Below are 124,310 nucleotides of genomic sequence, written 5' to 3' on the forward strand. Positions count from 1 at the left end.
ATTCAACACCATCTTCCATGACTTGTCTTGCACCCGCAATCCCAGGGCAGTGTTGAAAAGGCAACAACAACAACGCCAAATTACCGTTCCTACCTTCGATTATGTTTTCACGGAAGTTTGATGGTACTGTTTCAACGTGCGGAAGTGACTCTGAAGACCACATACCTGAGACTCTGAGATGGAACCTGCAGACAACATACTTTTGCCACGTTTGGCTGGCACAGGATGCTCGGCGGCGAGGTTAGGATTTTGCGGACGTGCAACTTATATCGTAAATAAACAGAAAACAAGTGATATCACAAAACTGTCTGTACTCCCTGATGCTCGCATATCTGCTGTAATAATTCAGCCTATCACTTAAACCAATTATGACACTTCCATTGTCTTTACGTGACACAGTCCAACCAAATTAATCATTGCCTTTCAGGTTATTGATTTTTTTGGTCGTTATTTTGAGCTAAACTTGTAACTGACTCTCCTTCCTTAACACAGCAACCTACGACAAGCCAAAAGTTCTCAACTCGGAGATTTACCGCTGAAAATTATTCTCAATTCTCTTCAAGCTTCATAGGCCTCCACTAGCAGAACAGATGTTTCGCGTTGCTTTTAGAGGACCGTCACTTTTTTCAACCAATGCAGAACGCTTTTGTATTGTGAAAGATCATATTTCTAGCAACGTGCTGCTTAAAATGCAACTAGCAAAAGAGTAGAGGCTTTTCACCTGCTGGACAACCTAGAAATCCAGTACACACTATGTGCCGAGGGGACACTATGAAAGCTGATTGTGGCCATTCGTGTTTTCTTACTCTCGGTCTTTCTAATATAAGGTCGTTCCCCCTTTCGTGCTTTCGACCTTATATTAGATTTATTTATATATTTGATTGATTTCTTACACCTTATTCAAGAATATTTCGTATACGACAACTACCAGCATTATGGTGGGAGGAAACCCAGCAGAGCCCTGGTGAAAAAAAGACCATCCACAGGTTGCTGAGACACCTTCCCACGTATACTCCCGGAAAGGAAGCCAGCATGAGCTTATTTTAGGAAGGTCAAATTAAGAAAACGTGAATCAACGCAACCGGCTTCCATAGAGCACAGTGCTTAGGTGGATAATTGAAGCGCTGTCAAAATTTACAAACAGAAATGGAAAAGGGACCGTGTATTGTAAGCACGTGGGATATAACCTATGGCAGGCATTGTTCGTGGCCTACATCTTACAAGGTGCTGCGAACACTTGTCAGTTATGGTTGAACATCATTTGCACATAGTGCCCATGATCTATGAAAGTTCCATTTTACGTTGTACAAGTTGCTTTTATACTTTGTTGCTCGAAAACGACGGTTGCAGGTGGTAAAGAGATTAGTCCATGATTGACTGTGACTCACTCTACACTGTACAACACAGTTTGATGAACGTGTACATTAGAACGTTTGCTCCAATGTGCATGAGCTGAAATTTGATCGTGTACAGAAATCGCACTCAAGCCTGTCAAATTTATGTATAAATGATGTCAAAATAACACAGAAACGTATAAGTATATACACAAAAAATATCTGTGAAATACCCCATGATGTTTATGTGGAGTATAGTCTATTAGCCAGTATGGACATAGCTTAGCTGATTTGACCGGTTTCCGACAGGCATAAGCTGAAATACACCTAGCGGCTAAATCACTGGATGAATTATTCTCCTTTATGGAGGCATACATGTAAGTTTACAACAAAGAAAAGCAGAGCTGTGTGTGACATATGTAAATCAAGCCAAAATAATTATAGCATAATAACATACATATAAGCAAAGCCTGATTTGTGAATCATCCCATGGTGTGCAGTAATTATATTAGCTGATATAGATATTAATGAGTTCTCCCACCATAATGCTGGCCGCCGTCGTATAAGTGAAATATTTTTGAGCACAGCGTAAGACACCAATCAAGTAAATGAATAATGAGTTGATTGATTCGTCAGGGGATCTCCTTATGAACAGCATGCTTTATCCTGCTTTGATGCCTTATTCATTGTTGTGCAGTCTTTAAGCATCTATTGGTTATACCGTAATCTTTTGTACAATAAATACATGTATCGCAATATAAACTGAATTTATTACGAAGACAAAAACCCCCACTCCTTCGACTAACATGCATCCCAGACTGACAGACTTTTAAGAACAATCAAATTGGGTACCATAAGTGACAGATTCTTTTTGTTATTTGAAGTCTATAAGTGTTGTTTTGCGTGTTGTCCGTCCGACCAAGTTTCTGTGACACAAAATCTTTGAGTCAAGGATAAAATTGGTGGATTCGGCTCTAAGACGAGATATCGACTAAAAACTAGAAATATTTTGTCGCTGAAGACCAAGTTTTTGTGGTCGTTTGGTGTATCGGACATGAATGAGTAATTCTGGACCAGTGATGTCTAACAAACTGCTGTTAACAACTTTATGGTTTTTACCCAATTCCACCTAACCCTCGGGACTAAGAGTCTATAAGTTGCTACTATTTAAGCACTTACATGAACAATTAAAATAATGCCTTGTAAATTATTGTAAATTGACTAGACTATTGTTACACTATCGTCGATGCTCTGGTTTTACGTGCTATATTGTGGCCTTGTACTGTAATGCTATATACATCTGAGTTGTGCTGGTGGACTATAAGTTCCTTAGACCTGGTCCTGGCATTGTTTTTATTTTATTGTTTGTTAAATGCGACTGCTGGATAGGTCTCTAATTCTAGATGAGATACGCCCAGTAAATTGTTATTAACATCGATTGGTAATTGGTTGCTATTAATTACTGACATACTAACTGTAGACCGGATTTCAACGCTTACGTGTTACCATTTGTCAACTATGACACGTATTTTGTAGTCCTTTACATGATCTGACCGCTTTATAATATCCTTTTCAGGCGTCTTCCTCATCCCTTATCTGGTATCAGTGCTGTGTATTGGTATCCCCGTGGTCTTTCTGGAGGGAGCTTATGGACAATTCATGTCAAAGGCCGTTATGGCAGCTTGGAAGATATGCCCAATTTTTCAAGGTAGCTTTAGAGTATTTTTATGCGACTCACATAAACATTTGACAGAATAAAGTGAAACATGCTTATCATGAAAGCCAAGAATTATTTTGATAACTATGAAGAGCTTAATTTTGTACCATGTGAGTGAAGCTATATTGTTTTCCTGCATCAACCAGGATTCTTCTTGTGGATTAAGCACCCCTAGCGGCCTGGTCCCTTTGTTTTAATGTGATTGTGTGTTAATTGTGATGACATCACTGCATCTTTTTATCTAATTCTGCTTAATCCATGGTGTTAAGGCGCGTGTAATTTGCTACTGTTTAAGCATTTTCAAGAACAGTTAGCATAAATCACTAACCGAGGTAAACAAACAAGAGGCCATATTTCACCGGTTACGTGTGACCATTTGCCAACCATCATACTGTCGTTGGTACTGTGGTTTTAGTCTCTATGCTGTAAGTCTTTAATTATAATGCAAGGTGGTCTTTGTGAAACTAATATCGTTTTCATTCGAGACTTGAATGTATCACCTTCTGCTTTGTATATCACACTTATTCTTTTAATTAGTACCAAGTAAATATAAAGATATGCTGCAAGTAAGAGTGATAGAAAAACAGCATGCTACATCATGGCCAGTGTTGGTAAGCCAATGGAAGAGTCAGCCATGGGATGACTTCAGTGGACAATGCGACCTTTTCTGCTTTTCTGCTTAAGTATGCATACCTCTCTTGTATCGCTTAAAGGGACAGTCGAGTCTCACTGTCTGGCGTAACAGATAGGCATGTCCAGACTTTGCTAACCTAAGCTGAGTGGCCGATTTATTCAAGCGTGACCAAGGTTACAGACTTTAACCCAGGGAACGCTGTCTCTACCGTTAGCCAGCCAGCATCGATTCTGTATTTTTTAATCCGCGTTCACATGGTACCATTGTCATATCGACTCGTTCATTTCGATAAATCGAAAGAAAATACATGTAGGATAAGCGATATTTGATACGATTTGTAGAATCGCGCCGTGTGCAGGAACGCGGCACGAGAAACGCAACTTGTACTATTGTCATTCGAATATTGCCTAATTCGACGAGTCGATTCAACAGGGTGCACGAAGTGGACGAGGTTTTAATCTATCAATAATATAGACGTCAAAGATTATAGTTGATATATTATATTATGGTTGACTGTTGGTATATTTGCAGGTATTGGAGTCGCTCAAAGTATTTTGTGCTTTTACATAAACGTGTATTACAGTGTGATCCTGGCCTGGGTCCTGTACTATCTGTTCTCCTCCTTTACCACTGTCCTGCCCTGGTCAACCTGTGGAAACCCCTGGAACTCTGACAACTGCAGAGAACACCACTGGTCTGTCAACTCCACAAATGCAACATATAATTGGACGTCATCGCAAGACGCCAGCTTCACCAACGTGAGTGATTTTCGGGCAATGGATCCTGCGACTGAGTACTGGGAGTAAGTTTATCACCCATCGTTGACTCATACTTTATGGTAATACAGTGTAGAAATATCAAGTTTCAAAAAGCTGACAGCTACTATAAGTACAGTGACACGTTGATATCTGTTATTAAACAATATTTTGGTTGAAACGTCTTAGATTATAGCGTATAAGGAAAGTTCTGCCAAGGCGCAGAATTGAAAAATGTATTATCCCCAAAGCTTCCTGCCAGTGAGGAATCGGATCCGTGATGGTCCATGATGCATGGCAAAGTTTGACATGGAATTGTATGCAGTATCGTATAGATAGAAAAATAATGACGGAAGAGGTGGTTAGCACGCCAGCGCAATGCAATGAACCAGGAGCCTCTCACCAGTGAGGTCTCTGTGAGACATGCTGGCTTCCTCTCCGGCCGTACATGGGAAGGTCTGCCAGCAGCCTTGGATAGTCGTGGATTGCTCTGCACAGTTTCCTCCCACCATAACGCTGGCCGCCGTCCAATATGCGAAATATTCTTGAAAAACATCAATCAGATAAATAAATAATCATAACATTGACTGATTGATTGATAGCCTGTTTGGCGGTAAACGATAATTATTCTATCGTTCGTGTTTAATTATTTGTCTTATGTCCAGACGGAAAGTGTTAGCGATATCAGCTGGTGTGGAGTTCAGTGGAAGTATAAAGTGGGACTTGGCCTTATGTCTGTTACTGGCCTGGGTTGTTGTCTACTTCTGTGTTTGGAAAGGGATTAAACTATCTGGGAAGGTGAGGCCAGTTCCTCTGTTCTAATACCTTTATCACATATGGAAGCCTATTAAGGTCATAATCGCACCATCGTACTACCGCTCCATCGCCTGTTATTTGAAAAAAAGGATGACACAATAGTGCATTGGGCTTATTGGTACGATAGTGTGAAGCAATGGCACGATACTGCACTGTGGGCAATGGAACGATAGTGTGAAGCAATGGCACGATACTGCACTGCGGGCAATGGAACGGACAGTGGGATGCTAAAATGATGGCTTAACCGTCTCCCGTAATCACAATATTTGATTGTCTGTAAGAGATCATTAGCCTACTAATCATTTTACCTGTATTGATTTCATATTTATTTGTGATTACAGCACAGACTTAAGCTTGAAACGTGTAATATAATGAACTATATCGCAAATTCTCGCAGTTATCCATTGTATTTTGACAGATAAATTACGAAATGATATTGCAAATTCTCGCAGATCCGTAATAATATTACAGATTCTCGCAGTTATCCATTGTACTTTGACAGATAAGATGCCTAGTGATATGGCAAAGTCTCACAGTTATCCATTGTATTTTGACAGAAAAGATACCAAATGGTATTGCAAATTCTCACAGTAATCTATTGTATTTTGACAGATAAGTTATGTAACTGTTATTTCGCCCTACATTCTCCTGGTGGTCTTGCTTATCCGGGGTGCAACTCTCCCGGGGGCCGGAAAGGGTATACACTTCTACCTGTCACCTGAGTGGAGTAAACTTGGTGTAGTTAAGGTATGTCTACATTTATACAGTAATAATTGATTGCTTTTATTGATTTGTGTTATATTTATTTAGAAAGACCGAGGCTCCACCAAACACTTTTGCCTTCCGTTTTGACACAGCGATTTAAAGGCGGAAAGATCTTTTGTAGTCTTTATTTAAAGGACAATACTCAAAAAAAACAACAACAAAAAGGCGAAACAAAAGCAGGAAAAGGGCGAGGGCGAATCGACAAGGTGGCAAAACTTCTTTCTTGCTTCGTAGTTTTGTTGTGTCCTTTCAACAGTTTTCCCTCGCATTTTGTGCCTCGTCCTTTCGTTGTTTCGTTTTTATTTTCTGGCCTAAATGATCAGTGAGGACGAACTCACGCATAGCCGAAATCGGCTTCCATAAATTTCACTTTCATGTGTCACTTTTCAAATCACCATCAGACTAGATCAAGAATAACGCCGATTCACATTTGATAGGTGTGTTTTAAACACAGGTGTTTATGTGTTGTGGGGAACGTCCGTAACCGAGGGGTTCAAGTTCAGCTCATACATGCAGGCTCCTTCTCAGATGGTATGTGAGAAAGTCCGCCAGAAACCTGCAGATGGTCGTGGGTTTCTCCCCGGCTCTGCTCGGTTTTCTCCCACCATAATGCTGGCCGCCGTCGTAGTATTGCTGAGTACAGCGTAAAAACACCAATCAAATAAATAAATAAATAAATAACTGCGCTATGACAACTTTACAGGTTTGGGTGGAGGCCGGTATACAGGTATTTTTTTCTTACGGTGTAGGCCTCGGAATTCACACGTCTTTAGCAAGCTGCAACAGTTTTCATCACAACTGTCTGAAGTAAGTAGGATACCTGGTTCCAAATGGTTCATTCACTCAGTCTTCATCAAAATAATGACATTTGTTGTCCATAACTGATATATTCAAAAGCTGTTACATATGTATGTATCTCATTAAATCCCATAATAAAAATCATCAGTAGGTCTATTGGTAGGTGGAGCGTTGATGGGGGTGGATTGCCAAGTAGCAACAAACATAAATTTAACGAAGAAAGTTAAAAAGAAATATACTCATATGCAGTGGAGTTTAACAACATCATTTTTATGTTATGTTAGTCTAAGTTTTATCGCCAGTAGGATAGACGTAGATCGTCGGTTACTGTCGTTGAGTAATTTTATTCATATTGGCGGGCTGGACGTAATTGCATAATCATGTCTGCCCGTTAAAGTGTACAGGCTGTTTTCCTGTAAAACTTCAGGTACGACAACCACGTGTTTGCTGAGCTCCAGCATTTTCTCCTCCATCGTCCATATAATACTTACTAGATCAAGATGCACAAAATGAGAAATAGTACTGATTATATGGTCCAAGACCCAAGGAGATAACATGATGATATAGTCATACATATGGTCTCAGACGCCGGTTAATTTCCCATAAGCGACAATGTTAACGTTTAGTGCTGCATTTAAGACATAATCATTTCATGGCAGATAAGCATTGGTACCTACCTTGTCCAGCCTGTGAGAAAGCAGCCATAAAAATCTTAACATCTGGAATTTCTATACCAGAAGCTATGATGCGTGATTAGCAACATCAGAGGGACGTCACGTCACTCGCAGCCTCATCACTATACCTGACACCGTGTGTCCTCTCGCCACGACTTTCGAAATTCCATCAACAAAAGTCACATTTCCGCAAAGTATAGATAATTTCCACTATTTTTATACCAAGCATGCTCTACACGCAAACTGACTTGTGGCGAAGAAAGACTTTACACCATAAAATGCACAGAATTACATTCCTCCCGAAAAACGGAAGTGCTAATAGGATACTGATACCATATTTAAAAAAGGCTGTGTGACTGAGTCATCTTCCCTTTAATAGGCAGAATCCAGGTGGCACAATGTCTACATGTTCTTGGCCATAACTCAGTGTTGTTTTTCATTTTCATCTCCCTTTTTTCTCTCCACCATTCTCATAGACACCATCTCATCTTTTCCTTGGCCAACACCTGTACAAGTCTCCTTGGAGGATTCGTCATCTTCTCCGTTCTGGGCTTCATGGCCGACAAATACCAGCTCAGCGTGGCTCATGTGGCCGGGTCAGGTAAGAAACTATGGAAACCGGATATTACCACTTAACTGCATGGTGCTGGTAGAACGTTTTCAGTGGTTGGTGTCTTTGTCCGAAATAACTTACCTGTAGGTTGATGTTGGGTACCCTAACGCGGTGCAAAAATTTTAGGCGGGTTTTGATTTTTAATCATTTGCTAGGTACCTTGCAAAGGTCGGTGGTTTTTCCCATGCACTCCATCAACCTTTCCACCGTCATATGAGTGAAAAAACTGTTAACACTAATTATTCATTGGAGAAAGTTTCAAAATAAATGTTTCATGCATGTATCTCACGTGTTTTCAAATCGTTCCAGGACCTGGCTTGGCATTTGTAGCATACCCAGAAGCTGTGGCACAAATGCCTATCGCACCATTGTGGTCCTGTATATTCTTTCTTCTTCTATTCTTCGTTGGAATTGACAGCCAGGTGACCGTGTAACTTTTGATTTCATAGTAAAGGGGTGTGGAAATTTTTAAACATTGTACAGAATGATGAATGAAAGATATTTAAACTCAAAGCAAAGCAAAGCAAAGCAACAAGAATATTGGGATTTGATAAATTTATGTGGGTATGGTAGAATTAATCCAAAGTAGATGAGCTCTCTGTGGCGTCAATCCGTTCCCATAAACCGATTTCGGGAATCTCACGAGTTCATGCAGATTGAGAGGAGGTAGGGTAGTGGCTCTCACGAACTAACCCAACTAAAAGGTGTAATTTTACGGCAGCTGCAAACGGCACCGTTGAGCCGACAGACTCGGCTGGGGAGATGTGTATTCAGTATAGCAAGTACCGGGGCTTACGGGGCTTTCTTTGATGACAACACGCGTTCAACGACGTTCCTCTAAAAGTTTGCACAGCGTAGCGTTTAATAGTTAAAAACGCCTCGTTCTGTATCGATATGGCGTGCATACCTGTTCGTCCCACGTGGAAATGAAGGTATTGCCAACAGTCGTCGGTTTTACCCCGAGTTTCTGCTTCCTCCGCCCATTTAACTGACCGGCATAGGATAAGTAAAACATTCGTAAGTATGGCGTTAAACAATGATCAAATAATGAAAATAACATATATCTCCAGCTGATACTGAAGTTTGGCCAGTTCAACTATAACCAGTACGCTGACACATGATCGCTATGTCTTTGTTCTTTCAAAAATTTTTGTTGGGCTCATCTGCAGTCGTTGTCCAACAGACATTGTCAGACATATGAAGGTAAGTCAACAATTCAATCAACTGGAGACAACGTTTCACGAATAATGGTCATCAGAAATTTTACTTGTTATTTTGTTTTTCTCCCGGGGTAATCTTCAGTTCTTGCAAGTGGAAGCCTTCATGGTTATGCTCGGCGACCTTTTACCCCAGGAATTTCAGCGCTCTCCCCGGAAAGAAATCTGCACCGCCGTCGCCTGTCTGATCTGGTTCTGCCTTGGGCTTTGTATGGTCACGGAGGTACGGTACCGATGCTTCACTCTGAGGTTCTTTTCCTGTCGTATGTGGAAAGGTCGACCAGCAACCTGCGGATGGTCGAGGGTTTCCCTGAACTTTGACCGGTTCCCTCTCAACATCTTGCTGGCCGCCATGGTATAAGTGAAATATTTTTGTGAACGGCGTAAAACAGCAATCAAATAAAATAAATAAGTCTTTGGCTAAGGGGCCTCGCTGGCCCATATGGTTAAAATACTAAGGTCAGTGGTATACAACTGGCACTTCGGTCTCCTGAACGCTGGCATATAGGTAAAAAAAATTCCTGAATGTGCTTTTAAATACCAATCAAACAAACTAACAAACAGTTGGGTTTGTAGGTTTGCACAAATTCATGTCATTTAAGCTTTTCTGCGACAAGCAACTGTGTATTTAAAGTTGTTCTTTCTCTCGCTTCCCGACTGTCACGTGGTCGATCTAAGTGTTTTGACATCCTTTCTTTTAACATTGGGTAATTCACATTAAAGTTTATGCTTGTTTTACGCTAAATACTAAATCAAACGGCCAAAACTCTGAAACTCTGTTTTTCAATCCACAATTGGATTCCTAATTATTCAAGGGCGGAATCTATGTGGAACAGCTGTTCGAGTGGTATGCTGGTGGCCGTGTTATCATGTTCATCGTGGTACTGGAGTGTCTGGCTATTTCCTATGTCTACGGTGAGAAAACATCTTAATTCAGTCTATACCTAGTAACAGTCTCTCAGTCATATTTCCTATGTCTACGGTGAGAACACACCTTAAGTCAGTCTATACCTAGTAACAGTCTCTCTGTCATGCATCATGACAGATTATCATGGTGATCGTGTTACTGGGGTGTCTCGTTATCTCCTCTGTCTACGGTGAGAACATAGCTTACTCCTTTTGCTTACAGCAGCCTTAGTATTATCCAGTATAAATACTACATTAAGATTTGTAATATTTACTGGTTATATGGCATAAATTTCTTTTTATTTGGATTGCGCGAACTGGGTTAAGAATAATAACAAGGTGTATACATGTTCACCGTTCTTCATTGTTTACCGGCCAGCCCAGTGTTTTAAGGCACTGATTTAATGTACTCTGGCTTTACTTTAGAAAGCGGTTTGATTTAAGTAGCCTGGATGAGTCGGAACGGGGATACATTTATTCTTGAAACCTGTTGCAATATGTAACCCCTCTGAATTTAACCGATTCACTTTTGTTACAGGTGTAAATCGGTTACAGCGTAACTTGGAGTACATGTTGGGGTACCGACTCTTTCCTTACTTTAAAGTCTGCTGGGCTGCGATCACACCTCTGCTCGGCGGGGTAAGAATAAAATTCCTGGGCGACAATTCCAGAAAGCCAGTTTAACTTAAGTCAGAATTTAAAATGTTTTTTAAATGCTTATTTTTGGACAATTTCACTTAAAACTGGAACACTGAACACGTTTATGCATGTACTAATATATCAAAATTTGAATTTAAAAGTCAAAAGTCATATATCGGTGTATGAAATCAACCCCTCATACTTATTGTTTAATAATAGCGGAAATGTTTTTATGAAAATTCATATGGAGATCTCCTCGATAATTGGAGGAAAACTTCTGATTGAGTATACATTCAATTGATCTGTGACAATATAAAACATTAAAAACATAGAGTGAAAAACCAGAGTAAGGACGATAGTGTCAAAGTTGATAAATGGTTGTTACCCCGTTAATTCCAACCTCTTTTCTATTTACCTCAATTAGGGTTTTGTGTCACAAGGCCAAAGGGATAGAATAATATATTCCATGTAGTGTCTTTGTAGACAGGTGCCCCAATCTTGACAATTATCCACCTGGTTGAGCGTTGAATTGAAATAAACTGTCCTCAACTAAACTAATTTGAACTTCAGTCTAAGACCCAAATCCAAAATCATAGAAAATCTAAGTACTATAGGAAAGAATTTAGTTTTTGCCACGAATCTGAATTATAAATCAAGACCTGTACGTGAAATGATTATTTAAATTCTGTATATATTTGGTAATAAACTAATTGGTAATGAGAAAAAAATAATGGGAAATCTTGTTTCATTCCGAGTCCCTTTTTAACATGCCTATGACTCTATGCGTCGAAACAGACATTCGTATACCAGCCGTCAACCAATAAGGACGTTACAGGTCAATAGTCACAAGGCCAATTTCTAAAACGACGTCCAATACAAACTACCAAGGAACTAAAAAAGTATTTGAAGTACGAAATTAGGACGGAACCATGCAAAGAAAAGCATCTTAGTTTTCAATGATGTTGGAAAGGCGCAAAGTTCTAGACGAATAGGTGAAGACAGTCAGCGGTTGACAGTTAGTGATTAGCAATTCGAAGGAGATCAGTCCTTAATTTCCTTAAATTCACTCGCCTTGAACATTCCTTGGGGGTTTTTCCATCATCATTGAAAACTGTTCACCGCTCCTGTTTGCATGAATCCGTCCTAATTCAGTCCTTTGTTTACTTTGTTGGTTATTGGTGGTTTGTCCTGAACGTTTGTTTGGGAATTGACCTTGCAATTGCTGACCCGAAACGTTCATCCTGTTTGACGGCTGATACACGCAAATGATTATTTTAACACCTAGATTCACTACATCTGAATTTTGAACTTTTTTGAAGATATTTTCAGTGCATTTTGACTATAAAACTGCCTGTTTTGTCTTTTTGTCTGGCTCAGTTTCTATTCATCATGGACATAGTGTTGTACCCAGAACAAACCTAAATCGGAAGTTCCTGATTTACCATTTTCCCGGCTGGGCCATGGGCATCGGCTGGACCCTGGCTTCAATAGCCGTGATGTTTGTTCCTGGGGTCATGGTGTATCGTTTGCTGACTGCCGAAGGGACACTACTGGAGGTGAGAACGCTGAAAATAGTACTTGCTGTTATGAACCTAGCCGTTTTATGTCCTAGATCGTGTATGCAAAAGCCGTCTCGTCGAACTCACTAGTTGTTTGGAAGAAAACCCTCATAATGGGGTAGACAGGCGTGATAGTTGTTTAGAAGTGACACCAAACTCCTGATTTTGTAAGAACACGCGCTTTTTAAATCACTTATATGCAACAAAAAGCTGTGGACTGGTAACTAACTGTATTGTTATGAGCTTTCTCTGCAATATTGATCCAAGAAAGATAACACCACAAGTCTAAGGAGAAAGGTCTACCTTACAGCAGGGCTTGCAAACGGCATTCTCGACGAACCGAAATGCTACTTACTACGTTTCTTGCTATTTATTAAGACCTCATGGAAACTTTATTAAGACTTCATGGAAACTTTATTAGGACTTCGTGGAAACTTTATTAAGATTTCAAGGAAACGTGTCATTCAAGATTTTGTTTGCTATCAGGGACCACTTTCACAAAGTTTCGTTAACAGATTTTCCATATCTCTTGTCGTAAATCATGTCGCCTTGTAGCGCAACAAAATAACGAAAAAAAAGTAACGAGAAGTCGGTCATACGAAGTTTTATGAACTGTAAATAGTTATATCTATTTCAAAATGGGTACTCTCAGACCGCTACCCGTCACATCGTATGTGAACTACAGAGAATAGCACTTTTGTTTCTCTAATGATACAAATGACATTCTCGGTAAATGGACGCAGTTTGACAATTCCTTGACGTAACCTTACTGTAAATAAAACATGTTATATAATCACGAAAACAAGAAGTTGTCGATAAGATTTTGTGTGTTCTTCGGAACTTGGTGTGCATTTTGTGCATTGCATGCGTGGAAGCATTCTGACCACTTGTCATTGATTGTACTGTTATCTAAAATGCACAGTATATTAAAGACGGTCCTAGGAATTAGTGTACAAATTGCTGTATTTGGGTTTGATAACACATTTATGATTGTGAAATGAAGCTTCACAACTGAAAGTGGACATTTTTTGATCACGAATCCGTTCTGTGAAACACTTTCTGTCGGGCTCCATACAATAAATATTTTGTTTAGCTACTATGCTAGTTTAAATGTGGATATCATCCTTTTTGGACTGTGTATACCTTTTTGAAGTGAAAATAGCCTGTTAATGTTTTTTACAACCAGGGACTTCAAAACCTGAATTAAAACCTGTCTGGTAATTATGATGACATTAAATATCACTGTAATCCTATGTGAGCATTTTAGTGGAACATATTTCACGGCCATAGCTTTTCTTTGTCTTATGTTAAATGTGTACACTGTATTATTAGTGAAAGAGAAGACATGGAGAGATGAATATGACATTTCACTCTCAGCTGATGGTTCAGTTAATCTTTATCGTTTAGACTTCTAACATTTTTTACAGAGGTTGAGAGATCAAACAAAGCCACATTTTAGCGGAGTACAAAGAAGTCGCGATAAACACTCCCTGGGAGCTTCACTAAATGAGAAGGACTTTCGTGGCGAGACGGATCGACTTGCCGAAGGATGAGGTATCAGTGGAAACCAAATAAGGGTAGCTCACTCTACACGATACACGGTAGAAGTCGCTCTATCGCTTACCTGCTTTCTGTGCATTCCTGTTATTACCTGGCGTGTTTTGAAGTTCCGTTGTACCGTTTTAACAATAAAGACTTAATTGACCATAGACAAAAGAAACCTGGTTGAGAAACGAATTCAAAGAGAACAGACCAAAGTTGTTTTAAGATGTTTCCGTAGAACAAGAGGGTGGCATTATCTGAGTTATACTAAATTATATCCGGTGTCAGGACGCTGTAGTGCTGATGTATTTCCGGTGTCAGGACGCTGTAGTGCTGATGTATTTCCGGCGTCAGGACGCCGTAGTGCTGATGCTAAAATGTGTTTTTTATTTTCTGAAGGACCGCCCTCCTTTCCTTATTCAACTAAAGTGTGTTTTCCAAGAGAATTTGCTGGTACCTGTCATATGACCACAAAATAAATAAAAAAATAAACTCCTGAATTACTAGGCTAACCCTGAAATGGAGGAATGTGTAAGTATTCTGTTGTTTTTAAACAACCAGGATGTAAGCGTGAAAGACTGGATGGATTTTCTAGAACGTCGATCGTACAACCTCCAGGGCTACAACCTTTTCAATTTTCCACTCTTCCAAACGACTGTAGCTTAACTTGTTTAACCACAACGACATCTGCTGACAGAATCTTTATATGGAGGCATTTTCAACTATGGTAATCCACAGATTAAAAGGAATCTTGACCATTAAGTGTCAGTGATGTCTAAAAGAAAGCACGTTTCTGTGAGGTTCATATTATGATAGTGTCTCCATGCAGAAAATCGACATATACTCACATATTTATAGTGCTGCATCACTAAAACGCCATGCAAAAGAAAGTCCACGACACCTACACCTTGGTCTAACCACTAATGCTCAACCACTCGAAAACTGAAATATTTGTGCATGTCATATCGGCCACTTACCCACAACAAGAATGTTTGTAGCAGTCAAAATTGGCTCGTTGAAAATATTTGTACAACGAGCCAATATAACTTTGAATCAAATCAGTGTGCGTATTAAAGAGTTTTGTCAGCACAGTTTCGACTAAGCAAGGAGCGAAAAAACAGGCAATAGTTGTACCAATTAAAGCATTTTATAGTCAGTGATCGTCATAACGAAATTCAAAAAATATGAAATAAACATTTAAGTAACAGCTACAATATTTATATTTGAAAACTGGCAGAGTAACAGGTCCTGATGTCTTCCAAACTGGCGGACACAACGAGGATCTCTCCGCGGATGGAGGCATGAATGGATGTGATATGTTATTCTCCTGAATAAAACTGGAAGTCAAATTTTAACTGTGGCGAATGTCTTCAAAAGGTAAAAACAAGGTAAGCGGAATGTATCATGTGCTTGTTAATACGATGAAGAAATTAAGTGTTATTCAACCAAAATCATTATGTTATTCTCGTTTTAATATTACCTTCGGCACAGGAGGTTATCTTTTGCAGGTGTTTATTTGTCTGTCTTTGTCTGATGTATGGTATTTGCTTGACGGTAGCGATGCTGGAAATTTTTAAACGATTCCTCCCCCATGGTGAAATGTTTCTTAACAGAAAATGTTATGCGTGGATTTGGGTGATTTTGACAGCACGATGCACATACATACCAGTGTAGTGAGTAAATATACGCGGTAGATACAACTGTAAATCACAGTCAAATACCAAGGTATAGAATTAAGACAGTTGGAGCCAATACTGTTTCAGTAGTGTTAGTTAATAATGTAAGACAATAATATTTTTTACAATGATTTCCCCACGTAAGCAGAACACCATGATTAACTAAGCACTTAATTTTATAAATCAAAATGAAATAAGATTCCAGCAGATGAATACAGTTAATGCCAATCTTAAGATCGGCCTTCTCTTACATTAAATTTTTCCTTGTTTGTTAGCTAGCACCTGTAATCACTTGCATTTTATTCCGAACTAAGCCTCTGGTATGTGAGACCTCCATTGAACGTTATGTCTGGAAGTAACTCTGGAGGTTTGATGGTTATAATCTGAGCGCACGTTTAACGGAATAACAAATGAAAAACACATCCAGGATTTGAATGTAAGATAAACAAATAATTTCCACATCAAGGTCCACTCACGAACTTTCCACACACTAAATTCCACACCGCACCACTCTGGTATTTCGTCGTTTCATAGCGAGTGGTCTCCCTTTATTCAGCCCGTCATTCACATTACTCCATCAGAGCAGAAAGCTCTGCAGGATTCTTTTCCACGTCTTTTTCGCTCGGTGAATCCCTAGACAGCCTTTATCACGGTTTCTCTCCACTGTGTTAAAACAGGGTTTGCTTGAGATCTCAGCCTCTACAAGAATAATGGGTCAGTAGCATATATACTGAATACTAACTATGAAGGCAAAAGTAAGAGGTAATAAATACACACATTACGCCACAGCTGTCGGTGGCAGTCTAAGCCGCTGTTTTGTTTCTGAATAAACAATAATATCAAACTCTTGGCTTCCCGCTGCGGACAAATAAAACGTCTGGAGGTTTGTCAGGCACCTGAAGAAGCTCGATGGTTCCCCACGAGAATAGTCGCAACTTCTGGACATCAATCATCCTCTCCACCGCTCAGAATTAAGTGAATACACGTGACTACAAATACGGTTTCGCCAGGGAGTTGACATCCACGAACATCTCTAAACCTAGTCAAATTACACAGAAGACTATATTCCTTATCCGCATGATATGACTTGTTGGATTTCAGTTATAACGAGACCCAGGTGCTTGCCGGGTACCAACATAATTTCATAACTGGAGATTCTCAGACAAAATGTTCTCGAGAATAGATAGCAGTTAAATCTCAATAAGTTTTCCGTTCATTCATTCTTATCGAATACATATTGTTTTTTTTCTATGGTGAGCCAACTCCTTTATCCGCATAGCAAAGCCGTTAAAGCTACTTCTTGATGTAATCAGACGACATGGAATACATGATAACAAAATTCTGGAAGAAGGACAAATCTTTTCTTCCTGTGTGAATTAATGTGTAATAGGATCACTAATCATCACTGTACAGTAGGTACAATGTTTGTCACAGTGATTCAACATGTTCGACTGCAGCAGTTTAGACACTGTACTCGTGTTCTTACCTCCAGTAGTGTCCCTTTAGCAGTCAGCACACGATACACCATGACTCCAGGAATACAGACGATAGCTAGTGAAGCTAGGGTCCAACCGATGCCTATGGCCCAGCCCGGAAAGTGGTATCTCAGGAACTTACGGTTATAGGTTTGTTCTGGGTACAACACTATATCCATGATGAACAGAAACTGAGCGAGACAAAACACGGAGATTTATGGTTAAATTACATCGTAAAACGCTATTGTTAAAACGAGGACTTTTCCAATATAGCCCTGGTACATTACCGAACGGCCGTACTTGTGGTTCCTCAAGACTCTACCAGGTTTCCTAAGAATCATAATGCTGGCCGCAGGCGTATAAGTCAAATCAAATAAATAAATACACTGCCAAAATAATTTAAATGCTCAACTGAAGTAAAAAGTATGGAATTGACCCATAAGTCTACGAGGCAGCATTAGTAATTGATGCGTTCTAAGATAATAATCTGATATATTTAGAAATTTCTTTTCTTACCCCAGCGAAAAGAGGGGTAATCACAGCCCAGCAGACCTTAAAGTAAGGAATAAGTCGAAAGCCCAACATATACTCCAGGTTACGCTGTAATCGATTTATACCTGTAACCAAATCAATACAACCAAACTCACAAAGGTACAGACACATCATTTGTTTTGGTTGAATTTAACTTCTTGTATCTGTGACCAAATCCCAAATCAATGAAGGAAAAATACTATTTCATTCAATTACATAACTGCAGAAAATCTGTTAACTTGTCTTGCCCTGAAGTACAAGCAAAAAGATCGGGAATAGCGCGATCACTGGTTATTTCTGTTATTGTTGTCTACGTTCCAATATTTTTATAATTTACTCATAGATACTGTTTAGTTAGGCCCAATTTATAAGCAATAATTGAAAAATAAATATCATCACGATATTCAGTCATGATATATGAGAGTGGGACCATTACGAAGAATAGAAGATGTGTCCTCACCGCAGACATAGGAGATTACCAAACAATCCAGTACCAGTTAATCCGACATGATGTGTGACAGAGACTGTTACTAAAGATAGAAGTTGTGTCCTCACCGTAGACATAGGAGATAACCAAACAATCCAGTACCAGTTAATCCGACATGATGTGTGACAGAGAGACTGTTAGTAAGTGTAGAAGTTGTGTCCTCGCCGCAGACATAGGAGATAACCAAACAATCCAGTACCAGATAATCCGACATGATGTGTGACAGAGACTGTTACTAAATACAGAAGTTGTGTCCTCACCGTAGACATACAACGTAGGTAATAACCAAACAATCCAGTACCAGATAATCTGACATGATGTGTGACAGAGACTGTTACTAAGTATAGAAGTTGTGTCCTCACCGTAGACATAGGAGATAACCAAACAATCCAGTACCAGGTAATCCGATATGATGTGTGACAGAGAGATTGTTACTAAGTATAGAAGTTGTGTCCTCGCCGCAGACATAGGAGATAACCAAACAATCTAGTATCAGATAATCCGACATGATGTGTGACAGACAGACTGTTACTAAAGATAGAAGTTGTGTCCTTATTGTAGACATAGGAGATAACCAAACAATCCAGTACCAGTTAATCCGACATGATGTGTGGCAGAGAGATTGTTACTAAAGATAGAAGTTGTGTCCTCACCGTAGACATAGGTGATAACCAAACAATCCAGTACCAGATAATCCGACATGATGTGTGACAGAGACTGTTACTAAAGATAGAAGTTGTGTCCTCACCGTAGACATAGGTGATAACCAAACAATCCAGTACCAGTTAATCCGACATGATGTGTGACAGACAGACTGTTACTAAGTATAGAAGTTGTGTCCTCGCCGCAGACACAGGAGATAACCAAACAATCCAGTACCAGATAATCCGACATGATGTGTGACAGAGACTGTTACTAAGTACAGAAGTTGTGTCCTCACCGTAGACATACAACGTAGGTAATAACCAAACAATCCAGTACCAGTTAATCCGACATGATGTGTGACAGAGACTGTTACTAAGTATAGAAGTTGTGTCCTCGCCGCAGACATAGGAGATAACCAAACAATCCAGTACCAGATAATCCGACATGATGTGTGACAGAGACTGTTACTAAGTACAGAAGTTGTGTCCTCACCGTAGACATAGGAGATAACCAAACAATCCAGTACCAGATAATCCGATATGATGTGTGACACAGAGATTGTTACTAAGTATAGAAGTTGTGTCCTCGCCGCAGACATAAAAGATAACCAAACAATCCAGTACCAGATAATCCGACATGATGTGTGACAGACAGACTGTTACTAAAGATAGAAGTTGTCTCCTCACCGTAGACATAGGTGATAACCAAACAATCCAGTACCAGATAATCCGACATGATGTGTGACAGAGAGATTGTTACTAAAGATAGAAGTTTTGCCCTCATTGTAGACATAGGTGATAACCAAACAATCCAGTACCAAATAATCCGACATGATGTGTGACAGAGACTGTTTCTAAAGATAGAAGTTTTGTCCTCACCGTAGACATAGGTGATAACCAAACAATCCAGTACCAGATAATCCGACATGATGTGTGACAGAGACTGTTACTAAAGATAGAAGCTGTGTCCTCGCCGCAGACATAGGAGATAACCAAACAATCCAGTACCAGATAATCCGACATGATGTGTGACAGAGAGATTGTTACTAAAGATAGAAGTTGTGCCCTCGCCGCAGACATAGGTGATAACCAAACAATCCAGTACCAGATAATCCGACATGATGTGTGACAGAGACTGTTACTAAGTACAGAAGTTGTGTCCTCACCGTAGACATACAACGTAGGTAATAACCAAACAATCCAGTACCAGTTAATCCGACATGATGTGTGACAGAGACTGTTACTAAGTATAGAAGTTGTGTCCTCGCCGCAGACATAGGAGATAACCAAACAATCCAGTACCAGATAATCCGACATGATGTGTGACAGAGACTGTTACTAAGTACAGAAGTTGTGTCCTCACCGTAGACATAGGAGATAACCAAACAATCCAGTACCAGATAATCCGATATGATGTGTGACACAGAGATTGTTACTAAGTATAGAAGTTTGTGTCCTCGCCGCAGACATAAAAGATAACCAAACAATCAGTACCAGATAATCCGACATGATGTGTGACAGACAGACTGTTACTAAAGATAGAAGTTGTCTCCTCACCGTAGACATAGGTGATAACCAAACAATCCAGTACCAGATAATCCGACATGATGTGTGACAGAGAGATTGTTACTAAAGATAGAAGTTTTGCCCTCATTGTAGACATAGGTGATAACCAAACAATCCAGTACCAAATAATCCGACATGATGTGTGACAGAGACTGTTTCTAAAGATAGAAGTTTTGTCCTCACCGTAGACATAGGTGATAACCAAACAATCCAGTACCAGATAATCCGACATGATGTGTGACAGAGACTGTTACTAAGATAGAAGCTGTGTCCTCGCCGCAGACATAGGAGATAACCAAACAATCCAGTACCAGATAATCCGACATGATGTGTGACAGAGAGATTGTTACTAAAGATAGAAGTTGTGCCCTCGCCGCAGACATAGGTGATAACCAAACAATCCAGTACCAGATAATCCGACATGATGTGTGACAGAGACTGTTACTAAGTACAGAAGTTGTGTCCTCACCGTAGACATAGGAGATAACCAAACAATCCAGTACCAGTTAATCCGACATGATGTGTGACAGAGACTGTTACTAAAGATAGAAGTTGTGTCCTCACCGTAGACATACAACGTAGGTAATAACCAAACAATCCAGTACCAGATAATCCGACATGATGTGTGACAGAGACTGTTGCTAAAGATAGAAGTTGTCTCCTCACAGCAGACATAGGTGATAACCAAACAATCCAGTACCAGATAATCCGATATGACGTGTGACAGACAGACTGTTATTAAGGATAGAAGTTGTCTCCTCACAGCAGACATAGGTGATAACCAAACAATCCAGCACCAGATAATCCGATATGATGTGTGACAGAGAGACTGTTACTAAGGTTAGAAGTAAGCTATGTTCTCCCCGCAGACATAGGTGTTAACCAGACAATCCAGTACCAGATAATCCGACATGATGGACGACAGAGACTGTTACTAAAGATAGAAGTTGTGTCCTCACAGCAGACATAGGTGATAACCAAACAATCCGGTACCAGATAATCCGACATGATGTGTGACAGAGACTAAGTATAGAAGTACGCTGTGTTCTCACCAAAGACATATGAGATAATCACACACTCTGATAATCCGACATGATGTACGACAGAGAGACTGGTACTTAGGATAGAAGTAAGCTGTGTTCTTACCGTAGACATAGGAGATAACCAGACACTCCAGTGCTACAATCAGCATGATAATCCGTCCACCACAGTACCACTCAAACAGCTGTTCTACATAAATTCCTCCCTGAAGAACACGACAAGTTCAGCATTATCAAATTTACTTTCATATAAAAAGCTTATTGCATTCATGGTAGACACTGCTTTAGGGGCTTTGGTGGTAATATGTTTTTCACCTACAAAACCGACCGATATCAGAGGACACTCTTATCCCTCGACCACTACAGCGCTGTTCTTGTGTATGGTACACGACTTTCAGCTTGGACATCGAGGACACTAACCTTCCCAGTGGGTGTTTAACTGACTTATTTGGCAATTTACTCAAATTCAAAAAAACTGTTCAACATGTAACGCACAGATTTGCTTGATACTGATGAAAGTCAGGTGATCTTCAACGAATGTTAGGCTGCGCCAATGGCCCCACGCGCATCGTCAACCACTTACTGTTATCAAGTCCCCACGCGCATTGCCGACCGCTTATTGTTACCAAAGCCCCACGCGCATTGCCGACCGCTTATTGTTACCAAGTCCCCACGCGCAATGCCGACCGCTTATTGTTACCAAAGCCCACGCGCATCGTCAACCACTTACTGTTACCAAGTCCCCACGCGCATTGCCGACCGCTTATTGTTACCAAAGCCCCACGCGCATTGCCGATCGCTTATTGTTACCAAAGCCCCACGCGCATTGCCGACCGCTTATTGTTACCAAGTCCCCACGCGCATTGCCGACCGCTTATTGTTACCATGTCCCCACGCGCATTGCCGACCGCTTATTGTTACCAAAGCCCCACGAGCATTGTCGACCACTTACTGTTACCAAGTCCCCCACGCGCATTGCCGACCGCTTATTGTTACCAAAGCCCCACGGGCATCGTCAACCACTTACTGTTACCAAGTCCCCACGCGCATTGCCGACCGCTTATTGTTACCAAAGCCCCACGCGCATTGCCGACCGCTTATTGTTACCAAAGCCCCACGCGCATTGCCGACCGCTTATTGCTACCAAAGCCCCACGGGCATTGTCGACCACTTGCTGTTACCCAAGTCTCCACGCGCATTGCCGACCGCTTATTGTTACCAAAGCCCCACGGGCATTGTCGACCACTTACTGTTACCAAGTCCCCACGCGCATTGCCGACCGCTTATTGTTACCATGTCCCCACGCGCATTACCGACCGCTTATTGTTACCAAAGCCCCACGGGCATTGTCGACCACTTACTGTTACCAAGTCCCCACGCGCATTGCCGACCGCTTATTGTTACCAAAGCCCCACGCGCATCGTCAACCACTACTGTTACCAAGTCCCCACGCGCATTGCCGACCGCTTATTGTTACCAAAGCCCACGCGCATTGCCGACCGCTTATTGTTACCAAAGCCCCACGGGCATTGTCGACCACTTACTGTTACCAAGGCACTACAAGGTGTAAAAGTCGTAGATCTAGAAATCCCTTGTTAAAGACCGGTTTGACACCTTGTGTGTCCAAGCAACAGTCGCTGTAATGTAAGGTACATGAAAGTAATCTAGTTTTCCATACTTCTGTAACCATGGAGAGGCCCAGAAGAAACCAGACCAGGCAGATGACCCCCCACGACGATTTCCTTCCGGGGAGACGAGCGGAGCATTCGGGGGTAAAAGTCACCAATCATGACAATGAATGACTCTGTTTGGACGAACTGAACAACAGAAAAAAGAATTTGGTCACGTCACAAAGTGTTCGTTGTGACAACATTTATGAATTGAATTCGTTATCATTTAGCTTCATGCTATAAACTGTTAACTATTAAATCTGTTGGAAAGAATGGCGCGTCTCTTCACACTTAAGTATTGTTTTTATGTGCAGTTATTTCACGAGGAATCCCACAAAGACAAACTGGCTATACGGGTTACCTCAAGAGTTCATCGAACCAGAAAGGTGAACAAGCGTGGGATTCTGTATACATGTAATAATCTGTGGTTGGCTATGTTGCTTACTTAGTTATATGATTGGTGTTTAACGCAGTGCTCAAGAACATTTCACTTATATGACGGTTTTCTGGTCGTACGTGGGAAGGTCTTCCAGCGACCTGTGGATGGGCGTGAGTTTCACCTTGGCTCTGCCACGTTTCCTCAGCATAACGCGGGTGGTCGTGGTATAAACAAAATTTTCTCGAGTGCGGCGTAAAACTCCAATCATGAGTGATGATCCTTATAATATTCATAACGAAGTTTTTTGACATAATGATAATTTGTCGTGTGGATTTTTGACAAGTCTGATCGAAAAGTGTATCCTGTACAAAGTCTGTACAATCTTCGCCTCATTTAAGAGACAACCGAACTAATAGGGCCACTTCAGCTGTGCATTTAATACATAAAGATACTACCTACAGTTTGCTACCAAGACAAAAGCAAAAGCTGGATAATTGAGCTTTAAGATGATATACAGTTGAGCTTGTACCTACCTTTGTGGTACCGATTGGGGGTGTACCTGATGGACTATTTGATAAGGCTGAAGTAAACAACATAATCTAGGAACACACCTCATGTTTACTGCTTTCTGAGACCAATTAATACATAATATTAAGTAGCTATATTTTATAACATTTACTGGGATCTCTTACGTTGGCAGGCTGAAACGACCGCATTCTCGGCAGATTTCTGAATCAGTGTGCTGGGTTAGCACGCCAGCCAATCGGCCACGGAGGCCCCTTGTCACATCTAAGTCATGCAAAATAATGTTATTCCCTCATCACCAAACATACACCAGTAAAGAGAATTGATAGGATAAATTTAGCCCTCGTTCTGTACTGAGAGACAACTGTGATCGAAAAACTTATCTTAAAATAATAAATATAAACTAAAAATTCTATTAGATAATTATAAGCAGTCTAACAATTGACTGATCGACAAGGGACAGTGATTGACTGATCGACAAGGGACAGTGATTGACTGATCGACAAGGGACAGTTACCCGCGCCCCTGCAACAGATTACCCCGTCCAAAAGTACATGGCTCCACATTGTGAAGTTGAGTAAAGCCACTTTTTCACATTTTGATCTCCTTAAAATTATTTTTTACATATAATTCAATACATGAATTAGAACAGACACTGAAAAATCTGGAAGATGTGTCTTTCAAGCTTCATGTACATTTTGTGTCCTGCACCCGATTTCACGAGTTTGTTTTGGTTAAACAAAAGTATGTTACCTCTTCTACGTTTTGAATGGAGCTAAGAGAGGAAAACATCGTTACCTGGCTGTCGATTCCAACAAATATGAGGAGGAGAAAGAATATACAGGACCACAATGGTGCGATAGGCATTTGAGCCACAGCTTCTGGGTATGCTACAAATGCCAAGCCAGGTCCTGGGGAGATATGAAAATTTACATTCTTGCTTGTAACGAAGAATTTCAAGATTGTCATGAAAGTTAAGAACAAAAAATGAACTTTAATCTTAGCTTTAACAACAGTGGGATTCAACTGCCTCAGTTAATGGGATAAAAATTATACCAAGAATTTCCTTCACTTATCAGCATAAGGGAAGAGGTGCATTATACTTAGTGAATAAACCAACATGCTGATGGCATTTTGCATAGTCTTCAAATGACACCCCTTCCTCAAGATACCTGACAACAATTCAGACATAAACCTGTAGCCAAACGTTTGACGTGTGCACAATCCGAAAACAGAAGTTCATGCTTACGCACCAGTGAGCATAATGCCACATACTTCTTATACGGCATGCGGTGCGCTCTACGTTCACTTTACATCACTGTCGCCATCACTAGCAAATTTTGTGCGCAAATTTTCAACAACACTGAGGTCACTGGGGTCACGGCAATGAAGCAGGAGGTTGTTACGGTATTGAAAACAGCAACAGAAAGCAGACTCAGTGACTCAATATTACAATGTAAACAATGCTTTATATATAAAATGAGACGTACAGTTTTACAGACAGTTCAACAACAACAACATAACAAACATACACATCAGTATTACCGGTCTTTAAAAGTTTCCAGTTCACCTTTGTATCCCAAGGAATGTATTCCGGGAAATCCAATGTAAAGACCATGGGATAAACACACAATTCACACAAGTCACAAATTGTCCTAGACAGGTACTTCGCCAGGTTAGCGAACACGAACACAGTACACAGGTTACACAGAACTGGAACAGTCAAGCCTTTGAATGACGTCACACCCGCAGAGCACAACACAGGGTAAATACAGGCATGGAGGTATAATCCACTTCAGATCAGTCACAGCTCCCGCAGAAGCTCTCAAACGAGCCGTTCAGAGACGTAGAGTAATGTCACCTTGTGGCAGAACGAACGTCCTTTGCCAAAACTGAAAACTTCAGTTTAGAGTCCTTGACGACCTAGTCGGTCAGGTGAGGTCAGCGTGTTAAACAAATTACACAGTCAACACTGTATAATCATAATAAAGATCCGAACACCAATAAACGTGACTTCCGCAGAAATTCACACAAACCAGACATCAGTACTACTGTGGTACACAAACGGTGCCGGCATAAAAACTGTCCTCCCAAATGAAACTGGCATCACCAGCTCATATAAATATAATGGACTCTATACGAGAGCGTCGCACACTCTCCTGGCTCCCAGTGGATGCAGCAAAAATACCTCCCCTCTGCACAGAAACACGGCTTATATACGTGCCAGGTGGATTCAACTATTTTTAAACACCGAGTTTAACAGCCAATGAACAGCCAGTTAAATAAACAGAGCATTGAACACGGTGCTTTCGGCCAGGTCCGCACTGTACATATATAACAGGGCCTGTTATGCTTATAACATACAACACAAAGGTCCGCAGACTAACAGTACATGAAGACGTTAAATAGTCATACATAACACCCCCACCCTTCAGGGAAAGAAAGTTTTGCATAAAAACTTTCTTTAACATATTCATAATCACGAATAATAATAACGTTTACCACACAGTCTTTAAAACAAAGCTGCAGAAAACCAACTAGACACGTGACAAACAATCAGCAATCACATTATCTTTCCCTTTTATGTGTCTAATCTCTAGATTAAATTCTTGCAAAAGCAAACTCCACCGTAACAATCTTCGGTTTTTACCTTTTAGTTTGTGCAAGAAGGTTAAGGGATTGTGATCTGTATACACAACAATGGGGTAACTTGAGGAAGTCACATATACTTCAAAATGCTGTAATGCTAGAATCAAGGACAGACACTCCTTTTCTATTGTTGAATAATTTCTCTGGCACTTGTCAAATTTGCGAGAAAAAAACATACAGGGTGATCAACGTGATCTGTTTCATTTTCTTGTAACAAAACTGCCCCAGCAGATATATCACTAGCATCAACAGCTAGCTTAAATGGTAAATTAAAATCAGGTGCTACAAGTATGGGGCCGCCGCTTAGCATGGCCTTTAATCTATCAAAAGATCTCTGACACTCAATGGACCACAAGAATTTAGCACCTTTCTTTAACAGCTGAGTTAATGGCTCACTAACAAATGAAAAGTTCCTACAGAACTTCCGATAATAACCTGCCATGCCAAAAAACGCTTTAATTCTCTCTTACAACTTGGCACTGGAAAACAAGAGATAGCAACTCCACTAGGATGTACAACATTGAGATCAGTGCTATCTCTGTCTACATATGGCTTTAAGATGTTAATGTGACAAAGTTGTCTAGATTTGCGCCGATCAGGAGTGAAAATAATATAATTAAGATCACTTAGCCTCTTGTCTACTACATAAGGTCCAAAATAACGAGCCTCAAGTGGCTTACCACTAACTGGAAGTAAGGCCAATACCTTCTGACAACTTCAAATCTGCGTCTTACAGTTTCTTTGTCATACTTAGTTTTTATACTCTTCTGAGAAGCTGTAAGATTCTCTCTGGCTAACTCACATACTCTGTTGAGCTTAGTACGAAAACTTGACACATACTGTAATAGGTTAACATTGTCACTATCACCAGACACAAACTTTTCCTTGAACAACTGTAGTGGACCACGCACAGTATGGCCAAACACAAGCTCAAATGGACTAAATCCAAGTGACTCTTGTACAGACTCTCTTACAGCAAACATTAACAAAGGTACACCCTCGTCCCAATCTTTCCCTGTCTCAAAGCAGTAAGTTCTTATCATACTTTTCAGTGTCTGATGGAATCTCTCTAGTGCTCCTTGACTTTGTGGGTGATAAGCTGAGGATTTATACTGGCTAATACCTAGCTCATGCATAACTTGTTGGAACACACCAGACATGAAATTTGAACCTGGTCTGACTGTACTGACTTAGGCAGACCAAACATGGTGAAGAACTTAACTAAAGCCTTAATTACAGTCTTGGCAGTAATATTCCTTAATGGAATTGCCTCAGGGAAACGAGTTGAAGTACACATTATGGTTAACATATACTGATCTCCAGACTTTGTCTTAGGTAGCGGACCAACACAATCTATTAAGATTCTACTGAATGGCTCACCAATTGCAGGAATAGGCCTCAGGCTGCCTTGGGGATTGTCTGGTTAGGTTTCCCCACTAACTGACATGCATGACAAGACCTGCAAAATTCAGTAACATCTTTCCTTATTCCTGGCCAATAAAAATGACTGAGAATCTTATGATAGGTCTTATTAACACCTAAATGACCTGCTAACGGCGTTTCATGCGCTATAGTCAGTATGTCTTTACGATAAGACTTGGGCACAACTACCTGATGCTTAACTGCCCATTCATCCTCCAACGAAACATCGGGAGGCCTCCACTGCCGCATCAATATGCCAGACTTGACATAGTAGTAGCATGGGTCAGGTAAAGATTCACCATCTTTAGCTGCATCATTAAACAAGCAAGAAATACTTGGATCACTGTGTTGTTCAGCAATCAACTCAGTCCTACAAAATGGCTGATCACCACTAACAGAATTAGTTTCTACTTCCTGCTGGCTGTCTAATTTGGAAGAATCTCCATCCAACATGTTGTTGAGAAAAGTCTTGCTCAAATCAACAGTACTACCCTGGTCTGTACTGACTTTTCTAGACATAGCTCTTGTAACAACACAGGAAGGATATAAACCCGCTATCTCGCTTTCAACTGGCTCTGTGACTGAATTCAGAGAAGGCTTATCACCATTAAGGGATCAACAGTAACCTTATCATGTGCTAAGTCATTTCCCACAACAAATGAATACCTCAAAAGGTAATGAAGGCTTAATGCCTACCCTGACAGGTCCAGATATCAAATCTGATGACAAATAAATATCATGAAGGGGAACACTGACAAAGTCACTAGACTCTACACCTCTAATAAGGGCACGAACCCCAGAGTATGACTCTTCAGAAAAGGGCAGAGTATTCATCAACAACAGAGACTGAGATGCCCCAGTATCCCTTAATATCTTTATAGGGGTAGCACAAGACATGTCGCTTCTAAGCGACACTGAACCAGAATTGATAAACGGAGCGAAGCTATCCATAGAGCATTTGGGAATCTTATCCAATCCCATATCAGCTAACTCAGATCTGCTTTAACTGCTGATGTAACTTCCGGCAATGTTTTGTGCATTGCAACACAAAGACCTGTGGGCTTAGACTCATTCTGAGCTTCCCGTATCCTTTTCAACTTGTAACATTCACTCATCACGTGACCTACCCGCTTGCAAAAATTACAAGTGACCCTATTTCGAGGACTACCATTCCAATCTGAACTACGTGAACCATGAGCTGTAGAACCATTGGAGCCTGGTGTAGAACTCTTCTGTGTAGAGCTACCTCTACCTGTTGCATGTGACTGGGTATTTCTACGTGTAAATGAATTAAATGGCTTACCCGTGTATGTAACCTTATGTGTCAAGGAATAATCATCAGCTAAACTGGCTGCCTCTTCAAGTGTACTCGCCTTCTGCTCGTCAACGAACACCTTTACATCATTATGAATACAACGCTTGAACTCTTCTACCAGCACAAGCTGACGCAAACTTTCAAAATCCTTGCCTATTTTCTTGGCTATACACCAGCGATCAAACAACTGCTCCTTAGCTCGACCAAACTCAACGTATGTCTGATCTCTACCTTTTTCACAGTTACGAAATTTCTGGCGGTAAGCTTCAGGCACCAATTCATAACCCTTCAAAATTACCTCTTTCACATAGTCATAATTGGAAGCATTCTCTACACTTAACTGAGTGTAAATTTCCCTGGCCTTTCCAATTAGCACACTCTGTAATAACATAGTCCAGAACTCTTTAGGCCACTTCAAACTATTTGCAATTTTCTCAAAATGCAGAAAATACTTATCCACCTCTTTTTCCTGAAAGGATGGAACTAACCGAATGTATTTGGTCACATCAAATCCGGAATCCTGTCTACCGGAAGGACCCGGTTTCTCACCTCTCTCAACCTCTAACTTTTTCATTTGAAACTCCAATTCCCTTTCCCTCTCTCTTTCTTGCATTTCTCTCTCCTCTCTCTCTCTCTGATGAAATCGAAATTGTTTTAAATTCTTATATATCATTTTCATGATTAACATTTTCAGCATGTGGTCAAGTAGGCATTCGAGAGGTTAACATCTCTGCTGGTTTCTTCGTATCACCTTTCATGATTCACAACCATATATTGACAGATACTATGCTTTCACTTTTTCTTTTTATATGGACTGGCTACTGCCTAGAACTTACTTCATACAGTTGTGACGAAATTTGTTACAGCTGGCCAAAGATGTGTGAAGGCCCAGACCTCCGCCGAAGGAGAAGAACACCTGAATCCCAGCTTCCACCCAAACCTGAAAAATTGTCTAGAGTCGCTTCATACCGTTACGAAACCTCTCTATGTAAGCACCAGGTGGCTCTCTGTGCTGTGCTGACATTACAGAAATCATTAAACGTGTCAATGTACCCTACTAAATAGATATTAAGGAAGTTACTAAATGCATGACAAAATAGGCTCTTTGGGGGCTCCGGAGTAGACAATATTATTTGACGTATAACAAGATATAACCTTCACAGCCTATATAGTAGACATAAGCGAAATTATCAGATGTATGACAAGACATAACTCTCAATGACCGAGAGAGCGAATGTTAGCTGTTTTGTCAGATGTAAAACAAGACACGACCTTCATTGGCCATTGGAGAGAGAGCATGAGAGATATTATCAAATGCAGATACGACCTTCATTAGAAGATGGGAGTCGATATTAGCGAAATTATCAGGTGTGAAACAAGACTCGATAACTGGTAAATGGAGGGTCTGTAGCCTTATTATCAGATGTAGCACTAAACACGACCTTCGCTGACCGATGGAGTGGTTTATGTAAGCGTTTCTCTGTGCAAGATTATATTAATGTTTACAATCTCTTGTGACAATGTCAGGTGACATGATAGGACCCTTCTCCAGCGCTAGAACACGCTACATCTTTATGTATGGACTTTTGTGCTTTCCTGGGCTCTGTCATGATATGATCTGTGTAATTATTTATTTATTCATTAAGTAAGGAAGGCATCCAATGCATATATGTATACGTACCTGAACTGATGCAAGTTTCCGCCAGTCAGGCAAGAGAAAGTACTTTATACCCTGCCCTGCACCAGTCAGAGTCGCGCCCCGGACAAGCAAGACGACCAGGAGAATGTATGGTGCTATCACGGTTACGTAGCTTATCTGAAATCCAATGGACAGGCCTAACTAGGCGGACACGATGGGACCATGAACACAAGGTTGAACTTAACCTGAAGCCACGTGTGCGAATTTATTCGTTGAATTAAGTCGCGCTCTATCTTGTAGTGGTAAGCAATTGCCTAAAGAGTAACCAAAGAATAACTGTGTATTTTACCCACTGTAAATTATGGGCTAATTAGGTTAAATATTTATGCCGGAGATGGGGAAGTATATGTGTGATTGCGCTGATAATAAAATAGGTGTAGATTTTCCAACGTTTTCCTAAGATATCCACGATGTATACGATTTTCAAACGAATATATATATATATATATATATATATATATATATATATATATATATATATTCGTTTGAAAATCGTAGAGACTGATATATATAGCAGCGATTTCAGAACGGAGGAATTGGCCTCACCTTCCCAGATAGTTTGATGCCTTTCCACACACAGAAGTAGACGAGAATCCATGCCAGTAGCAGACATAAGGCCAAGTCCCACTTTATACTTCCACTGAACTCAACACCAGCTGATATCCCTAACACTTTCTGTCTGGATATTATATAAAGCACAGTTCATAAAGATGCTGATAGATGCACAAATATGAAAACATGAAGCATGTGTACAAATAAACATTACTCATGACAGATCAGACTGATGTGATAGCTTCTTTTAATATAGAATATATATTATGTAAAACGAAAATCGTATTTAGCATAGTAAACATGAATTACAGTATCATTTAAGACGACTGCGTTCAGCTTTGACCCAAAAAAACACAAAGGAGAAGATTATGGATGAAATCTCAACTCAGACGACATTGGACCGAAAGGCGTCAAAAATCCAGATCATACCAGAAATAAAAAACACTATTAATATTGCCTTTGAAGATCCATATTTACATAAGGAAGCACCGGGCAAAAATGAATGAAACTAAGAGGTGACACACTCACTCCCAGTACTCCGTCGCAGGATCCATTGCCCGAAAATCACTCACGTTGGTGAAGCTGGCATTTTGCCATGACGTCCAGTTGTATGTTGCATGTGTAGAGTTCACAGACCAGTGGTGTTCGCTGCAGTTGTCAGAGTTCCAGGGGTTTCCACAGGTTGACCAGGGCAGGACAGTGGTGAGGGAGGAGAACAGATAATACAAGACCCAGGCCAGGATCACGTTGTAATACAAGTTGGAATAGAAACATAAAACAGCCTGAGCTAAACCGATACCTGTGAACACAGGAAGTGGTCAAATCAAAGCCAAAGTCAGGGTATTTAAGTTTTTAGGCTCTTGGGGGTTATTGTTGCTAGAAAATCAATGAATGAATAGACCAATGATCAGATTTTAAAGCCACTTTAGAATTATCCTTATATGTCAAACATATTTAACTACAACATCGCCTGCACCGCTGATAAAACCAACGAACGCTTTTAAAACCAACTAAAATAAACACAAATCAATTAAAATTCGAAAGCCACCTTAATTATAATTGATATACACTATTCTTATATGTTAAAAACATTTAACAAACCCCCCCCCCCCCCCGCACCATAGGAGACAAAATCACGTTTTAGACCATATGGACCGGTTTGGTTCACCGGGTTCATATAAGAGAGTTTGGGGTTAGTCGCTTACAGCGTAGAAAGGAAGCTAATCAACCAGACACTTTCGGAATGAGACAGTTAATATACCTATACAACAAGATTACCTTGAAAGAGTGGGCACATCTTCCAAGCTCCTATAACGCCTTTTGACATGAACTGTCCGTAAGCTGCTTCAAGGAATTGTACGGGGATACCAACGCACAGAATACATACAAGATAAGGGATAAGGAAGACTCCTGGAAACGAAAACGTGAAATGGTCAGATTATTTGCTGTGTATCCGCACCTTATCATTTGGCTTGGATTGTCTCTAAATTATATGTAAATTAAACCTGGCTGAAACTTAGTGACTACAGGTTACTATGGAAGCCGGATTCGGCCATTTCGCAATTTCTTAGTTTGGACCAAGCGCCAAAAAATACGAATGTGCGAAGAGCCGATAACGTAACTTAAGCGCAATTTGTACTGGACTAGCTTTTTTCTAACACTTAAAGATTCTCCAATGCTATGTAATTATCTTGTAAGATAGTCTTATTTTACCCTATCAAAAATGTGGACATTTCAGATAGTATTAATCATTCAGAATTGATAATTTACCTCCAGTTACACGAGTTTAGTCAATGATTTCAGTGCCATAAACTATTGTCCACAAATCATAAGCGTGGTGCCTTATGTGAATATGTCAGAACCACTGTGTCTTTCAACTTACACCTATGGAAATGGAAAGATATCTACCCATTGTCTTAGTTCAACCTATTGTCTGAGAAATTTATTAGGTACGCCTTAATTTAGATTTTGTGTGTATTTTTGATGTGATAAGGATTATTTTAAGTTCAGTATCAACAGAATGCAGGACGGATTTCTTTTTTTTAGTGCTGCTTCACAAGTAAGCCGTCTCACCAGAGACATTATACTGATACGGGTCAACAAGTTGCACTATTATCGCCGTGAGTTCCTCTCCGGCCGTACGTGGAAAGGCCTGTCAGCAACCTGCGGATGGTCGTGGGTTTCCCCGGGCTCTGCCCGGTTTCCACCCACCATAATGCTGACCGCCGTCGTAAAAGTGAAATATTCTTGAGTACGGCGTAAAACACCAATCAAATAAATAAATAAATAAATAAACATTTGTTTATTTGATTAGTGTTTTACGCCGTACTCAAGAATATTTCACTTGTAAGACGCGGCCACCATTTTATGGGCTGAATCCGAGGGAAACCCTCCCAGACCTTCCCACGTACGGCCGGAGAGGTACTCACAGCGACCGCATTAGTGGGAGGTTCTTGGGTCATCGCGCCGTGCTGGCGTGCTAACCCCGTCGGCCACAGAGACCCCTGGCAAGTTATTAAGAAACTTTTTATAAACATATCTGATGTGAAAACGTGCACACCACATTGAGGTCTTCAAGAAACGTTTACCACTTATCGCCATCAAGGTTCTTGCTAAAGGCTGGGATTGAACCCTCATCTTATGTATGACCTTCTCCCAGTATGATTAATAGCATACATATTTATACAAATATATTAAAAAACGATTTTGAGTGGAAAATATTTCATCTGTAGAATCCGCAGCAGATGAGGACCAATTAATTGTGAACCAAATCAGGTTGCAGGGCGTCTTTCGGTTATTTTATTTGGTAAAAAACTGTGGTTACTAAGAATGTCTTGGCTGTGTGTAAGCTTCTGGGTATACTAGGAAACTAAGATCATATCTCAGTTACTTTTATTTTTATTCTAAAATTCTCAACTTTTTAAAATACTTTTTTGAGTTTGAGGAATTGTATTTGATGGATGTTTTACGTTGTACTCAAGAATATTTCACTTATACGACGACAGCCAGCGTTATGATGGAACATGACCGGGAGGCTTACAGAGTGAATGAATGAAATTCTGATCTTTCTTCAATACATTTGTGTGTTCATAATTAGTTCCTTTCATAGTCATAACTATTTCCTTTTTTTTATTATTTTCTCATTATGAAATCATTTTTTCCTTTAGTAGCATAACATAGGGAAAGTAAAATAGTGTGTAGTCAGTAAAATTCCAAAGTTTCTAGGTTATAGCTTTTCCTTTAGCCTAATATCATAATGGATGGAATATATTTCCGAAATAATTATGAAAATACTCAAAAATAATAATTTATTCATGTACAGATACATCATGAACTTTTTCTTCTTTGAACTTAGATAATTTCCATTTATAATTGAAATCTACTCAGTATTTAAGTCAAACTTCATAAATAAAGGCCCAAAACTTTAATTTACCTTCTTTTTGATTCTCAATAACCTTTCTGATCTGCAACATTTTCAGTGAATTTTCCCAATTTTAAACTTTTTGAGACAACATAATGATCTGTGGATCAAATGCGTTAGTTTACAATACAAACATCACACCATATACATGTACTTCGTTGACAGTTTGTAGACCTTAAGCTAGGTGTACTTCATTTGTTTTTGTTTTTTTTTTTTGTTTTTTTTTTTCAATTTTGATGACCCGCGTCCAAACAATTGTCTTTCTTATTTGGATAATTAACTTAGTGTGTTTATAGAAAATGACTGTAGACATGTCTGCTGGGGGAGAAGAGGAACATTTTAATGTGCGATATTTCCAGTCAGTCACAGAGCTAACGGTGCTGCACCCTAGGCAGCACTAAAGTGCCACTAGCAAAGCTATATACATGTATATGTCAGTGAGTGTGTGCGAAAAAAGCTGTGGAATAGATTCAGATTTTACATGACATCATTTAACTGTACATCCAGGCCACTTCGGTAAAAACCACTTCTTTCTGTTAACCACTGAGTACGGCAAGTAAATGAATAAATATAAAACTCATACATTCTCTCTTAATGTAAATTATATATACTTTATGTGTCGAACATCGTCGTGTTCTTACACTCACGTGTTCCCCTCCCCTAATTAATGTACACTCAGCGTGTACAGCGTATTTTTCATTGTTTCATATTTTTTTGCAAAATAAAATAATAGACAAGTATATATGTAGTTAATAAAGAAGGAATTTTTCACATCACTCGTCTTTTCTCAAACCATGCTCTATATACATGTAGATCACAAACTATGACCTTAATCCACGTGTTCTGCTCCTGTGTTCCTCATCACTTTGATTCACTTTGATTATTCATCCATGATACACATGTATCACAGATTGTAAACCGTCTATTACACATCGACATATTTTTAAAGTGGCTGCACCTGTTAATATTCATGTCCACTGATAGACTACCATTCAAATGATCTTAAAAAAGCATTAATATTTTTTTTCTTTCAACCCAGAAAAAGTTTAGTGAAACATGTACTTCGTTGACAGTTTGTAGACCTTCGTCTTGTCATAGTTTCAGCGCGTCTCCATTATCGACAGCAAGGTAACCTCACCTTTACTCTAGCTCTGTAACTTCGAAGGTATTTCCCGTATAATAGCCTAAGCAGTGCCCTATGGCAGATAAAGTTGTGGACTTTGGCGATGAAGGACCAAGTGACAAATAGCTTTCTCGGAAAATGGACATAATAGAGTGATGTTTTTTCCACTGCTTGAACTCCTCATACAGTATGCCTGCCATATCATTTATACAGTACGACTAGCCTGCAGATGCACGGCCGGGGTATTCCTGGTTTAGGTCGCAGCCTCCGTAGGGGTTGTACTGGTACCGATAATTATCGCGCACGTCAGAGAAAGCTCATCGGCTTAAACACCGCGTTTCAATAATTTCCCTGTGTTTTATAAAAGAAAACAGAAAAATACCCCTTTTGTGTTAGAAAGACAGAGGACAAAACTTAAATTCTTCAGTTCTAATAATTTCAGAGAAAAGAAAATTAGCCTATATTATAAGATTTAAATAATTTTGTGCATTGTCCGATGACATGCGGTCTTCGCATTCCGATAAACCCTCGGCATCCCTAATGAATTTTCACTGACTCTTGACCTTTGTTATTTAGCAACGCAATGGTGACTAAAAGACAACATGGACAAGAAAAAATGAATTTGTATAATTGGAACAGCGTGTCTAAGTGGGCTTAATGTCTACTGGGGAGATGAATGCGGTTTGAGTGGAGACGATACGCTGTGTAGTTTCATTGAATAATACAAAGAGACATTCACAAGCCTTGTTTTGACGTGCAAACCTTGTTTTTTGTTAAAAGCAAGTTGCGTGTCCCGATAATGATAGCACCACTGTAGAACTTCAACTAGTTCACCGTTTTGAGTAGTAGTGATATGGCTCACTGAGGAGCGTCTGATAACAGGATGACTGAGGAGATTCCTTTCAAGTGGTTGGTTGTTTATAAGAGGCAAGTGAGAGACTAGGGGACGTTTTTGTAAAACTCACGGAGATATTTCTCTGTGCGCTTGTGCAACCAAGTTGTCGCTTAGTGGTTGGATCTTTGCTGAAGATCGGAATATTTTCGTGGAAAGTTGTGTTTGTTCTGTGAGATAAAACTGTGTACGTACTCAACAACACTGGTAGGAAACGAATATTTCCGATTCGAGTGCGGGTGGGACTATAAATTGTTTGTAAAGTTGCTCGAATTGTGTGCTCGTGCAAGTGTAGCTTGGATGCAGGTTATTTCGTAAGTAGATCTTTGTTAAGGTGATTTTCTTGGGCAGAATGAAATAAAATTGCCGAGGAAATCGCCCAGATTACAACATTCCAAGATGGATGCGTGCCAGGAACTTAATTCAAACTCAGAACGAGGCACGTTTTGCATGAGACCATGGATTCTGCCGGAATTTTTTCACCTGTTAAGAGTGTAGATAAGGAAAGATAACTCCGTCCATTGGTCTATTTTCTCCCGTGCCTACCCTGTCTTCACATATAGTGCTGTCATCGCAACCTCCGTGACCTTGCCATGGTTCAAGATTTCTCTACAAAATTTGCTAGTGGTGGGAGTGATGCAAAGTGAATGCAGAGAACGAACCATGTGCTCTGAGTGTGTTTTGTTTAATATATATGTTTTTCAGTAGAGACGAGACCGTCTCCCAGCCCCCCCCCACTCCCCTTAGTTACCCTAAGAGAAGAAAGATCCAGTATTTCCTGACCACATCAGACATGCTTGAACCCTGGAGATACTCCATGATTCATGAAGTCAAACTGACTCATTTCTACAGAGGCCGTCTCATTGCCGTGTCAACAAGTGGCCCAGAGTTACTCCCCCTGAAATTCTCTCTCACAAATGGTATTGCTGATTCTTAAGTACGAAATACGGCATGGGTCTATACTGCATCGTATGATAAATACGTCCGTTTTAGTCGACGGTCTAACAACACCTAGGCTATCTGGAAAAGCTGAAAATGACACAAATCCAGCGAATACACTATCGCTGACGTCGATTTGATAACAGATATTCCTATGTACTTTTTTTTTTTGCGGGACGAATTTCTTCACACACCCTGTTTGCAACCAGGCAAATCACGTGGTCTCTACCTTCTGGATTGTCATATAGAATAGCTTATCATGTCACACAATTATCTGTTGGTATCGGCAGTCATACCTTTTCATGTCTGTGCTGAAGCGAATAAAGGCGGGCGATGACCTAGCGAGCATGATGGCAAGTGGGCTTAGATGAGCCATACATCGCCATCTGTGATGTCCCAATAATCATTGTTTTATTCAATTTTACATAAATATATGCGTCAAGGTCCGACATTCATATACCATTCGTAGTCCGTAAAAGGTGTTCCAAGTCGATAATCGCAAGATCCATTTCCAAAACAACGTTTAACACTAACTCCCAAAGACAAAGGTATGTAAGAAATTACATGCGTGCTTGCGTGCTTGGGGTTTAACGTCGTTCTCAACAATTTTTCAGTCATATGACGACGATAAGAAATTACACAAATAAGAAATAAATCTGTTTAAACAGGTGGGCTTAGATGAGCCATACAGCGCCAAAGGCTGTTCCCCGTCTATAGCCGTGTCAACAAACGACCCAGAGTTATTCTTCCTGAAATTCTCTGTAAAACACCTAGGCTATCTGGAAAGTTGAAAATGACACAAATCCAACGAATACACTATCGCTGACATCGATTTGCCAACAGGCATATTCCTGTGTAATATTTTTGCGGGACGAATTTCTTCATGTGGTCTAGCTTCTGGATTGTCTTATAGAATAGCTTGTCATGTCACACAATTATCTGTTGGTATCGGCAGCCATACCTTTTAATGTATGTGCGGAAACCAATAGCGGTGGGCGACGACGTAGCGCACATGATGGCAAGTGGGCTTAGATTAGCCATACAGGCCGCCAGGCTCGTTAGACAAAAAATAAAAGCTGATTTCCCTGGTTGTAAACAGGGTTGGTGAAGAAATTTACCCCTCAAAAAAAAAAACCCCAAAAAAAAGCATTACATAGGAAAATGCCTGTTGTCAAATGGATGTCAGCGACTCATGTGATGAGTATTACAATACTAATGTAATACTATACACACTGTTACAATGTTACACTATACAATGCTATACAATGTTACACTATACAATGTTATTTTGCTCCCTTCTCGACCACGACTCCCTTATCCTCCTCGCTCATTGCACGACGCAGCGCGGATCTCAAAGAAATAATCGAGCGGGAAAAGCAGAGCTGCTCTCGCGCGTGACATCAGTTTTGGCGCGAATGAAATAAAGCTCACCCAGTTTTGGCGCAAACGACATGGAGCTCACCCATTGGTCTGTTTTGGCGCGAAATGGAGCTGATGCTCTCGCGCGTGACATTTTGACCCAACTGGCGCGACATGGAGCTGAAGGAGCTGCTCAACCCAACTTTACAAGCCGACGTTCAGATTTGGCGCGACAAATGAAGCTCACCCATTGGTCAGCTCGCGTAGAGCGCGGACTCAACGACACAGCTGTCCCTCCTCAATGAGACACGTTTGCAACATTCTATACTACTAATGTCCAATTACTGTATTTATTTATTTATTTATTTATTTATTTAATTGGTGTTTTACGCCGTACTCAAGAATATTTCACTTATACGTCGGCGACCAGCATTATGGTGGGAAGACAGAGCCCGGGGGAAACCCACGACCATCCGCAGACCTTCCCACGTACGGCCGGAGAGGAAGCCAGCATCAGCTGGACTTGCACTCACAGCGGCCGCATTGGTGAGAGGCTCCTGGGTCATTTCGCTGCGTAGCGCGCTAACCACGGAGGCCCCCAGCCATTTACTGTACACGTACAAGTAATAAGTACACAAGATCCCTGAACACGTGTTTTGTGAAAGGGTCATCATTACTGATCGACTAAGAGTTATTAGAGTTCGACTAAGTCATCTACCAGTAGTGTAACTGGTCTTTGTCACGCACGTGTCAGTGGAAACATTTATAGGCTGAAGAGTGTAGTTTAGGACAGCTGATGATAAATAGGTTACGTGCACGTGACACAATGTGTTTCGTGAGCAAAACTATTGTGATGTTAATTCTGTTTTTGCTACTTGTTTTACGCTTTTCTTAACCTGGACAATAAAAGACTTCAACTGGTAAACCTGGATTTGGAGTAACTTATTTCCCACCGAATCCCCCCATCTAACAAAAATTCACTTAATTTTGTTTTTCTTTAGTTATTTGAGACACTGTCCCTTTGTGATCATTAGTTATTTGTGACATAGTCCATGTGTGATCATTAGTTATTTGTGACACAGTCCCTGTGTGATCATTAGTTATTTGTGACACATTCCACGTGTGATCATTAGTTATTTGTGACACATTCTCTGTGTGATCATTAGTTATTTGTGACACAGTCCCTGTGTGATCATTAGTTATTTGTGACACAGTCCCTGTGTGATCGTTAGTTATTTGTGACACAGTCCCTGTGTGATCATTAGTTATTTGTGACACAGTCCCTGTGTGATCGTTAGTTATTTGTGACACAGTCCATGTGTGATCATTAGTTATTTGTGACACAGTCCCTGTGTGATCGTTAGTTATTTGTGACACAGTCCATGTGTGATCATTTGTTATTTGTGACACATTCTCTGTGTGATCATTAGTTATTTGTGACACAGTCCCTGTGTGATCGTTAGTTATTTGTGACACTGTCCATGTGTGATCATTAGTTATTTGTGACACAGTCCATGTGTGATCGTTAGTTATTTGTGACACAGTCCCTGTGTGATCATTAGTTATTTGTGACACAGTCCCTGTGTGATCATTAGTTATTTGTGACACTGTCCCTGTGCGATCATTTAAAAAGCCCAGGATTGTGATAAAGTATCGCTCGCTTACACACTTGCACGATACTTCCGCTCTACTGTTTTTTAAATAGTCATCAGTGTGAAATGTCAGTAACGTATATGCTGACCACTAGTCTAAATTTACTTTATCTGAATTGTGCTTCACACCGTACTCAATAATATTTCACTTAGGTATGTTAAATCCAATTACTCTCCTTGAAAACATTCAATATAAACAACGTGAGTTGTGGTTCACGTGATCCGAGTGCAGGCGTTTGAATGGATTATTAGGGGGCAAAACTGGGATGAAAAGTAATTTGATTGGTGGAAGCAGGAGGAATGGCTCATTAATATATAAATAGGTGGACGATATATACATAATCCAGACAAGAAATATACTGATAATAGTGAGCTCAAATATACTGATTTGGATGCTTGACAGTCCACATTTTCTGTTACCATATTTCGCTATCCTGTACAGTTAAGGGAAATAGCTGAAGAATGACAAAGAAAAATACGAAAGTTGTCTCTTGTCTTCACCAGACGATAAAATTTGAATTCAAGAGGTGAAACCAATAAGCATGTCCGTTCTATAACTAAACATGTAGGTTTGGCGTTAAGCAACAATCATATAATTATTAATTAATTAATTTATTTGATTATCCAAGAATATTTCACTTATAGGACGTCGGTCTGCATTATCATATTAGATAGCTATATATGTAAGTATGCTGAAGAATCCCTGAAGGGTACTGAAGAAATGAAATGAAACATGGTGGAATTAAATAATCAAGCTCTCACCTCCGCCATTTCGATAACACACATACGGAAATCTCCAAACATTTCCAAATCCTACCCCAGCTCCCACAGTTGCAAACAAGAAATCCACTTTAATTGCCCACGTTTGTCTGGAATTTTTCTCCATTGTGCTCGATACTTGGCTCTTCGAAGTAATTCTTCTTGTCTCTGCACCCAACCGTAATTCACACTGCAGCAAACGACGCATGTACCATTTAGTGTAACTCATTCAGTGTAACGATGCATAAGGCATGAGGCTGCATGCATCAGACTGTAGCGCACTGGTCTATAGAAGCCGTCGTAATCAGAAGCGTATCCAGGGCCAGTTCGCAGAGACTGACAGAGGATATGGGACGAGTTAAATACGTAAGGGGTAAATCTGTCTCACAAGCTTCTGTTGAGTTTCATGAAATGAAGTGTTGGGGAATTCGGGCATTCTAAGCACATAGCGCTGTGCTAAGTGTTGTGTGATACCAAAGGATCTGTTCTCTCCTGGGATAACCACATGCGTTCAGTACTGTCTTACAAAAATATAACCCTAGACAGGAACGGAATAAAGAAACAGATTTCAGTCCAAGAAGCAGTAAACCAATACACATTTGTACACGTGATATACAGTATACTACGTGTACACTGGATGAATGAATCTCTTAAATTTAATAGATATTCTGTCTGAGTGATGCTAGAATGTATTCTGTTATTATAACACAATATTTTGTCATATTCAACATGACATCCCGTTAGCCTAATAGAGTGGTTACGTTTAATTAAGAGAGTATATCTGTTATATTTAACAGAACAATCTGCTATAATAACTGATTACATTCTAGCATATCTTAGATAACAGACTTTCTGCTAAATTTAACACTTTTTTTTAGAGTATGTGAACAATTGTCAGAGGGATGTAAACGGGAATATAGAATTTCCATACCCATACTCAACACACTCACAAGATAAAAATGCAAACCTATTAGAGATGTAGAAATAGGACGTCAAAACAAGAATTTTAGCTTGTAAATCGACGCTTATCTGACATGTATCTGTGAACGGTCTGGAAGACAATGATTTTTTCCTTAGTGTTAAATTCCATGTAATAGAATATCGAGCAGTCGCACTCGAAACTGGCATGTCAGATTTGCGACTACAGTGAGCATGTGCGGCCGTTGAATGACATACATTTTTTTTTTCTGGGTGGCAGAAAAAAAAATTCAAAAAAAAAAAACAAACCAAAAAAAAAAAAAAACAGAAGCAGAACAAGAGTGAAGACAAATTATCCAGCACCTATAGATAAATAGAGATTGTGTTGTTTTTTCACTCCAAATGCGTTTCAAGTCAATAACTTCCACTGCCTATTTATGACTATGAAGTTCAGAGAAAAACTGTTCCATTAAACCACACCCAAAGTTTAACTGGGGTAGACTCAGACTCGACACTGCCCAATAAAGCAAGCTGTGTAGATACTAAAAGAGCTAAAGACTAAAAGAGACAGCTCTGTTTCAAGTGAATTGTTGTCATAGCATTGAAGGCTGGTTCAATCTGTACATGACTATGTTTACAGTGTTTTGGCTAGGTTTGGCATGGAATGCTCGCGTCTACCCTCATCAGGAGTCCACGACAAAGATAAAGTTAGTATAAGCTATAAATTGGATTTATGCAGGATTTCACCTATGTTCTTGCCTCTATGGTAGCCGAATAGAGGACGAAAAGAAAATATTTCATTAGAGTCTTTATTTCCTTCAATCAGATGCCAGTATTTGTTAAGGATGTTTCTAATATCCCTTTGACGATTGTGATAAGTAGTTATAAAGCGTATTTGTTTGTTGGACACCACTGTGGTAGTCTTGTTTTTCCGGAGCAGTCTCATAGGACCGTCCTCAAATTTTATTTTGTTGACACTGGAATCAAACTCATTTTCCGAGTATCCTCTCATGAGCAATTTAGATTTTAAGTGCCGATTTCTTAAAGAAATCCAGCGTATTGTTGCAGTTACGACACTACCTCATAAAATATTTAAAGCAGGACGAGTGGTGTGGCGACCCCCTTCGTAGATATTTCTTCGTTTCGGTGTGCTTTGAGTAACCTTTCAGAGCAAGGATGGAATACCGCTTGAATCTCCCTTAAAAATAGAGATGTCCAGAACGTTCATTTCTGAATTTGAAGTCCCATAAGTAAATTCAAAGAGTGAGTGTTTTTGGTTCGTAAGTCCAAAGAGATGTTCAGCCAAAAGTCTGTTAGACTTCATGATAATAAGTCCATCATCTCTGAATCGTTTGTGAAAGATTATGCTATAGCAATGCTGAAATTAGTTCAGGATCTGACTGATGTGCCTGAAAACGGCAATGTCGCAAAGTTCATGGGAGGGGACTGCACCCTGGGGCGCACCCACTATCTGCTTGAAATGTTTGTCCGTTAATTTAAACTCATTAGAGGTCAGCAATTTTCAAGAGTGGCTGATCAGAGAGGCAACTTATATCATATTCGATGTCATGGTAAAGGGACATGAAGCATGAAGGGGCTAGTGCAACGACTGGTTAACCCTTATCAGTATATTGACTTGAGCGGGGCGGCTTACTTGCCTTTGGTAAGTCGTCTCAGTAAAGCAGCACTAGAGCAATAAAAGAGCGGTGGAAATCCGTCTTGCAACAAGGAGGTACATTACATACACCCTAAGGGATTCCTTCATCGTCATATGACTGAAAAATTGTTGAGCACGACGTTAAACCCCAAGCATTCTCTCACTCACTCTCCACAGAGTCATTAGCTAGAGGCTGGGTAATTTGATATTTGCGTTTAAAAGCAGTGTCCCTTTGCTTAATACCGCTCTTAGTATTGTGTAAGTGAAACTTAGTTCTCATGTGTAAAATCTGACATAAGGTCTAGAGGGCCAATATATAGGTTTCGGGCAACCTATATGTCCTTTAGATAGGAGAAGATTACGTCCTCCGTAATACACGACAGAGGTAACTGATAAACTGTTTAGCAGTGTCCAGCGCTTTTGCTTTTATTTTAAATTTCTCTGTAGTGAAACGTTCTATACATTTTGTCTTTAACTTTAGTCTTAAAAGAGAATATTTTTGAAGGCATTTCGTACTGAGCAAGTGCGCTTCAGAAACGTACGTTAACCCAAGCTTATGCGCTTCGACTAAGGGGTATGCTTATCCTGAAATAAGCAGTAAACGGTACTAAGCCTAGCATGCTGGGCTTGTGTACTACTGGGAGGGCTAGTCGACATTTATATGGGGTAGAGCGCCGACATCAATGAGAACAGCAGCTGATTTCGCAGAGAAAGACAAAACTATGACCGGATTTGTGCTTCTTTATGCACAGTCTTTCTGGAAACATACATTAGCTAGCATGAGACATAAGCTCAAGGAATTCCAGAAGATGTACACCACTGAAGGTGGGTGGATAGCGAATAATCTGAAGAGTTCAGAGGCAAAACCGCAAATCCAAGGGAAGCAGCCTGAAAAGCATGCTGAATGCAGGGCATGGCTGGAGTGTCGTGGGAGAATTGACATCATGGGTTCGGAGCCATGTAGTCTCTTTCAGCCTTGTATAATTTACACAGCTTGCTGTAATGGACAGTGTCGAGTCTGATTCTACCCCAGTTAAACTTTGGGTGTCGCTTGCTCGATCAGTTCTTTCTGATCCATATTTCACCTCAACAATTACATTTTTCTCCGCCACTGGACACCGATATGGGCGTCAATTATAAGAATTCAGCACTTCATATAACTTAATGTAGTTCCTAATTTTACACGCTGGAAATTGCTTTCAATGTCTCTGCGGCCGTCCATTACACAATTGTCGTTTTGTCTGTGACGAGCAAAGACAAGTGTTATAAGTTTAATTTTGTGCAGTATGTTCATATTATTTCACCCTGAGCGTTAACACAGAAACAATAAGAGAGTTTGTTTTTGTCTGTTTTTGGGCCTGGCATATTCATGTAATGACGAGATTGTTTTCCCCTAGGTAAAGTGGCCACACAATAGATACACAGCCTCTGTGTTTTACGCAGCGGAAATGCGTTGGGAAGTCTTATAGTTTGTTAATTAAATAATTGACCGAAATTGGTCATCGCTGTTTTTGTTCACGAATTTTGACTCTCATATCAAATAGATTTTGATTTAGATTTATTCCGGTTTGCATTAATCGCCAGGGCCAAGTTGTTCGAAAGTGCATTAGCTAAGACTGGTATTAAGTCACGTTGTATATTTAAATTTTCAGCCAAGCTCAGCAGCCAATGCAGATCTCCAAAGTTAAAGTATGTCATCAGGAGTTTTAGTTTATATTTAATATAATGTTGCATAATTTTTGTAGGCTATGTACAAAATTGAAGACTTGGCTTAAAATTAAATCTGGTATTAAGTCAGACCAATTTTGCCCTGATCAAGAGCTTCATGAAATTTCGGCCTGTGGTAGTATTTACATGTCACAGCACATGGTATAGTTATTCAGTGCTCTGCTGCGTTTTCATAGGAAGACATGTAAAAGAGGCACCAATAAGTTGTTACCGTTTGTTATGTCCAGAAGAACCATATTCACAAGTTTTCTTGTGAACTGACTTTTGTGTCCACCGTATAGACAGTCTCGAAGACGGCTGTACTATATTCTTTCATCAAGAGCCTATCTAACAAGAATTATCAAACCTTCCTGTGTTTTTAGTAGTCCTGATCATTTCGGTGCCTCATTCTCTGCCATACCGACATCCCTTAACGCCACACTGGCAGTTTTTCAAACATATTGTAGCGACCAGTTGTTGAGCTATATAGGTCTCTAATAGTCTACGCGAATAGTCCATATTGTTTGACACATGGCTTTAGGTCCATTGGTATCTTGTTGAATTCGTTCTTTAAGTTGTTCTGTAAAGCTTGACACTTAGAAGAAAGCATTATTAGCTTGCAGAGCTCTCCGGTAATGTCCAAAGCAGCCTGTAATAGGCTGCAACTGCTACTAGGCCTATATAGTGTCGTTGACAGCAACACTTTCAAGACTTAACTCATCTCAACTTTAACTGGTTGTACGAAATTTCTCTTAATCGTTGAAGGCCGCGGGACTTAAAAATTCACCGTCATACACGTAACGACTGGAGTACATCCCCAGTTGAGCCCTGTTTTTATTTCGCATACACGAGCGCTTAGTTGGGTCCAGTTGGGCCTTAAAAGAGCATATCAATGACAATATTTTGGGTTGTACATGTACGGACTTTACCTGAACAGCCACTCCCTTACAACACTGGTATGTAGAGTTGATCAGTAAAAGGTTCAGACTTCTCAGAGTATCACTAACACTTGTATCTACTGTAACGTTTGGAATTCTCTAAAACTCAACAAAATATTCTTAATCGAGGCTCCAAGAAGTCATCAATCTACCTAAGCCAGATTGTTGAATCTTCTTTGTTTGAAAATGGATGCATTATTAGCTAGCTTCACGGAAAATGTCAGGCGCAATAATTGTGAATTATTCATGTTTGTTTTGTCCGTAGTTTTTAGTCTGAAAAAATTGGAATCTTCATCTGCGTCTGACATTTTAAACCAATGCCTACAACACCCCTCTCCAATCCCCCCTCCACCTCCCAAAAATCGAATGTTTCCAAAAGTTTTAAAATCATACGGAGATTGTCTTGTTTTTCGAGTGCCAGTGTGCCACATGTATACCCTATGACCATACATTTCGTCCATGACTTACTTGTCCATTTTTCCTGATTCTGAGAATTCTATTGATTTTAGAAAGGTGTCTTGAGGTTTGCCGGGAACACGGGGTGATATTCTATTGGAAAATTGTGACTTTCAGCTCCTACAATAATATTTTGAGATACATATTTGCCTCTAAAAATGCACTTATCTGGACAAAGTGTTAGGTCATTCAGGACAGTCCCTATGTGTCCACGGTGATGTTGGGGGAATTAATCGCTTTGCACTGCTAAGCCCTGACAGTCAGGCTTTTGGTGCTTACGAAATCCTTCCAAAGATTTATTCTTGTTCCAGTAGCCGTGTACGAGAAAACCTTGTTCTGCATTCCAAGCGTTGTAAAGTTCATTTCGCTGTGCAGCAGGTATATATGAGTAGCGCGTAACGCTTGGCCGTTAGAATCGTAATGTAACACTCTTAGGAAACATACCCTAACCATTGTAGATGGAAGGAGCCTCCAAGGAACTGGATTCTTACACAAAAAAGACAAACTTCAATGGCTGGTTTTGGATTCACTGTAAGATTTTCCACCATCTGATCTGGTTTTTGAAGAGGGTTTTCAATAACACGGCATAGGCAAAATTCAGCCTACCGATCCTGGATCTTGTGTAGTTCCATGTGGAACATCTATAGCACAACATGGAGGCTTGCACATATCGGTACTCTGTGAGTTTATACCTTCGACTGGCATGTGAGATTTGGCTGATACATCTGACCCCGGTTCATATACTCGTTTGTGACTAACGAAGGGCACTAAATATTTAAAAGGCACATATTTAAAAGGTTATCTTCGACTGAATCGAAAGAGTCCTTCTAGGCTGCACTCTCTATAGACGTTTAAAAAATCACTGTATTTATTATATAACAATGTATGAAACATTTATAATAATCGTTTATAGGTGCAATGCCGCTAACTGCAGATGTGACAGTCAATAGTAAAGTGGTTTACTAAAGTAATGGCTGTATGGGGCTTTTGGGTGTTTGTTTTTTGTTGCTGTTTATTTGTTGAGGGATTCTTTCGATTTTTTTTTGGATTTTTTTTTATCTGGGATATCGGTTCTGTTTATTACACAGACTTAAACTAATAAGAGCTTTGGTTTATATAAGGACGACCTAAATTAGCTTACATTTGTACGCCTGTAAAACATTGCTCGTAGAAGAACGGCTGTTGTTGATATTTAAACTTTTGATATAAATCTATGTGGCATAAACTCCAACAATATATTAATCAAATATCGGATAGGAAAAATGCGAAACATGCCGCCCGCTCAATGAAGTGCATGGGCGGGGTGGGGGGGGCGGGGGTGGGGGGGTGGGGGGGAGGAGGGGTGTGTGTAAATGGTATGTTCACATAGCTCGTTGAAATTTCACGCTGCCCTACTGCCCTAATATGATACCAGATAAGCACCATTAAGCGAGTCAGAGGTCTCCAGACTTACCCTCACTGTGCAGTCATCATTCTAACTGTGAATCCAGATCAAACTTGATGCACCAAGGAGGCACATTACATGCGCTCTTTGGACTCCTTCGTCGTCATATGACTGAAAAATGTTAAGTACGACGTTAAACTCCAAGCACTCACTCACATGTTAACTACTGCTATTGTACACTTTAAGTAACTCCTTAGTAATGAACCGGAAACAAATATTACCATATGTTTGAGCTTCGCCTCATTTGTAACTGTTGATTTTAGTACTATGATGGTGTGATATCTAATGACGATTCTGCTAGTGCGGGGTTACCGTGAGCGAAGACTACTTTCAATAAAGAAAGGTTCATGTACATTTCAATATCTTGATTCTCCATATGTTTCAACATGACAGAGTCCCTGACTACAAAACCACGTGACCAGTAATAACGTGGTTAACCAAGCTCTTGGTAACTTTCCACTGGCTATCGACAGCAGGACACCTTTACATCGTTACAGCTCTTAAACTACAGTTGCCATGGTAACACACATTTAAGTATTAGTTATTGTCTGCTGATGTGCCTGTTGTTGAGCGCATCTACCAAAAACAAAAAAACTAAAACTAGATGTATTTTTAGGCCTGGATAATACGCTGTCTGCGCCATCTACGAATTCTTATTTTCACAGTCGATCGCGCTCTGTGTTAGTCTGGACAGTCACGCTCTTTGTTAGTCTGGTTTGCATGGTAGGTATTTGGGACCATCTATTGGTATTTATCGTCACTGCATAAGAATTCGAGTAAGTATGTGATGCATATCTAATAAATGTATTTGAATGTTAATTTGCCGTTTGTATGCAAACATATGCATTCAATCTGAATTATGATAATATTTATGAATAAATTAAAATTATAAATATGACCAAATTCAGGTTGAACACATTTATTAGCGGAAGAGACCACATTCTAGTGCAAATATATTTATTAAACATGTGTTACATCCTTATTTATAACATTATTACACAAAGACTATATACACCAAAAGGTGGTTCCAAATACCTACCATACAAAAACTATTTTCAAGTGCCTGTTAGTATTTAACGGAAAATCGGCAAAATATTAAAGGCCTAATCAACTTTTCGCACTTTTTCATCTAAACTTGTAATGTAATTTTTATGTTTTCTCCACCTTTAAAGGATACATGAAATGGTGTTATAAATCGAAATGTATGGTTTAACGACAATGAAGAAAGATAATTGATAAAATTAAGAAAAAAAATTATTTCTTAATTCCTCTATTTTCCGTCAATGGTCGGAAATGGTAAGATCGATGAACATAACTGGAAACGCTGGACGAGCTGTGCGCCCCCAACTCGGGCTCTCCCTGTGAAAAAGTTAGTTTGACAGCTATCGCCCTTGACGCTACTTAATTTCGACCTTCAGGGCATTAGAAAACTATAGTTTAAAGCCGTCTCTACGCCCAAGAAGAAAGCTGAAAAGCTATTTGCACTTCTTTATGTTGGGCTGTATCATATCATTCGAATTAGAGAAAAACAATCGTTTCATGTACCGTTTAAAGAAAACAGTATGCGCCCAGTATGCTGCACAAAGGAGAATATTGACTTTAAATCGCTGGAATCACTAAACCCGCTATGAGAAATACATCGAAACAGACATTCGTATACCCGGCCTCACCCAATAAGTATATTCGTCGAAACGGACATAGCACCCGTCAACCAATAATCGTTCCAGGTCAATAATCGCCAAGAACTAAGAAAGTAGAGAAAGTATGAAATTAGGTCGGAATCCTGCAAAGAGAAGCGGTCAGCAGTATTAAATGATGTTTAAAGTATGTTCTGCGCGAATGAGTGAGATCAATGTTGAAATCGTGCACCGTGCTAGTGTCTACGTTGTCGATAATAAAATATATGTATCTCCTTTGCGCATTGATTGGAACGTTCCTTCAACGTGGCGATCTATAATCCAACACGATGAAGAGACAAGCCCTAGCCGCGGGTTACAGATCTCAGACTAGATTATACACGCATTCCTCGATCCCAATTACTAATATTTACAACACGACAGGTAATTATAAAATGCATCCTCATTGAATGGAGGGCATGTTTTCTATGACGCTGCAGGCCACAGGTATAGTAATGCAATCCGGTAGAAACTGAACGAGTAAAAAGTAATAAATTCGGTATTTGTTGGTCGTAATTAACTGTAATTTTGACCTATATGGAAGATCATGGCTTAAAGACGTGTCTTGTTTTTGAGGATGTTTTTTTTAATACACCAGGATTACAATTGCTTGCATCACAGTGACTTTCTTCTACTTTGAAGTATCAGGCCATCTTGTCCGCACACTGCGTCTAAAAGAAATAAAAAGGGTTGGATAGAAGCCACGGTTCTGCTGGGTCAGAGCTACATTCTTAAATCGTTATATAAAACAAGAAATCAGTGCTTGGTCACGTAATGGTTTACACGGAGAAGGCGCAAAAGGTAGATGTGGAAGGACGTAGCATATGTCGTTCGTGACTGCCTTCAACACCCAGTGGAGTGGCTCTTGTGACAGTGGCTTTCGGTAGCCAGAAGAGCCAGTAGTCGACGGTGCAATCCTGAGTTAGTCACTACATTGACAAAGGTGAGTGGTTTACTCCGTGGCATTCGGTTTTCTCCTTCCATATAACTGCCCACCGTTATATAAATGAAAGACTCATGACCTTCATCCATGTGTTAGAAATGGGAAATTCTTGAGTACGCCGTTAAGATAAATCAAATCAAAACGAAACTTCCGATGCATACATATTTTGTACTTAACTTAATTTCATGCTAAATAAATTAAATTGCTCTAGATTTAGTTGGAACAAATAGTCTACGCTGATTAGTATGAGAAGCAATGCATATACAAAATTTGATTTTTCAGCAGAACAATAACCCTTCCATTTAAAATCGAATACGCAAACCCTTGCTTGATGATGGGTGTAATATTATAAGTCCTTATTTGAACCTTAATGTTGACGATTAAAATTAGCTATCTGGATATGAGGGGATATCATTGTATGCACTCAAATGTCCCCTAGATACTAAACTTGTATGGCGCCAAAACATAGTGTTAAGTTGTGCAAAATGTAAATCGAGTCATTACAGAACGGAATTCTGCTTGAATACACCTTGTAGGAAAGTTATCTAGATGGAAACGACAGAAAGCCCGGTTAAAAGGAGAGCAGAAGGAAGAGGGCAATGGAAGCGTCCAATAGAATTCATCCTCTCGCTGGTGGGTTTCTGTGTTGGAATGAGCGGTGTCTGGAGGTTTCCGTACTTAGCCATGAGGAACGGCGGCGGTGAGTGCTCGGAACTAATTCACACCTTTTTGGCTGGAATAAACCCCGTCCAGGCTATCAAACATCGTTCAACTTTTGCTAGCTCAACAGCAAACTGAATGCTGTTGAGCTAAGTAGAGCGCCCCGTCCACACTACAAATCAGATAGGTCAACATTGTCCTACACTGTTGTCGTGTGTTGAGATGTGTTTTTTTTAGCAAATTTCCGATAAATTGGAGGGAAATTTCCATCTTTCTCTCCAATGCATGAGATACAATGACTTTCTTTAATCCTTGTCTTTGCAATCTTGTAATCTTGTAGAGAGTGTTATACAGACAAGCATATTTTTCATACTCCTGTATCAACAAAACTGTCTTCTCGTAAGACCAGTTTCATAAGACCAGTTTCTTAAGAAGGTCACGTGATTGCCTACTTTCACTCAACTTTACTCAATTTGTTGACAAAAAATACACATGTACATTTCCCATTCAACAATGTTGGATGGTGTTGAGTGTCTTTGAATGAAGTTGAAGAACCCGTCCAGACTACTTAACACGGCTCAACACAAATACATTTCTTTTAGCATTTTTGAACAATGTCAAAACCGCAGACCTTCATATACCAGCCCTCAACCAATATGGACGTTCCTAGTTAATAATCACAAAAAGGTCAATCCACAAAGATAACGTTGAACAAAAACCACCAAAGATCTAAAAAGTACGTAAAGTATGGAATGAACGATTATGGCTTAACGCCATATCGGCAATATCTCAGCCATATCGTGGCGACGTAAAGTATGGAATGAAGAAGGATTTACGTCAGGAGAAACTGTCAAAAGTTTTCAATGTTGTGTGAGTGAGCGAGAGGGGTGGGAGTTGTACCCCAGACTATGTACATGGTAACACTGTATACTAGTGGTAAATCAGGTGGGACAGAAAATATAAATAATAAATGGGGCTTTCAATGATAAAGGAATGCGAAAGGTAAGTAAACAAATCAGACGTTTGGAGGCCGGTATGAAAGCTAAGCCTTGACCAAAGATCACATGCAGCCAGGAATTAACTGGAACCATTACAATATACTGTGACTTGTTTGGACAGGAAAACTGGTGTCTGCCTTATGACGTATTAGTCACATACCGCTCTAACAATGGTGGCTTTGGAATATTCTCCAATGTCATCATGATAACATATATGGCATTAAACCAAAAGGAAACAATCTTAATAAATAGCTTAATCTTTGACTTTTTTCAGGTGCGTTTTTGATTCCTTACGCCGTGTTTGCTGTTGTTGTTGGGATCCCGTTAGTGTTCATGGAAACGGCTTTAGGGCAATATTTCCAGCTGAGCCCCCTCCTCGTCTTCAACATGTGTCCATTATTTAAAGGTGATTCTTTATATACTTAGAAGTGCTGAGTTTTAGGACAAAAGAACAGAAAGCACCCTATTAGCTGCATGTATAAATAAGTGAAACATTTTTTCCTCAGTTCGATTTCAATAGCCACGCGTGACTATTTGCTAATTATCTCTAGTTTTACTTTTCATACTGTATAATTTTGTATTTTATCCCAAATGCCCTTGTTTTAGATAATAAAAGGCTATACAATACAATACACTGACAGAGAGGACTTCCCTGAAGTGTATACGTTTAGGCTCCCATGAACCAGAAAGAGTTTATTTGTGTATTTATTCATACTCAATTATATTTCACTTCCAATATACACGAAGGTGATCAGCATATATGGCAGGCGGAAACTGGGCAGAGCCCAACGAAAATCCACGTATAGAAGATCTTACCACGTATAGACCTATGAGAGGAGAGGAAGCCATCTTCAGCTGGACTTGAACTCACAGTGATCGCATTGATGAGATGCTCCTGGGTCAGATCAAGTTCACTATCTCTGGAAATATGAAAACCAACAGTAACGTATATTCATTCGGATTTTCTCTATTCAAGGACTTGGCATTGCAACAACGTTGGTGTCATACCTTGGCTTTGTCTACTATATGGTGATCCTGGCTTGGACGCTTTACTTCTTGGCCATGTGTTTCACACCAGTCTTGCCCTGGACAACGTGTGATCAATCTTGGAATACAAACTCCTGTGTACCGCTGTTTAGGGAATCCAGCGACAATCTGGAGAATATGTCTGTCATCAGACAATTTCCCGCCAATGTAACAGGAACAATGGCCACTGAAGAGTTTTGGACGTAAGTATTTTAAATCTGAAATCCGTTGTGCGCGGATAGGGACGGATGTATAGCTTTTGAAACTGCCTTGGATTGTTTCCCAACAGAAAGTGTTTCGAAACACAATGGCAATCACGCATTAAGTTTGTTGTACATATTTCCCCTACTCATATAATGAAGACAGCTCGAAACCATGCTTTGTCTCTTTCTAGTTTTACTGGCTTGTTAGTTCATTGGCTATATCTTTTAAACAGGAACATGTCGTGCAGAAATGTTTAAATGTCACTGTTTTCGGTGTACAGGAATAATGTGCTGCAGATTTCGTCTGGTATCGAGGAACCTGGGCGCATTCCCCTACATTTGTTCCTAGCTCTAATGGCAGCATATGCTCTTGTGTACGTTTGTATCTTCAAAGGAATAGAGTCGTCGAGGATTGTAAGTGGTCTCCTGTAAGACAGACTAGAGTGGATTTGCACTGGATAGTTTTAATAGAGGAACGTTTAAAATATTAGTAATTTAAATCTAGGCGTCGAATTAGACGTTCGTATACAAATCATCATCCTTTAATTGACGTTCTAGGTCAATAAATCACAAGATACATTTCTAAAGCAACCTTCAACATAAATCACCACAGAATTAATTTTTCTTCTGTGGAAACGATTCCATCGTCATGAATAAAAAATCTTGTTTGGTGTTTGGCGCCGTTTTTGCAAACAATTCATTACGATATCAAAAAACTGTAAAAATGCTGCCAAAATCTTGTAACAAATATGGTCTCCAATGTCTTGTTGAAAAATAAATTCCATAAAGATATCAAAAACTAAGAGTACAAATACCACTGAACTTGTGAACTGCTTGACTATATAAACGAAACTAACACATTACTTAACATGCTGTGTTACGTTTATGTAGCATGCTGTATATATCACACCCAGTGCCCCGTGTTCGCTGTTTAACATACTGTGCTATGTTTTATGTTAGCATGCTGTGTATATCACACGCAGTGCCCCGTCTTCTCTGTTTAACATATTGTGTTATGTTTTATGTTAGCATGCTATGTGTATATCATACCCAGTAGCCCGTGTTCGCTGTTTAACATATTGTGTTATGTTTTATGTTAGCATGCTGTGTATATCACACGTAGTGTCCCGTGTTCGCTGTATAACATGCTGTGTTATGGTTTATGTTGGCATGCTGTGTGTATCACACGTAGTGGCCTGTTTTCGCTGTTTAACATGCTGTGTTAATGTTAGCAGGCTGTGCGTATCATACCCGGTGCCCTGTGTTTGCTGTTTAACATATTGTGTTATGTTTTATGTTAGCATGCTGTGTATATCACACGTAGTGTCCCGTGTTCGCTGTATAACATGCTGTGTTATGGTTTATGTTGGCATGCTGTGTGTATCACACGTAGTGGCCTGTTTTCGCTGTTTAACATGCTGTGTTAATGTTAGCAGGCTGTGCGTATCATACCCGGTGCCCTGTGTTTGCTGTTTAACATACTGTGCTATGTTTTATGTTAGCAGGCTGTGTATATCACACGCAGTGGCCCGTGTTCGGTGTTTAACATGCTGTGTTATGTTTTATGTTACTAGGCTGTGTATATCACACGCAGTGCCCCGTGTGCGGTATTTAACATGCTGTGTTATGTTTTATGTTGCCAGGCTGTGTATATCACAGTTAGTGCCCCGTGTTTACTGCTTCTACTCCTACTGGGCTGGCTTCTTTCCAGGCCTGGCTCCACAGATGGACTGATGTTTTACATCACTCCTCGCTGGGAGAGAGTCGCACATTTTCAGGTAACTCTCACACCTGGTTTTCTTATTCTGTCATTTTTTCAAAAAGTTCAAAGTTCAAAACTTTTCAAACAATCTTGTAACTTGTTAAATTGTTGTAAAACCGTTTATGTATGTGCCAGGGTAGTACATAATGGACAGTCATTAGTGTCTCTGCACGTATTATGTATTAAAATTTGCTGTCGCTGTGAGTTCAAGTCCAGTTCATTTTGATTTGACACGCTTAATAAAAATCATCTTTTGTATAATGTTATAACTCTAAATAAGGCTTGTAACTCCCTCTAAAATTTCTGCCGCTACCTTTGAAAGATGCTTAATTTGTACCAGAGTGATTATCAGTTGCATCTTGACAGGACCCAATATCATGAATTCTTTATCTACATTTTTACGTCCTATATAGCAGCACCTAGGGGCAGTTATTAAAAACTATGTTAAAAGTTAAACCAGGATTATATGTTAATACCGGTTTTGGCCGCCCACAAAACTAAGGGGTTTTAAACCAGCATAAAGTTAATACCTTTGTCTTTTCCAATGTCAGTGAGGTAATGAGTATGAAACGTCACGCTTCCATGCTGTGTCACGCCAGCGGGAAGACAAAAACACAAATCTGAAATCATCACCTGGGATATTATATTCACTATAAGCACGCATGAAATGAAAATATTGCTGCCTAGTTCAAGGTTTTGTAACTTATTGCCTCTACTTGTACGGTACGTATTATGCGTTCATTTGTACTAAAGGCATTAAGTAAAGTAGGTCTACACATAAATTCTTCTATTGTAGCACAGCATAAAAAACACAGGTTCTCGTTTGCTTTGTGTCAGTGTACTGCGACTAACGAGAAGAATGAAATATTTACTTATTTATTTATTTAACGTCATCTTCAAGAAGTTTTCTATTATATGATAGCGGTCAGTTTTAAGGTGGTGGAATCTGGAGTACCCGTTGTAAACCACCGGCTATTGGCAAGTTGCTGACAACCTTTCTCTCTTGAGACGTGCAGACATTCGCGCCATGTTGGTGGTAGACGAGTGGTCTTCAGCGATTGTAGGTTTAAATGAAGACTTAGCAAACAGCGACACAAACGCCGTGTTAGTATCACTTGGATCTCCACGGGCCTTAATGCATCTCGATTGATTTATTTATTTGTTTGATTGGTGTTTTACGCCGTACTCAAGAATATTTCACTCATACGACGGCGGCCAGCATTATGGTGGTTGGAAACCGGGCACAGCCCGAGGGAAACCCACCGTTGCTGGCACACCTTCCCACGTACGGCCGGAAAGGAAGCCAGCATGAGCTGGACTTGAACTCACAGCTCCTGGGTCATTACGCGGTAACCAACTGAACCACGCAGCCCCCCCCCCCCCCCCCTCTGGATTGAGATTAGCACCATATCGCTGAACCATCGCAAAACGAAATATTGGGAACACCACAGCAATCAATCACTCAATCAGTCAATCAAGTAATCATGTGCAGCACAAAAAGCATAGTTAATTTTACTTATTAACTAGAGATTTAATACAAAGTATAAATACTTCTGGCTGGAGTGAAGCACGTGACTTCTTTCCTCGAGGGCATGCCCTTGGCATCAAGGTATCTCCACAATATGCTGAAATAGTTTTATCTTAAATCATTCATTTAAAGCATCAAAACGGTTATCATTGGTTTAATCATTTTTATTTTGACAAGTTGATTGTTCTTATTATATTGCCCATCGACAATGTGACACAAAAAGGATCATCTACATAATTTACGAGCTAAAAGGTTCGAGAAATCTTTGAAAAACTTTTATAGATTTTTATTTTTTTCCGAACAGCCTTGGTTGGAAGCCTTTCTCCACGTGTTTTACTCCATGGGACCAGGCTATGGCGGCCTTATCAACCTCTCCAGTTTCAACCCATTTCATCACAATTGTCTCAGGTCTGTTCATCTATATTAAAACTCTTCATATGATTATATCTTTACAGCAGGCACGCCATACACGTCATAACCAGTAATATATTTAAATAAATAGGCACATTTGCCTTTATTTATAAATAAATAAACCAAATGGCACATGTATACTGCGTGTCAGCCACAATGGATGCTAATTCCAGGTCAGTAATGACAGTGTCATTTGTTAGACTTTATCTACAGATCTCACAAGTTTGAAGAAATGTTAACCTGAATATTAAAAGTTGTGCTCTAAAGCTTGACGAGTTAAGACACACGTTTCCACATGTTGTAATATTTTCACCTTGTATTTTGTTTTGTACTTCCAGAGATTCTGTAATAGTTGTGATAGCAGACATCACTACGGCAATTTTCTGTGGCGCTGTTGTATTTGCTGGTGTGGGGTGCATCGCTCACCAAGCAGGGTTGCCCGTGTCTGACGTAATCACTGCAGGTAACACAGCAACATGTAAACGTAATGATTTGAAAATTTGTAGATTTAGAAATACTCATAAATGACAGTAACCTCCAGGCACGGTAATCTTCAAGAGTGGGGTATCCTTCCCATGCGCTTAGTTAGTTAGCGCGCTAGCGCAGCGTAATGACCCAGGAGTCTCTCATCAATGCGGCCGTTGTGAGTTCAAGTCCAGTTCATGCTGGCTTCCTCTCCGGCCGTACGTGGGAAGGTCTGCCACCAACCTGTGGATGGTCGTGGGTTTTCCCCAGGCTCTGCCCGGTTTCGTCCCACCATAATGCTGGCCACCGTCGTATAAGTGAAATATTCTTGAGTACGGCGTAAAACACCAATCAAATAAATAAATAAATAAATAAATCATTTCCCAAGCAGTAGTAACTTGGGATCAAGCTGAATTATTGTTCTGCCAAAGCCATAAGCCGTCGTCACAAAGGCAAGAATGAACAATAGCTAACATACACTCAAAAAGTCATCTATTAATTTAACGGAAAGTCTGTCTGGTCTGTCTGGGTGATGGTAGAATGGATTCTGCTTTTGCAGCCGATTGTTCTATTAAATATAACACACATATTTCTTTAATTCAACATAAAGATATTATGTTGATTTGCAAAATAATGTGTTATAATAGCAGAATACATTCTAGCATAACTCAGACAATAGACTCTGTGTTAAAATTTGGAGATTAATTTTTGGAGTGTACATGTAGCTTAGACTCAAGTAACTTCCTGATAAGCGGGACTAGTATACACTTCTCAGATTGTTTTTCTTTTTGGCAAAACATGGCATATAATATGTAGGCATATATCCAAGTAACAAGGTTTTCGATGAGAAACAAAACAAAAACAATTAAATTAATTAATTAATTATTTAAAATTACTGTTTTCAAACACAAAGCTTGGTTAAAATGTGCATGGTGCATCAGTGACATTTGTGAGTTTCATTTCAGCTCGATTACGTCATAAAATACCACCCGAATAAAGAATTTAAAGAGCTGTTACCTTCATCTCTGTCCTCTGCATAACTTCTCGGCATTTCCTGGTCTATCAATTATAATCTACCCTCATGCTGTGGCCTCGATACTTTGTCCGCGGGTCCTGGTCTATCAGTTATAACCTACCCTCATACTGTGGCCTCAATACTTTGTCCGCAGGTCCCTGCCTTTCATTTGTAATCTACCCTCATGTTGTGGCCTCGATACTTTGTCCGCGGGTCCTGGTCTATGAGTTATAACCTACCCTCATACTGTGGCCTCGATACTTTGTCCGCGGGTCCTGGTCTATCAGTTATAACCTACCCTCATACTGTGGCCTCGATAATTTGTCCGCCGGTCCTCGTCTATCAGTTATAACATACGTTCATGTTGTGGCCTCGATACTTTGTCCGCCGGTCCTGGTCTATCAGTTATAACCTACCCTCATACTGTGGCCTCAATACTTTGTCCGCAGGTCCCTGCCTTTCATTTGTAATCTACCCTCATGTTGTGGCCTCGATACTTTGTCCGCGGGTCCTGGTCTATGAGTTATAACCTACCCTCATACTGTGGCCTCGATACTTTGTCCGCCGGTCCTCGTCTATCAGTTATAACCTACCCTCATACTGTGGCCTCGATAATTTGTCCGCCGGTCCTGGTCTATCAGTTATAACATACGTTCATGTTGTGGCCTCGATAATTTGTCCGCCGGTCCTGGTCTATCAGTTATAACCTACCCTCATACTGTGGCCTCGATACTTTGTCCGCGGGTCCTGGTCTATCAGTTATAACCTACCCTCATACTGTGGCCTCGATAATTTGTCCGCCGGTCCTGGTCTATCAGTTATAACATACGTTCATGTTGTGGCCTCGATACTTTGTCCGCCGGTCCTGGTCTATCAGTTATAACCTACCCTCATACTGTGGCCTCGATAATTTGTCCGCCGGTCCTGGTCTATCAGTTATAACCTACCCTCATGCTGTGGCCTCGATACTTTGTCCGCAGGTCCTGGTCTATCAGTTATAACCTACCCTCATGCTGTGGCATCGATACTTTGTCCGAGGGTCCTGGTCTATCAGTTATAACCTACCCTCATACTGTGGCCTCGATAATTTGTCGGCCGGTCCTGGTCTATCAGTTATAACCTACCCTCATGTTGTGGCATCGATACCTTGCCCGCAGGTCTTGGTACACCAGTTATAAACCTATCTCATGCTGTGGCCTCGATGCTTTGTCCACAGGTCCTGGTCTATCATTTATAACGTATCCTCATGTTGTGGCCTCGTTGCCGGTTCCCCAGCTCTGGGCAGTATTCTTCTTTCTCTTGATCCTAACCCTCGGGCTGGACAGTCAGGTGCGTATTGTACTGAACAGTCAGCTGTATACTGCGCCGAACAAACAGCTGCGTGTTGCACTGAGCAGTTAGGTGCGTATTGCACTGAACAGCCTGCTGTGTATTGCACCGAATAGTCAGTCAGGTGTCTATTGCGCTGAGGAGGGAGGTGTGCATTTCACTGAGCAGTCAGGTGCGTATAGCACTGACACATCGCCTGGCCCTGGATCTCGAAATTGTTTACGGAATGAAACATGACTTAGTCCTAACTTCAAAAAAATAAAATAAATAAAAAAAAATTACCCCCCCCCCCCCCCAGAAATTACTGCCTTAAAATCGTGACCTACCTTAAGATCTCTTATTTTAATGCTAAAGGTTGTCTTACTTGCGTGCAAGTCTATGTTTAAAAACTTCGGACTGTTTCAAGTCTACAACAACTTCGTAATCTCGGGGATGATATTCAACGTGCAGTGTAGAAACAGAGCCGTTAAAACCTCTATAACACACAAAATGATAACATATCAAAAAGAGAGGGATCAGTGCTTTCTCTGCAGTCGTCTTCTATCTGTCTTCCGATGATCACCTGCATGACCTAGGCTTGATTATACTGAATGTTAAATATGGTCAAGATATGACAAGAATTAATCATATATTTGCAATCGTACGTTTAGAATGACACAAACTATCTTGATTGTAGGCCTGAATTAAAGCAAGTTACAATTCATGGGAGAGCATGTAGGACTTTATTTACTTCGTGATGTTCCTGTATTTTTTGTTCTGGCTGACTTATCCATTATCCACACACGGCAATTGCTCACAGTCTCAACGATTCGTATATAGCTAAATAGCCTCCCGCGTCTCGCCCAACACGGTTATTTTGAAAAGAATAGGGACTCGTACAAATACCACTCCATTAATGTACAAATCACTTGACAACAACCTAAGAATACGTGACTTTTGCGTTTTCCTAACAAATATAAGCTGTAGGATGTAAACAATGTAAAATTGCGAGTAATATCGTCAAAATACCATTGACAGTTATATACATTCTGATCTTTTATTTCTTTTGCAGTTTCACAGTTTTAGAACAATGGCTATTGTATATTTTTCCAAAACCATGAAGAAACTAGAGGTACAAACGCATTCGACTGTAAACAAAGCACAGAACAAATCACTAAGGTACATCATAACCTTAGAAAATTTTGCCGCCATTAGGTTGAGATTTTGCTGGTTAAACCTTAAAAAAAGATTTCCTCATGACACGAATTATGTTTTGCTTGCGGCAGTTTGCCATGCTCAAGACCGTCACTTCGGGTCTTATAGACCTCCATCCCCGGATGCTGAGAAGAAGACAGCCACTGCTCGTGTTCGGTGTGCTTACCGTGTCGATGGTACTCTCGCTTCCCTTTATAACACAAGTAAGTCATTCTTTTGTTTAGAATTTCTGTCCAGGCCAAATATGACTGATTGCTGTGTAATGTACAAATCAAATGATTGATTCAGTTATTAAAATACTTAATTGGTATCGCTAAATAGAATTTATTTTCAAAAGCATCATTAACTTTGGCATTATTAATGTATAAGTGGGGTTAATGTACATATATCTGCATGCAGAAGAAACCAAACAGCACGGAACTTGCTGCCAAGGCTGAACTGCGATTTACTAATGAAAATGTACAATATACATTGCCATAATGTACGGTGGCCCATATATAACATTTTCCTTTTTTCTTAACTTGTGTAACTTTTTCTTAGGTTTCCGTTTGGATAAGAACGGTTTCCACCTGGGTGAAAACCTTTTCACCCGAGTGGAAACCTAAGAAAAAGTTACAAAAGTGAAGAAAAATGTCGTATATGGGCCACCGTAATACTGCTATGCTTTCTGTAGGGAGGAATGTATGTCTTCCAAATCGTGGACTGGTATTTATCCATTTTCACCATCCTGACTGCGGCGTTCTGTGAATGTATCATTGTCGGCTGGCTGTATGGTAAGATGTAGGATATAATAGCAGTAATTATATGGAAATTGAAATTACGAGTGGCTGTATGATAAGATGTAGGACATAAAAGTCGTAATTAGATGGAAATTAGGACTAGCTGTATGGTAAGATTTAAGGCATAAAAGGCGTAATTATTCGGAAATTGAGCCTGACTGTATAACAAGATCTAGGATATAAAAGTCGTAATTATATGGAAATTACCACTGGCTGTATGGTAAATTGTAGGATATGTAACTCGTAATTACAAGAAACATGTGGAATTTGCTCATTAAAAATAACACCTCAATGAAATGTGCTTGAATATGGATTCCGTTTGTATCTCATTATATCTCAAGTTTATATTAGGAGCCCGACAATATAAACCATTCGCCGTGGTTTCGTTTGGCTCTTTTGCTCGTTTCGTTTGAACTAATGTCGGCAATTGAGTGGAAAATATCTCAGTGTTTAGTACAAACAATATACATATTAACTGGGTATGCCTGCCTGTTATATATTTCTGTGATTCGAAATCGTATTTACCTAAAACTAATTTTAATATGATCGTTTATATGGAAAAGCCTATCTTGCCCTGACTCCTGCTCGAGCAATTTGCTGATTTATTTTTCTCTCATTTTTTCAGGTAGAATTTGGATGTATCGTGAATGCTATGCTGTTGTTATTTTTCCTGTCAGGTGGAGAACGATTTTTAGGAAACATACGAGAGATGGGCAATTTTTGCCCAAACTGGTGTCTGCAGTTTATGAAGATTTGCTGGCAATTTATTGTGCCCGTCTGTATGTTGGTAAGATGTAGAAAGTCTAGCAAGGGAGTGTTCATTGGTTGTAGGAGGCAAATTTATGCTACGTTAATTAAATCCTCTTCTTTTGCTATTTAAAAACATAAGGTTTGACCACAAAAGTTTTAGATGTGGCAGAATAAAGTAACAATTTTTATCGCAGTGGTGAAATCTTTTTTTTTTTGGTCGGCCATTACCTACAAGGCAGCAGATAGATTACGGTTTGTTCTATACGAGCTCATTTGATTCAAAGCTGGATTATCTTTTGTGCTAACGGCATGTAACAATTAAACGTTTGGTCGACTATATAAGGCTAAACGCTGTCAAACTTATCGCAGTTTGAATGCTCTCAAAAAATCCTGTGTTAAATCCATTCATAAGTCATGACTGATTAAATGTTCCTGGATCTACCGAATTAATCGTCCCTAATAACGAATCAATCCTTAATTAGGAACAGATTTACTCGTTAGATCAACACAAACGCAATCAGTCATCTCTTAAGAAACGGATTTAACTGCAGATTTTTTTGAGTGTAGGAGACTCACTCTGACAATATACGCCTTACTTCCGTAGACTTAGACTTCAATGTGCAAATTGCTGAAGTAAAACACTGACTGTGGACATACATGTACATGACCCTTTGCATTGTTTCAATGTGATTTTATATTACATGTTATGACAACACGGTATTTTGAATATGCCTAGACAAGGGACGTCTAATAAATTGCCATTAACATCACTAAACTGTACCTAATTCTGTTTAAGCCATGGTTCTAGTCTGGGTGTAAATGTTACTATTTGTGGATTTACATTAGAATCAACAATTAGAATAAAACCCAAACTGACGTAAACTGAGAAGAGGCCGTATTTCATCGGTTACATGTGACCATTTGCCAGCTATGACAATGTCGTCTCTGCTCTGGCTTTTACTGTCTATGCTGCACGCTTATCACTCTGCCTGCTTTTCCCCTGTATGCTGTACGTCTATCATACTGTTGTCGATGCTCTGGTTTTACTCTATGCTATACGCCGATCACACTGTCGTCGATGCTGTAGTTTTGCTGTCTATGCTGTACAACTTTGATTACGAGTTACATCAGCTGATAATGTATCTACACTAATATTTCAACCTTCCATTTTTGGCGTTGAAGCTATTCAAATCAGAAACAAGCAAATGTAGATGAACGCAGTTTGATAGCTATGAATAAAATACAGAAAGAAAATTAAATGCTTTCTTTCCAGTTTGCGATCGTGGTAGCTATGATAAAATTTCGCTCTCCGACTTATGGAGGTTACGTGTACCCTGAATGGACAAATGTGTTCGGGTGGATGCTAGCCATCAGTACTTCCGTACCAATTCCAGCCGTAATGGTTTATAAGCTGATAAACGCCAAGGGAACTCTAAATCAGGTATCCAGAGCATTGCTCGGCAAATCTATGTTCTGGCCTCATTGTCAGCCTTAAACTTTAAGTCCAAAGGGATTCTCTCGTAATTAACAAATTTGGTGTAAAGTACTTGCTATTCTGATGTTTTCTGTAACGTACACATTATCTGGATTGTCAACAAGTGGTTTTATCAGGCAAACTACTGTAAAAGACGAATAATATGCAAATAAAGTAAACAAACTAAAAATAGGCACTCTACGTCGTTTGTTCGGCGAAAAGATCTGCATTAATTTTCGTTTATTTTGTCTAGCTAGTCACACATACATGTATTCTTTCAAGCACGCAAACGATCGCTTGCAGCAACAACGTATAACAAAGACGGATCAATGTCTTATTTCCAACAGAGATTCAAGTCCACGACTCGTCCACAAATCGAAGTTAAGGGTGTGATGAAGGGCATTGAGATGGAGGAAGTGGACGGATTGAGCAAAAATGACGAAGGAGAGGTCATGTTGTAGCTTGAGTGGATCATGAGTGAGTCGTCATCAGTGCCTTATCCTCTCATTCTCTTGATGGCCTTGCATGGTGGTCTTTCTTAGGAATGGTTACCTGGTGCAAGTGGCCCGCTTTGCCAAACTTACACGTTTGCTATCTTCTGTGCGTGTTGATAGTTTAGATACCGTGAAGTTTTCGCAACCGCTTGAAGTGACAGCTTTTTCCTCCGGTCTCTCACTGTCCTTGACGTCATAATTAGACGTCAAGAAATTTTGTTTGTTTTACTTTCCCTCACACGTCTGGATACCTCCAGACAATATCATGAGCAAAAACTCAGACTAAAAGTAAGATAAATTTCTAAGCAAAGCGAATATAGATTCTAAACTGTATAAACAATAGTGTCTCTGTTATATACGATGTAGGCAGATGTATGCAATATATTTTTGGGCAAAATATATCTTACAATGCCCACAAGTAGTTGCTTTTGTTTGTTGCCCCCTTACAAGGTTTTCTTTTTACACCTTCCATTGTTACCTAACCACGTGCTAAGCTTAAACGGAGCTAAAAGTTATTAGAAGCCATCAGATCAGCCAGAGTCTCACCTTTATTGTCATTAAAAACAGAGAGCTATCAGTCGTCTGCTGAGTCCGGCGATTAGCTAGCCGTGCATTATTTGAGGTTCAATTATTACTCTACCCGCTATAAACATTTACCGTGCACCATGGTTTAACTTCTCTGAAATTGAGCAGTGATACCTTTATTATTGTATTCCGCTGTTTAAGCAGGGTATAGACAAGGTAAATCCTGGCATAATGCAACCAGTTTACCCACAACCAGCGCTTCACATATTTGGCACCAGCCATTGCATGGTGAGACCATGTTGAAATCTGATTGGACACGAAAATCACCATCTTCAGGAGCACCTTCCTCAAAACCACCTCAGACGATGAGATATCGGGCATGAGAGTCCAGATAATATCAAACAAGCTGAATATTTTCTTCACCGCCTTCCGTGGCCAAAATCTCGGTAAAAGTTGCTTGCAAATGGGAGGTCGAACTGAGCTGAAAGCCACACGTGCCTGTCAGCTCAGCTCGGTCCGCGCTTATGCTACCCTTTTCAAAAATTCTTCACCGATATTATGTGGGTCAGTTTATGGATAGCGTTACGGGTGTTTTGACATGTATGGTGTTTGATTTTTTACGTCCTATAATGGTATAAAAGACTATGATCTGTTTCGTCATTTTATGGAAAATAACCAGAAATTTAGTCTCTAGTAGTCCAGGATGTTTGAAGATATCTACTTGGTTGGATTCAAGAGAAACAGTCCTTGTTTAAAATGCAAACCTAGATTTTCTTCAACTACAAAAGGCAACCTGCAGGTGGCCTAATATCTTAAGCCTAACATCTTAATTCAGAGATTCTGGATTATCGGTCTATACTTGCCCTAGTAAATTATTTCAGCAAACCTTCTACTGTGTGGTGTGTTAATGTATGCCTGCTTTACACTAATAAACTACTCCATGTTTTGTGAAAATTTGCAGTTTGTTGCCAATCATTTGTGACTGACTTAAAGCCATTAGCAGCCAACTGATAATATTACGATGATATAAATATCAGACAGATTAACCTGCCATCATTTGTTTGGTTAAGGGAGACTTGCAACCGGTTGATGTGCGTGGTGCATGCTGAACGTGGAAATCCCACGTAGGTGAAATCTCAAGTACAGCTACTCGTACTGTCCCTGAAGTTTACAACAGGTACAAATCTAGTTCTAAAGGCAAAACAAGTCTCCATGAAGAACTGAAGTATCGAGGAGTAGGCATATATCTGCAACGTAATCTCACAAAGATGGGTCAATGTGCCAGTTTGTGGTTATGATTAACTTTATCCCCTGGTCCTCTGATGGTCAAATACTTTAACAGCCCAGAGAGAAATTCAAATTTTGCGATTCGTTGTCTACAAAAACATGTTTAGGAGGTCACTGCAGATAAGGACAAGCCAGGTGAAACTTTTTCTTGTTACAAGCCGATATCTCCCTTCCACCTTGGTGTACATTTCTTGAAGTGAGCGGGACAGCTGTGGATTTCAAAATTGACTTTTTTGCAGATGTTACAAAAAATATTCGAGAAATCTTAGTCATTTTGTGACAAACTAAAGCTTAAGTCTATAACTGTAATCTTGTTTATAGGTCGTTAATTGGTCCGAAAACGGAAGGTTCACTACACTAGAGTATTTGTGTTAGAGGATGTAATAGGTAACTTGTCGTACCACTGCTGTGTCTACTTATCTGATAGTGCGATCCAACACCATTATAGAGTGAGATAATAGAGAACGGTGAACTTACAGCTTGTTAAAATATAGAATGTGAAAGTTCAGATGGGTCTGAAGTGATCGTGGGTCTGGAGTGGTCATGGATCTGAAGTGGCCATGGGTTTGAAGTGGTCAGTCAGAACAAAGTTTTAGATAAGCTCTCAGACAGATTATTGGAATCAAAAGTAAAACTAAAAACTAAAGAAAGTGTACAGAATTTAGACCACGGGATCAGACCTTTCCTAAAAATTATACCATTCCTGATAAGATCAGAGTATTTAAATAGCTTAAACGGCGAGTTAATGTCAAAGTTACCCGTCACTAAACATCACTTGGCATAATTTGGAAAAGGATGTTGTCAGCGTTTTATGAAAGCCCATTGCCTAAACCAGTATGATCTTGGAGGCTGTATCTTCACGTGCATAATGATGATTTCAAACCTATAGTATGCAAGTACACAGCATGCAGTGATGTGTATGTGCGCTTGGGGTTTTACAGCCTAAGTAACAATATTTCAGTCATATGACGATGTGGAGTCATTAAGTGTGTGTACATAAATTGACGGTCTGCAGCAGATTGTTTTGTCTAGAACTTTATTTAAGATACAGGTGCACCCAAATCCTACTTTATTTATTTATTTATTTATTTGATTGGTGTTTTACGCCGTACTCAAGAATATTTCACTTATACGACGGCGGCCAGCATTATGGTGAGAGGAAACCGGACACCGCCCGGAGGAAAAATACGACCATCCGCAGGCTGCTGCAAGACCCTCTCACTTACGACCGGAGAGAAAGCCAGCATAAGCTGAACTTGAACTCACAACGACCGCAATTACAACGCGGAAAAAAATTTTTTTGGGTAGTTTAAAAATCACTTTAAGATCTTTATTCTTACTGATAACTGTTTAATTGTAAAATACAGGAATCAATGCGAATCAGTAAAAAATGTTTGAAATTTGGAATGGCACTAACAGGCCACCGTGAAAACCTGACGCTAAATTAAGAAATAATATTCGCGTCAGGGTAGTCTAACGGTAGTTTTACATCAAATCGATGTAGAAGAGTTTATATTTTAAAATTTGTAAACTCTTCCACATCGATTTGATGTAAAACTACCGTTAGATTACCCTGACTCAAACACTATTTCTATTCTTTTACCTTGGTAGCAGCGAAATGTTTTCGTAATTATAACAAAAACGCCATTGCGGTATAAATTAACAGCTAAAAACGCCCCAACTTTCCCTGACACGTTGTTTTCGTGCATCCGAACGTTTTAATGGGGCGTGACCTAATTCTGGACGAAACCCTCATGTGTCTTACAGGGCGATGCTAAATATTACGGACGTGCTTCAAGGCTAGAACAGATGATAAAAAGAATACGTTTGTTTCTCGAAAACAATTGCCAATACAAAATATAGAACTATAAAATAAAACATCTGCTTTCATATTGTCTTGCTTTCAGCTAAGACTCTGTTATCAGGGTAGGATTTGGTGAGACAGGCACGGTGTCAAAACAGCGACCACACTTGACAGTGAGCCAGAGAGGTTGCTCGTTGCTGACAGCGAGAGTTCGGGCAGGTCAAAAGATTTCCCAAACTCTGTCTGACAAAGCTAAAGGAGTTGGAAACCTCTGGCACCAGCAAAACGATAACAAAAGTGGGGATTTCAGCTGTTTAAACGTAATTTTGAATTACGTACGAAAAAAAATAATTGAAACACACAATAGTTTGAAACTGAATTTTACTTGGTTTGCTTGTGTAAATGCTTTGCGGTCATGTTGTATTCTGCATCAAATTTATAACCACTGGGTAACGAATGTTGAAATAATGGAGCACTTCAATTCACATTTTCAACTCAATGTTAATTTCTCTACATATGTTGATAAATAACAAAACAATAACAGCTTCATAGATATGTGTTTATGCTTATTATAAGTAAGCAAATAAATATATAATAATTTATATGTTCAAGGTGTCATGAGGATAAATATAATGTAGTATTGTGAAATACAATGGGTGGCTATCACCCATTAAAAATTTTTAAAAAGTCATTAAATTTGTAATGACGCCATCTGTACAAAGTTTTATGTACATTAAACCAGCCACGTGCACATGTTTCACTCAGTGCGCCGTGCAAGTTACGTAAAATATACGCGTCATGCATGATGTACCGGTCTTGAAGATCTGGGACAACGGCAATATATTGGCGGCAGTCAAACAACAGCGTTTACGGAGAGAAAGTATGAGAAAACGGAGTGAACATTGTGAATAAAAAACAACAGTTTAACACGGATAAACATCAAACAAGAATTGGGAGTTGAAAAGGACGATCAGCTGCTAGTCCACTATCCTGAGGAAGTGAAGTTGATGTTATTTATTGTTGCATTGTTGAACAAACCTCTAAAACTTTGAGGCGCGGCTGAAAACTGGGATTTTGCCATTTGAATGGTATAGGTACTGTTACGTGTAACATTACAGTCGACTGTGCCGGGCATTTGCACTGGGAGTGGTTTGGCTGACATGGGAGTATTTCACTCAACAGCATTTTCACTTTCAGTATTTTCTGATAACACACTTGAAGCATGTAGGATATTGCTGATTTCACGGCGTTTTGAAACGTACAGTTTGGGGACGTAACTCCGTACAATGGATTCATTGCGGTAGCCTGTCATCATAAACCATAGGGTTTGTGGTCAACTGGGACGTTTGGGAGAGGCCGCTGAAAGAAAGACTTGCAGGAAAAATTATCAGGTGCGTATGTAAAAAAAAAATAAAAAAAAAAATAAAAAAATTGTGAAACCATTATTATCTCTTCTTATATCTTGTGTAATATTCAAACGTCCCTATGGGCTTTAAATTATCTGTAACCTGATAATTTTCTCCTTTAAAATAAACGTTCGCTCCAACAGAAGAAATAGTCATTTTGTTTCTTTCCTTATATTTGTCGTCTGCTTTAATCAGTGTAAACAACAACCTCTATCCACCCATAGAACTACAATAGACCCGTCCAGAAGTCGAACGCTTCTGTCTCGTGATCGGGGTATCTAAGGACGCAGATAATGTACACTTTGCATAGTGCCAAACAGCGCGTTGTATGTAATGAAAAGGAATCGAAGGGTAATAGGACAGCGTAATATTGTATTACCCTATCATTAGAAGGCCAGTTCATGTAGAGGTAACTGCAGCTCGACAAACATATCCAACACACCGCTTTCTACGGTCCACGTTCTAATTTAGCTCCCAAATTGGTAAATTTCCCAAAACTCGATACTGGATCAAAGCAAGCTAGAATATATTTGGCTTTGGTCTGTATGGACTCGCTTATACAAGTACAACAAAAGTGAACTTTGAAATCAAGAATGTTTTCGACGAAGCAAATGATGAAAATGCGACGCACATTTCACACTCTGCGACAATTATTATTCTTTTGAACGTACGACGTTTTTGGCCAGGGAATTTTCTTTTTACAAAATATAAGCTTCATGTCCGACATTCATATACCATTCGTAGTCCGTAAAGGGCGTTCCATGTCGATAATCGGAAGATCCATTTCCAAAACAACGTTTAACACTAGCTCCCAAAGACAAAAGTATGTAAGAAATTCTACAAATAGGAAATTAAGCCTGTAACACACAAGAGAGAAGCGGTCATCAGTTTTCAATGATGCTGGGCAAACAGTGGATATTCCAGGCATGAATTCCATATCAAAGTTCAAATTCGCAGTCCATGAATGAGTTCCAGGGCAAATAACAATTAAACAAGGTATCTCAGTCGCGCTCTGATTGCAACTGCTCATAAAGGCATCATGCTGATGTAATGAGCATGGCTCCCTTTACGGCCCCTAGCCCCAGGTTAAGCGGTATTAGGTACAGTTCGAAAATGACGAGCGTTACAGACCTTAACCGAACACATTGTGATTCAAAAGTAACCGACGATTCCGTCTTCCCGTTGATATGCAAAGATCTCATACTACAAGAGGCGCCATCTATGATGTTACACATGATATGCTGGTCTGTATAAAAGCTGTCTACAAGATAGACGGTTACACTGGGCATCCAGCGCCATCTATGTTGTTAAATACCATGTACGGGATAGATCTGTACATAAGGATAATTACGCTGTCTAGGTGGTTGATAACAATGCAGATCGCCAGAGATTCTGAACGCCAATACCTGCCAACGAGAGTGTTATATTCATTGTAAAATTTGAGAAACTTAAAATGAAGGCGTTTGATGGAGTATCCTTGACAAACTAGTTTTTGAACTAGCAACTTGTGACGCAGATTAAAGTCATCACAATTAACGCAAAATCTTACAAATGGTACAAGGCGAGATATGTATACGCCATATGCAGCACCCTTTGGTATATTGCCATCCAAATAAGGATAATTTACAATATCAAAATTAAAGTCCGTCTTTATTAGCGAGTACATGTCTATAAAAAAGTAACTTTCTTTAGAGTCCCCTTCGGGAGCGGTTGTTCCAGGGTCAATCCTGGGTGGAGTCACACCTAAGACTTTAAAAGAGGAAGTTGTATCTTCCTCGCTTGGCGTTCAGCATGAAGGGGGTAGTGCAAAGACTGGTTGATTCGTATCAGTATAATGACTCGGGCGGGGCGCCTTACTTGCCATCGGTAAGGCGTCTCAGTGAAGCAGTATTAGATAAAAGAGCGGTGGAAATCCATCCTGCAACAAGGAGGTACATCACATGAACTCTAAGAATTCCTTCGTCGTCATATGACTGAAAAATGGTTAAGTACGACATTAAACCCCGAGCATTCAGTAACTCACATTGTTTAGATAATGCGGTTTCAAATCAGCTGGCCTATGCAATTGCCTTCACAGATCAGTGTGAGCTTGTGATGTTAAGACATTTATAGCTACTGTGAATTTCCAACACAGCGGTCTGACTACCCACAACACAAAGCTCCACACTTCATGCGCGTCACATATACTTCAGTCACACAGACAGAGTTAAACTGGTTTAGATGCAAACGTGACAATTTTTCGTAGCCCGTGTAAATGCACGGCGAGGGGTACTTCATCGTGTTTATTTCCCCCTGCTAGTGACGTGGCTGTATAATAGATTCAGGGTCAGTAAAACAGAAGGTGGAAAGTGTGAAGAATCCGCCCATGAAACTTGGGCAAACACTGTGGATTTTCTCTTCGCAACTCTAGGGTTTGCCATAGGACTTGGAAATGTTTGGCGGTTTCCGTACGTGTGCTACCGAAATGGCGGAGTTGAGTGCATGGGTTGTTTTCAGATTCAATATTTCGTAAACGTACGCAAATATTTCGACTGGAATGGGTTTTCCGAAATTTCTGTGGAATTTTCTAAAGGAATCTGTCAAAATTGCATAGATTATATATTATGTATCTAGATGATGTAATTCATGTATTTATTTGACTGTTGTTAAATAATAATGGGTGAGAAGAAAACAGATTGCCGGGAAAAATTTTACGCAGTATGGTACAATTCTAGTCGTCGTGGATATGGTGTCCGGGCGACACTTGTTGTTTAGGTATGATAATATCAAGTCTCAGTTGTTCTATACAGGCCAATGCGTCTTTGAACATTCCAGTAGGCTGTGAGTACATGCTTGGCTGGGAGCCCGCTTCTCTCTTAACAGAAGCTTCTATATTTATTTATAACTTACTAACAATGTACTAGGCTCCGTCCTGGGTGATAAAGGAAAAGACCGAATAAATGTAAAGTAGGCGCCAACAGAAAGGCCAGTGAAAACTGACTATAGAAACATGTTTTTTTTTTACTAAAGTAAATGCAATCAGAAGTCATATATCACTGGTATAAAATACCCGTCCATTTTGTGTACCTTGTTTAATTTTTTTAGCTGTCTTTCATTTTAAAGGATACAGGAATGGCTGGTGTTTTATGTTTTGATATAGAGTGTACGATGTGGCCAAACATATAAAAGTACACAAAAGTTTCTGGGCTTTCTTCTTAGGGTGTAAAAATGGCTTGAATGTACAGTTTTCCCAAAGCCCCAGCTGGCAGATTGGAAATTAATTAGCCTGCTCTGATGACTTCAACGGTAATAGCTGTGAAAACAACTTTTGGGAGATTGGGCGCCCTAAGCTGGTGCCGAGTTCCCAGTTCATCCATGACGACTTATCCGAATATTCCCGAGCATTGACAAGATCATATATGCATTAAAAATAAAAACGAAAGCCCACGGAATGCGAAATTGGTCTATTGCTTTTCTTCTATTTTTTTTTAATTGTAACTAATGACCAATTCATCTTCTAGTACAATTCATTGGTCTTCTCCACCCACAAAAAAGGCCTATCAATTATTCTGTCTGTAATGGAGGACACGGCCCCAACTCATTATAACATAACTTTAAAGAGAATGCATTGCACCAGAACGTCATATTATGATATACGGCAAGAAGTTTTTTTACAACAAAGTTGTTACTATTTCTGTCTGTTAGGGTTAGTGTAAACATGAATATTATTTGTACCACTGCCGTATGTGGCAACAGATCAAGGCAACATACGGTAATACAACACATTTGGGCATTGGAATTCCCCTATTAACTGTGTAAAGAGGTTGGATATCATTACATAAAGGTTTGGCAGAAATGTATTTCTTCATTAAATGAAGTCGGCAAGGAGGTACAAAAGACATTAATAGTTATCCCCATTCGGAATGAATCAGCGTTTGAAGCTCTGAGTTTGACAAACATAAGGCTTGAATCTTCACTAAAAAAAGATGTCATAAAGATACAGGAATTAGCTTGAGTCAAAGGATTCTGTTTCACTGGTAAACTTCCCACCAAGCAGGAATCCAATGAAAGCTAGGGAGTATGCTGCTTCTATTAATAAGCCAATATAATAAATGGGAGAGGCATTCACCATGTAGGACTGAGCATATTTGTTTTAAAATGGGAATATAACAGAAACTTGGTGGTTGTACTGCCTCACTTCCTACATGCGAGGAAGTTATCAGTTTTGTTAACCAACAACTCGTTCCTTGTCAATGAGTAGATGCTTTATTAATGAAATGGAGATATGAAGTCACATGATGATCATAAGGTGCTGAGGTGATGAGAAGGTAAAAAGCTACAATAGAGGAGAAACAACGTTCGTTAGGTATTTTGTCATACAGTTAAATTTATTTTATTTATTTCATTGGTGTTTTACGCCATACTCAAGAATATTTCACTTATACGACGGCGGCCAGCATTATGGTGGGTGGAAACCGGGTACAGCCCGGGGAAAACCCACGACCATCCGCAGGTTGCTGTCACACCTTCCCACGTACGGCCGGAGAGGAAGCCAGCATGAGCTGGACTTGAACTCACAGCGACCGCATTGGTGAGAGGCTCCTGGGTCATTACGCTGCGCTAGCGCGCTAACCGACTGAGCCACGGAGGCCCCTCATACAGTTAAAGGATATGCATCCACATATTATGAGTTCAATTATGACAAATGAATTAAATGCAATGCGCCCGGCAGTACACATATCTCAAAACTTTATAACAACATGTAAAATTAATTACATTTACAGTTCTACCTATTCTGACAACTTAAGAAATGGCAAAATTATCCCTGCCACACAGTGACGGACTACTTTTATGTTCATCTTGGTTACAACATAAGGGCCTTTCACTAGTAGCTGGAACGTAGTGTATTACTACGAGCCGGCAGAGGTATAGTTAGATGAAAGTACAACCGAACACGTGCTTATAGAGCTAACAGCACCTTAAACGAAATAACAAAGAAGGTATATCGTGATTAGATATTTACAGATCACAATTACAGACACCCTAAGAATGTTATTTAGGCGAACATGTACGTGGTAATACAGTAAAGTTGACGCTTTTTCTCAGAGTACTTTCCCACTGCTATTCCCATGGGAATCATTAGGAACACTGGAGATGGCATTTCGTGGAAAGGACCTACCACAAAGCCATTATTTAACTTATATTACATATTTCTATAACTCCTTCAGGGTCTGACCCAGCTGACAGAAGTTTGTTGCAAATTTTGAACGAGACAGTGCTGAAAACTGGCACCTTGGTGTCGAAACGATGTTAGACACCATGCAGCAGACTCACATAACTCAGAATGAGGACAACATTCTAATTCTGAAGCTAAATTTTTAAACATTTTTTTGGCATACTGGCAGCCGTAGCTTAGCCAGGATTGAAAAACTGCCAGTCCACTATCCCAGCCGTTGAGACCGAGGCCAAGGACACGCCGAGGACCCTGGAAGCTATGGATTGCGAGACGACCGGAGACGAATTTTAAGCGCTTTTTGGTCTAATATTCCAACTAACAGCTATATCAAAAAGTGTTGTTTACTGTCTTAAATAACCTGGGTAAATGTTTCTGACAAATGTAATTTAATAACTTTTTGTGAAAATAAAAGGGTACAAACCAAGTTATGCTTTTAAGGGGCAAATGTGCATGGTCTTTCGACAGTCTGATACATGCATCAGAGGTTGCTTAGCCTTAAAGAAACAAAAAGAGGTCAGGTTGGGGTTAGCAAACTCACACAGACAGTCAATGATATTGAAATTTTCTGCAAATTCTGAAAATACTGAACAACATATAGTTATTTGGGTAGATATGTAGCCTATAAACATTACATATTCCGATTGTGTGTGTGTGTGTATATAGGGCAAACAAATGTCATCAATTACAAACAATATGTTATAATGTCAGTGACAAAATGGTACAGATAACTGGTGTACTAATTCAGCTGACATAAATGGGGTGCAGATTTAGTGAAGCCATTATCGAGATGTCAGCTCTGTCTTGGCAGCTGATCTGAGTGACAGGCACCTGGATCTGCGTTCAGTGAAAACAGTGCCATCAACCTTCGGGTTGAGTAAAAAACTAACGCCTAAAATATATGCATAAGCAGTTCTATCACTACCGAGTTAGTTTTGTTGTAAATTTAATTAAAATGAAGTCGGGGTGATCAGTCTTTAGTGAATTTATTTACATCGCCCAGGATGATAAACGTTGACAGTTAAAATATGTAAAACTAAAACTACATGAATTTTCACCACTCTTCTGTTTCGGAGGTTGAATACATTGTTATACATTGATGTTATACAATATTATACATCGGTACCACAGGCATTTATGTGCTTTCCAAGCGTGCCTCCGCTGCGAAGGATTAGTATGCGCATGTTACATCAGCATTTCTTACACTATGGACTATCCTATCGGTTGCCAGAGATTATTGGCCCGTATTCGTTCGGACCTCAGACAAGGCTTCACGAACTTGAGGTCTTCGGCGCATTTCCATTTTTCATTTTTAAATACCTTAGTTCTGTGAGTAGGCTCCTACGGCGAAATTTTATCCGCTCGTCTTCTAACCCATCTTCAGATTTATTCCCCGTTTGCTTGGAAGAATTACCCGTCCAAAAGACGATTGGACGGGTCGCTGGCTACGCCCCTGGCTGGCAGACAATAGCCAGCTTTTTCATTGAAAATTCATAACATAATCTAGTCATGACTTCTTGGCAGACTGTCTTACACTGCTGGATGGTGTCGGACACTTGGTAACCGTGTGGTCTTCTTTGCACCCCTTACAAATATTCCAAATTGTGTAAAAATCATTAACTGTTTAATCAACTTTCATTCAAACATATTTTAGATGATGCCATATCAGCTTGTTAGAAATCAGCAAGTTGCGAGATTATATTTGTTGGCCTATATTGTGATAAAAGCGGCTGCAGTTGCCTTGTGTCGTCTTTCACTGGTCATGCATTGGTGTATGTTTTTGACGGGTTTTGTAATTGTGTCAGTTTTGAATTCATCTCTGAATTTGCAAGTTGCTATATTTCAATGCGAAAACCATAGAGGCCTATCTAGACCTATACATTTCTGCTATGGACGATTATGTGTCGTCTTTCACTGGTCATGCATTGGTGTATGCTTTTGACGGGTTTTGTAATTGTGTCAGTTTTGAATTCATCTCTGAATTTGCAAGTTGCTATATTTCAATGCGAAAACCATAGAGACCTATCTAGACCTATACATTTCTGCTATGGACGATTAATGTTGAATAGGCTATTGTGGTGTAAACCTATGTATATTGCAGCATGCATTAAACTCAAACAGAAAACGTTTGGATAATGGTTTACCACATCAAACAAATCATTTGATTTCACAAATATGCTACATGAATTATGCTACCTGTATCAAAACTTGGCTCAGTGTCAATTCTCTGTGGCCGGTAATTATCATACATATGACGACCTTTACCGGAGACTGACGAAGAGCGCCTCGCGCTTGTGGTGACCTGAATGCGGAACTGTGTCACTGAGAGTCACTTGGCCCTATGTCAGCCATGTATGTGTTTAATTGGTAGCGTAACACTTCATATGTGTGGCAACTCGCTGCTGCTTCTCAAATCAGAGTCATCAGGCCTAATACAGGGCTCTCATTAGTCCTAGGACTGCAAAGTAGGTGTAGCTGAACATTGTTGCGAAAAGATCTGCAGTTCAACAACAACATGGGCGTTTTGCTGAGAGCGGTGATGCGGTGGGTTATACTACGCCGTCTCTTGGCGTACGCAATCGGCTGTGTGTATGCTGTACCAGTAGTATCTATGGTCTTCGTTTCCCTTCTGAGATCTAGAGGGGCAATTCTGCGCAAAAAAAGGCATGACAAAAAACCGGAATGCCTGGAGGATCCGGAGTATGGAGAACATAGGCTCGCCCAGGTCAAGGTACGGATTGTAGAACAGAGTGACCTCCCTTGTGTCTTGAATTTTCTATGTAAAGGACCCATGGCAACTAGATAGGAAATGGCCTTATTTCGGTGCAGCAGTGAGGTGTAATTTTTTCACGCAGAAAAAGAAGTAAAACCTATTGAATATAATGTACAATTACTGAAGAGCATGTATGTGAAAACTTGGGGTGATGTAATTTATACTTTTTGTTCTATCAAAAGAAAAGTTGGGTCAAAAGCAGATTTGGCTATTTTAAGGCGTTTTTCTGCGGGAAAATTCCCTTCATAATTAAAATATGAGGGAGTAGTAAGCTATAGGGTAGTATCGTGTTGGTTCACGCAATTATATTTTTATAAATCGAAAATAAAAACGAAATAGTTGGGAAGTTCAGAGCAACCCTACATTCACCATAATGTTTCGTGGCTTCTAATGCATTGTCCGCATTGGTCTAGCGGTGACGTGCGTACGTTGATACCGCTGTGTCTAATAAGATAATGAGTTCGATTCCTGTATCTGCGTAGGTGTTTTTTTTTTAAGTGTGTTAATGGAGAATGGGGGGATAATTTGAACCACACAAGAGAGTCTTCAATTTCTTCATATATTATCCAGCTATGTTAGATGAGTTAAAATATATTATTGTAAGTGTATACAACTTATATACAATATTCTTCTAATGAAAGAACAATGCTGTTTACTTCAGCCAGCAACATATCATACAATTACATTGAGAAACGGGCATCTGTTTATCTGTTTACCTTGGTAATATATAATATATTCTTGGTATAATTCGTGAGACAAAACTTGTTTCAAATACAAACATTAGACGGAAAAGGATATCATTGTATGCATTTAACGGCATGCAGTTAGATGATGGTTCGTTGGGAATATTTTAGCTTGGCCTATTTCAACCGCATACTGGTGAAGCCATTGCGTCATTTCGCAGACGATCTGTCACTGTGTGTCGGCGTGAGGAACAAGGGGGTGATTTCTGATCCAGTTGCTAGTGGTCCTTTGCGTTGGGGCTCGGCGCTAGATTCGGTTGGAGTGGTAATATCGACGTTAAGTGAACGTAGAGAGCGGCGCATGTGCTGTGAGGAATATGAATAGCTGTCTCCTTGTTTACCGTGAATTAGAAACACCGTAACCAAGGCCCTAATTATCAGATTCTTGACCTGCGCATCGGCTCAGGAATCGTAGCCTAAACGGGTTGCTTTTTTTCTTCCAAAAGTTAAAATCATTTTCTTCTTTTGTCTAATTCATTTTAAAGAAAAATTAACTTTACGGCCGGTGAATTAATGGTTTTGACATTTTATGTAATTTTTATTAACATGGGCCTCCTATCTTTTAACATGGGTTACTTACTTAATTTACGACCTGAATGTAAGACGACACGAAGTCCTGAATGGTGGATAAGCCGATACTGGGTAGTGGCCTATCTCAGCTTTCGCGTCTTGCGCTTGTTATTGTCTCCATCACGCATATAACACATCGATGAAGTCGTTTAATTAGCATACTCCTATATCAAATGTCACCGGTAATGAACATACATTCCAAGTTAATTATCGGGTCGTTTAATTAGCATACTGTTATATCAAATGTCAACGGTTAATGAACATACATTCCAAGTTAATTATCGGGTTCAGAACCATTTCCATTAGTTATGATAATTGGGTTACAGGATGTGCACATCCATTACGTAGTGGCTGGGAATGAAGGCAAGCCTTTGATGGTTTTTGTTCACGGATTCCCCGAATTCTGGTTCTCATGGAGACATCAGATCAAAGAGTTCAAAAAGAATTACAGGTAATTACGGAAATGCACCTAAGGGTGTAAGATGCATCTTACCACCAACAGAGTCAAGCGTATCCTTGTGTGGCATTTGTTAGAAAATGTGCATATTAGTATTGCTTTATCTTTGTCCCCATTGTACAAAGCACAACAAATAACCCATCAAAATAATCCTCAGAATACTTTGACTAGACACTAATAAAATCCTTTCTACTTATATGGCATTGTCTTGTGAGGCAATGGAATGGATAAGAGCATGCAGAACTTAATAACGCAAACTGTGACACAAAACATGCCTTGTACATCTCTCTAGAGCATCCTACCCATATTTTTTAAAATATCTGGAACAACCGTGTCAAATTAATCATCCAAAGTTTACAATTTATGTGTACATTTCTTTAGCTATTTAATAATATGATATTTTGAAAAAGCACAGGTGGGGTGCCCTGAATTATCAGACGAGGGTTGTTTTAAGAAATAGTCAAAATCTGCATATGAGATAAGCATGTTTTAGTTCATGACATTGTTTTTGAACATAATTGGATTAGTCTTGATTATGGGTGGTTTTATGTGTTATTGTTGGACTATGTTAGTATAAACCAAGATGTGGTCGAAAACAAATTTGCAAACATCAGACATTGGGAGACCCTTAAGTGCCAGTGTACTCATTAATGTGTTAATCTGATTCATCAGATTTACACATTTGTTTGTAGATGATTTTCATATTTACGTTTAAAAGGGAACCAGTTCAAGCTATTTTCTGCGTTTAAATGAACACTGAAAAAGTGCTAATTGTTTTCTGTATTTAAGTGAAAAACGCTGACACAGTACAATTTATTTTCTGCGACTAAGTCAAAAGCTGAAACTATTTTAGGGTTGTTGCGATTGACCAGCGAGGTTACAACACATCGAGCAAACCTTTGGGAGTACTGAACTACACAGTGGATAAACTCGTGGACGATGTCAGTCAACTCATCACAGCCCTGGGTAAATATACATACAAACTTTGAGGCACCTGTGTATTATGTCTGATTTGTTATTCCAGTGAAGTAATACTATAAATACATTGCTGCATCCGTAATAGCTTACAACAAAAAACATACCGTCGTGGAATTATGCCAACAGTCCAATAAAAGTAGAAAGACGTTTTTAACTCTTAGTTACTCTTGATGCAAGGATCCTGTCGGCTTGAGCGATAGGCCTATATACTTTTGATTCATTTAGTTTATAAAGCAGGCTGCCTTACTTATTTTGGTAAGTATATTTTACCGATGCCCTCAAAATAAAATCTTTCATATCATGTTATAATCTTATGAAATGTATATTGATCAGTTTATCTGAGCGTTAAAATGGCTTAGTTCGAGGTCTGTAGTGACAAACGTTTCTCTTTTCGTTCTAGGCTATAACAAATGTATTCTGGTAGGTCACGACTGGGGCGGCGTCACGTGTTGGGGCGTGGCCATGAAGTACCCGGATCTAGTGGAGAGGCTGATTATCATGAATGCTCCTCACCCGAGCACATTCCTGCCTTATCTGAGCTCCACATGGACCCAGTTCCGCAAATCCTGGTATGCAAATTAGCCGATATTGACCCTACATTCCACTGGGGCTTTGAACTTGAAAACTCAGTGAAGGGTAGCCTGTAAAACAAACACGTTTACCTATTTCCATTCAGCAGTGTGTAGAGATTTGCATTTTTATCGACAATTTGACACATACATTCTTTGTTTTTTCCTCAGGTATATGTTTCTTTTCCAATTACCATACCTACCAGAATTTCTCTATCGATCAGACGACATGAGAAGTCTGAACCGCATCTTTTTGGGACGTAGGGCAGGCGTGAAGTCGGGCAAAATGAGCAAGGAAGATGTGGAGGCGTATAAATATGTTTTTTCAGCCAAAGGTACCATATACTTTCAATCCAAAAGGAATCCAGTGCGCTTTTTTTTTTAAAGTTAATGAACAAGCTACTTAATGATTTAATATATTAAATTATAAAAATTATTTTACATATTTCATTTCACGGTCAAATACAAGGTCATTTTGATACCCTTTGAGGTGCCCAAATCACAGTACTAAAATCCCCAGACAAGGAGAATATTGCTTGATAAATTTAAATGTTCGGAAAAAGGCCCTATATTCACGTCAACTCACAGTTCAAAATAGGTTACTGAAAGCGTGCCCAAACTGAACAGCCGTATTTGACCATGTATTTGTTTGTCGAATGTAAGGCTGACACACTTACGTTTGGAGTTTATGGCCTTACGGACTAAAATCTGCTATTAATAATTAACCCTGTCGTCGTCACCATTTTCTGACCATGCATGTTCTTTTCCCGTTCCTGTCGAATTAGTAGAGCACATGCAAAACTTTTTCCCCAAGTGTTGTTATACATTTGCCCACGTGCAGTAGTTTTCCGCGAATCGAAAAAATTGACCAGCTCTTTCTGTGAATTACGTCATTAGTTATGCCTACTCTAAAAAAATTAATCAGTTAAATTTAACAGAAAGTCTGTTGTCTGAGTGATGCTAGAATGTATTCTGTTGTTATAACACAATGTTTTGTCATACAACATAATTTTCTGTTAGTCACATAAAATCGATATGTAGAATTAATAAAATTTGTGTTTTATATTTAACACGATAATTCTAGCGTCACTCAGCTAACAGACTTTCTGTTAAATTTAACATTTTTAGTGTAGGCTCAAATCCAATACACAATGCACCATCTATAGAAATTATGTTTGTGATTCGCTTAAAATTTGCACCAACGTTTTATAAAGTTTCTTCAGCCAAATTGCAAATAATATGATGCTTTTTTTGATTTTTTGGAGGTTCCTTCACTTTCCCCATCAACTACATCCGGGCAATGACGCGCACGCGCCGTATCATCAGCGCTGATGACCAGGTCACGTGCCCTACCCTGGTCCTGTGGGGGGACGCGGACCAGTTCCTGGACACTGGTCTCATCCAACTCGCTGCTCCCTACGTACCCAAGTTAGACGTTCAGATCATTAAAGGCGCTAGTCATTGGGTACAGATGGACCAACCAGAAGCTGTGAATAGCCACATTAGTGACTTTCTTGTTAGAAAGTAAGAAAAAACAGCAACTCCCAGCTGAGAGAGAACGAGAGCATGGAGAGAGAGCAGTGTTAATATGAGAATAATTAAGACATCGTGTAAACTACGTGTGTGTAATGTAGGTGATTGGGTAACTGAAGATAACTGTATAATGTTGATGACGAAATAATGGATGATAATGTGTGTGGTGTTGATGACGTGATAAGTGAGTGATGTGGGAATGCACCATGGTGACGGCATAATTTAAGACTTAATGACGGGAAACACTGACGTGTGTACTGATGAGAAAATTGAGGTTGACGTGTGTACTGACGATGACGGGATAATTGGGGATGACGTGTGTACGGTTGTTGGCGGGATAATTGAGGATGAGGTGTGTACGGTTGTTGACTAGATGACAGGAGATCAGATTTTATATCGTTTTACATATTACAGTATATTACAATACAATTGTTGTGTGTTGAAAAGAAACTATTTTTAATTTTTGGAATTTTGGCTGTAAAAATAGATATGTTCAAGTTTCATCTCGGGCGAAATCGTTTAACATCCATAAACCTTATGTATTCATATATAAAAAGGCCAATTCCATGCTAAAGACAACTAGTCATCATGAAAGGACTTTGCCAATGTCTTTTTGTCGACATCAGCAAATCAGATTTCGATCTATAAATTCTAAAATACTCACCAGGAGTACAGCAACTGGTCTTCACGAAAGTTGAAAGTTTACGAACATATGTCACCTATGAAATAGGTATATATATACCGTATATATGTAACACGATAATTTTCCCAAGCGTATTTCTTGTTTAAATTGAACTGTTAAATCCAACATTCGAATAAACATTGTGGCTTAAACGAAGCTCACTCTAAATTGGCAATGGAGGTAGGCCTACATTTCTGGCACAATCATGATGCAAATTCCCATGCACAAAATCCATAACTCTCACCATAATGCTGGCCACAGTCGTATAAGTGAATTTTTTTCGAGAACGCCCTAAAACACCAATCAAATGAATAAATAAATAAACAAACCAAAATCCAACATATCCGATATGTGAGATATGTGAGGTGAGGTTATGCAGAGATAATATATGCGAGTGGTTTGTATTTTAACGGTTGATTTCCTATACGCTTCAGTAAAACCGGTGCAACAGATGTTGTTTAATTGACGAATTAAGCTAACCCTGAGTTTGTTGAAGAAATGATCCTCGCCATGGCCGGGATAGGTAACTCGTTTGACCGAGTGTTCCGTACGGCCTACCATACATCAACAGTATCTTAGGGTTATCTGGATGAATGGGGGACTATTGAAAAGATCTGTTCCAAGGATGCCATTTCTTTCATGCTTTCATCTGACACAGCTGTGGCATATTGAATAGGTCATCCACTGAGGCAAATTAGGAGGTTGTGAACAGATGTTAAATAGAGGTCAGAATCCCCTTTTCGTGATTGAAAGATATCTGATTTCACCACGCTTTCTGTATGCTGCTCCAATAGAAGATATTGTGTGTGTTAACAGAGGCATCGTAGCGCGTTCAAAATGATGTCTCGAGGCACTTATAATTGATTGCAGACAGTTCCAATAACCTGACCCAAGCATTAGTGAAAATGTCCTGTCAAACAGCTTATGTCCGTCTTGAGTTCATTGAGAATAATTATGATTTCATGTCGTTTATGAGTAGACTGTCTCCAAAAATTGCATGTAATATAGTCGATGAGAAACTTTATTCAGCTGTGTAGGATTTCTTTTGCATGGTTTCTCAATTAAACTTGGGAGGAGCATGACTGTAATGAGCCTTCAAGTCACCAAAAACAGATGTTAATGGCGAAAATAGCGTGGCAAGCAGTTAAAGCTTAATCTTCCATTTCTTCAAAAACTCCGGTTTCTCGTGAGTTACAGCAAAGCTTAGATCTTTATTGGACTAAAGCTGGTGCACAGTTCGAAATGGCGTCGTCATTGTAAGAATCAAGATTCTAGGTACGTTAGTCCCGATGTCCAACATCAGTTCTGCCGAAGCTGTGACACCTGGATTCAGTTGCACGACTTGATCAAGTACTGATTATCTTCAGCGAGAGCAACACAATAGATAAAATGATCAGATGCTGTGGGCCATTAAGAATCCACATGGAACTATCAGCTCGTTTCAGTATACATTGCAATCGTAAATAATTCATCAAGATACGCCTATAACGACTTTTTTTTTTTTTTGTAAAAATCCATAGGATAGAATTCCATGTTTAACTCATATGTTACTGACTGCATTTATCATCACCCATCCCAGGTGATAAGACATCAGTTTTGTTTCCTCAATGCTTCTCGATACAGAGGGCAGAGCTCGACATGTCAGTACAAAAGTCTACGTGCATGCGCAGTAAACAGAGCATGGAAAGTAAGGTGCGCACACGACCCCAGGCATCACTAGTTCAGCGACAACCCCTATATAGACAAATGCGTGATGGAAAATTTTAGTGCATTGAAGTCTAAGATATGTGGTTTATTCATGATTATTTCTAAGTGTTTATGTCCTTCCGTCGATGTGCTGAGGCCGAATTAGTTAGTTCTCTGGGCCTGGCAGAAATGAAGGCCTCAAGTGAGTTATAATTTGACAGTTTTTCATTTCAGCTTATTTAAACCAAAAATACAACCTACTCTTTTGTGTAAAACACTTATAAGAGTACCTACGAGTTAGGCTGTACTCAAGGTGGTTCTCAGATGGAGAAAACAAGAACGTGAATTTCACTAAAGCCCCGCCCCAGATATGTGTCATCACCACCACCCCGTCGACTTTAACCACACCACCGCGTCAGATATCTAGCAACCTCCCTGACTTAACTGCAGTACCACATCAGATACCCAGCAAACCCCTTGACTTCAGCTGCAGCACCGCGTCAGATATCTAGCAAACCCACTGACTTTGACAGCAGCACCACGTCAGATACCCAGCAAACCCCTTGACTTCAGCTGCAGCACCGCGTCAGATATCTAGCAAACCCACTGACTTTGACAGCAGCACCACGTCAGATATCTTGCAAACCCTTTGACTTTAGCTACAGCACCGCATCAGACATCTAGCAAATCCCCTGACTTTGACTGCAGCATCGCATCATATATCAAGCAAGACCCCTGACATAAGCTGCAGCACCGCATCAGATATCAAGCAAACCCCCCGACAGACTGCAGCACCACGTTATACGTCTAGCAAACCCCCTGACTTTAACTGTAGCACCCCTCAGATATCTAGCAACCCAGCGGCTTGGCGATTGACACAGGGTATAACGATTTATTTATTTATTTATTTCATTGGTGTTTTACGCCGTACTCAAGAATATTTCACTTTCAATCAATAAATCAAAAGACCAATCTTCTCGGCATAGGGCAAATAATTCAACATGATATCTTGTGAACGGCTGGAAACCTCAGAAAGTATTCAAACATAGATGGAGCAAAGTTCAACCAGTGTCAAAAACACAACTTAGAAATGGGCTTATTTCACTTATTCGACGGCGGCCAGCATTATGGTGGGTGGAAACCGGGCAAAGCTCGAGGGAACCCACGACCATCCGCAGGTTGCTGGCAGACCTTCCCCGTACGGCCGAAGAGGAAGCCAGCATGAGCTGGCCTTGAACTCACATCGACCGCATTGGTGGGTGGAAACCGGGCAAAGCTCGAGGGAACCCACGACCATCCGCAGGTTGCTGGCAGACCTTCCCCGTACGGCCGAAGAGGAAGCCAGCATGAGCTGGCCTTGAACTCACATCGACCGCATTGGTCGAGACTCCTGGAGAGACTCCAGGAGAGACTCCTGGGTCATTACTCTGCGCTAGGGCGCTAACCAACTGAGCCACGCAGGTCTTTAAACATAACGACTTTAACTACTTATCTGCGCAAAATTACCAGACAACTAACCCCTAGGGCCTCTTGCACAAAACATTCGTAGCCTCTAACTAGCATGGCAACATATGGTTTCAACACGTCTCGCCATGGTTGTTACTTAGTCTCCGATCGCTTTTTGCAATGAGCCCTTCAACACTAATCACCGCACCATAGACCGCACAAACCCCCAGACATTAACTTTCACAAAGTGCCAAGTACCAGTCAAATCCCCAGTCTTCAACCGCGGAACCTTACCTAGTACCGAACAAATCGCCAGTCTTTAACATTCGCAAAGTGCTAAGCACCAGTCAAATCCCCAGTCTTTAACCGCGACACCATGCCAAGCACCAGACAAATCCCAAGCCTTAACCTCCGCACAGCGCCGAGTACCAGACAAATCCCCAGACTTTCACCCCTGCACCATGTGAAGTACTAGATAAATCCCCAGAGTTTAACCCCCTTAACAATGTAAAGTACCAGACAAAACCTCCAGATTTTAACCTCCGCACAGTGCCAAGTATAAAGCAAATCCCCAGGCTTTAACCTCCGCACCATTCAAAGTACCAGACAAATTCCAGACATTAATCACCGTACCACACCCGATACCGGACTATTCCCTCGGCTATTCACAGCCACTTTGCTCTACATACCGGGCAAATCCCCGGACTTTAACCACCGTACCAACGTACCGCATCAGACACCGGTCAATTCCCTAAATATTTAACGCCTGCACCGTGCAAGAAACCGGAAAAACAGCGGATTTAAACGCCACACTGCGCAACATACCAAATAAACCCCGAACTTAAACCAACGCACCGCACAAAAACTAATCCCCCGGCTATTTACAGCCACTCCGCCTCACATACCGGACAAATCCCCTGACATTAACCGCCGCACTGCGCCGAATACCGGACAAACCCCGGACTTACCACCTCAGTTACCAGTGAATTCCCTCAAACTTTAACGACCGTACCGTGCCAGAAACCGGACAAACAGCGGATTTTAACCAACGTGTCGTACAAGAAACCGAATTAATTCCCCATCTATTCACCGCCACTCTGTCCCACATAGCCAACAAAACTCCAGCTATTAGTCGCCGCACTGCGCCAGATCCCGGGCAACCCGAAATTTAACATACCGTCAGAGATATGCGTACACTTACCGGACAAAACTCCAGTCTTTAATAAGGCAGTAGCCAGTGGTAACGGGACTTCAAGTCGTGAAAATCTATTCGTTAATGCATGTATTAAGTTTTGCTCCATACGAGATACCGTACATGAGCTGTAAAGTCCCCTGCTTACCGCCTGAGGTCATACGTGAATCCAATGACTAGAGTTGGTCTGAAGCTGTGCACACCGCCCAAATCGAGCACATCAGTCCTGTATAACGGACGGAAAAATCCGAGGGACTCAATCATGAAATCAAAACGCGAAAATTCTGATAAAATACACAGAGGGCAATGGAAAAGGCCGATTGAATTCATTTTGTCTCTGGTGGGATTTTCTGTTGGGATGGGAAGTATATGGCGCTTCCCTTTCCTGGCGATGAGAAATGGCGGAGGTAAGTGTGTATGTTCTATTCGCTGCTATTTAATGATTTCTGAGTTTTCAGAACTAATGAGTAATTAACTTAACATCGTTGTCCTGGTTAACAGTAAGACACCACCAGGAAAATGATTTAAAATGTTCACTGAGAATCACATTTGCCAATAATAACACCAAAAAGCAGAATGGTCACAGCTGGCGCATTATGGTTGTGAATTCTGTTTGTTTTAAAATTATTTTAAACGCTTTGAAATGTAAGGTATAAGCTTAATGATCAAAAAGTGCAACGAAGATGTCCCCGGTTTACTGTCACCCTACAATGCCGGCCACCGTGGTATAAGTGAAATATTCTTGAGTACGGCATAAAAACATGAAGATGTCTCGAACATTTTTTACTCTAAACTGTAAGGGCTACCAGTACTTTCTTCATGCACCCTACAGGTATCAAGGAACCTTCGTGGCTCAGTTGGTTAGCGCACTAGCGCAGCTTGATGACCCAGGAGTCTCTCACCAATGCGGTCGCTGTTGTGCTGGCTTCCTCTCCGGCCGAAAGTGGGGAGGTCTGTCACAACCTGCGGATGTTTATGGATTTCCCCCGGGCTGTGCCCGATTTCCTCCCACCATAATGCTTGCCGCCATCGTATAAGTGAAATATTCTTGAGTATGGCGTAAAACACCAATCAAATAAATAAATAAATAAATACAGGTATCAAACGTCCGCCTTGTACTTTTACGAGAGGCCTAACAGTTAGTGCAAAAATGACGTGTTTATAAAGAGTGGAACCTGTCTTAATATTTTGAGTTCGGCCTCAGCTAGCAACAACCCTGACTGAAATAAGGGTCTGTCTTTATCCATGATTTTGTTTTGCGGTATTTTCGGCTGCGATGAACCATCTTTATGGGAAGTTGTTCTCGGTATTTCACTTCTTGTTTGGTACAGTCTTCTTGTTCTTGAGAAACGTCGCACCTTAATGCAGCACCTCGGTCATTTTTCATGTTAAGGTTTGTACGCACCATACAAGCTGCCAGCAGGGGCTGTCTATGTATTACGCATCCTCTGTACACTGTTAATAAAGCGAATGTGAAACATTCAAAAGTTATCGTGACAGGCGAGTTAAAAACAGTAGAGATGTTATAGGATAACAGGTAGACGTTAATGAGAGATTGTTACTCAGATATTTCTGCTTTGTATTTCTTCGGTGGATATGAGCGTTAGCTTCAAAGCGAGGCATGATATCGCAGTGACGGCAGGTCTTTGGCGGAATGGAGTCGCCAAAGCCCTGCTTCAAGAAGCACCTTAGGTGTGTGTACAAAGTATATACACACACCTAATACCATATGATTGACAAATTGTTTAGGTCGATTAAAAATCACTAGCAGTCATACGTACATAACACTCTAGGCAAGGTCGTGTAATTGGTACACTATGCAGTGCTCATTGAAAATACTCAATGTTTTCCACACGATGTAAATTGCAGGCCCCAAATTAATAAAGTATCCATTCCAAAGCTTAAGAAAATATACATGAGTGTGGAAACGCAAAATTTGTAACGTCATCAATTTCTTTTTTTTTAACACTCACCACTGCTCGTATTTGGATCTTTAGTATAAAACTAGTATAATTAGCAGCTGTGGAGAAATTCGGACAGACACAGGGTTACAGACATATTCCTTCCTGAATACAGTTGGATGAGATTAGATTTCGTCTGAACGAAATCCTAACTCGTTTCAATGGAAATAAAGGGACTTTTTATATTATTAGTGGGATTTTAATTATGAATTAAAGCTGTTACTCTTCCTTACAGCGATACGGGTGACCAAGCATCAAGGCCCAATTGAATGTCATATTATAAAACACTATGAAAGTAATCCGCTGAACTAATTTGCCATGATCGGACAAATTAAGCTTCGCAAAACATCGCTTTACCAACAGATACTAATACACATAACGACGAATAGCTATATTCAACTGCCGAAGTACACTGACAATGGAGAATGAACCACATTTAACCTGCATGTACAAATCGTAACAGTATTTACAAAAACAGTCAACATGGAGAAAAAATGGTTGCCTCTTAGCCAATGAGAGTCGTTAAAACTGTCGGCTTGTTCGTCATTTCTCGGTTTCAGTGACAAGTTGCCAACCTATGGGGTAGATTGCCTGCAACAGATGTATAGTTATAGACAGTTACCTCCAAAGTCTCTGTTAACTGCAGAGGCTTACATTTCTATTGCCGAAGTAGGGTGGTATCATTTAAATATTTTCTAGCGAGAAAACTATAGATCGTAGCTCAAATCAGCTGGCATGCACCAGAAACTACATGTCATGGGCTACAATTTGGTAAAAGTCTTAGGTTTGTAGCTTTCGTAGTTCTCGAGTTGCAGGTAATTGAAATTATGTGACTGAAAACAGTTTTTGATTATATCTCAAAATTCAAATTCAGGCAAAATCCAACAGCAGAGTTGCCAAATACACCAGAATACATGAAAATATTATCAAACTTAGACACTTATTATGACGTCATGAGTTCGACCATTGGCTAGCTTCCAAAGTTTTCAATGCATGTCCAAGATTATTTCAAACTTGTTATAACTGAGGTCACCCTACAAGTGAATGAAATTTCAAAAGAATCCATGCGATTGTTCTTGAGAAAAAGATTTTTAAACGTTTCGATCAAATCCAAGATGGCCACCATGTCACGTGACCAAAGTTAACCAAAAAGCAGCCCAAATTTGCCTCGTAACCTTATCCCAAATATCACCAAATTTCTACAGCATTCAACAAAAACTTCTCTTTTTACAGCTCTTAAACCGTTTAAAAAAGTGTAAGAAACGGAGGAATAATAATAAAAATCCGAACGATTTCAATAGGTGTCGAGTGCCGGGCCACCTAATTATCATCTCGATGCATCCCTCCGATGTCATTCTTTGTGGGGTCCTTGTCGGTACACGGGGGAAAGTTCGTCAGTATCTTGCCATAGGTCGATGGTTTACACCGGACACTCGAGTTTCCTCCACCCATGAAACATGGCATAAGGGGAAAAGAAGTGAGTATTGTTTCACAAGAAGCAAACATCTATAATAAATAAATAAATAAATAAATGGATTGGGACGTGCCATCAAGAGGAGTTGTCTTTCCCTTAACATGGTGATAGTGATGATCGGCATAATGGCGTGTTCTCGTTCTTATGGGGACTGAGTAATCTCAGGACCGGAGTGAGCGACCGACCTTTGGCAAGTTACTGAAGAACTTTCTCATGCTTGACGTACATATATGCACACCATACATTGATTGAAAACAAATCGTCTGTGCCTGTGATAAGACTGCACGAGCGACCACATGACCATTATCGACAAGCTTATTGTCGCCAAGAACCACAAACAGTTAGAGTGGGGTAAACATGCGAATTCCCCGTCCAACCCTGGGTTTGAACTTGCACCTCCTGTTGCTTGCCACTTGAAAGTAAGGATCTTAGTGTGCCATAACACCCTGCAGCACATTGTGAACTTTAACATGTTATTTATTGTCTTCTTCTGTATATTTTAGGTGCCTTTTTGATCCCGTACATTATATTTGCCATTGTCATCGGCATCCCGGTGGTCTTCATGGAGACGGCGTTTGGCCAATATTTCAGACTCAGTCCACTTCTAATATTTGACGTGTGCCCTTTGTTTAAAGGTAAATATTTTTCGTAATACTCTTCCCTTTTTCTATAATGCCATGAGCCTCATTTGCTTAAAAATGGGTATTAATATTTTTTTTCACTTCGTAATACCTCGCCCATTTCCCTAACTGTGTTGAAAAACGTTGAATATTTCCACTTTATTTCCTCCACTGACTTTTGTTTTACTCCATAATAATCATTTGCTTACGTATTTACTTATCTGATTGTTGTTATAATGCCATACTCAAGATATTGTTCTGTATTGCATGTATGACTTCAAAGGTAACCTTTATGATATTGCGCTGTATTGCACGTTTGACTTCTGAGATGATTATCATGATATTGTTCTGTATTGCATTATAGATTTAGAGGTGATGATCATGATGTTGTTCTATATTGCATTTTAGGTATTCAGAGGTGATTATTATGACATTGTTCTATATTGAATGTATGGATTCAAAGGTGATTATAGTGATGTTTTTCTGTATTGCATGTATGGATTCAGAGGTGATTATTATTACATTGTTCCATATTGCATGTATGAATTCAGTGGTGATTATTATGATATTGCGATGTATTATAAGTCTTACTTCAGAGGTGATTTTTATAATATTGCGCTGTAATTCAGGTTTAGGGTACTCAATCACGATACTGGCGTTTGTGGGATATCTGTACGGAATGGTGATCCTCGCTTGGGTGCTTTACTTTCTGGCTATGTCCTTCGCTCCTGTTCTGCCGTGGTCTACATGCCATAATCCCTGGAACACAAACTCCTGTGTCCCTCTGTTCCCTGACCTGTCTGGAAACGTCACCACCACCATTGCGAACACAGCAAATCTCAGTGGTCATCTAGCTACGGAAGAGTTCTGGAGGTAAAGTGACCGACGATGTCAAACAATATTTCGTAGATATCTTTGACCACGAAGTGTTCAATAAAACTGTGACAAGTGTGAAAGTTGGCCATAGTTGTACGTAATGGGTAAAATCCGGCATCCTGTCAGTTTAACTCAGGTAGGATTTTATTCTAACTGTTCAACTAAATGCTTAATAAGTAGCATCCTACATGACCCTTAGTATCCCCTAAGGTAAAATTATGTAAGACGTTAGTGGTCTTGAATGATTAAAATGCAGCATGTGCTGTCATATTTAAACACACTTCTCTGTCAATCAGGCTATAGCGTATAAGCCGGCTTATATATACTTTCGGCAATCATGCAAGTTAAAGTAAATAGTGGATACCTCTAGTCCTTTACTCCTGGTTCATGTCTTCGGATAAAACCATCATCGTGGCCGAAGTAGGCCAGTGCGGTGCAATGACCCAGTAGCACCAGTAACCAATGCGGTCGGTGTAAGTTCACATCCGGCCCATGTAGGTTTCATCTTCGGTCGTATGTTGGTAGGTCTGCCAACAACGTGCGGATGGCCGTGGGTTTCCCCGAGATATTTCTGGTTTCCTCCCACCATAATGCTGACCGCCGTAGTACAAGTGAAATATTCTTGAGTACGTCGTAAACCCAAATCAAATACATAGACAGCTAAAAACATCATCACAACGTCGCAATTGAACATCGCACCCCGATAGTGTTAATATTAGGGGGCGATGTCACAGTAACATAATAGTGGAGAATTGTGGAAATGAGACCATCGGGAGCCAATATAACGACGCGATGGGGATGCGATGTTAGGTCGATGGCCATATCCAGCTTCCATATTACCATTCAGTGCACTCGGGGTATTCGGCTATGTGTCTTCTTTTCTCATAGGTTCAACGTCCTTGAAGTTTCTGATGGCATAGACAACCCGGGCTCTCTACGATGGCAGCTGGTAATAGCCATGTTCGTGGCCTTCGTTTTGGTGTACGTCTGTATCTTCAAAGGAATCGAATCCTCAAGAATAGTAAGTTAAGAGGGCCTAGATGGGGGGCTGGAAGAATGCAAGAGGCATATTAAACATGGCGTATAGTTATTTTTGAGCATTTAGAAAACACGAGTTGTTCAGGTAAAGACAGTGCACACCGTAACTTACAGCTGTAGGCAACATTGGCTATGAACTAGGTAATTTGAAGTCTACAGTACTGTAGAATTAAAGAAAACATGTATTCATAGCCCACAAATTTGACATGTTCAGGACTGCCCGCTCGAAATGACCGAGTCACAGGTTACTGAATACCCACGTGCACGTATGTATTTCCGAAAGCAAAGCTGGGAAGAATATAACAGATACAAATTTACGGCCTATGTAAGGCCTACGTCTTTCCCTTAAAGGTCTTTTTGGTTAAATAAAATGAAGCTCAAATCAAATCCTACCACCAAACTTCATCATTACCGTGTACCACAAATAAAAACTTTCCGTTTAAAGGCAAAGATCCCTCAAAAATATATTTTGTTTTAACCAGTCACGTCACATAGGGTTTTTGCTACACATTAGACTACTACATTTCATCGTTCAAGATGCATATACATAAAGATCTGTGAATGCATTCGCTGATTTGACCTTGACTCGAATTATTTCAGGCAAAAGGTATTGATGTAACTTATTTAATACCTTCTGGGTTACAACAGACCACCGTAGAATCTGATCTTTTAATACAATTTCACTTGGTTAGAAACATTCGATAAAAAAGCCAACTCTTTTCCTGGCCAGTTTTTAATGTCTTTCGTCTGATCTATACTTCATTTTAGACTGGTTTTTGCCTTTCAGCTTTTGCTGTCGGTTTTCTTCTTCATGTGGATACACTTATGTTAAGCATCCTCCTCAGCTTGTGTTGTTTCCTCTTCATGCTGTCTTTTGGTACTGAGTGTAATAATCTGTGGCATCTGAACCCTCTGTGTGCAGGCTGTGTACTTGACGGCCACGGCGCCGGCTGTACTCCTCATCGTACTGCTCGCCTGGCTCCTAACCCGCGAGGGCTCAGTGGACGGACTGATGTACTACCTCACGCCCCGCTGGGAAAAAGTAGCTAATTACCAGGTAAGACAGACGCCAAATGCTTACTGTAAACTGTGGAAGCCAACTACACACCATTTCTCCGATGTTTAACGCACAACTTTACATGGGTTTTTTTTATTGTACTTTACTCTGAATTTCAGTCGATTTCTATCGATTTCAGAAGCAATTACACCTGGTCACAATTCCCTGCAATTGTTAAACCTTTGGGGAGAACGCTAAATTTGAAACTTAAAACAAATAATCGAACTGCATACATTTTCCTGAAGAGTGTTCAATGTTATTTTGCCTAATGTGTACCTTAAGGCAAAAATCTGACTACCATGGCTGCTGCATGTCACATACAGCATATGTAATTAAATAAATTATGTAAAATAAAAGCATCACAACGAGTCATTTCTAAAACTGTTTCATTTTGTTGACGATAATTATCCCAGAAGGACGGGAAGTTATAAGAACTATAACGAAAATGACCTATCAGACAATAGGTAAATGTCTTTTATCTCAGATACATATCGAATTGTTGTCAGTATTACCCTACAAAATCTTTTCCTGATGCTCACATAAGAAAATAACTTCACATTTTAATATAATAAATTATTTACAAAAAACAACCATATCATGAGCAGACATGACAAAACACAATGCTTGGAGGAACAGGATTTGTGTGAATAGAGCTGATTAAACGTTTTTAAACAGTTTAAAGTCGAACTTCATCACTAATTCTAAAATTCAAAAACACTCATATTAGTACAATTGAATTTTGAGAAAAATAAGAATACAGCCAATTCACCTGCAGGCGACCTATTCTTGAATGGTGACATCGTGCAGTAAAAAAAGGCATTTGTGGAAATCGTCACTAGACATGCGGTTAATATGTGGCATCTGACACGTGATTTCATCCCAGAGAAAAAACTTGAGACCGGTCTGCGTGACTGCCACTTTGCGACATCAGATGTCATCTAGGTCACTTGTTGATCGAGCGCAAAGCTAAACTTGCTTTAAACACTACACTGTGTAATTTTATTCATTTTTGCTTCAAATTTCGCAAAAATAATCACAAACAAAAAAGGATATTTATAGTTCTCCTGTGTTTTACAAAAATATGTTTTCAGTAATAATAATCCTCTTTAACAGTATTTCATTGTGAGAGATATTGAATTTTCAACAAACATTGATCCATTCCTTATCATTAGGACATATTCATGTTTAAGAAGCATGATAATATTGAAATGGTATCTTACAATATGTCAGCGTGTTGTTCTTGTCCGTGCACTGTAGACATGGCTGGAGGCTTTCTTCCAAGTGTTCTATTCCCTGGGATCGGGCTGGGGCGGTCTGATCAACCTTTCCAGTTATAACCCCTTCCATCATAACTGTTTCAGGTTGGTTTACGTCTTAAATTTAATCTGTGAGAATATCGATGTATGTAAAACCAGACTGAACATTGTTGGCTAAAATTATTGCACAAATGTCTCAATTTTTTTCTTTATATCACTAAGCATGAGTTTATACAAAATCGGGTTAATGTTCAGGGCTCAAATGGTCAAAAGATCAGATTTAACTTAAAGCTAAGTGTTTAAGTCGCGCTTAGTCCAGAATTAATGGTGAACGAGTATATTAAACATAACGTAAACCTGCTGCTGCACCATATCGTTAAAGGCCAGGAACTGCCTGCACCCAAATACAGTTCATGAAGTCTATCAAATTGAATAGCTTATTGAATTTTACGGAAAATACTCTATATTCGTATTCTGGACTTGAAACCCCTTTCTTTTCCTTATGTAGAGATTCAGTCATTGTTGCTGTCACGGACACAGTTACGGCTATATTCTGTGGCGCAGTCGTGTTTGCGGGTGTCGGCTGTATCGCACATCAGTCGGGATCTCACGTGGCTGAGGTCATCACTACAGGTACTGATGACGTCAGTGGGATGAAATACAACATTAATGACGCCCTAGCGAGGTCTGATCGTACATCGGATTTCATTGTATTTGGGGAAACTTTTGTCTGTGAACTTTTTCAGCACCTGCAGATTGTTACAAGGGGAAAATGTTATTGTCAAATTTATACAGCTACTCAAATGTATCTAATAATGTTTTAATTATTCTTGATTGTATTGTTACACTTCAACACTTTTGATTGAGGTACAGCTTACCTTAGTTGATTTATGGCCGTATAAAAAATTGTTAAATAATTTACACTTCAGTTGTTGTATGTCCACTTAACAAACTTTTGATTAATTTATATATGTGGCCTTGCAGGTCCTGGATTATCGTTCGTGACCTACCCTCAAGTGATCGCCTCCATGCCTGTGCCACATTTATGGGCAGTCTTATTTTTCCTCCTCATTCTGTTTCTTGGCCTGGACAGCCAGGTAAGATTTGTCTATGTACATTAAGGGACATGAATTACTGGTGGCCACAAATCAGAAAGATTTTAGAAAATGTTTTTACTAATAGTTTCACTTTTAAAAGTGAAAACAAAATGCATTTTAAAATCTGAGAGTAATATGAAAACACCTGGCATGGTAAAGGCCTACACCTGGCATGTTCAGATAGTCGTCAATGCCTTGTTGAGTTGAACAAAAAACAAAGCCTTCACTTGAACAACATAGCAATAAAATTTCCATCGTAGAAAGTACAAACTTTTTGTTTTTCGAACCTCTATCCAATGCAATCGCTGTGAGTTCAGTTCAAACCGGCTTCCTCTCCTGTTGAGCGTGGGAAGGTATGCAGCAGCTTGCGGATGGTCACGGATTTCACCACGCTCTGTCTACTTTCCTCCTACCATGGCGTAAAACACCAGTAAAATAAATAAACGAATCTGTTACTTCTGGTTAAAAATATCCACTTTATTGAGCTAACAACAATGGTTTCCCATTCCAGTTTGCGAATGTGAAGACAATTACTACAGGGCTCACCGACTTGTTCCCAGAAGTACTCTCTAACAGAAAGCCTCTGCTGGTTTTGGGATTCCTTGCGCTGTGTTTTATACTCTCTTTCCCTCTGGTAACACAGGTTAGAATGATGTTATTGTAATTATCAGTTGACTCCTACCAGACTGTTGGGGCGAGTTTGACTGGGGTCCTCGACATGTACAAGTCGTCACCTTATGCGGTATACGGCAGATGGTCTGTTATTGAACTTGACAATTTAGGAGTTTAGGACAAAATGGAGGAATAGTTTTGTTATTTTAACAACAAAAAAGGCAATTTGATTTAAATTTTCTGTGTTTGACAAATTTTTTTTTATTTGATAATTAACAGTATGGACTGACCTCCATCGTGCATTCCCCTCCAACCGTACGTGGGAAGGTCAGCAGCAACCTGCGGATGGCCATGGGTTTTCGCCGGGTTCTACCCGGTTTCCTCCCACCATATTGCTGGCCGCCGTCGTAATCAGTGAAATTTTCTTGAGTATGTAAAACATCAGTCAAATTAATAAATAAATAAATCCATCGTGTAGTACAGCACAAACGACACCATACCAAGGGAGGTCACTCTTCTGCTACCAGCAGAAAACTGACGGATTTTATGTCGGGGTGACACTGGCGTAAAAAATTTCTTACATGACCTCAGAATTATTCGTATATTCCTATAAATTTCAATCGTCAAGTATTATTCAGTTGTTTTCGTTTCGCAGGGATGAGCCAATTATTCAGCTGACTGCATAAATACTCCGGCACAAGTACTGCGGTAGAAGCGATGTTCCAGAATCGATGTTGTGACAGAAAGAAGCAATTTGTTATCTGCTCTTCAAAAACATCGTTCAAATCAACATATCTGACACAAACTAAGAGACTGGCAATATGATTTGAACTATTAAGCTTATACTGATATTACTTTATGTTTTCCTACTCTAGGGTGGCATTTATATTTTTCAAATCGTGGATTGGTACGCGTCTTTCTTCACCATTTTGTTGATAGCTGCCTGTGAGAGCGTGGTCATCACATGGATCTATGGTAAGAGGATACGTGAGACCTTTTTTAGAGTACTATTTTTTTTCAGGCCAAGTTTTTCAGCAATGGCGTAAGGATATGTTACCAAAACACTGTGGTAGAAGCCATGTCGATTGCCAGACGAAATTCTTCGCCAAGAATACAACGTTGGCAGCTGCAGTAGATCAGCAAACCAAAAGTCGTAAGGATAAAGTTTAACTTTCTTACCTATTATTCTAATCAATAAACTGATTGATATTTTGCAAGGTGCGGACCGGTTTCTGTCCAACATCAAGGAAATGGGATCCTTCGCTCCGGAATGGTTTCTTAGGTTTATGAAATTCTCCTGGATGGTTCTGGTGCCCTTGTCAATGATGGTAAGTGGAACATATGGTAAGTTTTGTATGCGATTGTTGTCATCGATTGTTTTATTTTATATGATCCTCGTGCACCACTAAATAATTTTGTCAAGGTAACATTCCACATTGAAACTGTGCATGAAATTCTACCGGTTGGTTTTGGTACCTCGTTTGAATTATTGTACGTAAGTCCGACATTCCCTTTTTAGTATTACTCTGCCAAAAATTATCTCTTAAATTTAACAGAAAGTCTGTTCTGTGAGTGATGCTAGAATCTATTCTCTTCTTGCAACAGGTTATTCTGCTAAAAATAGCACACATTTTCTATCAATTCAACATTGTTTTAGACTAACAGAGGGGGCCTCCGTGGCTCAGTTGGTTAGCGCACTAACGCAACGCAATGACACAGGAACCTCTCACCAATGCGGTCGCTGTGAGTTTAAGTCCAGCCTTGCAGCAACCTGCGGATGGCCGTGGGTTTCCCCCGGGCTGTGTCCGGTTTCCTCTCACCATAATGCTGGCCGCCGACGTATAAGTGAAATATTCTTGAGTACGACGTAAAACACCAATCAAAATAAATAAACATAAAATCAAATAAATCAAATACACTAACAGATATTGTCTTGAACAAAACAGAATATTATATTATAATAACAGTATACATTCTAGCATCACTCAGACAAGAGTTAGAATTAAGAGATTACTTTTTTTAGTGTATATGTCAGGAAATTGAGATTTTGGTTCTTGAATTGGTTCCTGAGGGTTTAAAAGTTCTCTCAATGGCTCTGGTGCCTTTGATAAGAATAGTGAATCTGGAGTCCTGTTTAAGTCTAACCAGATATTGTTAGCCAGATCAGAGTCCTGTAGGATACCCAGGACATCAAGCAGGCATACAGCAGTCTGAGAAATCATTCAGGATTGAGTTCCACCATCACCGCGTTTGATTTTTCTAGATTATCCATAATGTAGTTCACCCAGGCGAAAATCAGCAAGCCAACAACATTGGTAAGTTGTTTGAACTCTGACTGACTAGGAATGATCTATTTTTGTGGTGTATATATATGTGTCCCCAGACAGCGCTGACGTTCGCCATGGCAACGTTTCGTTCGCCAAAGTACGGAGATTATGTATATCCCGATTGGACAAACGTGTTTGGTTGGATTCTGGCCATTAGTAGCTCCCTGCCCATCCCTGGCTTTATGATCTATGCACTAGCCAAGGAAAGAGGAACGCTGCGTCAGGTATGTAGTTAGGTTTTGTGATTCTTCGATGCAGATTTATTTATCTCTTTATTTATTTAATTGTTGTTCATCGCCATTTCCCAAGTTTTTCACTTATATGATAGTAAATAGTTTTATGGGAGGAAACCGCAGTGTCCGGGTTAAACCACCGACCTTTGGAAAGTACCTGGCGAACTTTCCATATGAGATGTACAGATATGTACACCGCTTAATGTCACAAAAGCGCCCAAAGGGTGGGAACCGGGAAATCTACAAATTCCATGACCAAGGCCGGTTTTAAACCCGCTTTTAGTCGTTGAAAAGGAGGCATCACTGCAATACAGATGAACTGTAAAATAGAAGTACTTTAATAATTGTACCGATAGACCTACATTGTGTTGTCCTTAAGTTAGAAACCGTAACACAACAGTATACTAGGCTGGATGTGAATTTATTCCAATCTCCCCCAGGTGATTTTTTATAATTCATCGTGGTTGGTTGATTTACTTATCTGATTGATGTTTAACGCCTTACTCAAAACTATTTCCCTTACACGATGGCGGCCAGTTTTATTTGTGAAAACCTCCAACCTTAGCAGATTACTTATAAACTTTCCCAAGCGTGACGTACAGATATGGTTTTTAACGAACGTGTGTCCATCGATTGGGATCATCGTGGTTTGTGTCCATTCCTTTTCTAGTACCGGTATCTATTCATTTATTTGATTGCATTTAACGTCATGCTGAAGAATTTTATCCTATACTATTTTTATGGGTGGAGGAAACTGGAGTGCCTTCACTGAACTACGTGCTCTGTTTGTGTTACAGTCGAATTGTTCTACAACTGAAATGTAATATTTGCGGAAGGCATGTTACGAAATAGGGTTTGTCCTATTTCCAGTCAATTTTAATCAAATTCGACGATACAAATCGCAATGAGTGAACTCAGTTTAATGTGTTTCGATGTATACGTAGATAGCAGGAACGTTGTATTTGTATGCTACGTGCTATAGATAGTTAAATATCATTAAACGGGATGATTTTTTTCCTTATCTTTAGCGGTTAAAATCCTCGATTAAACCTGCTATCGGCAAAGGCGGTGTACGGATACCTGTGAGAGACGGTCCTGAGGTGGAGATGATGATGAAGAGTCCAAGTATTTAACCTGGACTATGTTATCCTCATATAGGGCGGATTGCACTGGCCACAAAACAGCTGCTCAGATATGCATCTTGTCATTGTTCGAAAGTAAGAAAGCGACATGACAGAAAACAGTCCATCACTTAGTCTTCTATCTTCATAAAGACGAGACCAGTTACTCGCTAAATCGATGTCGCATTTCGTGCATTCACGAAACATAAACCAATCTTCACGCTCTGTAAATCTCATTATTTGAAATAAATATTGGATTGTTAAAAACTGATCTCAATGAATTGGGATTTAACATTAATGGTTGTTTGCCTTCTGACCTGAATCCTGGCATAAGCTTAATGCATAGTATTGCGATGCTGGTTGATTATTCCTGTACAACGACAACATGTAACCAGTGTTCTCAATGCTCTCACTAAGTAGCAGTATATGATTCTTACCATTGGTGTTTAGTGCATATCTAAAGAATACCTCTCATCCATCTTGACTTTAATAAATCTCTCTTCCATCGTGACTTTAATAAATCTCTCTTCCTTAGTGACTTTAATAAATTTATTTTTTCCATCATGGCTTTAATAAATCTCTCTTCCTTCGAGTAAAAGACCTCTAAAATGGATGTAAGCATCACTAAATAGACCACTTAAAACTATGCATTAATACACTTTCATTTATTTTATTTTTTTAGGTTTTTGTGAAAAGAGCTAAAGGCGCTCAAACATTTGGATTCTAAGATGGGCTTTATGGACCATACTATCAGCGTTTAGGGACTCTGACGTCAAAGGAAGCTTTTCCAACTCTAATCACGACACTGAATGTTGGAATTTTTCTTTCTACCCGTGAGTAAAAGATTGTTGAAATGAAATTCCCAAAAATTCTTTCCTTCTGGTGAACATCAGAAAGAAAGGTGACGTGACGTCAGAGTTCCTAGATACCGTCAGTATGGCTCATAAAGCCCACCATAGTATTCATATATTTGAATACCTTTAAATACTCTTTAAAAAATCTGAAAAAATGAATAAAAGTATTTTTATGCATAGTTTTCATCTGTCGACGTGATGAATCTTAGTTCGTATTTTAGCTTTTTTGACTAATATTGGGAAGCCGAACCCTTGGCAGAAGCCTAATCAGATACCTGACAAGCTGTTTTCTCAAAGAAGTCAGCGCCCTCAAGAACTTCCTCTCAGGCTGTCTTGATATATAGTGCTCACGTTTGTCTTAAATCTAACATGCCAGTCATTGCTTAATTATTACAATTATCATTTTTGTCATGGCACACAAATAGTGATAAATCTGTTAATATATAACACAAGTTTTGAGAATTTCATAGGGCATTATCTTTGGACGACCAACGTTTTTAATTTGGACACTTCTTCTAATACAACCTAATTTTGTGCAAGTTACAAAGTGTGAAGCAAGCTTACACGAGTATTATTTATCTAATACTATAAAGAAGGCTTTCCTTATTTTTGTTTTTGGCTTTTATGTAAAGGTGGGTTGTTTTAGTGAAAACCAAAACGGTTTTGAGCAAAATTTATAATTCGATTCCTAACAAAGAAAATGCATAAACATTATTCTTTATACTATATACAGTGTTTTTTCTTTTAAACACAGTGTATATATATTCTTTGGAACTTCAATATTTAAGTCAACTCTATACATCTATGCAGGGTATATTAATAACAAGCTCATCATTTCACCGTTACACAGTACATGTCTGTTAGTGCTTACTGAGTGCTCATTTATCACTGTACACAATTATAATAGGTATGCAAAATGAGAATTTAGTCATATTCTACCATAAAACACTTCTGTAAAATGGACGATTAAAATTACCAGTAATAACTATGACCTTCAAAAAAGATAACAAAAATACATGTATATTCGTGTAAAAAGGACTTGAAAAGGGAGCATTTCCCAAAATACTCATGTGGCACGGTGCTAAAAAGTGTTTTACCCACAGACCGTTTTCTCGGCACCTTGTCAGAAGGACGATGTTATTTCTACTAGAATATACCATATTAGAGTTTCAAAACATTGGAGTTTCGAAGAGGCTACAAGAATATTTCTGATAAACATGTATTTCATAATGAGTTTTATGACTGTTTAAAGACTAATGGTTTTAAATACTTACATGAACTTGAAAATTCAAGTTTGGTGAAAGTGGTATCATCATATATTTATATACCCGGTATTTCACTTGTTATTTGCCAAAGAATATTTTACCTGTAAGACAGCTGTAAATCGATTACTGTACACCGGGTAGACATTTGAGTACATCACCGCACCTCGTCAGGTGTCTGACAAACCTCCTGACCTAAAGCCATAGGTTTACAACGGGTGAAAGGTTAAATAGCATTCAATGTGGTTCTAAATGAGACCGTATAGACTGAATGTCCAGTGAGAGTCTATTAGCTTGACTTAACAAGTCTACAGTCAAAATATTAGTATAGCAATAATACATAAAAATGAAGAATCAATGGGAATAAACAGCTGCCGAATGAAACGTCTTTCCTTTGTATATGTCCACTTGACCATTTTACAGATCTCGGACCATGAGATCTCGAACCCGTCTTATAAAGTTGTCGCAAGGCTACGCCAAGCCCATTTATCATGGGGACCTATCTCTTCAATGTAGTTACCATGGACGTTAAAATGGAGGTAGTACCAAGCGCATGTTGCGACTAATACAGAACACTGGCCTTGGTAAGCCCTAGGCCGTCGCGACAAAGGGGCTATTCCCAGTGTCGATCTCATGACCTGAGCAATTTCCTGTCCTGTAAATAAGTGACTAGATCTTGTCTCTGGATTTCCTCTAACTTCCTTATCAGTGTAGCGAGGGTAGCGGATCCTGACGCTGACCACTCCTTGAACAGCTCATTACATGGGTCTGGTTTGTCCGACATCAGTTCTACTTCACGGTGAGAGAAACCCAAAGCTCCTGAAATACAAAGTGAAATATCTGTGTAATAAGTTCTGTATAATACCGGTACCAATTAGAAAAACCATGATTTGGCACATATTCAGAATGCTTGGATCCTGATCGAAAGTATGACTTTTGTTGAATCATTTTGTGGGTGTTTTTTGAATGCCTTTCCAGGTACCTGACAAAACGACCTGGTTTCGAAAAAATGACACGACTGCGTCATAAAGGATCAGTCCCAAGATTTTGCGACTGGTTCTAATAATAAAGGTTATAACCTGTTAAAACAGTATATTACCGGGAGCGCCCTCCTAGAAACGAAAAAATGATTTTAAATCCATCGAAACAACCGATTTAATGTCCTAGCCGATCTCCAGCTGGTAGCCCGGTACGGCACAGCGGATCACGTCACAGATGACCAACCGCATGCTCTCTAGGCTGTATAACCTAGGAATTCGTATCAAAACAATGCCGTTTTTAAGATGGATTCTACCTACACAGAAGCAAATATACTGCCGGATCAATTTGGATCCCTAGTGGAAGACGGTGAAGTTCCGATTTTTAACACTGACATCTGTTGGCAGACTTTCGATTCTGAGCTTTCAGACGCTGAATTTGATCGTCGTCCAGGCATTTCCCCCCGCACAAGCAATAGGCACTGGTAAGTGTTATCCTGTGTTACACTGTACATATTTTGTGCGTCTATCAAAATTTATCACTTATTTACCCTATTATTCTTTCCCTCTGTCCGCTTCACAACGATTATCATTCTATTCCGGGAGTACATATATGTATATGTGAGGACAATTCAGTGAATGTTTATTGTCGGCCTTGCGTATAGCCTATGCCTATTTAGTCGTGTACAACATAAATGCACCCACGGCTTGGCATAAGTGTGCAAAGATTTGCTATCTTTTAGTTTTCAGTTCAGTTAAGTTTCAAGTTTTTACCGACTGTGACTCCCCCCACCCTCTTCATAGTAGCCAAATTCTTCGAATTCAGCTGTATTTCTCTCGTAGCTTTCAGTTGTAAAATGACAAGAGTAGACAGCTTTTGTGTGGGTACAACATTCTTCAGTCTTTTGTCCTGTAAATCCGCGTCTTCCTGAGGGTCAAATCGTTTGGAAACTTGAAAAAACTAACTCCTAACTCCTTCGACGACTCGTTTTTACAACCGTATGCAAAATAGCAAGACACTTCGAGGAGAAATTCGATATTCTTGTAGTCACTTTTGTTGCTTTTTAACACTAAACTAAATAGCGAAGTTCTGACAGCTCACAAAGGTTGGACTCGTATGACGTAACTCGGCGGAGACTACCGATTGTTGACGGAAAAAATGCATAGAACTAATCTCATTTTTGAGACTTTAAGTACAATATTACTCCCATTAATGTGCCCTTTTTTAACATTTTGGGCACTCAGTTTAGCAATATATACAGGGGATAGTAATTATGAATAAAAAATAGCACTAATCCTTTAATGAGTAGTGGTATGACTAATGGTACCGGTCGTTAACTCATGTTTCCTCCACCCATAAAACAGTCCTGTTAGTGAAATATTTTTCCGAATGGCGTTAAACACGATTGGAATATGTGCCCTAATCAGTATGCACCGATTAATCCAGAATATTTATTAATATTATTAGTTCTTTCTTTAACATGCTAAATCGCCCAATCAAATCAACTCACCAGCTAACCCTTTCCAGTCGTTGGCGAGAACGAGTTCTCTGTTCAGAGAAGAACACAGATGCCTGTACACATTCTCTTGAAGATCAAGGACGTTGGTTTGTAGGTCAAGTTCCTCAAGATTACTCACATTTGTGTACCTTTTACGGCCTGGTCGGTCAATTCGTACCTGAAAACCCGAGATATTATAAATCAGCCATGGGTGTATGACTTATGGGTGTTTGATTAATCGGTCTTTGATTCATGGGTCTATGACTTATGGGTCTATGACACTTATGGGTCTATGACTCATGGGTCTATGACTTATGGGTGTATGACTTATGAGAGTTTGATTAATGGGTCTGTGACTCATGGGTGCATGGCTTATTGGTCTATGGGATTTATGGGTTTATGACTCACGGGTCTATGACTTATGGTTCTATGACTCATGGGCGCATGTCTTATTGGTCTATGACTCTTGGTCCATGACTTATGGGTCCATTACATGTTCATAAAGTCAAGGGTCTATGACTTGCGGGCCTAAGACTCATGGGTCCGTGACTCATGGGTGCACAGCTTATTGGTCTATGACTTATGGGTCTATGACTCTTTGTCTGTGACTCATGTGTCTATGACTCATGGGTCTATGACTAATGGTGCATGACTTGGTGTATGACTTATGGGTCTATGACTCTTGGTGTATGACTCATTGGTCTAGGACTCATGGGCCTGTGACTCATGGGTCTAGGACTTGTGGGTCTATGACTCATGATGCATGACATGGTCTATGATTTATGGGTCTATGACTTGTGGGTCTATGACTCATGGGTCTATGACTCATGGTGCATGACTTGTAGGTCTATGACTTGTGGATCTATGACTCTTGGTCTGTGACTCATGGGTCTATGACTTATGGGTTTATGACTCATGGCTCTATAACAATATGTACTTTGCTACTTTTAGGCATATACATAAACAGGCCTAATAAAGCCTTGAGTGCGGTTAATTGACAGGAGGCCGGATTTAACCAGTAATACGTGTGACCGTTTGCCAACTATTACACTGTCATCACAGCTCTGTTTTTACTCTCTCTGCTTTAGCTTTTGTACTATTTTTCTCATAGCTGATCTTAGATACAGTTTTTGTATGACAGCTTAATTTTCCCAGTCTACGACCGTGTTTCCGTGGTTGCCAACATCACTCGGTATCTAACAGAATACAACATCCTAACCTCTTTTAACTTAACGGGCTAAAATGTCAAGAATGAACGGATTTTTAAATCATTATTCGTTATTGCCTTGAGGCAGCAAAACTGGTCACTACATATCGTTTTGGGATGACCGGAAGAAACATATGATAAAGCAATGTGAATAGCTGAGACTTTGGCCGATGGGATTGAAGACATAGGCTCAAGATAGACGACGAAGAGAAGTGACTAAGAAAGTAGCGGTCGCAACGATACCATCCTGATAGTTAGCATTAATCTCAGTATTTTATAACAAGAGATGTTCTGCTTCCGGAGATGTTTCGAGTGACCGAAGTTAGGAGTTATGGGCACTGCATAAAAAGTAAGGCATTGCTAAACGGGTATATAAAGATAAAGTTTGAATCAAAGCAATGAACAAATGCTGAGGGCGGAAGTTGTGACCACTATTACTAGTTACCCGACAGGATAATTTTTAATTACATAATTGAATAAAAATTAAGCGCCGGGAATTACACATGTATGAAACAGTAACATTTCCTGTATGAGGTGGCCTGAACCACATACCTTTCCAGACTCGACAACCACTTTCCTTCCGCAGCACACAAATTCCTTCCGATCAGGAAATAGCTCTGAATCTTTTGAGACACTGCAGGTCAGACGTAGAAGGGCGGGTTTCTGTAACATGAGAAATGGGCATATCTTATAAATCACTCTTCAACAACTGTCAAAAGTTACAAAGGAATTGGTACAATGTTAGTATGGAGGGCGGAAATTTCACGTTCAAGCAAAATTCTCACATGTGATTCATAAAGGTAATATCAAAAGGACACAGAATTTAATGCCGTGATGTAAGGTTAAGTGAAACAAAACTGAAGCAGATTTTGGTAGTGCGGGATGAGTTATGTCAGTGTAAAGGAAGATAATCATATGCAATGTCTATATCTTGGACAAGACCACGGCGGCCCTAATTTAACAGATAAAATAATATATAAAAACTGATCGCTGTGAGTTCAAGTCCAGCTCATGCTGGCTTCCTCTCCGGCCGTACGTGTGAAGGTATGTCAGCATCCTACGTATGATGGAGGGTTTCCCCAGGGCTCTCCCGCTGTTGCATAAGTGTAATATTCTTGAGAACGGCGTAAAATACCAAATCAAATAAATAAATGCCCACCCTGGAGCCATTAATTGATGTTTATCCAAGTTTTGGCCGTTTAGACCATGTGTGAGATGCCGGAAGTTAATCCAGTTATTATTCCACCCAGCATTTGATAGACCTTGCCACAAAAACATAGAAAGCCAGCTTCAGCAAGATGTATCCATCTAATTATGCTTATAAATGCTTTGCGCCGTATTCAGAAAGAACCAAGAAACGACCGCACGACCGCCAGGTAATCACCAATCTTCCTGACCTAAAGCCGCACATGAACTAACAAGATTTGAACACGCCACTTCCTTTGTCAAGGTTTAGTGGTCATCAGATTTGAATTTTGAATTTGTAAATTATAAGTTACACAATCAAATTACATTAACTATGTCATTTATATATATAAAATGACAATATTGTGTTGTCAGCAATGTGAGTTTGGTTATATGACTCTATGAAGTGTTAGAGTTTCAAAAAGAGATATGCACAGAGGTGCAAAAGTAACAAGAATTAGACTTCAGCAGTCAAGTTTGTTCTGTTTCATTGTCCATGTTTACATCACACTTTCCAAATGTCTGTCATTTCTGTGTTTTAGTTACCTGGTATCAAATTACACGTGGTGAGAGGTGAAAATTTGTTGGCACATATATGTCTAACATAAAACCACCCCAAATCAAGCCATTGCTATGTTGGCTGTCATCGTTAAAGTGAAAACTTCTTGACTATTGGGTTAAACATACAAGGAAAAAGTGAGTCGTTTTGTAACTACTTACACAACAATCTTACCTTTCCTTCTGACAAGTTATGTGGCGCCTCACATGGACACTGCACTCGTAAACTGTAACAGCATTTGTCAAAATTTGAGTGTACTATAGTCATCAGCCTGGAGTTAAGTTCTTTAATCAGTGGCAAACAGCCGACATGAGACCATGATCGGACTGTAATCCTGAGAAGCTCCCGACAACCGCTGGATTCCACGTAACCTTTGCATAATTCAAGTTTATAACTGTGCGTTTCTCCAAAATTAAAGAGTGCACAATGTTGATCAATGTTAAATAGTTCCATGCCGTCGGTAGTAACACTGACGTCGTGGTTGGCGCTACACTGACAGACCAGTCTCAGATAGATAGGGGATACGTTTTGCAGACCAAAGTCCGCGTAAAACACATCATCGTCTTCCTGCGTTTGCCAAACAGTTTGCGCAAGCCTTGGACTGAAGGTCAAACAGGCGGGGATCAGATAATGCTCTCCTGGCAGTAGTCTCTGAACGCGGGGTGGTAGACTTACTTTGCACAAAAGATCGTATTTTTCAAATAATAAAGCTATTTTTCTGGGTCCAATGGTGTTGTAAATGTTTGGCGCTACTTCCTTGAGGACATGACTGAAGAGCTTCTCTGAGCTTACCCCTGATTCCGCGAGTCTGGTCCAGTCGTTGAACACTTCCCTGGATCTTTGGTGTCTTTGTGGAATTGTTACTATGGCTCCCATGATCTGAACAATCACCCTGGGATCAAACACCACGAGATCTTTCAAGCGATTGTCTTTCACGTTATACATGATCTCGCCGACAGAACTAAAGTAAAGCAAGAGATCTTCCAAATCCGAAAGAGTGTGCACTTCGCATTCGGACTTTTTGGTTTTATCAAATACAGCGGAGATATCTTGAATGACATCTCCTTGATTTCTGAAACTTTCTATCACATCATAAAATGCCAAGTATCTGACGGGCCACTTTTTCTTCCTGAAAGACGCATTTTTAGCGATGTCTATAAGAGTTTCTCGTAAGACCTTATGATCAGCGTCCGTTTCGTCGCGTAGGGAGTTCTCCACGGCGAAGAGCGGAACGTCGTTCTTATTCCAGACAAGCATTTTGTGGAACACATGTGGGATATCTTCGCGGAGTTGTTTCCCGATGACATGGCGATCCTCGAGTGCAAGTCTTTTGCTATCTCTGTGTGTGCCCACCAGTAATACAGGCACCTCTGCAAAGTGTGCATGGGTATAGATGGATTGTATCCAGCCAATAAGCTGGCTTAATACTGCTTTGTAATCGGCTTTTGCATCAAGCAGGCTGAAGACGCATAAGTACACAGCGTGCCCGCCCATATAGATATGGTGAGTGCAGTGATATAGGGGATGACCCGCAAAGTCCTTTATTATCAACTTCACGCATGGCATCTGCAATCTTGTCACTAGTATGTCACTAGCCTTGTTAGATTTCGTACTGGAACTTTCACCGCTGGATTTGGCCAGCATTTTGTTGATAAAATGTATCGAAGCCACAAAGAATAGGCCGCTGAATAAATGACTAAGAGAAAAGTAGTAGCACAAATCCCAACCGAATACCATCATTGCTAACACACCTGGAAAAATACCTACGATGTCAACCAAGAGACGCCTCTGCCATCTACACGGAAGAAATCGTTTGAGCCAGGTATTGACAGCCAGGTAACAGTTTTGGCCTGTTCGTAGAAAAAGCATATGGCTCTGACCACAGCCCAGGCCACTAAACACAGTGCACAAGTATTCCTGAGGAAGGAGAGTTACTAAAACAGCAGTGGAAGGAAGTAGGACGAAGTATTTGAACCGCCTGAAGTTGTAGGTTGCGATCCCCACCAAAGTAAAAATGGCAAAAATATGTATATGTGGGTTGTACAGTCCACTCAGATTGGAAGATTCCTTTGGTGGAGGCGGTCTGGATAAACACAACACAAACAGTAATCCTTTCCCGAGGGAAGCTCCAAGAGGTAATGCTAGTGGCAAATCTAACACACAGTAAACTATGTACGCTTGAAGGTAAGGAACGAACATCATCGTTGAATCGTGCGAGGATTTGAAATACGAGTCCAGCGTTGGTTTCCATCTCTGCAGAGCGTCACAGTGCAGTATTAAAGCTACTATGCCAACAGCTATACCTAGTCCATCTTTGACGTCGAATGTCATTGCTGAAACGCTGAAGGTCATGACAAGCAACCCTGCTATCCAAGGTGTCGCAGTGAGGGCGTCAGAATATAGTAACGTAAAATAAAGCCACAGTGTCAGGTAGGAAACACCTGCAATTTTCAGGAACAGTATCACATGGGTGAGATAGAAGGAACCGGAGCCCTTTGGGTTTCCAGTCAGTCTTTGACGCACGCATTGGCCTAGCACTAGGTTGTACTCGTTCAGATTCGTGTCCTTGATACTAACTGACGCCCACGATTCGGTGACACCCTTCGTGTCCACCATTTCGTGTTCGATCCCCACGGTACTCTCCTCGTGAATGTTAAATGGCTCATAAGTGAGGAGTCTTCGTAAACTAGTTTTCCCTTGTCTTTCCTTGCCCACAATATTAATGACGACTCTGTAGGAGACATCTTCATCCTTCTCAAGCGCTTCCCGACGGGCTGCCTGACCCTCTGGACCTGAAATAAGACCGATGCCCGGAGTAATGCCCGCCTTGTATATAGCCTGTTGTTCTGTGCTCATTGCCTATCTCTACAACAGAACAAAGAACAGGATGTTAATAAGGTATACCTTAATTTCCACCTGTCTCATTCTCCATAAGATTTTATTTTGGGCAAGGCATTGCTGATTTAAGATTTATTTATTTATTTGATTGGTGTTTTTCGCCTTATTTAGGAATATTTCACTTACAGGACACCGGCCAGTGGGAGGAAACCTTCCCACGTACAGCCAGAGAGAAAGTCACCATGAGCTGAACTTGAACTCACAGTGACCGCATATCTGAGAGGCTCCTGAGTCATTGCGCCGCGCTGGCGTGCTAACCATCGTGACCATGAAGGCCCCTGATTTAAGATGCCAAGGGCATATCTTAAAGACTAATTATGACTGTGTGGTATTTAGTGTATGGACATGTTTATGCTTCCTCCATTTTACCGTGTCCATAAATCCCTACAATGCTGATGTCGAATTCCTTGCGTTGCATATTTTTGTATCAAATCTACGCGCTACATGAGTCTTTAACTGTTACTGGATCAAATCTGAATGTCCGCGGATCACGCAATCAGCTTTCTATCATGAAAATGCCACACTAGCTGAAACCACAATAAAACAGACAAAATTGAAAAGAGTTTTACTTATTTTGATCCAATTTAACCTATATCTTTCATAGACACTAAAACAATCCTTTTTTTTTGCCTGTGCAGGTTTAGTGGTAGAGTTTATTAGATTTTGGCGCTAAACATGTAAGCGATGCGGCTCAGAGTGCCGGTAGGTTAAATTGCCCTTCTCGTAATCCTGAGTTCAGTCCCAAGGCAGGTTATATCGGAGATGTTAAATTCGACAATCTTGGAACGTCTTTGATCAAATGTTAATCATATGATAATAGGTCAAGAACAATTTCGGGATTTTAGCATAACGTTCCATTATAGGTATTACTATGAAAAGGCTGTTGACTGAGCAGGACTGGTTTTCTCCTTGGTGATACAATTAAACCCATATGACTGCCCAAGAAAACATTTTAACCACTGGCAATCATTCACAGTTCAGCAATTTTGTGCATTTCCTGTGAGAAATAAAGTTTTACATTCAATTGAGCGCAGTTTGAAGTAGAAAACTTAATGTTGGTCTACTGTGTTGTATTTATTTATTTATTTCAATGTTTTAAATGACGTACTCAAGAATATTTCATTTATACGACAGCGGCAAGCATTGTGCTGGGAGGAAACCGGGCAATGCGCGAGGGAAACCAACAACCGTCCGCCGATTGCTGCAAGACCTTCCCACTTTTGTACAATGTTGTGGTATAGACATGATTAGCCATGTGGGTTTGCTTGTTTCACGCACGCTCCGTCCTTCGCATGCCATACAGAAACCGCTATCTGCATGGCTCTACCTGTTGCGAGCGGACAGAGCGTTCTCCTTACAGCCCACTGCCGCAGAGCCTTGATAGGCTCCAAATGTCCAGCCTTAGGCTTTGCCTCACCACTCGTGTCCTCGCGCGGAACTATTTAATCAGCATTCGTCAATGAAATTGTTTCAGGTTTGAATCATGTTGTACATGTTTTAGATGAAGAGAATGCATGCATATGAAGTACTATCAGAAACAAAGATTTAGACGTATTATTTGTGTTTTCTGACATCACTTCCTGTCTCATCACTGTGACCCCACTGACATCGGCGTTGTTCAAGATTTCTGTACAAAATTTCCTACAGGTGGCTAGTAATGTAAAGCGAAGGGTAGAGAGAGACGCATGCACTGTAAGGAGTATGGGGACACTGTCCTAATATGACCGACAACCTTGCTAAATCCAAAGCAAACAAGCCTGCGTCTAAAGCCAGCTCAGGTTATTCAGGGAGTGACCCAGTATGTAAGACGCTTTTACACCTCGATCACAGCCAGTACTAAATCATATCTCTTTTTTTAAAGAATGAGAAAATATTTACTCGTTTGTTATCCTTATATTATATTCACCTTAACAGTGCTTTCACTCCAATTCGATTTACTGTGCTCTCTACGTATTAGTAACTCCGCTAGTCTTTTGTCTTCTTATCTCCTGGGCCAACTTTCTCACTTAGTAAAACGTCGAACCAGATTGTCTTAACCTTTTTCACATATCCCATCACCTGACAATATTATACCTCTTTCACGTTGTCTAAGGTAACATCGATGTGCAAATTGCTTTTTGAACTCCGAGTTTCAGCATTTTTCTTAACTTTTCCTAATCAGTTTATCATGTTTTCGTGACCAAATCAAAGCCTTCGTGGATTTTCGACAGCGTTCTGTACAAAAGCACAACACAACACTTAAACCTGATCACAGAAACCATGCCGGTATCTGTTGGAACGTTCAGGTAAATAATACTGTGATTATAATTATCTTTTCTTATTTAAACATTAAATTTTGATATGAAATTGGATTATTTAAGAAATACCGTAATGTAATATTTTTTTTTATGTTTTAAAATATCATAGGTAGGCCTAAATGCTTAACAGTGTCAATATCGTTAAACTGATTATTCCGTTTTACATACACAGTTTGTAGTCGTTTACTCTTAAAGGTTACAGTTATAACCAATATCATTCACCTTGATACTGAAATTGATACAGAACTGATTTTGATTGACTGGAGTGAGAGATAAGTCCAAACTATGCCAAGTCTAAGCTGAATGTTATGTCCACCGTCAGCCAGTCATTGTCGATACTGTGCCCCTTTAGATTGCGTGGGAATATGAAACATTTCACTTCATCTAAGATAATAAATACATTATGTGGTCTGTCTTGTCCACATTTAGAGCTTTTCTGTCCAATGCCTTCGTTGTAAACTATATTCAGTTGACAAAAAAAACGAATAAATGGCTAATAATTCCTTATTTCACTTTCAAGCGTTTGTTGGACTAGATTATTTTCATTCTGCTCGCTGGGACGATTGAGGTCTCGCAAGTCCGTGTATTGTATTGTTCAGGAATCTAACTGTAATCTTTCTCGTACTTTGTGGTCGCCTTATATTTTACATCAGCTTGGTTAACACATGAATGTATGTGAAGTTTACAAACCAACCCATCCGAAGATTTGAATTTAAAACAAATGACAAATTATTTTTGTCTTCACACAAATTTCCCGATATAAATCACTAATATGTGTACTCAGATGTTATCAATGAATAAAAGATCAAATGTTGGTGAGCGCAAGATTTGGTTGTATACACAACGCATATTTCAATGACTGTAAAGTTACTAAATTGACCGTAGCGATTATGTAAAACTAAGAAATGTTCATAAAACATTATATTGGGACCACAAATGAAATAGAAATGAATGTATTATTGAACAGAAAAACAATATCACACCCACAGCAACATTTTTACATCATTTAGTAATATATTTCATTCACTAATATCTTTGGGCATATGGGGCAGCTCAGCCAACTGCACCAAAAGTTCGACCTAATTTCTTACTCAGAGCTCTTAGCCCAGCGAGGGCTGACTAACATGAACTCTAGCTCAGGGCTCTTAGCCGAGTGAGGGCTGACTAGCATATCTTGCTCAGAGCTCTTAGCCCAGCGAGGGCTGACTAACATGAACTCTAGCTCAGAGCTCTTAGCCCAGTGAGCCGCTGATCTATTATGAACTCTAGCTCAGAGCCCTTAGCCCAGCGAGCGCTGACTAGCATAAGCTTCGGCTCAGAGCTCTAAGCCCAGCGAGGGCTATCCTAGCATAAGCTCTAGCTCAGCGAAGAACCAGTAAAAATTAAACAATGTGAAGAAGTTAAATGTATTCAAAGTGTGGGTTTCAAAAATACCGATGAAGACAAAAGGCTGAGTCACCCAGGAGGGCGTGTATAACATACTCGTGGTATTTATTCTGATATTATAATATACATATATGGTTAGCATAAAAGTGAGTTTTATTTATAATTTACAACCAATAATTTGGTTGGTATATAAATGCGTGTGAACTGTGTTTTAACTGTTACAACGTGATAATATGTACTGCTCGCCTTTGTTTTTGTACAATAATTTGGTTGGTATTATGTACTGGTCGCCTTTGTTTTGGTACAATAATATTTGGTTGGCATATAAATGTGTGTGAATTATATTTTAACTGTTACATCGCAATAATATGTACTGGTCACATTGTTTTGGAACAAAAATTTGGTTGGCATATAAATGTGTGTGAATTGTTTATCAACAGTTACGTCGTGATAATATGTTTTGGTACAATAATTCGTTGGCATATAAATGTGTGTGAATTATGTTTTAAGTGTTACATCGTGATAATATGTACTGGTTGCATTTGTTTTGGTACAATAATATTTGGTTGGCATATAAATGTGTGTGAATTGTGTTTCAACAGTTACATCGTGATAATATCTACTGGTCGCATTTGTTTTGGTACAGTAATTTGGTTAGCTCAAAAATGTGTGTTACATCGTGACAATATGTACTCGTCGCGTTTATTTTGGTACAGTTATTGGGTTAGCATGAGAATGTGCAAATTTGTAACTGTTAATTTGTACCAATGGTTGCATATGCAAACTGAAATTATCCGACTAATAATTATTAGCATATTTGCAATATAATTACACCAGTATTTCTTTATTAAGTATAGGCTGTAGGATTACAAAGTTTTATATAGGTTACTGAGCTACAAAATAAAAACACTAAATGGGTTAAAACCATACTCATTTTCCAGAAGAACAGTTGGCCAGTTATCACATCCGGGTCATTATAAACACAAACATGCCACAGAGAACAGACAAGATCCTGATTATTTAGGGGATAATAGATAATCAACGATTATCATATACCACTGTTATTATTCTGTTAAAAAGTGCATGTATATGTGAGAAATATTATCTCCAACATGTTTATAAATAGCAGTACCAACAAATTCTTCAAATTCATCGGAATTAATTGGCCTAATTAGCCTATAACTTCAGACACATTTTTTGTCTCTGTTATTTTATCAATTCCTGAACGTTACTACTTTTATTAAATTACTTATAATTTCTTAAAACTTACTACTCGACAATATATGAATTAATAAACTACCCCGTAAGACAAAGTTTTGACGGACATGGTGCTATTTGGGTGCACTGGTAGAATGTACAAGAATAAATGAATGAATATGGCTTCTCAGCCATATCGTGGCGAGAACAAGGTGAAACCACGAGGCGGTCCAGGTTTTAGATATGGTAGTGAAAACATCATACATGAAACAAAATGTTTGGACAGATTTAAAATCTGATAAGAAACACCATGTCAAAACTCGAAAACTATCATATTTTTAAAAATAGTTTATCTAGAAAAAGTCTTGTGTATCTTTTATCTATATTTATATATTAATAATAATTAAAATTTAAAAAATAATTTAAGCCGTTCTCAGTTGCCCATTTCTCGAGTTTATTAAAACAAAGGTGAAAGTGACGCTCGATATCATTCATAGTTTTTAGCACAGTAGCATATGAGGAAATAATCAATATAAAGAGAAGCCTCTGTGCCCCATGTCAGCATTAAGGAACACCCATTTCTTCTCATTAGAGTCCGAAAGAGTGGACCTCACATGTACCTTAAAATGGTGATAAGATAAAAATTCAGATGTAAATAGTGTTGAACGACCTTAAAGCCCAATATCTGGCAGGTCTTTCAAAATACCATATTTCCATGTGGTGTCGTAGGCCTTTTAAAGGTCAAAAGATATTGACACCACATGTCCATTATTAATGAAGCCACCATGTATAAAGGTTTCAAATCGAACAAGGTGATACACAGTGGAACTACCTTAACAAAAACCACATTGTATGTTAGACAGTAACTTGGTTTCTTAAACAAGCCTATCATTTATCATCCGTTCCATAGTCTTACAGACACAGCTACTATGGGACGGTAGTTAGATGGATCAGTATGATCCTTACCCGGTTTGGGAACCGGGATGATACTTACCTCCCTCCATGAGCGTAGAAATTAACCAGTAATCCAAATATCATTGAGCAAGTCCAAGAGAGTCTCGAGTGACTCAAGCGGTTAGAATCGATGAGAGAGACATATTTACGAAAGTTACAACGTGCCTTTAAATATGAAATAAAAAAATAAATAAAATAAAACAGTAAAATTAAATACAATGTGCCTTGAACAAATGTCCCAGTGCCTTAATTATTGCAAATATTTTCTGTATTCCCATTGTGGTGCGGATTTTGATATTTGTATGGTTTTATTATTGCTTATGTGTCATTATTAAATAAATATATTAGGATTTTCACGGTTGTTACTGCATACTGGAAAGATCCTGTTTGTAACAGGGATAACCAGAATAAATCAGTAGCCTCTTAATTCGCGTGCTGTATCTTCATCGCGTAAGGTTAAAATAAAGAATGAGCACGTGCAAATTAGTTATACACAGTAAAATGGCGTCTCAAGAAGACAAATACAAATCGTGAAAAAGGTACTTTAAGCACGTATTAAGTCATGTTACCTGAACGTTTACTATTCTGGACTTGTTTCTGCAAAGTTTATTTCCGCCTGTATAGATCCGCATCAGTTTAAAAAGTATACGATATTTATATTTATACGAAAAGTATATACGAAAAAGCCTACCTGACTACCGTCGTCCATGAGAAATGCCGTGGAGACTGTAGTCTCGTACAATCTCAGATCATCTAACCTTATCTCGCATGTGGTGGATAGTCTGGTACCGGCGCCGCGAAAATATGTAATGGACAACACTGTGACTCTTTGAGAAAGCCAATTGCAGAAGTGTATGCTGATCGAGGTGTCTTGGTGCAGGTCAAGGTTTTGTATAATAAGCCAATGAAAATTCACTGACACTGATATTGCATTTTAACCTCATTATCTTTCTGTGGACAAGTTTTCCCTTACACGTTCAATTGAGTTATCGCGAGAAACCGTGAGGCTCTGTGCTCAGACTGTCGCTCTGTTCTTATATTTAGCAACGTCTATAAGGGAGGAAAATGTAGGGAGATCCCCGTTACTCCACGCCCATTGTTCCGTAGCTCGTGGAGCCTTTTAGTTTTAACGAGAAAAACACACACACTCACAGCTCGCATCCTAACAATTACAGCTAACGGGCATATTACTCGTCATACATGGTTTAAAGAACATCCAACTAACGGTAGTCATGAAACAACGCTGTACGACCTACATCTAAAGTCAGTCTGAAGCTTGTCATGTAACAGACCGGAAAGGTGCATGTTTTCCTCCAGATTATGCCTAGTTTCCTTCAGGTTGTGTCCGGTTTCCCCTACACTCAGTTTCTTTTCCTCTACCCAAACTGTGTATACATTATACATTAACTGGTGAAAATAAAACGATTACGACATCATAGGTTACGAGATTACACAAACATTTACATGCATATATGTAAATCCAAAAAGACATCTGATATAATCTAATGACTTCTTATGACAAGTTTTTCATTTCACCAAGCCGAATTCTTAAAGGCAAACAAAACACTAAAATTAAGTATGCATCATATGAAAGACCATTAAAAAAACTGCCCAGGAAAATAGTTGGATTTATTTTTCTTTACAATTTGTTTAACCTAGTAAAATGCATTTGAATATTTTATTTTATGGTGAACTTTTCTGGCCACAATGGAACCAGTGACGTCACATAAGGTTTTTGCTACATCGCACACATTAGACTGCTACATTTTATCATTTAAAATGCATATACATAAAAAGTTCTATGAATGCATTCGCTGATTTGACTTTGAAACGAATTATTTCAGGCAAAAAGTATAGATGTGAAGTAATTGATGCCTTCTGGGTCACGACAGAACACCGTAGAATCTGATCTTTAAAAAACAATTTACTGGATCAGAAAAATTCGAAAAAAAAAATAAATCCAACTATTTTCTTGGTCTCTTAGCAAAGCCTGTATATGTGTGTGTGCATACATATGCAAACGCAAGTGATGATGATGAGGGGTTTTTCGGTGGTGGGAATTGGGGTGGTAGTGTTTTAAGAGAAAATGAATCGTTTGAGCGTTTTTTCCAACAAGGACCAAGTATTTTTATTCTTGAGTACGACAAGATAATAACACGCTGAAAACTGACCAGATTACTGCCCTAATGGCTTTCTCTGTTGAAGCACACGATACCGAGGCACAAAATACAATTCTGTCAGCCAGTTATAGCACGCAAGAGTTTGGCACAAAGATTAATAGCGACATATCGCCAAACAACAACCTGACACAAAGATAAATAGCGACATATCGCCAAGCAACAACATGACACAAAGATACATAGCGACATATCGCCAAGCAACAACCTGACACAAAGATGCATAGTGACATATCGCCAAACAACAACGTGACACAAAGATACATAGCGACATATCGCCAAGCAACAACCTGACACAAAGATATATAGCGACATATCGCCAAGCAACAACCTGACACAAAGATAAATTGCTAAGCAACAACCTGACACAAAGTAAAAGGGCAACATATTGGTAGATTGCAACAAACTGAAGTGGAAAAACGTCGGAGTACAGCAATTCTGCATATGCAAATATTTTTGATAAACAGAAACCTTTCTTATCAATATGCTGCTTAGATTAAAAAACGTTCACCATTCAAACATCACCAATAATCAAAGCATTATACCGTGGTTGTTATGTCGATAAAATATTTCAAAAGAGAAAGACTGTGGTGATTCTATCCTGGTGGTTATTGAAATAAATCAGGACATTTTCATATAACAGGGAACATTACATCTGCATTTAGTCAGAAATTCTCATTATGGCTTAGCTTTTGATCAGTAAAACTAACAATTGTAATATACCAGGACAGTTTGTTGTATTTTTCATTATGTATGCTGGTATGTTAGCGGGTGTTAATCATTTAAAAATATTCCCCAGGAATGAAAGGGAAACCGGTACTTTACACTAAAACATATCTTCCTCGTCAGTGATAAACAGTTCAGGGTATACTTATGCTAACAGATAATTACAGTGTTCAGTTCGTTCAAGGCCGTAATTAATATATAATTAATATAATTATAGGTTTACAGAGCTGAATGGGCGTCTCACATTATGTTTGTGAGCACAACAATATGGGCCTACCACAGTCAACTCTAAAATCTTGTTGACATGGATAAACATCGTGTGCCAAAATCTCGCGGTGCCAATATTTCGCATTCGCAAATGTTTTGTTAGTTTGTAAACTGTACATCGCCTATAGATTATAGGTTGAAAGATCAGAGTGACTTCAGAAGCCCCACTGATTCATACTTAGTCCTCTACAGCATATGACCCACGCAATGCTGCATGCTCTTACTGACATGACCCAGCCTTTCAACGTTCGCCGTAGTTTTAATCAACATCACAGACCTGGTAGGTGTATGCGCTAACGACAGTACAGGTAGGTATCCGCGCCACAGTGAGTACAATCGCAAGTATACAAATAGTAAGATGACTGACTCAGTTAACACCTGTGACACAGTTGCTTATATACGAACTATGTACACACTGTAAACACTATGAATTGTTACATTCAAAATAATATAATGCCTTCTGTGGGGTGGTAGAATAGATTATGTTACTGCTATATAATTTGTGTGTTACTAAGACCACAACAGACCTATTCCATTAGACCAACAAAACTATTCTGTTGGATATACAAAACAAGCCTGTTATATTATATATAATATATAATGATATATATATATATATATATATATATATATATATATATATATATATATATATATATATATATATATATATGTATATATATATATATATATCATTATATATCATTATATATTATATCATTATAGTTTGTAGCAATAACAACTTAAAACGTTCTGTCAGTGTAACACCTTAATTATTTTTAGAGTGCAACTGTGGGTCGACGAAACAAATGGAGTGTACGTCATACTGTCACCGGCGCTTAATAACACCGGGTCGAAGTGAAGACGCAGTGTGTAATAGCTAAGTGTAACTGTTGACAAACAGTATCATTATCCATGAAGCAGTGTGTAGTTACTAAGTGTGACTGTTGACAAACAATATCATTATCCACGATACAGTGTGTAATAGCTAAGAGTAACTGTTGACAAACAGTATCATTATCCACGATACAGTGTGTAATAGCTAAGAGTAACTGTTGACAAACAGTATCATTATCCATGAAGCAATGTGTAGTTACTAAGTGTAACTGTTGACAAACAGTATCATTATCCACGACACAGTGTGTAATAGCTAAGAGTAACTGTTGACAAACAGTTTCCTTATCCATGAAGCACTGTGTAGTTACTAAGTGTAACTGTTGACAAACACTATCATTATCCATGACGCAGTGTGTAATAGCTGAGTGTAACTGTTGACAAACAGTATCCTTATCCATGAAGTAATGTGTAGTAGCTAAGTGTGACTGCTCACATATATCATTATCCATGACGCAATGTGTAGTAGCTAAGTGTAACTGTTGACAAACAGTATCATTATCCATGACACAATGTGTAATAGCTAAGTGTAACTGCTGACAAACAGTATCATTATCCTTGATGCAGTGTGTAATAGCTAAGTGTAACTGTTCAAAAAATTCATGAAGTAACATTTTTAATAGTGATGTGTAACTGTTGACACTGACTAGTGAACCTTTGGCAGCAACGATGCAGAAATAAATGCACAGAGCAAATTCCGTCACACCTTTTTACCTGTGTGGTAATCAATAGCTTACCTGAGTGATTGAGCCAATAATTTCGCTTTCTTATCGCACGACATGTATTAGATTCAGTCCACTTGGTCAGCAACCAGCGGCTATTTCCACAATACCATAATCATAACTGCAAACAGTGGTGAACCACCAACGGCCGCAGACTGATACATCATTCACGAATATGTCACTTTCAACCGTCGTATGATCTCGTCAGCCAAAGCGCAACCTGGCGAATAACACAACACATCTGCGCAGTAATTGTTTCGCCGGTTGGCCGACAAGTCCACGTATATAGCCTGTGCATTCCCTCTTAACACAACGAACATAGGCCTACGTCAGGTCCGGTAACCGCGCCCCGAGCCATCCGATCACCGTACAATGTGTAACATCCGCCATACAAGTATGCAGTTTCACATGGGTAATCCAAAACACAAACCTAACATACATATCTGTTCGTATTCAGGACAATCTACCGAGAGGGTCGTCTTAGATAGCCTGTTAGCTTAAAACAGTCATCTCTAAACCTACATCCTGCACTATACGCACGATATCTGGTGAAGTTGTTGGTGACGGTGCCTGCTCTGCATAAATCCGGGACTTCACCGCGGAAATTTGTGGACAGGGTATTTTATATATATAACCAAGTCTCGGTAGTGTAGACGCTGTGTTTCAGAAATGTTTATATATAGCCTGTGTTAGTGATTGTCGCGCACGAACATAATATTTCAATGCTTACCAAAACATGAAAACGTGAGGCGCCATCTGAATTTCTTCGTGTCGTACGAACACACGAGATCAGCCTTAGTCTCGCGTTCTTACGCTATGTGCTAAATATTGTTAATTATTGGAGTAAAGCCATGAATTACAATCTCGCTTATAAATGGACTTAAGTTTGAGATTTTTTGTTTAATTTCGTTTAATTTATCTCTAAACTTACCTGGAAATCTTAATAAAAATGTGGATGAATTTTAAGTCCTTAAGTCCTACAGTCCTATACCAATACAACAACGACGTGTCCCGTCAGTCAGAAAATCTTATAGTCATCTACAGTAGGCCTACCATGTAAGATACGCTCGCCATCGGGTCACAAGATTAGTAATTGATCACGCAGAAAACGTTGTTTTATAAAAATTATTTAAAAAAATTCTC

The 124,310-nt window shown here is 39.6% G+C and overlaps 6 protein-coding genes across 7 annotated transcripts; 4 read left to right on the forward strand and 2 right to left on the reverse strand.

Annotated features, from left to right (window-relative positions):
- Positions 1-3,649: 3,649 nt before the first annotated feature.
- On the forward strand, positions 3,650-14,479 carry LOC135472501 (sodium- and chloride-dependent creatine transporter 1-like). The gene is made up of 12 exons (XM_064752026.1): positions 3,650-3,662; positions 4,217-4,487; positions 5,106-5,238; positions 5,869-6,003; positions 6,725-6,828; positions 7,970-8,094; positions 8,416-8,528; positions 9,409-9,546; positions 10,139-10,238; positions 10,768-10,868; positions 12,246-12,424; positions 13,855-14,479. Exons 1-11 carry the CDS (start codon positions 3,650-3,652, stop codon positions 12,288-12,290), a joined length of 1,278 nt encoding a protein of 425 aa, XP_064608096.1. The 3' UTR covers positions 12,291-12,424; positions 13,855-14,479.
- Positions 14,480-15,770: 1,291 nt separating this feature from the next.
- On the reverse strand, positions 15,771-41,871 carry LOC135472502 (sodium- and chloride-dependent creatine transporter 1-like). Its single transcript, XM_064752028.1, has 13 exons — positions 41,748-41,871; positions 32,878-33,009; positions 32,128-32,398; positions 31,594-31,726; positions 31,030-31,164; positions 30,185-30,288; positions 26,470-26,485; positions 25,508-25,688; positions 24,761-24,873; positions 21,495-21,594; positions 17,637-17,737; positions 17,132-17,311; positions 15,771-16,344 (listed from the first exon to the last, which is right to left on the reverse strand). The coding sequence occupies exons 1-13, from the start codon at positions 41,869-41,871 to the stop codon at positions 16,279-16,281; spliced, it is 1,656 nt and encodes a 551-aa protein (XP_064608098.1). The 3' UTR covers positions 15,771-16,278.
- A 10,161-nt stretch (positions 41,872-52,032) lies between these two features.
- On the forward strand, positions 52,033-65,538 carry LOC135472506 (sodium- and chloride-dependent creatine transporter 1-like). Its single transcript, XM_064752031.1, has 12 exons — positions 52,033-52,183; positions 53,416-53,547; positions 54,118-54,370; positions 54,652-54,784; positions 56,014-56,148; positions 57,965-58,068; positions 58,410-58,534; positions 60,768-60,880; positions 62,146-62,277; positions 62,748-62,847; positions 63,531-63,640; positions 65,425-65,538. The coding sequence occupies exons 1-12, from the start codon at positions 52,033-52,035 to the stop codon at positions 65,536-65,538; spliced, it is 1,602 nt and encodes a 533-aa protein (XP_064608101.1).
- Positions 65,539-78,129: 12,591 nt separating this feature from the next.
- Positions 78,130-84,497, forward strand: LOC135473056 (epoxide hydrolase 1-like). The gene is made up of 6 exons (XM_064752850.1): positions 78,130-78,536; positions 80,218-80,342; positions 81,202-81,314; positions 81,727-81,895; positions 82,067-82,230; positions 83,161-84,497. Exons 1-6 carry the CDS (start codon positions 78,321-78,323, stop codon positions 83,421-83,423), a joined length of 1,050 nt encoding a protein of 349 aa, XP_064608920.1. The 5' UTR covers positions 78,130-78,320; the 3' UTR covers positions 83,424-84,497.
- Positions 84,498-88,792: 4,295 nt separating this feature from the next.
- On the forward strand, positions 88,793-102,118 carry LOC135472509 (sodium- and chloride-dependent GABA transporter 1-like). The gene is made up of 12 exons (XM_064752035.1): positions 88,793-88,841; positions 92,373-92,504; positions 93,119-93,362; positions 94,254-94,386; positions 95,326-95,460; positions 96,718-96,821; positions 97,225-97,349; positions 97,701-97,813; positions 99,301-99,400; positions 99,644-99,753; positions 100,809-100,976; positions 102,014-102,118. Exons 1-12 carry the CDS (start codon positions 88,793-88,795, stop codon positions 102,116-102,118), a joined length of 1,518 nt encoding a protein of 505 aa, XP_064608105.1.
- Positions 102,119-104,048: 1,930 nt separating this feature from the next.
- On the reverse strand, positions 104,049-123,539 carry LOC135472714 (uncharacterized). 2 transcript variants are annotated; one of them, XM_064752353.1, is made up of 5 exons: positions 123,183-123,539; positions 109,824-112,514; positions 108,458-108,568; positions 106,711-106,876; positions 104,049-105,041 (listed from the first exon to the last, which is right to left on the reverse strand). In XM_064752353.1, exons 2-5 carry the CDS (start codon positions 112,503-112,505, stop codon positions 104,854-104,856), a joined length of 3,147 nt encoding a protein of 1,048 aa, XP_064608423.1. In that variant the 5' UTR covers positions 112,506-112,514; positions 123,183-123,539; the 3' UTR covers positions 104,049-104,853. The 2 variants fall into 2 exon arrangements, 1 of the variants encoding a protein (XP_064608423.1); XR_010444551.1 differs by lacking the exon at positions 104,049-105,041 and having other exon boundaries at positions 106,851-106,876; positions 109,811-112,514.
- Between the last annotated feature and the right edge of the window lie 771 nt (positions 123,540-124,310).

Source organism: Liolophura sinensis, chromosome 8 (genome assembly GCF_032854445.1).
Source record: "Liolophura sinensis isolate JHLJ2023 chromosome 8, CUHK_Ljap_v2, whole genome shotgun sequence".
NCBI classification, from domain to species: domain Eukaryota; kingdom Metazoa; phylum Mollusca; class Polyplacophora; order Chitonida; family Chitonidae; genus Liolophura; species Liolophura sinensis.

Excerpts from the sequence above, each read along its gene's own strand:
- LOC135472501 (XM_064752026.1), top strand. Across the intron at positions 4,488-5,105 it reads CCTGCGACTGAGTACTGGGA|ACGGAAAGTGTTAGCGATAT; the intron begins GTAAGTTTATCA and ends TCTTATGTCCAG. Across the intron at positions 8,529-9,408 it reads TCGTTGGAATTGACAGCCAG|TTCTTGCAAGTGGAAGCCTT; the intron begins GTGACCGTGTAA and ends GGTAATCTTCAG.
- LOC135472502 (XM_064752028.1), bottom strand. The coding sequence starts at position 41,871 with ATGGAGAAAAATTCCAGACAAACGTGGGCAATTAAAGTGGATTTCTTG. Across the intron at positions 33,010-41,747 it reads GTGTTATCGAAATGGCGGAG|GAGTCTTCCTTATCCCTTAT; the intron begins GTGAGAGCTTGA and ends TTTCGTTTCCAG. Across the intron at positions 17,312-17,636 it reads TTACCCCTCTTTTCGCTGGG|TTTCTGTTCATCATGGATAT; the intron begins GTAAGAAAAGAA and ends TGTCTCGCTCAG.
- LOC135472506 (XM_064752031.1), top strand. The coding sequence starts at position 52,033 with ATGGAAACGACAGAAAGCCCGGTTAAAAGGAGAGCAGAAGGAAGAGGG. Across the intron at positions 60,881-62,145 it reads CCCTCGGGCTGGACAGTCAG|TTTGCCATGCTCAAGACCGT; the intron begins GTGCGTATTGTA and ends TGCTTGCGGCAG. Across the intron at positions 62,848-63,530 it reads CATTGTCGGCTGGCTGTATG|GTGGAGAACGATTTTTAGGA; the intron begins GTAAGATGTAGG and ends TTTTCCTGTCAG.
- LOC135473056 (XM_064752850.1), top strand. The coding sequence starts at position 78,321 with ATGGGCGTTTTGCTGAGAGCGGTGATGCGGTGGGTTATACTACGCCGT. Across the intron at positions 80,343-81,201 it reads GAGTTCAAAAAGAATTACAG|GGTTGTTGCGATTGACCAGC; the intron begins GTAATTACGGAA and ends AAACTATTTTAG. Across the intron at positions 82,231-83,160 it reads ATATGTTTTTTCAGCCAAAG|GTTCCTTCACTTTCCCCATC; the intron begins GTACCATATACT and ends GATTTTTTGGAG.
- LOC135472509 (XM_064752035.1), top strand. The coding sequence starts at position 88,793 with ATGGGAAGTATATGGCGCTTCCCTTTCCTGGCGATGAGAAATGGCGGA. Across the intron at positions 95,461-96,717 it reads AAAAAGTAGCTAATTACCAG|ACATGGCTGGAGGCTTTCTT; the intron begins GTAAGACAGACG and ends CGTGCACTGTAG. Across the intron at positions 96,822-97,224 it reads TTCCATCATAACTGTTTCAG|AGATTCAGTCATTGTTGCTG; the intron begins GTTGGTTTACGT and ends TTCCTTATGTAG.
- LOC135472714 (XM_064752353.1), bottom strand. The coding sequence starts at position 112,505 with ATGAGCACAGAACAACAGGCTATATACAAGGCGGGCATTACTCCGGGC. Across the intron at positions 108,569-109,823 it reads ATAACTTGTCAGAAGGAAAG|AAACCCGCCCTTCTACGTCT; the intron begins GTAAGATTGTTG and ends CTCATGTTACAG. Across the intron at positions 105,042-106,710 it reads CGACTGGAAAGGGTTAGCTG|GAGCTTTGGGTTTCTCTCAC; the intron begins GTGAGTTGATTT and ends TTTGTATTTCAG.